This window comes from Elaeis guineensis, chromosome 1 (genome assembly GCF_000442705.2).
Source record: "Elaeis guineensis isolate ETL-2024a chromosome 1, EG11, whole genome shotgun sequence".
In the NCBI taxonomy this organism is placed as follows: Eukaryota; Viridiplantae; Streptophyta; class Magnoliopsida; order Arecales; family Arecaceae; genus Elaeis; species Elaeis guineensis.
This window is the reverse complement of record NC_025993.2, coordinates 27,072,220-27,216,398: the sequence shown is the minus strand read 5'-3', so window position 1 is coordinate 27,216,398 and position 144,179 is coordinate 27,072,220. Positions and strand designations below refer to the sequence as shown.

Here is a 144,179-nt window from a genome sequence, read left to right as displayed (position 1 = left end):
TTGAGGGTTGGGGTTCGGCTTTTCAAAAATAATTTTCATATTCGTAAAATATTTTTACAATATGGTTCTACCAATCAAGTTGCATGTTAGATTCATAATCAAAATGCAAGTAAAATAAGCATGAAACTACTTTAGATCTAATCTAAACAGATTCATGTAATTAAAATAATTTCAACTTTAAACTGCATAAATTTTTCAGACAAATATATGATGGTTCTTTGCGTGAAAATTATTAACAAAGAGATTTTATTTTAGATTTAAATATCTTTTAAATCTAATAAATCATAAATTTAATCTAGATTACATTTAACAAGTTTATGATTAAAGATAGATCTACACGAATTAGGACAACCTTTGCACTCTAAGGGATAAACCTTACAATAGGATAACCTATAGTTCATGATTGATCTAAAAATTTTAATTTTAGATTTAATAATTAGATTATAAATTAGATCTAATCTAAGAAATAATCTAAGTATGTATAAATAATCAAATAATAAACAATCTAGGCTCTCGTACCAATTAAAGGAACCATATCTAGGGTTTCAATGTTAGATCTTGAAATTTTTTCAAGATCAGGCAGTGGAAGACTAAAATAAATCAAAAATTTATCTTATAAAATTAGAGAATCTCTAGATCTAAGATCCTATTACATGATTATTATATAGTATTAAATCAGAAGTTAAAATATAAAATGCAAGAACTACATGTTGATCATATCAACATGTTTCTATACTACATCTAATGTATGTAAAATATAATAGATCAGATCTATTACCTTGCAAGTCAAATGTTCTAACTTTACTAATCTGGGCTTAAAGATGATGTTTTGAGTCGTACATGCATTCGACCTCTAGGAGTCATCCACACGAGCCCACGAATCACGATCAGAAGTCCTGATCTAAGAAATCAGTACAGTATGCTAATGGTCGATCATATGCCTCCTTCTTCTTGATTTGGATTCTTTCAAAGATGAAAAGTAAGAGAAGAAGTTTTAGATGAGACACTCTCAAAAAACTTACAGATGGAGGAAGGAAAGAGATGAACCCAGTAACTCTAGAAGAAGACCCTCTTCTTCTTCACTTTACTCTAACCCAGACACCTAGTTTGGTGTCTATTTGTTGCCCAGCTATGCAACCCAAGAGGGGGGGGGGGTGAATTGGGTTTCTAAAAATTTTAGACTTAATTAATTACTTATGATGAATAAGAGAAAGATTTTAATTCAATATTAATTACCTAAAGCAGTATTGCAAGGATATAATAAAGAAATAAGATAAAGCGATAAAGCACACCACAAACACAAGGATTTATAGTGGTTCGGTGCCAACCTTGCACCTACATCCACTCTCCAAGCTCCTACTTGAGAATTTCAATCCACTATACTTGTATTCAACCTGAATATAAAACGTCGGAAACTCCGACACTAGCTATCCCAAGCTAGATCACTTGTTTTCCGGGTACAAGTAAACCCAAGACACTCTGATTTCAGGTTCGGATCAACCTTTCCTTGTTTTGAAAATCCTCCAAAAACAAGAACAATTACTTACAAAAGTAAGAGAATTTAAAGCACAAATTAATACAATAACAGCTCCTTTAAAATGAGTGAATATAACAATAAAAACTTTACTCAAATGAAGAAACCCTTTTTGAATTTTCTCAAGATGGATGAACGCTTGAATGAATGCTTGAGAAGAGGTTGATTGTTGATTGAAGATCTCTTGAAAGCTTTGGAAGATCTTTAGATCAAGGTTGAACAATAGGCTTGAAAGATCCTCTCTTTGAAAGCTCTTGAATCTCTTTCACAATCTCTCATGTGGATTTTGGATCCTCTTTTCTTTTTCTCTCAAATTATCTCGTGGATCCTCTCAATGAATTTTATCTCTCTTTTGATCTGCCGATTGATCTTCTATTTTCTCTCCAATTTGACCTGCTATTTAATCTGTAATTTCTTTCACCATTTCAAGCATTTTATAGCATTAGAAGCAAGAGAAAATAATTTAGGCAGATAAAGAGCCGTTAGAGCAATTTTAGGAAGCATAAAAGGCAATTAAAATGGGCAAAAAAATAGCCGTTGCTGATATTTTCCGTCGCAGGGGTCGACTCATGAGTCGACTCATGCATCAGGAGTCGACTCATGAGTCGACTTCTGTTGCATTTACCAGAGAATGCGTTTCTGGAAATTCTTGGCTCAAATCAGCAGGGGTCGACTCATGAGTCGACTCATGCCTTATGGGTCGACTCATGAGTCGACTCATAGGTCGTGCCAAGCCAGAAAACTAGCGTGCCAAGGAGAATTTTTTGCGTGCCAATCAGCTCACAGTGCCATGAGTTGACTCATGAGTCGACTCATGCACTTCAAACCTTCATAACTTTAAAATTATAAGTCCAAAAATAATGAAATTTTCACCAATAGTTTACAAATCATTTGTTCTATCAAATGATACTATCAAATCATAATTTTAGTGAAATTATGATTTTACCCTTGAAGAGCATAAGGACTTTTTCATTTTAAAATTATTCGTATCCCTTCAATCTGTTTTGTAATCATCAAAATCAATCTAGGAGCAACACTATTAGATCTCCACACCCCAAGATTCCTTCTCTTTAATTTTTGTATGCCCCAAAGGTCTCTCAATGCTCTATGTTTCACAAAAATTTTATAAAAAAATTTATTTTAAATAGAGAGATATAAAGAGTCTTTATCTAGGTCAAATACCTAGTCAAGGATTATCCAAACAAGGCAAGATAAGGGGCACCCAACTCTTGGACGTCCCCTCCTTTCTCTACCGTGGACCACCAGCAAAGAGCGCATATTATATGCCATAAAAATCACAAAAATCTCAAAAAAAAAATGGATAAAATCAGAACCATAAGAAAAGAATTTTAATTTCCTAAAACTCTATCTCATAGAATTTGAAATCCAAACTAATTCCTACTTTGACTTGATCCACAACCACATTCCATGTAGGAGAAAAAGAGAAGAAAGTTTTGGGCATACGTGAAGATCTAGGAGAGAGATTTTTGTCACACAAAATAAGAGAGAGTAGGCGTGGGATAAGAGAGAGTGAGCGTGGGGGGCTAAGGTGGCACAAGGTGGAATCCTAGTCTTACTAGGATTCAATCTATGACTTGTTCAAATTTAGTTTCTCAAACCAAATCAAACCAAAATCAAATCAACCTAATTAAAATAGGTCTTAACCCAATTAAGAGTCTAATTTAATCAAATTAAATTAGATTTAAATTTAATTTAATTTTTTAATCAAATTAGAAATTAGGTTGACCCAAATCCTATTTGAACTAGAACTAGTTTTTTCTTGCACTTGGCTTATCCAATAAACCAATTGAACTTGATCCAATCAAGTCCAAACCAAATCTAATTAAATTATATTTAATTATACTTAATTTTAATTCTTTGAATTAATCAAATTAAGTTAATTAGTAATTGAATTACTAATCGATCCTCCTGCAACACTTGCACTAGGTTAAATGTCAATCGTATTGATCGTTTAACCCTAGAACGGTTCTTAATCGTTGATCAACTATCCGATCGGATCATAAACTCTAATGTGTATGACCTCATAGGTCCAAACCTAAGCTGGTAGTATAGGAATAAATTTTTATATCAATCGAAGTGACCATCTAGCAATGGTACCCGACGGTCGGATAGGTCGAATGTGTAGAACAACATCCTTAAAATCCATGCGGATATAGTTTCTATATAATTCATCCCCTTGACCAAAATACTCATAGAACACCTCAGAGTTCAACTGTCAACTCTGATCAGGTTGTCCACATTGTATTTCAAAATATCAAATCCATCTGATGGATTATCCTGGCCAAGATTTTGCTAAATTGAAATACAGTGACTCATTCTTCTCCAACTCTTGGAGTGGTTAATCCCATCTCGATCACACTCTGACTTTGTAAGTACTTGACTATGCCCAGAAGCCTTCCGTCACTAAATTAAAAATTCAGTTAGTCCAATACCAAAGCACAGTGAGTTGCTTGCAAGTCACTGAGGCGATCTCAGGTCTAAGGGATACTTATACCTATATCCCATCAGAGACATTCTCGACAGCAAAATGCTCTGGAATTGATCACGTTCAATGATGATGTCTCCTTATATTTTATCTATATGTCATACCAGTGTCTCCACACTCCTTGATTAAGAAGACAACCAATCCATATGGCCTACAGCGACCTATGCTCAATAGAAGTTGTCGTCCTTATTAACAGCCTATCATTTGGTCGTGAACAGTTTTAAAGACTAATCAATAAATTTTCTCTTTATAGAACCTAAATAGTCCTAAAAATTTCATCATAACAACGGAGTTCATTAGAAGATGAAAACTTATGATGAAAATATCAAAAATATATTTTATTTATTAACAAATCAATTACAATACTTGGTTGCTCAACCGTCAACAGGCTGACAATTGGCATTTGGGACATATTTTTCAACATCTCTCACAGCACATAATCAACCTTGGATGGGTATAAGCACTTCAGTAGAGGCAGAAAGAATGATCACTTATACAAGTTGTTGTATAAGACATAACGAGCGGCCTGCTTTCTTATCTTCCGAGCTTCTTTGCAATCAGGTGGCAACTCATCTGACCTTAAATGCTTCAGTAGGGGATCAATCCAATAGAGTTCTTTGTCAACCTGCTAGACAATGAGAGGCTCCTTGAGGCTCGAGGTCTTTAATACCATGAAATAGATCCCTTTTTTCAAGTCAGTGGGCAACAAAGTTGTTAACTTTGATAATGCATCTATCCTGGCATTTTTCACTCTGGGGACTTGTTGAATGTCAAAACTTAAAAAGGATAAGGTCAGATTCTTTACTTTCTGAAGATATTTCTTCATATTTTTCTCTCGAACCTTGTATCCGCCCTTGATATGCCCAACAACCAGTTGGTAGTCGCTGAAGATCTTCAGATATTGAGCTCCTACTTCTCTCGCAACCCTGAGACCAACAATCAGAGCTTCATATTTTACCTTATTGTTGGTAGTCGAAAATTCGAAGCATAGAGCATATCCTACCACATCTCCTTCAGGACCGATTAAGATGAATCCGACCCTTACTCCTGATGTGTTTAATGAGCCATCGACATGCAGTGTCCACAGCTCCTCAGAGTCAGATCCTGCATCTGCCTCCTAACTTCTCAAGCTTTCTCCAATTTTTGAGCCTTCTCCATCCTGTGAGCTCTATCCATTCGGAATGGTGCATTTCAGGATAAAGTCCGCCAATACTTGGGCTTTGATGGAAGGCCTCGTATGATACTGCACATCCAACTCAGCAAGTTCAAGGACCCACTTTGCAATCCATCTCGAGGTATCCAGATGGTGGAGAACGGCTTTAATCAGCTGATCAGTTAGTAATACTATGGTGTGAGCTTGGAAATAGGACCTGAGCTTCCTTGTCATGATGATCGGTATGAAAATCAATTTTTTTAGCTTGAATATTTGGTCTCGACATCATGAAGGACTTTGCTGATATAATATATGGGCTTTTGAATCCATCCTTCTTGATGAACAAGAACTGAGCTAATCGCCATCAGAGAAATGACAAGATATAGTAGTAGCTCTTCACCAGGTTGAGGCTTCATGAGCAATGGTGAAGAGCTGAGGTACTACTTCAACTTCTTAAATATCTTTTAGCATTCAATAGTCCACTAAAAGTCTTTTAGCTGCTTGAGGGTCTAGAAAAAGGAGAGACACCTCTTGATCGATCTAGAGATAAAGCGACTGAGCGAAGCAATCCTGCCGATGAGATGCTGCACCTCTTCGACAGTTCTTGATAGAGTCATCTCAAGGATTGCTCGGATCTTCTCAAGATTTATCTCGATGCATTTTCGTGAGATTATGAATCAAAAAAATTTATCGACGGTAACTCCAAAGACACTTCACTGGATTCAACCTCATCTGAAATCGATGGAGGGTAATGAAAGTCTCTTGAAAATCAACAATGTGGTTTGGAATAGCTCGGCTCTTCACCAACATATCATCTACATATGCCTTTATATTACGGTCGAGCTGATTTTTAAAGATCTTATCCATCAGTCGCTGATAGGTAGCCCCGGCATTTTTCAAACCAAAGGGCATCACCCTATAACAAAAAAGCCCATGGTTAGTTACAAAGATTATTTTCTCCTCATCTTCAAGCATCATCTGGATCTAATTGTAACCAGAAAAGGCAAACTAAAGAGTTCATGCCCGAAAGTTGCATCCACCAGCTGGTTCATCCAAGGCAATGGATAGCTGTTCTTGGGACAGACTTTATTTAGATCAATGAAGTCGATGCAGATACTGAAGCAAAATTTAGTGCAGGGGTAAAATAGTAATTTTAATTTTTTTTCAAAATTATAATTTTACAGTAAAAAATATTAATTAATCTAATTAATTAATATATATATATCCTATACTAGGATCAGCCATCAAAATTATAATTTTACAGTGAAAAATATTAGGACTCTTCATCAGCCATCAGATCAGATAGGAACCTCTAATGTGTGTGACCCCGTAGGTTCGAACCTAAGTCGGTAGCATAGGAATCAATTTCTGTACTAATCGAAGTGACCATCTAGCAATGGTACCCGATGTTTGGATAGATTGAATAGTCGTAATTGCAACACTCAGAATCTACGTGAATATGGTTACTGCATAATTTATTCCTTTTGACCCCTGTGTTTAGGATGACTCAGGGTTAAACTGTCAACCCTGATTAGATCATCCGAATCGTGCTCAACTCAAACAGTCCTGTGACTCCTCACTAGGACTACCCTGGTCAAGATTTTGCTAAATTGAAACACGACTCTACACAGCTCCTGAACTGGAGTGGTCAATCCCATCTTGACACATGCACTGACAAGTCAAGTACTTGACTACACCCAGCAGCCTTCCGTTACTGAATTAGAAATTCAGGTAGTCCAGTGCCTAAGTGCAGTGAGTTGCTTGCAAGTCACCGTGGCGGTCTCAGGTCAGAGGGACATTTATATCCATATCCCATCAGAGTAAATCTTGACAGCAGAGATAGCTCCAGAGTCGGTCACATTCAGTGCAGATGTACCCTTACATCTCACCTGTATGCCATACCAGTGTCTCCACACTCTTTAGTTAAGAGGACAACCAACCTATATGGCACACAATGACCTATGCTCGATAAACATTATTGTCCTTGGTAACAACGTATCATTTGGTCGCGAACAGGTTTAAGGACTAAACGACAAATCTTTCTTTGTCGAGTCTAAATAGTCCTAAGGACTTCACCACAACACAGGAGTTCATTAGAAGATGACAATTTATGATAAAAAATATCAAAATAATTTTTATTTATTTATAATTTATGTACTAATACAACAAAGAGCACAACTGTCAACAGGCTGACAATTGGCTTTGGGATACTATTCCCAACAATCTCCTACATGGCCTAAAGCCAATCGGTGCAATATCTAATATCCATCTTCGACTTGAAGTCATCGAACTCCTTCACCGCAATGGCTTTAGTGAATGGGTCAATCAGGTTCTCCTTCCCGTCGATCTTCTGAAGGTCGACGTCTCCTCGATCCACGATTTCTCAGATGAGATGGTAGCGGTGCAGAATATGCTTCGTCCGCTGGTGTGCCTTCGATTCCTTCGCCTGAGCAATGGCTCCAGAGCTGTCACAGTAGAGCAAAACTGGACCAACAAGAAAGGGTGCTACTCCAAGCTCGATGATGAATTTTCTCAATCACACCGCTTCTTTGACAGCATCTGATGCAGCGACATACTCCGCCTCTCAAACTGAATCAGCCACTGTGTGCTGTTTGAAACTCTTCCAGCAGACAGCCCCACCATTAAGGGTAAAAATAAATCCCGACACACTCTTGCTGTCATCATGATCAGACTGAAAAATAGAGTCTATAAACCCTATAAGTCTCAAGTCCGATTCACCATAAACAAGCCACTGGTCCTTAGTATTTCTGAAATACTTCAGGATGATTTTAACAACCTTTCAGTGATTCTCCCCTGAATCAAATTGATATCTACTCACTACCTACTGTGAGTATGCCACATCTGATCGTGTACATGTCATGGCGTACATGACAGATCTCACTGCTGAAGCATATGAAATTCTACCCATACGCTCTCTCTCTTGAGGGTTGTCAAACAATTTCTCTTCGAGACAGAAATTCCATAGCCTATCGGTAGATAGTCTTTCTTGAAATTCTCCATGCTGAACCTTTTCAGCATAGTATCAATGTACGTGGACTGAGATAAGCCAAGTAATCTTTTAGATCTATCCCTATAGATCCTCATCCCTAGGATGTAGGAAGCTTCTCCCAGATCCTTCATGGAGAATTATGACGACAGCCAGATCTTTATTCCCTGTAATGCAGGGATATCATTTTCGATTAAGAGAATGTTATCCACATATAATACAAGAAATACTACTACTGGACCATTAGCCCACTTATAAATGCAGGGCTCTTCTCCATTCTTAACGAAGTCATACGTCTTGATCGTCCTATCAAAATGTATGTTCCAACTCTGGGATGCCTGCTTAAGTCCATAAATGGACCTCTGTAGCCTGCACACCTTAGACTCATCTGTGGATGTGAATCCTTCAGGTTGTATCATATACACCTCTTCGTCCAGCTCTCCATTTAGGAAAGCTGTCTTCACATCCATCTGCCAGATTTCATAGTCTAGATGGGCAGCTAACGCAAGCATAATCTGAATGGATTTGAGCATTGCCACAGGAGAAAACGTCTCGTCATAGTCTATACCATAACGTTGACAATATCCCTTGGCAATCAGATGGGCTTTATAGGTTTCCACCTTTCCGTCTGCGCCCCTCTTCCTCTTGAAGACCCACTTACACCCTATGGGTTTTACTCCTTCAGGTGGGTCAATCAATGTCCACACATCGTTGACCTTCATGAACTCCATTTCGGATTTCATGGCCTCTAGCCATTTCTCAGAGTCAGGTCTCTGCATTGTATCCATGTAGGTGATCAGATCCTCATCGTTTTCATCAAGCTCAATAGGATCTTCGTCCTGGACCAAGAAATCATAGTATCTGTTCGGTTGACGTGGTCCTCTACCAGATCGCCTTAAGGGTGTAGGAACAATGGGCTCTGGATCTGATCTAATCAAATCCGGTTCAGGTTCAGCTACTTGTGTCGATTTTTTCACCTACCGAACTTCCTCAAGTTCGACCTTAGAGGCAACAGTCCCTTCACCAAGGAACTCCTTTTCTAAAAAGATTGCCTTAAGGCTGACAAACACCTTTTGCTCATCAGCTAGGTAGAAATAATACCCTTTGGTCTCTTTTGGGTATCCTATAAAATTACACTTGTCAGACCTAGGTCCAAGCTTGTCCGTAATTAAACGTTTAACATAAGCCGGACACCCTCAAACCCTAAGGTGCGAGAGTACTGGCTTACGTCCTATCTATATCTCATATGGTGTTTTAGATACAGACTTACTCGAAATTCTATTTAGAAGGTAACAAGCCGATTCGAGTGCATATCCCCAGAGGGAGATCGGCAGACCAGCATACCCCATCATGGATCGAACCATGTTTAACAAGGTCTGATTTCTTCTTTCAGACACACCATTATGCTGTGGTGTTTCAGGAGGAGTCCATTGAGAGAGAATCCCATTCTCTCCTAAATATGTCAAAAACTCATTAAAAAGGTATTTTTTTCCTTGATCAGATCGAAAAGTTTTAATACACTTTTCGATTTATTTTTCTACCTCATTTCAGAATAGTTTGAATATTTCAAACGACTCCGACTTATGCTTCATTAAATAGACATACCCATACCTCAATAGGTCATCTGTGAAGGTTATGAAGTTGAAATATCCACCTCTTGCACTTGAGCTCATGGGTCCACATACATCAGAATGTACCAGACCTAAGAGTTCACTGGCTCTTTCACCTTTTCTAGTAAAAGGTGACTTGGTCATCTTACAAAGAAGACAAGACTCGCAGATTGGAAGTGATTCACAATCACCAACTTCAAGAATTTCTTCTTGAGCCAACCTGTTTATCCTGTTCTTATTGATATAACCTAGCCTACAGTGTCAAAGGTAGACATCTGATACATTATCTATTCTAGGACGTTTACCGGAGGTTTGAACCACATTAACAGGCTGTGACAGTAAGTAAATTCTATTATTTATTTGTCCAACAAATATTGTAATACCATTCAAAATGATATTGTAAATATTTTTTTTTATTAAAAATTGATAACCGTATATGGCCAAAAGACCTATAGAAATAATATTTAATAAAAAGCTTGGACAATAGTGACATTCACTCAAAATTATATTACGAGAATTGATTACAAGGTTCATGATTCCTAAAGCTAGAACTGGAATTTTGCTTCCATCTCCAACGTTCAGGAACCTCTCACCATCATCAAATCTCCTACTGACCTGTAGACCCTGCATCGAATTGCAAATATGATAAAGACTTCTGGTATCCAATACCCAGGCAGTAGTATCACAAATGAAAAAGTTGCAAGGTATTATCATATAATTATCTTGCTTCTTCTTCGACCTGTTTGGATCCAGGGAGGCAATGTATAGAGGACAGTTTCTCTTTCAGTGCCCCTGCTTCTTGCAAAAGAAGTACTCCGCCTGGCTCTGATCGAACTTGCACTTCTTAGTCTGACCCTGTACAGACGTCCCAGCATGCGGCTGCACCTTCTTGTTCTTCTTCTTCTTGTTGTTCTTCCCTTTCTTAAAGGGTTGACGATCAGAAGAAGACCCTCCCATAATATTTATCGACTCCTTATGGAGCTAGTGGTCCTTCTCAAAGTTCTGCGGCAACCCCAACAAGCCGTGGTAGTTCACTGCAAGCTTTGTCATTCGAAAATGAGTAAGGAAGGGGAAGAAGGACTTGGGCAATGAATTAAGGATCGCATCCTTACCGAGCTGCTCGTGCAGGGAAAAGCTTAGTTTACTTAGGCGCTCAATAATTTCGATCATGTACAGTACATGATCGGTGACTGAAGCCCCATCCCTCATCCGAGCATTGAAAATGACACAACTAGTTTTGTGCCTTTCAACGTCGTCAGGTGTGCCAAAGGAGTCGTTCAATATTTGAAGCATCTCCTGTGGCTGGACGTTCTCAAACCTGCGGCTAAACTCATCATTCATTGCCGCCAGCATTATGCACCGAACGGTGGTGCGGTCGTTGAGCCACTTCTGGTAAGTATTTCAGACCGTGCCTCTAGCGTTCGGGGCTGGCTCCTCTGGTGCCGGATCCGTTACTACATAAAGGATCCGCTTATGCTCAAGGACGATTTTTAATTTTCGATACCAGCTATCAAAATTCAGTCTCATGAGCTTGTCATTATCTAATAATGACCGGAGCGACAGGGTAGTGGCCATAGCTGCATAAAGAAAAATCAGACCTTAATTAGTACATAAATTATTAATACTAAAGACTTGAATTTTAGTCTAAAGTTTCTCCCAATATTTTTACGAACTGATAGCCTCAACCTCCAATTCGAGGAATTACTTTAATTCTTTAGTGGATACTAGAATCTACACAGACTACACACGAGCCCAACTTTGGTTGGTCAACCCATGTGCATCTATGGGTAGGTTCAAAACTAGTTGTTTCCCTAAACAACTTCTAGTAATTTATTTTGCCCCAGAACCTAATCAGTAGGCTTTGGCCTCCACTGAAAAGATCTGGTTAGGTCCAACCATTAACATGACTTGATTTGGTGAATCAGACCAATAAATGATCAGACCCGACTTTGGCCGGCCAACCTGACCACCATCAGAAAGACTTTAACCAAATTATCATACTATGAATGATAATTTCATTAGTCAATAAGCACCAGGCCTTTGGGCTTCCAATGATTATTAAACTAATAGACTTATTATCACTCACTTAATGGGAGGCTATGACTTAGTTATCACTATAACTTAATCATTTTAGGGACCTAATAATTTTGAGAATTTTATTAAGTGAAGGAAGAGAAGAAATTAATCAGCCAATTTCAATCCTCCCACTGATTTCACCAAGTCAGATTAAAAAAAATTTAATTAAAGCCGGCATTAGGAGCACCTAAATCAGTCACACTGATTTACCTAATGACATGGGTGAGCTCTAATCACCAAGTGATCTAATCAAAACCTAACTCACCAGGTTGGCCAGGTAAGTGAGATCAGTGGTGAGGATATGCCATTAACTCATCAGAGATCGAATCAATGCGAGTAGCTCCCACTTAAGAACCACTGGTCAAACTGCCAAACTTACCTTAGACACCAACCGGTTCATTAGTTTTAATTTGATCAACTTAGTAAATAGGGTTCCACCGCGTAGCCATGAATTAAGTCTATCTTGGTCTAGTTAAAGGCATGGACCCATTCAACTATAACTATTGGAGTTGAGTCTAGAGTGTCCTTGACCTAATCTAATTCAACTTTTGATTAGATTTGACTAATTACTCAATTTTAGTCCATTTCTTTAAGCTAACCTTAGGTCTAACCCAATTATGGATCTAATCTATCTAACCCATTGATCCACAAGTTTATGCAATTATCTTAGGTCTTAATTCACAATTCTAGACCAACTTGACAACACTTAATTCTTTTAATTAAGTATTTGGACTGATAGGTCAGGGTTTGGCTTTTCGAAAATAATTTTCAAATTTGAAAGGTTTTATTTTCTATTCACCAAATATGTTGACTCATTCACAAATAGATTAGCACATTTCATAAATAGCAATCATATTGCTAATTACATAACAGAAAATAACTCAATCAAAATAAATCATGAATATTCCTTTAGATCTAATCTAACACATTCATGATAAATTTTACAATGAAACCTTTACAATTAAATCCTTTCGCTGCTTCATCTGCATGGGATATAATTGCAGCGGCACCCCTACCACCATAGGAGATCCTATCGAATGAGAGGAGAGGGCCCTTAAACCCTACTTTTCTCCTATGACCGGACGGCCATGGCAACCAACCCAATTCGATTACTTGCTACTTGGATCATGTATATCTAAATATATCAATTTTAAAATTTAAATTTTAAATTTTAAATTTCAAATTTCAAACAAATTTCAAATTTTAAATTTTAAATTTTTAAATTTTAAATTTTGAATTTTAAAATTTGAATTTTAAATTTAAAATTTCAACCAAATTTCAAATTTTAAATTTTGAATTTTAAATTTTTGAATTTTGAATTTCGAATTTCAAATTTCAAAATTCAAATTTTGAATTTTGAATTTCAAATTTTTGAATTTTGAATTTCAAATTTTTGAATTTTGAACAACTATCAAAATTCAAATTTTAAAATTTAAATTTTAAATTTTAAATTTAAACTTTTTGATTATAACTTAATCTACGTATGCAAATTCATATATCATATCTTAGAACCTGCTCTGATACCATTTGAAGCAAAATTCAGTACAGGGATAAAATGATAAATTTAAAACTTTTTCAAAATTATAATTTTACAGTAAAAAATATTAATTAATCTAATTAATTAACATATATTTATCCTACACTAAGATCTAAATATGATATATAGCATGTATGTATTTAAATTTAAAATTCGAATTTGAACAGTAAATACTTTACTGTAATGTGTTCAGAATACAATACCTTTGTGCGGATAGTAGATCACCATAATCTGATCACCGTCGGGAGAGTCTGATCATCATGATGCAGTCACACAGTACGTCTGACCTCTATGGATCATCCACACGAGGCTCCCGGTCTGATCGGCTCCTTACGGGTGCTAGCTCGTTGTAGAGCCCTTTCGACGGCCGATGCTGATCGAACTCCTTCGATCGATGTCTGTCGATTCTTTGGATACTCTGGATCATCAGCAGATATGCTTGAGAGGATGTTGAAGATCTTTCTAAAATTTGGTGAGCTCACGACACTCGTAGCTCACCTTTCTCAATTCCCGAACCCCAGGCTAAAACCCTAGGGTACACTAAGAAAAACTCTGCGCCCTTTTTTCTTTCTTTTCTTTCTTTTTCTCTCAAAAGGTTTTGGACCTTCACCTTATGCAGAAAGGTTCCTCATGCCCCAAACTTTTTCTACAAAAAATTCTACGCATGCCCCACCTTTCTCCTCTTTTTAAAACAACGTCGAATGTGTCTTATCCGCGTGAGAGGATAAAGATAAGTGGTTGCACATTTGAATTCAAATCGAGTTTGAATTCAAATGCAAACCAACTCATCCCTATCCACTTATGGCGTGAGAAGAGAAGGGCGTGGACTCTTTGTGCGTAGAAAGGTTTCACGAGAAACCTTTTCTCATGTAAGTTATGTGGCGCATAAGATGGATAAGCAAGAAGGCACAAGAGATAAGTTATCCATTCAAATTCAAATATGCTTTGAATTTGAATGGTTAACTAATCAGCTTTATCCATCCATATGGTGCACAAAAGTGGGCGTGGGGAGGGCTTTGCATGAGAAAAAATGCATGAGAAATTCTTTCTCGTGAATTTAAATGGGCGCAGTGGATGTGAGGTGGCGCAGGGAGTTTGGATCAAGGTGGTTTCATTATTTAAACCAACCTAATTGAACCAAATAAGTTAGGCCCAATTAGATTAATTTAAACCCAACTTAATTAGGCTTAATTAGGCTCATTAAAATCTTAATCAAATCAAAAATTGATTAAGCCCAACCCCTGATCAAATCAGAGACCAAACCATCTCGACGATTAGGTCAACTCTTAACCTAATCGGGTCAAACCCAACTGAATCCAATTCAATTGGACTTGATCTAAAAATAATTACTCAATCAAATTAAGTTAATTAGCGATCAAATCATTAATTAAATCTCTCATAAAAATTGAGTCCAAATCCGATGGGCAATCGGGCATCAAAGTCCATCAATATGAAACCTTGATCGAAGAGTCCCAAACCAGTGGGACTCTTGACTTCGGTATCCAAAATGTGTGGGACTCATGATCAGAGAATCTTGATTCTCAATCACAGAGTTTCAGACACGTAGGACTCATAGTCCACGAACATTAGGACTCTTCATCAGCCATCAGATCAGATAGGAACCTCTAATGTGTGTGACCCCGTAGGTTCGAACCTAAGCCGGTAGCACAGGAACCAATTTTTGTACTAATCGAAGTGACCATCTAGCAATGGTACCCGATGTTCGGATAGGTCGAATAGTCACAATCATAATACTTAGAATCTACGTGAATATGGTTACTGTATAATTCATTCCTTTTGACCCCTGTGTTTAGGATGACTCAGGGTTAAACTGTCAATCCTGATTAGATCATCCGAATCGTGCTCAACTCAAACAGTCCTGTGACTCCTCACTAGGACTATCCTGGTCAAGATTTTGCTAAATTGAAATACGACTGTACACAGCTCCTGGAGTGGTCAATCACATCTTGACACACGCACTGACATGTCAAGTACTTGACTACACCCAGCAGCCTTCCATCACTGAATTAGAAATTCAGATAGTCTAGTGCCTAAATACAGTGAGTTGCTTGCAAGTCACCATAGCGGTCTCAGGTCAGAGGGACATTTATACCCATATCCCATCGAAGCAAATCTTGACAGCAGAGATAGCTCCGGAGTCGGTCACGTTCAGTGCAGATGTACCCTTACATCTCACCTGTATGCCATACCAGTATCTTCACACTCTTTGGTTAAGAGAACAACCAACCTATATGGCACACAACGATCTATACTCGATAAATATTGTTGTCCTTGATAACAACGTATCATTTGGTCGTGAACAAGTTTAAGGACTAAACGATAAATCCTCCTTTGTCAAGTCTAAATAGTCTTAAGGACTTCACCACAACACAGGAGTTCATTAGAAGATGATAATTTGTAATAAAAAATATCAAAATAATTTTTATTTATTTATGATTTATGTACTAATACAACAAAGAGCACAACCGTCAATAGACTGACGATTGGCTTTGGGACACTATTCCCAATAGATACGTCACTTTTCGTTCGTCTTCTTGATTACGATAATGTTCATCACCAGTCGGGGTATATTACTTCTCTGATAAAGCCAGCCTTGACCAGCTTGTCCACCTCCTCGGCTATAGCCTTCTAGCTCTCTAGGATAAAGCTTCACTTTTCTGCTTCATCGGGCAGCAAATTGGATCCATTTTCAGGTGATGGGAAATCACCTCCAGATCTATGCCAAGCATGTCCGTGGCCGACCAGACAAAAAGGTCCATGTTCTCTTGCAAAAGAGTAGTTAGTCAACGTTTGGTTACCTCATCTAGGTATGAGCCGATCTTTACTGTCTGCTTGGGATTTTCTTTCCTTACGGGATCTCGAGGAGGTCTTCAGATGCCTGGGTGCGCTCCTCGACCAAGTCCTCTTAGGCATCTAACCCTATTGGGAGTTCGGATTGAGCCTTTGCTTGGGGTGGCTGGCCTTCCACTTTGAATGTAGCAGTAAAACACTATCAAGTGATGGCCTAGTTGCCTTTGATTTGCCCTACTCCCTTCTCAGTTGGAAACTTCACCATCAAATGGTAGCTCGACACTGCGACCTTTAAAGTCCACAAGCTTGGATGGTCAAAAATTGCATTGTAAGCTGAAGGAAGTTTAACTATTAGAAAATTGACTTGAATCGTCATTCATTGCGGTGGAGTATCCACTGTGATGAGTAGCCTAATCACTCCCTCCGGAATCACTAAGTCTTTGGAGAAACTCTGAATTGAGGTATCAAATCTACTTAACTGATCTGGGATAAATCTCATTTTGGAGAAAATAGAATAATATAAAATATCAACCAAGCTTTCATTATCAATAAATATGTGGTGTACATCAAAATCAGCAATATTTATTGTTACAACCACCACATCATTTTGCGGGGCTAGCACACCCTCTGTATCCCGCTCAGTATAGACAATAGCATCCTCGATCCTATCCTCGAGCCTCGGCCTCTTTGCCTTCAAAAGCTCTGTCAAACCAGACGACCTTCAGTTATCATGTGGATTTTTCCACGTATGGATCGATCTTCTATTGCCGCTTGTCCCCCCTACTTCTTGTCTCTCAGGCTACACTGGTGCTGGTTGCGGCTGGGGCAAGGAGAATGGTTACTAAGGCAAAGGAGGTGGCTGCTGAGCTCTCGGAGGTCAACGCTGAGATGCTCTCCTCTGGATAAAGTGATTCAACCTTCCCTACTTGATGAGTCTCTCAACCTCTCTCAAAGCTGGATGCAATCTTCAGTGTCATGACCTTGGTCACGATGATAGAAGCAGTATTTATTTGGGTCGCAGCGGTGCTCTGGCTTCGTCTGCATCCTCAGAGGCTGAGGCAACTCAACTCAAACCTCCATCAGTACCTTTTCCTTGGAAATATTTAAAGGCATGTAGTTAGTATAACACCATGGAGGTGAGGATTGTCGATCCCTTCTCTGAGGACTCTGAGATCGATGATTTTAGTCTCTTTTTTTCTACCTCTAGAATGGGGACTGGAAGCACTGGTGGGTTCTCCCCTCCTGCCTTAGAGAGCGCTCCTTATTCTGATCTGTTGCAACAAAACTGACAGGGGTGTCTTCTGTAAAAACCTTCTCTGTGTGGGTGTACTTCTCCACATGGACAAGCATATCTAAAAAATCCTAGGGATAAGTCTTTATGAATGACTTTTTAAGGTCGTTCTTCAGTAGGCCACCCATTATTGTGGCCATCATGGTCGACTAATCCAGGTCAAGGATTTTCAAGGTCGTTATGTTAAAATGGTTGATGAAGGTGCGGATCGACTCATGCTTCCTCTACTTGATGGTGTGGAGATAGTCGAATCACTTCTACTATCGTCAGCTACTGATAAAGTGGCCGATGAAGGCCCAGCATAGCTTTTTGAAAGAGTGAATGGAGATTGGCTTCAAGCTTGAATACTATTATCGAGCGGCCCTCTTGAGAGTAATGGGGAAAGCTCGACAAAGGATGGCATCTATTGCTCTTTAAAGGAGTATTGCAGCCTTGAAGGTCTCCAAATGATTGATGGAGTCAGTGGTCTTGTCGTAGATCTCAAATTGAGACACCTTGAAGTGCTGAGGGAGTGGCTCCTGCATTATCTCCAATGTGAAGGATGGCTCACTATTGAACCCTTCATAGGGCTACGTCGAGGAATTATTATTGAGAGCATTATTGATCTTTTTATCGAGTGCTTGAAACCTCCTTTCTGTGGCCAGATCCCAAATGGTGCAGGCCTCAGAGTGCTGAGGAGAACAGTGGCCAGAGGTTGAATCATGCCTCGATCACGGACTGAAAGATCGCCACCTTGCTAGTTCCTAAATCCTGAGGTAGCTTTGGTGGGTTTGCCTCCTCTCTAGGCTCTGAGGAAGCACCCGTAGTTGCTCTAGTTGTGGTGGCGGTTGGGAAGCTGGATTTAGTAGGGGCACCACCGCAGGAGGTGCAAGTGGCACTGCCAAGAGTATTGGTTGCACCACTGGAGAGGATGCAGGAGTAGCCTGAGTAGGCTGTGGTGCCATCGATAGAGGCGTAAGAACATTCTAGACTACTTGAACAGTGACCGTCAAATTTTGGACTTGCTAGAAGAGCAGGTTGAACTGGTTTGCCATGGCCAGTGCTGGCTGGGTTGGCGGATGAATCTTCGTTGCTGGTGGCTATGCCTGGCTATCAGCCTAGCTCCCCGTCTGACGAGAGGCAGCAGCGTTAGACAGACAAGATGAAATTCACTTTGGTGGAATAATGTAAAGATTACATCTTTCCTCTATCTGTTGCTACTCATTTTTGTTGAGATCGGAAGATGGACGGCTAGGCCTTGCGTGGTGGTGCTGGAGTGACCTGCAAAACAAGTCCAAACCAGAGGCTCTTGCTCCGACGAGGATCCTCCGATACTTAAGTCAGATTTCAGAGAACAAAAGGAGCAGCAACAAGTTCTCTGAGAGAGACTACTTACCTGGATCCTCAGAGCTTTAGTTATTTATAGAGGATGTGGTTAGATAACCATGAGAACATACAGTTCTAGGATTATTGGATTGTTGGACGTGCTGTTAATGGTCTAGATATTCTAGTCTTTATCTGTTCCTGCGGACTTATCTACTACCGCGAGATTAGGAGTTAGTTACATCCAAGCTTATCCACAGGGTGGACAACTGCTGCACGCGCTGGGGAATCAGCTAGCTGAGGCAACGGAAGGAACTCACGTGCTAGATAGGCCGCACAACTGACTAGATAAAAATAGGTCTGCTCCATATACCTCAGCTTGATGTTTGGATTGGCAGCTGCGAAAATAGCTCAATGATCTGAGGCATCAATGATAGTACAATAGATCCGAGATATCTATGATACCACCGTAACACTGACCGTAGAATGATTCATTATATCAAAATGCAAAATTTGGGCTCCATTATAATTAACAAATTACAAAGGGACATGTGACGAAATTTTATTTTCCATTCTTTATATAATGGCCATAATGGTTTTGTGGCTATTTGACGTAGGTCAGGACCAATAAGGGGAATCCAATTGCATAGGGTTAGGGCGAGCATGCGAAAGCAAAAGGATTACCCTAGTTGGGTTGTTCATATAATAGGCTAAGATCACCTGCTAGTAAGAGGCAACTTATGGGAGTCACACCACTAATACAAGCCCAGCATGAACAGTAAAGCCTTTTATTGTCCAGATAAGATTTAGACTTTCTTTAGTAATGAGAAAATGAAATAACATGCTCCTTTTTCCTTTTCTTTTCTTTTTTGATATTCTACGATGATCGTAGAAGCAAGAAATAAATAAATAACCACAAAAATACCTTTATATAAAATAACTAAAAGAAGCAAATCTAAGGATAACCAGCCAAATGTCTCAGAGACTAATCCCCTTGGTTTGCCACACACTATTCTTTCTTGGGCGTCTCATGTATCTACCAATGTAGCATTGTCTTTGCACAAAGCCTTCTAGAGCAACACCATAACAAAAGGGACCTTGGTGTTGCACTGAGGCTACTGTTGAGTTGTATCATAACAAGAGTGAGTCGTACCACCAAAGAAATAGTCATAAAGAGCTTCAAAATTCAACACTATTCCATTTATGATGAAAAGGGTGGGTTATAAAGGGTATTCATAGTTACTACCCAAAAAAAAAGGTATTCATGGTATTCTAAGGCCCCCTTGGAACAAGTAAAAGTCATAGTGTCTCAATTGAGACTCAAAGAACTTGTAAAAGAAGGCTTTTGGAAACAAATCCCACATCTTAAAGACAGTCAAGATGCAAAAACATGTCTAATTGTACTGTCAAATTGGTCTAACTGCCGTTGGATCTAACTTCAGTCGATTGATCAGACTTGAATTGGATCTAGAAACAAAGGTCTCCATCATCCAAATGGACCTGATGACATACTAGTTGCCATTAGATTATTACTTGACACCCTAGATTCTATCATCATATAACAAATTTAGACTACACTAGCACGGTTTCGGTATTTTAGCAGTAACTTTCTCATCAATTCTTTGATTGATGCAATTTAACTTGCTTGTAACCTCGCTTGATGATGAAAATGTTGAAATTATCTCACCCTGGATTTCTCTTTTGGTGCTTTTTAAAAGCCACTTCCTAAAACTTCCAACTATCGTAAAAGTTTGAGCTCTTCGAGTACGATACTTTGATATCGCCTCTTTGGCCTTAGCACGATTCTTGAACATATCACAAAGTTTTATTTTGCCATGTTTTATATAGTGACTTTATTTGGTATGGAGGTGTTAATTAATCAAGCTTGGTTCTGGTTTCCTCGTATCCATATCCAAACCTAGAATATGTTTATTAGATCTAAATTTAAACCCAAACCCAATTAAAACTCTCAATCTGTACCCAACCAAGAAAAATCAATAAATAGTAGAAATCAAATATTGAACAAGTCCTTTTGCCACACTTTTCAACATTTTTCAAACTATGTAATAAACAGATTTTTTTTTTTTAAGGTCTTTGAAATATGAAAATAGTAAAAAAATCATATCTAAAAGTGGGTATCTATTCAAATTACACTTTTATTATCTAAGCATGCATCCATATGGTCAAAAGATATGAATAATGAATAAATTCTAAAACAATCAAACATAATATAATTTTTAAATTGTAATAGAGCTAGATTAGTATCTGGTTGAGTATACTTTCACTAGAATCTACTCACATCATGATTAGATGATAGGGTCTGACATTGATGAGCTGAGTTGTTAGATGTAATACACTACCTATAAACTATTTAGACAACAAAATTCATAAGGTTTAGTGACCACTAGCTATTAAGTAGTTAAGAAATATGTATTGTTTTATATTATTCAAATTATCCCATTTTTAACCACTTGATGCATAACCTAAGGATCTCTAAATCACATCATTTTTTATCTATAAGTAGTTTAATAGGAGATCATACTCATTGGCTCGAATCATTGACATGAGACCCCCATCATCCATGATTCACCTAACCAGATCCTAGTTTATCTTTACTGAAAATATATTATAAAAAGACTACGATAAATGACATCTATAGGAATTTGGTGGAACAAGATAGATTACAATTTTACTTCTCTCTACTTGACTTTTGTTTTTATGATCAATAAGAAAAGATAAATTTACACATATACATGCGTGTATGCATTTATGTATGGATGCATATAATTAGGTTAAGTTTCATATTTTCAAATACGGATCTACCTAAACCTAAACCCCGATCCAATAAAACCCGATCTAATATTTTGAAATTCAAATCTACGTTTATAGGTTATTGGGTTTTTTTATATCCATACACTATATTTCAGGTCAGTTTTGAGATAAGTTAGAAGTTTTTTAACCTCCATTGATACCTCTCATTTTGTAGTCGACATATAGGAACAAGAAATTTAAGTTAACTATATAGGCTCCAAATACACACAATGAAGCATGGCCTAACTCCAAAATTTTTAATTAAAATTTAATTTGGCATGGATTGAATTAGATAACTTTAATTGGACTAGTTTAATAAGGTTTAATCTATATTACTGGATTATCGCATATGTTATTTACTAAATATTACTCATTTAGCCCATGGATGGAAGAAGTTAGGATGAGGCAAGATTTCATTTTGATCAAAAAAATTTTGGATCATATGATCCTGAATATCATAAAATACCACAAATCACCTTTTGCAGCTCATCATTCGTAATGTTGGGTACTGGGCTGAATCTATCATTGCATTGTCTTATTGATTTTTGGCATATAGAATATGCATTACATAGGAAACCTTCGGAAGCTCTCCTCGATAAGGTTGCCCTCTAGCCCTTGAAACACGTACGATCAAACGATCAAAAATTATTGTCAATAAGGATTTGCAAGTGCATCAATAATCCTCTATAACCAACAGTGATCAACAATCTCGAATTTTGATTAGGTCTTGACTGAAATATCCCTCCATAGCTTAATCTATTGCAACCTTGTTGACATAAGTTCCGTGATGCCTCCATCAATAGATTTCAAGGTCTCTATGATATCATCCTTGGATGTTATATCTTAATGAGCTAGAGTCTCCACTTTGGATTATTCAAAAACTTCAGCACCTCCATTCATTGGAAGATAGTTGTTCATTCATCTCAATGATTGGGTTGGATTTTTCTACCGTATCATGCATCAAAATGCACTGTGGCATGATAAATCAGCTCTCGATCATGAAAAAGGTTTATTCATCTATTCCAGTATCAAAGCTGATGTAGCCATGTATTGCTCCAAATTCCAATAGTAGTCTTAGCACAGCGGCCTTTTTCTCTAAAGCTATTTTTTTTATCTACTTTGGTAGTGGCATGATGGCAACTACACAGTTGTCCCGTTGGAAGTGTTATGATGATGACCATATAACATCCCACCAAGCATGCCAGAAAAGATTTATTGGTACTTTGTCCAACATGTCCGAATGAGTGCTAGAGAACTTGGGATTCTAGAGAACTTAGTTGACTAAGAAAGATATTGAGTCTTAGTGGCAATAAGATTGGTATGTATGGGTGTGTCTTTGGTTTTGGAGAAAGATAATAATAGGAATGAAGAGATGATAGAAAGTAACATGGGTTAGATAAATTAATCTTCAAGGACTTTTACCACCATCATATCATTGTTCGAAAGTGAATAACAGGTGCAGTATTGATAATGGTGTAGCACTAAACTATGATAGGGATATACCATTGGACTATTATAGAAATCTAGATTATGCCTACTCGTAGGATAAATGCTATTGGTAAAATTTATTGGAAACTATGTCCCAAAGTCAATCGTCAGCCTGTTGACGATTGAGCTAATAATTATAATTGTTGGGTATAAAATAACCCCAGCCGAAGTTCGTAAGAGGCCAACACTCCCAGGACTCTTCCGACTTCCGACCTTGTGCGGCGTCTTTCTGAACTCCCCCGACCGTCCGAGCTTCCACGGTACCATCCAGACTCCTCCAGCAATCGACCTTCCACAGTGTCCTCCAGATTCCTCCAACGGACGAACTCCTATCATACCCTCTGAGCTTCTCCAATAATGAACTCCTTCAGTCATCTATCGGATTGCTCCAAATGCTCTCTGGACTTCACTATCAGCCGATTTTCTACAGTGATCGACTACTCTCCGAATCTCTTCTAGACTTCCTCCTGTCACGATCGACTTTACTCCGAGCTTCTTTCGGGCTTCGTCAATATCCGGGCTTCTCTAGCAGTAGGACTTCTACAATAACCAGACTCTATCCAAGTTTCTACAATGGTCGACCGCCTTCCGAATTTTATCTGAGCTTCTACAATAAGTGAATTCCATCCGAACTTCTACTGCAAGCGGACTTCAGTCGAGCTTCTACAATAAGCGGTCTCCATCCGGGCTTCCATGGCAACCGATTTTTATTCGAGCTTCTACAATAAGCGATATCCATTCGGACTTCCACGGCAACCGGTCTCCATCCGAGTTTCTACAATAAACGGCCTCCTTCCGGACTCCTACAAGAACCAGACTCCGTCTTAACTTCTACAATGGACGGGCTCTAGCAGTCGGATTTCTACAGTGACCGACTGTCTCCGGTGTCTTCCGTACCTCTCCAGCCATCAACCTTCAACAGCGCCAACTGGACTTCAACAGTGCCAACCAGACCCCTCCAACGCACAAATTTCCTCCAGACCCCTCCAGCGATCGACCTTCCACAGTGTCCTCCAGACTCCTCCAGCGGACGAACTTCCACAATGCCTTCCGGACTCTCCTCTCGGTCAACCTTCTATAGCGCCTTCCGAATTTCGCTATCGGTTGACCTTCTACCGGATTCCTCATGCAACCAGACCTCTCTAGCGGACAGTCTTCAGACAAGCTTCTATATCAGACAAATTTCAGACAGACTTCTCTAGCAATCGGACTCCAGCCGAATTTTTTCAACAGAAAATTTCCATCCGGGCTTCTACAGCAGTTGACTTCCATCTGCAGCATCAACGCCTAAGGCACCCAACAACAGTTAACCCATCAGCAACCTCGAAAACATCCGAGCTTCTCTTAGATTGCTGAGACAGAGAGCTATTCCGCTCCACTAGATGTCCCAACCGAGCTTCAGCCATCCGGCCTGAACTCCCCGGCAAGTCGCGACAACGGACACCACTCCACTCTCTATAACAAACTCCACGTGGCCCCACCACTCTTCGGTAAGTCGCGACAACGGACACCACTCCACTCTCTGTAACAAACTCCATGTGGCCCCACCACTCTCCGACAAGTCGCGACAACGGACACCACTACTCTCCATAATAAACTCCACGTGGCCCCGAACGATCCACTACCAGGTAGTTACGGACGTCGCTGTCAATCGGTTACGCTCTCCTGTCTATAAAAGAGACCCCCCAGATACGTTCTCCTCTAAGCTTTAAGCACTATCTCTAAACTCTGCTAAAATCCCATTCGAGTGCTCCATTTCTGTTGAAGCAGAGTACTGACTTGAGCATCGGAGGGTCTTGCCGGAGCACCCCCAACTCCGATTTAGACTTTCCTTGTAGGTCCCGATGGCGGCCGTGATTCCCTCGACTCCAGCTTCTTCGACATCGGCAGAATTCTACACCAACAGAATTGGCGCTAGAGGAAGGGCTTGTGTCTTCATAGGACCTTTGTTCTTAAAAAAGTACTCAACAGAACTATCTCCGGTCATCTTCTTCGACATCTTCTTCTTCTTCTCCGGTCAGATCCCAACCTGATGCCTTCCCGAAAGGCATCCACCAGGCGATCTACGGCCTCCATGGCCAGATCTCAGCAAGATCCGCCAGCTCCGACCTCGTCTCCAGCTTTTCAGGCTCCTCCTCCTCCGGCAACGGTAGTCGGCATGGAGCAGTTCGACCTGCTGGTTCAGTAGGTCAGGGGCCTTATTGAAGCGGTGCAGGCCATGCAGCAGTAGCAGCAGCAGCCGCAGGTATCTGTGCGGCTGGAAAAAGCATCGTCGAAGTTTCAGAATCTGGCGATCGGACGGCCCACTTGGGCCAGTCGCCCTGTACCCCCGAAAAGAGGAAGCAGAAGATGGAGAGCTCTCTGTCTGATCATGATTCTACCTTCGGAGGGTCCCTACCTCCATTCTGATTGATCATGTGACTGATCGACAATTGAGAATCGTTTCAGGATATAACAGTTAATTCGATTGATGATTAACCCTGTGCAAGAGTTGCAATAAATTAATTCGCTAATAGTTGATGAATTATAAGAGGATTGATTAGTGATTAGATTGTTAATTAGCTTAATTTGATTAAGCATTAAGATTTAGATCAAATCTAATTGAATTAGATTTAATTTGGTTTGACCCATTAGGTTATGAGATGACCTAATCATTAAGGATGTTTGATTTTTTATTTGATCAAAATTTGAATTCGATTAATTTTTTATTTGATTAGAATTTAATCAAAGCTATTTGTTACCTAATTAAATTTGGTTCAGTGGTTTAATTGGGTCTAACCTAATTTAATTGGGTTAGAAATCTAGTTGGATAAAAATTCAAATTGAACCAATCCATGAGTCACCTCTTCTCTGCACCCACTTTTTCTTCATGCGAGAAAAGTTCTCATGTGAATTTTTTTCATGCCCAAATGTGATTGTCACCCCCTTCTCTGATTACTTTTGGAGGAGGATAAGATTAATTCTTCATTCGAATTCAAATCGTTTGAATTTTGACTTGAACAACTTAAACCTTATCCTTATCTTTCCTTGTCGCCTACACCGTTTGGAAGGTTGAGTTTTGTGCGATGTTTTGTGAAGGGAATGGTGTGAGAAATGTCCACGCCTCAGCTCTTCTGACGTCCCACTTGGATAAGAATGAAGTGATTTTTGGTTTGGATTCGAAATGATTTGAATTCGAACTAGTTTAAACCACTTATCCTTATCCTATCTCTTCTCCATGCCTACTCTTAAATTCTTCTTCCTTTTATGTGACAAAAGGATTGGTTTTTATCGTGAAATTTTTTTTTGAGAAGAGTGGGGGCGTGAAACAGAGAGTGGGTGGGCTTTTGTGTGTAAGAAACAGAGGAAGAATCCTTCCTCTTTGAGCGTGAGGTCTAAGGTGGATTCTAGGATTTCGGCTCTAAATTTTTATATGAGAAGAAATACAAGAATGTCCTGTTCCAATCTCCCACACCACCACCTCCTCATGTAGCTCTATCTTCTGATCCGGAAGAGTCTATATAATCCAAAGGAAGGAGCTTATTCCAGCCATCCAGTGGCTTCTACGTAAGCTAGTACTCTGGAGAAGGATGATCCGATCAGAGCTTTGAATGGACTACCTGTAGAAGTCGGATGAGCTATGTGGCTGCTCGATATCAGGAAGAATCTCGTACCATGTCTATCAACAGCGACGATCATCAACCTGTATAGAGATAATGAGTTTTGAACTCATCTGATTAGATCTAATGGTTTGATCTGATCTAGGGCATCAATGTGATCAATGCAGATTTTTCTATATATCAGATTTTATTATATATAAATTTTATGTTATAGATCCTTAATAGGTAGTTTAGATCTAATCTAAAATATGCGTAGGAGATTAAAATATTTAATCTACTATCTTTCGTTAATTTTTTTTTTTTTAAAATTTATGCTTTGAACTGCCAGTTTACTTTCAAAACTAAGATAAGATAAAAAGATACATTAGATTCATTGCTGAAGGATCTTCCATACCGAGCTGATATAGAGTACAGATTCATAATTTATACAAAATGCCAAATAACTATCATATAAATGCTTATCTCTATAATACTTAGGCCACCATAGTCCTTAACAGTTAATTTGCTCTCATGATCCCATATGTGATGTAACCACCAACTAGATCACAACCAATGTCCTTTAACTTGCGATCTCTACCAGCATACCATGGTTAATCATGGCCGAACTTCAATCCTTTAGCCTGTCGATCCATATCATGACCAAATCTTGCCTCTTTATGTTGCATTTCCATACTTGGCAGAACTCTACCGAATCCAGGGTCACATGACTTTCATTTGCTCTATTTCCATCAAATTTGATCCACATGGCGTTTGCTATAGACTATTAGTTGGGTTGTTAAGATAAGATGTAAATAGTAGCAAATCTAGTATATCTACTTTTTTCAAGATGGATTATTTGGAAGCTTCTTGAGTGTTTGGAATTCTTCTTTTCCATCACTAGCTACCATTAAATTTTTGGATATTTAGAGACATCCAATGAATAGACCGTATAGGCACCCAAACAAGTTCTTAGTTGATAGCTTAGTAAAGCAGCATGGTTGACATTATTTGGTTGGTGAATAGTCAATTCCCTATTAATCAAACATTCTTCTCCCTAGGATCTGTGCTTGAATCTTGGATGATATATTTCCAAGGATTTGGACCTAGCTAAGGTTCTCTCTCTCACACAAGCAAAGGACAAGACCTCCAGAGTTTCATTGAGTCGTAAATATTTTATTTATGACTACATGGGATGCAACTTTTTCTTTTTTTCTTTCAATTGTTCTTCAAATGCAATATATAATATATATAATATAATAGATAATAGAAGTATAATATAATATAGTAGATATAATAACCTAATTATGTTTTAAATTAAATTTTTGATATTAGTACTATGATATACTATCACTATATACAATGTTGTAATAATATATGCATATCTATCGATATAGTAAAAATAATATATTATTAAAAAATTAAAACTACAATCTAATCTGCATATAATAAAATATAGAAAAATATTGTATCTAGGAGATATTTAAATATAATATAGCGAGATCATTAATGATTATACTTTTATTTTTAAATAAAATTACTATTATTTTTTAGAAATTAATAAAATATTAATCTAATCTAACAATCCATGTAGAATATGAGCATGATACAATACTAATAAAGTATATTTTTTATTAATTAAAATATTAGTCTAATCTAACAATCCATGTAGAATATGAGCATGATACAATACTAATAAAGTGTATTTTTTATTAACATCAGTATCATTATGTGTTAGATTTTCAATAATGTTGGATAATGTTAGATTAACTCGGCTAAACTAGGAATCCGGTTAATATTTTTAGCACAAACCCAACCCTAAATCCAAACCCCAACCCAAATGGGTCCAGTTAAGAATCACATTCAGTGCCGAAAGTAAAGCACTTAGGATTCAGTACGGATTTAGTCAGACCCAACCCAAACTACCGACCTTCCCCGCTGGCAAAAAGTATAAAAGGCCTTCAATGCTCCTTGCTCTCCAAGTCAGTCAGCGTCGCACTAATCCAAAAAGGCCATCGATAAAGCCTCGTGCAATCCCCCGCTGTCTCCATTGTCGTCTCCTCAACCTTCGCCTTGAAGTAATCGCCCAAGAGCCCCTGGAATTCCAATCCGATGGACGCGAAGAAGAGCCCGGGTTCGCCGTCCGCCGCGGTGGCGAAGCTGAGGATCGCCGGGGCGTGGGCCGGGGTCCTGGAGGTCGAGCTGGAGGCGTGGACCCTCCCGATGCTCCGCGCCGAGGTGGCGCGGCGATCGGGCGGCTCTCCCGACTGCATCAACCTGATCTGCGGCGGAAAAGTGCTCCGGGACGGCGAGGAGGTTCGTCCTCTCTCCCAATTGGGACTCAAGAACAACTCCAAGGTGCTCGCGAGCGTTGTCGCGGCCGATCGGGGGAAGGCCCTCAATGAAGAGGCGGCCGCCGAGGCCGAGCGCAGCAAGAAACTCACCAGAATCCAGTTAGATTTCTCCTTTTCCTCTTTCTGTCCATCGTTTTGGGATTCTTGTAGGTTTTGGCTGCTTTATTGGTGGGGTTGGCAGTTCAATGCTTAAAAGTTTCCAATTTAGACAAGAAACTTATGATCATGCGCTGTTTGGGTTACAATTTGCAGTGTAGATGAGTAGTAACTTCAGAATGCTGATTGAATTTAGGGGTTTTTAAGTTGGAATAGGCTGATATAGTGAGAGGTATTTGAGTTCTCGGGCTATTTGGTATGTTGGATTACAGTTTTTTCTTTGGTTAGTGAGAAGAATCAAAGTCTGAACAAACCCTAAATTAGTAATTTGATGTTAACTCTTGCTAGACTTGCTCGTGAGCAATTTAGTTATGGTTGCGGGCTTGTTAGTGCAAGCAGCAGGCTATTCCAAGGGTTTTCAGATTATTACAAAGGTCTTCCTTGACCTGTTTATTGATGACTTCTAGGGGAATTGAGGAGTATGAATTAGTGGTTGATACTGTCATGGTAGGAAACTAATGTATTCCTCATCTTTACTGTTCCTTGAAAGTTTTCAGTTATCTTATAGGAGGGAATAGAATTTTGGTACCGGTGCCTGTCCTGGTCTAGTTCTTAGTTGGTATAGTATCACGAAGTGTCAAAATAGACCTATCTTGCTAAGTCCATGAAACAACCACTGAGAATAGGAATATAACAACCCAATCCTTAGACTGCAATATAGAGTTCCGCATTATAAGAAATAGACATTGGAATTTAACACTCAGGATTAAACTTGATGTTTTTATGGATGTTGAATACAAAGCTTCTGTTGCAAGTCTGTTTTCTTGAAAAGATCAGCTGAGTGCTTCTTTATGTTCTCCAATAGAATTAAAATAAGTACAACATGTGGTTACTGATATCATGAAATATTTTGGTTCATCGCAAGCTCATTGTCTTTAAAATAGCTGCCAATATATACCTTTATTGGTTCCTGATGTGGTATTAAATATTCTCCATCAGTATTTTAACCAAACAGATGATGTTGTTGCAACATGTTCTGTTTTTGAAATCATACAGACTCATTTTAGTTTATTACAATATTTACGTACCAAATAACTTAACGACGACCATGAAGTTGAACATGTTTGGTGCTTTTTATGGAAGCTAACCAAACCAATGCAGAATCTGCAGTCACATCCATGATACTACCAATGCCTTCCTATTCTATTTTTCTAACTTCTTGAATCATGTTATTCTCCTTTATAATTATTCTCTAACTTTGCTTTATTTTCTGTCATTTTGTCCACTTGATTAAGTTGTATAAGATAACAATTCTTTTTTCCTCAGTTAGAAAATTGTTTCTTTTCAAGTTCTAAAAAACAGGTTATCGTAAGGTCCACATCATTTAGCTATATTATGTAATCACAATCTTTATAATGTTATTTAACAATGCATATAAGCACAATCTTAATTTGATTCACAATATTAGTATTTTCCCAAAATATCTAATGTTTGTCCAGCATTCTTCACATGCTAGAATTCAATAGAATTTTCTATTGTTTTTCTCTACCTTTCTTCGGCATCTTGAAGAAGTGCCCAATCCAATTTTCCATCAGCGGTTGAAACTTGTTAAGTATCACAACTATGGCCTCATTCACTATTTCATATATCAAAAGGACACCTTTTACTTTTCCCATTGCTATCTAGAATGCTTAAATTCCCCTGATGTGCACATGTATTGTGGTGTTGTCTTTTGTTGGCCATCCTCTACAATTTTTTGATAAAAAATTATTCAAAGAACACATAAAATCACTATGTGTTCTTTGACTTAAAAATTGTTCATATGGTCTTGTTTCCTCTCCCTGTAGTATATTTCGTGCAAATCTTGCTTTCCTATTGCCTTGTGGTCTGTTTGAATCATGCTTTGGGTGATACATATATTACTGTCTAGTTTGATGCTTACCCTGGAAAATAAGTCTAAATGAAGTGTCATTAAGCTTTTCCTATTTCACCATTTTGCTTCACCATAACTAATCTAGGTTGCTGTGTTTCTTGAAATGTTATAATCTCTTTATGGCTCATAACTTTATTTCAGAAGAATGATCTATAAATATCAGTCATATTACAATAATGCTCCAACCTGGATGCATGCAATCTTACTCTTCATGGTGTTTATTGATCAGTTCATAACATATTTCTGGTAGAAAAACTGTTAGCTTACAGCATAATTTTTGACAGCAATGCCACTCAGGCATTGGCAGATAGGCATGCAGATGGTTCACTTCCGATGGAAGACTACAATATAGAACTTGAAGATCAGAATGGTCAGAAAGTGGTCTTTAATTCTGAGTCTGATAGACGGTATATTTTCTGAATCTCACATTAGTCTGCTATTATATGCTTATGTCTTCAGACTGGTCTTCTTAGCTGTGATTTACTTGTCTTCATGAGAGATTTGTACTGTGGTTGACAGGGCAATCATGATGGGTCTGATGCTCCATGCAAATGCTAAAAGTCTTATTAAAAAGCAAATGTTTAAGGATGCATTGGATGTGTTATATATGGCTGAGGTTAGTTGCAATGCTGCTGTCATTTCTGTTCACAATTCTTCTTTCTGCAAGAAAGTTAATAGCTAGACCATCATACTTGCTATGAAAATTTCAAGGGAATACACCATCATTTGTGAACTAGTTCAAATAATTTAATGAAAACCCTTATATATAATTTAACTATCTGTAATTTTGTATTTGCAGGAGGCTTTCTCTCTCTGTGATCCTAAATTTGTAGAGGTAATCTAAGGCAGTCATTTTTCCATAAGTATTTCAACAATGAACATTATGCTGATATCTGTGACTTGGCTCTTTTCGCTGTTTGTCTCCAGATGATTGACAATGTGCCTATACTTCAACTAGATATAGTATGGTGTTACTTCATGCTTCGGGACATCTCATGCCTATCAATGGCAGGAATACGCCTGGAAAAGGCTAGAAAAGGGTTTGAACGCTCACATGGTAAAGATTCCACTAGATTTAGACTCCTCCAGGCTGGTCGCCATGCAGAGATTGCCATGTGAGGTTCTTTCACAGTACTTGTCCATTTATTTTATACAGGGGTGATAGGATGGTTTCATTATATTTCTTTAGGGAAGCAGCAAACTTTCCTCCCATTGAAGCATATATCTATTTCATGACCTTGTAAAACAGATATGTGAGACTGGAACTCCTTGAAGGTGTGGTGGCTTATCACAGTGGCCATTTTGAAAAAGCCCGTAGAGCGCTGAGCTCTGCACAAGCTAAATATGTTCAGGTCTGTTGCTTTTCATAGGGCATCAACTGATTTTTTTTTTTCCCCTTCCATGTGTCTGTGAAGCCATGAATACTATTCTGTCAATCTTTTCTTTCTTTCTTTTTTTGAACAATAAAGATGTAACTACTATCTTTTCACAGATTGAGAATGATTATTTTGTGTCCTTTTCTGCCGCAATGATTACATTGTGCCCTTTTCTGCCTCAGTCTAATCTATTTGTTCAATTGTCTTTGTTTAACTTCAGCTTCAAGTGTCGGATGAAGCTTTATCATTGTTGATGGGCATGGGCTACAAAGAGCGGGAAGCAAAAAGGGCACTAAGAATGACGGGTCAAGATATTCAGGTAGCAGTTGATTTTTTGGTTGAGGAGCGGGCAAGGATAGCTCGCAGGAGAGAGGAGGATATTCAACGACAACAAGAGATCATGTAAAAGTCAACAACTGATCCGTAGAATGTTCTTTATGTGGTGTTTTTCATTTTGTTTATTTTTATAAACTATGATCATTGATAATAACTTGCAGCGAACAGAAGAGATATGGTAGAACTCCTCAGAACAAGGCTGTCAATCTGAACAAGTTGAATGAGCTGGTCTCTATTGGGTAAGCTGCTTCAGCAAGTATACCCTTTTTTTTTTCCTAAAGTCAGTATCCAGAATTCTATATGTTATATGAACCAACAACGACTTGGGAGATACTGTGGTGCTAATCATGACAAATAAGCCTCCAAAATGCTGCTCATTTGTGTTTGAAGTGATTCTTTTCTTTTCTTATTCTTCTTGTTTTTTTTTTTTTTTGGAAGTTCAATATGTTGTTTTAAATCATTTTCCTTCCATAAACATCAAGATATTGTAACTTATCTTTAAGGCGTTTCCATCATACTCCAAAAGAAATTTTGGAAATTTTACAGACTGACTAATTTACATCCCTTCTGCCCTTTTTTATAGTACTTTCTTTCCCTTTTCTCTATATGGGAAAGGTAAGATTCAACTTTCCCTTTTCTTTTTCCTCCTCACCCAAATCCTTAGGAGACAAACCTTTCTCTATTTCCCCTTTATGTATCTTCATCGAATCTCTCTTTAAAGTCATTACAAAGAAATTGCATGCATCTTCCATTTCCTGCAGTAGTGATAGATTTCTCTTTTGCAATTGCTTTTGCTATACTATTAAAGTCGCACCATCTCCGGCTTCAAAGAATATCCCTATCTCAGTAACATGTTCACACTGTCTCTATTTCTTGCTAATTTGTCCAAAGGAACCCATCCTCCCATGTACGTCTGCTTGTGACAGTTTATTATGAGAATATGACATGTTTAACTTGCAAACTGTGGGGGTAGGTTTTTTATGTTGTGTACCAATTACCGGTCAAAGTAGGTGTCCAATGGGAAGGAAACAAATATATTTCGTGGACCATATGGAATCCAGATGTGTGCCATGAAAGGAATCTAACTGAAATTTTGTGGATGTGTCACCATGACATGACAAGCATGTGGTAGTAACAGATGTCTTCGTAAGTCCCAACTAATTGATAGTACCATTTGATGCATATCTTTGAATTAGTGTGTTCTGTAGGTGTCAACTAGGACAAGCAGATGTTGCTAGAGAGATATTAACCCAGTCAGGGTTATCGTGCAACTAAATAGGGCCCCAGTTATCATATTTTTTGTACATCTGCCTATGCATCCAAACATGTATGGTCAAAACTTAAAAGGACTTCTCATGTCCAGTTGAACAACATGGAGTTTATGATTGCCTGTTCCTTCTACTGTCCCCTTCTGACAAATTTTGCATGAGTCCTTGGGCATTGAAAATTTTGATCTTGGATTCCCTCAAAGAGAATTTGATGTTGGATATGCTTGAAGCAATACACCTCTTATCTCCTTCCCCAGGATTTAGGGATCATTAGACACTGGATGAACTTATTGCAATGAACTAAAATGTAGGATGATGATCCACCTTTAGAAAATGTTATTGGTTAGTCACCAACCATGAGCAAGATATTTCTCAGAAAAAGTTGAGAAGAAATCCCTTCACTCTTCAGAACTATCAACATTTGGACAAGATGCAGCTTGATCCCTAGCTTGTTTGGGGAAGTTAAGGCTTAAGATATCCTCCTCTGAGCATTTTGATTGGATCAACATAATTGTTCACAGTTTTATTTATTTTTAAATCACTGGCCTGCAAGTGCTAGAAAATTTATGTTTTGAAGTTTTTAAGATTATTTTAGCAAGAGTTCTTTGGCTTTTCCAATCAAGCTAGATATGTAGTTTGTACCTAGAAAGTATGTTGCTTGCAGTCAGGAAACATGAGATTTTGATGCCAAAGCATATCTTCTTCTGGTATCCACATTTTTCTTTATCTGACTTGTGCTGGAACTCTATAGATAAGTGGAACTGATGTTCAGTTTGTTTCGTTGGTGCAGTCATTTCATATTATGGATTTGAGCAGGGCTAAGAATGGTCAAAGTTCAAATATGATCAGAACCTCATTTAGGTAGAAGTTATGCATGCATCACTACTAAAAGGATTAGCCTTATCGTCATTGCCAGATGTCAAATATCAAATAAGAGCTGGCAACACTTCATCTTAACCTTAGTCAAGTTCACAGGGCTGGTCTTTTGGCAAGCATACCCATTTTAACAGGTAATTCAGATTGAACTTAGATTCTAGAGAAAAAAAGGAAGAAAGCTAGATCTTACGGGAGAGCTTCAAGCTTATTTTCATGTCTGAAATTGTAAGCCAGAGAACTGAATTAAACAGTCCTGAGAAGTAGAATCTGTGATGCTTAGTCCCAAATGCTTGGGAGTTCAGTTTGTTTGTTTGGTTATTTGCTTAGGAGCGCAATGGGGGTCCAAACACTGAAGATCATCTCAAAGTTCTGAAAATCAGTGATATGGTATATGGAGGGTGCAAAGCTGCTAAAACTCCAATCCATTATTTACCTGCTATGCTGTACAGGAACTTTGGCTTTTCCTTAAAATTCTTGGTCAATTTTCTCTGTTGGTGGCTTTGCTTAAGTAAGATACTACTATATGCATGCACCATCCATGGGGGTAGGGTATCACGTGCTATTTAAGTGCTCGTGAAACTTGGTTACCTATAACATCTTTCAGGAGTCTGAGTAGTTGTGTTCTACAACCAGAATCTGAATTACTTGATACACCAAGTTGATTTCCTTTTTTAGGTTTGAGAGGCACCTTGCCGCAGAGGCTCTTCGGTTGAATGAGAACAACACTGAAGAAGCATTGGATCTCTTGACAGATCCTGAAAGAAATTGTGTCCTACAGGTACTTTGTTTTTTCTCTAAAATTGTAGTTTCAACAGCATTATGCAATGATCAATTAATTAGAGACTTTTTGACTTCCAGAATCAACTTGAGTCGAGGAAAAAGCTGAAGGTATCAAGACCAAGAGCTGCAGATATGCTAATGGGGTCCAGACAATCAGCAGGTTTTCTGTTCTACGCTTTTCGCTGGAAAAATCAATGCCAATGTTACCAACACTCTAACTAGTATTTCTGCCAGTACCAAAAGTCACTAAAAATATTTTTATTAGCACTAGTCTCTTGTTTATGCATGTCATGTACATTAGCTGGCATGTTGAGACTTCTATTTTGCAGTTTCAGGGAACAACCAGCAAGTTGATAGCAATCCGCCTACACATGATCAAGAAGGCCCCTCAGGAGCTGCTGCCGATAATCATATGGATGAGAGAGATGTAGACGGTCAAAAGGATGATGGGGAAGAAAATTACAAGTTTGAGAGAGATGAAGCTATGGAAGGTGAAATCGCAAAAGAATTAACTGGAGATCCTTTGGCAGACTATGACATTGAAGTAGCAAAGGAAGGAGAGGCCTTAGCAGAGTACTTTGCCCTGCTTGATTCGAATGCTAGTGCATGATAAATGCTCCTATAGACCGTTAACTTGGAGCTTTTTCTTTTCTAATCTGGTGCATAGATAATGCTACTGTAGTTAGGTTTTCTTTTTGTTGATGTAATATATATTCTGCTATAGCAGCACTTCGAACTTACGTTTATAGGTTGGAAATTACATGGAATCATCTGTGATTACCTTGGGCTACAATGTAGTTGGGGCTTTGATTACATGAAAGTGTAAAAAAATATTTAATGTTGCACCAGAAAAGGTGAGTTATCACAGTTACTATCAACATCTTACGATCCTCCATCTCTGCCTTGGTCTGCTTCTTGAATGGTAGCCGACAGCCCTTCCTAACTTCAGTATAAACCAATTTTAATGTCTCCTCATTAATGATTTGAATGATAGTCACTGATTTCAAAAAGCTGTAGGCAGCTAAGTTTGCTGCTATTATTCTGTTTCTACTTTCTGATATAGCTTCCTAGCATTGGGAGCACGGCTCAGAATATTGCCTTTGGATTTAGTCGTAGCACCATGCTCTCAAATCTGCATTGCAGAGTGCATTGGATGTATCATAGCATTCAGCATAAAATTATGTGACACAATGCCATCAATGCTATGGGTTTGCATAGGAGTGCTGGCGATCTTAGATTTTGATCAGGCACAAGCCTACACAAGTCCTTCCAAAACACTAACCCTGAAAATTAAACTCCAACTTCCAGACAAAATTGAGGGCTCCCAATGGATTATACTTGTAACCTCATGACCTACAGTGGCATCTCAACTGCTCTCCGTATCAAATCCTCAAACATTACACGCGGTAGACATCATGCACTCAACACTCTTTACAGTTAAAAATATAAATTCTGCTTTAGCAGATAGATATGAATAAGAGAAAATGATGAATATGAGCTCTACTGTGGGCAAATTATGGATATGAGCTCTGGGCTTCGGTAGGCCAAGACATGCAACGACAAACTGAGACCACCAGCCAGGACTTAAGCTTAAAAGAGAATAGTGTCAGATGGACAAAAGACCTGAGCGCTGAACCTTAAAATAGGAAATGATTATTAGGCAACACCAAGCAATGGAAGGTATGTCTTTGAAGCAGTGTGGGATATGAAAGCTCGAATCGCATCGTGCCAATGTATTTTATTGATCTCCCCTTGGCTAACAATTCAAACCTCATCATGCCACCTGCTTTCTAGTGGCAGAAGAAAAACGCCTGCTTGCCAACAGTACAATGAATCTCGGATGTCCATCGGGTACTTGACCAGGATGTAGCTGATATGGCGAGACATACTGAAATGTGCAAGCAACACTCCATAAATCCAAAATATAATTAAGAAATAAACTGAAAACCAAACTCTAGTGCCCATAGGTATGACTGGCGGCTTATTTGGCTGTTGTTTTATTACAAAATCAAAGAAAGCCCGCTAAGCAGCATTTCTTCAATATTGCTGCTAGCAACGCACTTCTTAGAAAATATGGGGGAAGACAGAGAAAAGGGACAAAGCCCTCAAGGTTTTGATCATAAAAGACATAAAAATCTCAGAGGAAGTTCCGTATGTCCAGTGATTTCACGTCTACCATCTGCTCATCCTTGAATTCCTCCCTGTCGATATCGATTATAAGAAAAAGAGCAAGGTAGATGCATAAAACACAAATGTAAAGCAAGTTATACTAGCTGAATTCATTGTCACAAATCCAGTTAAATATATAATTTTGCACTTAATTCATACATTTTAATAGTCAGAATGTATCAAAAGGATGTAGTCCATCAGTGCATGTCCTACCAGACATTTCTATCTGGTCTAGTCAAACATGCAGGCCTCCCAATTGACCTAAAGCATCTAGCTAGACCTAGATAATATAAAGCACAAGCAAGCTCGCATATTTGTCTGAATGAACTTTGAAGTACAAATATATTTACTTGCATTCAGATTTAAAATTAAGCTGATGCAGAGAGCAAACTAATAAATGCTCCAATAGCCAATGCAATGAAGTCTTTGATGGCTGTCTACGAGTTTGGGCTGAAAAGGTCTCAACAGCAAGAACCTCACATGCCGAATTTTTTGGTTTATACACCAAAATGCATCATATGCATAGGTCATCCTTTTCCCAAGATCCTTTAATGCAGAGAAACAATATTTCTATTAAGATCATAAATATACAAACCTCTTCAACTGGGTCTCCATTGCCTCCAGAGCATCCTTCTTTAGCTCCTGCAATTGCTCTTTGGCAATTTTCAGTTCCAGCTCTTCCGCATACTTGGGAAGATCTTCCTTTTTAATGCCAAGCCTAATTCGAAGTTTCATAAACAGAAATTAAGAACGTTAAAAGTCACAACAAAAAGCTTTCTGGGAACTGTAAACAGGGAAAACAAGAGCAGGTGAGAGTCAATAAAATAAGAATTGTGTGATGCCTCCTACATCAGCAGATGTCAACAGTTTATGACCCTAGAATATGAGTGCTAAAATTTGTAAAGCTATAATTCATTGGTGATGTAACCAGAGAGTGGTTATAATATAGATAACATGATGAAAGCAATTTCTAAGTATATTATGTTCAAATAAGACAGTTCTTTAATGTCCTTGGTCAGCATCCATGCAAGTGCAAACAAATAACTGATATACCTGATAAGAAAAGTGGCGTCTACAATACAGACAAAAGCAATTACAAGCATCAAACAAGGAAGAGCGCAAATTTCTCATGAAAGAGTGGAACAACATCATTGCTGTGCCAGAAGATATCATGCATTACATACTTTTTGTTGATCTTGTCAAACTCAGCTAAAAGAAGACCCATGTTCTTCTTGTCAGACCTCATAAGTGCCTTCTTGATCTCTTTCTCAACCTTCTCTAATGCTTCCATCATCATAGCCTCAGCACCTAGGTCATCAGTGAGGCCACTCCTGAAAAAAAAAAAAGGAACTATATAAGGTCCCAATAATAAGAAAAGATGGTAGATTTCTCACAGAAGCATTTAAATATAATTTCATCCCTATATATTTTTGAAGCTCACTAACAAAAAATTCATAGCATTGGGTCTGATGAAATAGAAAAGATCAAGAAATGCAGAGAAATATACAAAGAGGGGTACATAAATTTTGTTTGATCACTTTACAAACCTGTGTATTATGTTCTCCTCTAATATATCAAAAATAAATTAACTGAAATAAAATTTAAGCCATTGGATGAGTGGAATCTAGTTATTATATTAGTAACTATAAGTAGACAATTCAAAGATAAGATCATAGTTTTCTCAAGCACATTGCTCACACATTTCTACGACCTTCTCATGGCTAGACTACTTTGGATTTATCCCCTTATTACGAACCAACATTCAAGTATATCTGATTTTAAAAGTGATACAGACACAAAGTTACTGTGGAAAGAAGACAAGATTGGATATCATTGGGCTTTAGAAAAAATAAATCTCGCTTATTAAGGTTCATATGAAACATTATAAATGAGACTATTTGATCCTTTATTGCCGAGTTTTGTCACAATGAAAGCCTGAATGCCTTTTTGTTACCAAGGAAATCATATTCATTCATATAATACTATCTTCTTAAAAACCATTTTGAGCAAGGCTACACAATATCAAACCATTACCGTGACAACTAACTCGTGATTGCATGCAGATGCTACTTTTTGCAGGGATGATGCTTTCCCATGATACCAATTGCAATCTGCTAGCTAATGAATGTCCTAGCCTCTACATATTTTTTCTATCTTCAAATTTTCTACCTTGCTAAAAATTAAGTACTAGACAAATCAAATTACACTTCTTAATAATTTAAGAAGCCAATTCTTAACCAAGAAAAGAGAGAATTAAACATTACTTCCCTGATGAACAGCTTGTTTTAACTGGTTTATGTGGAAGAAGACATACATCACACAAGGATATTGAAAAAAGTGGTAACATTTAGTTAATGCATCCATCACTCATACCAATACATGGAAAAATAGTTAACCAACTTCAGAAAAAAGGGTATGATATGCATATGGAGAGTCCAGCAAATTAAGTAGAAATCAATCAAAATAAACAACGAGATTCAAGAAGCAAAAAGCACTACATACTTGATTCGTATCTCTTGTAGCGTCAACAAGTATGTCCGAGCATCAGGAATGCCCTGTGTTTGTTGTTCAATGGTGTATTTAATTCGTTGGGATTCTGAGAACAAATCTGCTCTGCATAAAGACCAGATTATAAAAAACTAATCTTTCAAACTTGAAATCAGATGACAATAAACCTATTCTGTGAAAACGGTACAAAAAAAAGAAAAAAAGAAATCAGATAGTAATGGCATGCAACAGTGCCAAAATCAACTAATGAACTACTACCCTCGAAAGGATAAAGCTGACACACCGGCTGGGAACCTAACAATCTCCTGAAATTTCATGCAATAAGGAACATCAATGAAAAGCGTCAGCCTTTTCTCAGTCTAGACAACAAAGTTGATATCTTACTTCAACAATCCAAATTCCAGTTTCTATCAAAGAAAGTTTATTCCTTCGCACCCGCAAATGGACTGAAACCAACAGACCAAATGGTTTCAACTAGTCTAGAACATGGTATGCCAAACCAACCCCAAACCGGACAGTTCAGCCCATACCGAACCGAACTGATGTTGATCCAGGATGGTCTGGTCATGCACATTGGTTGGGCCATTAAACCATCCCCCACAACTTCAAGATCCATGGATCGAATCGAATCAAATAAAAGGATTCAACAGTTGAATTGATTAGATTCGATCAATTGGGATGAAATAAAAGGATATGGACCCATTCCTTCTCACATTCTGCCTATGACCAATGCTTTCAAAATCCCATCAACATGAGGCTTCTTGTGCTCCGCCACATGAAGACCCTTCGAAACCCTAGCCGATGAGCCCCAATCAATAAGTTGAGCCCACCGCCCCTCTCTCTCTTTCCTTTTCTCCCTCTATCCTCTCTTTGACAGCTGCCAACCCCATTCGCCCACCCTTCTCTCTCTCTCCCTCCCCGCCCCCTCCCTCTCCCTCTTTTTCTCTCTCTCCTCCCTCCCCCCCTCCCTCTCCAACTCTCCCTGTTTCGATACGTCCCGAAACAGTACAGTACGAGCATCCTACAAATCGTACCATGCCGAACCAGTCAACGGCCAATACACCTTCTGGTATAGGTTCAGCAAATCTTGGTCTAGACTAACAAAAATCTCAAACCTGACAGCTCCGGATATAAGTATGAGCTGCTAAAAATGTGTCTAGGTGGTACTTTGTTCAAATCTACTCCAGACAAACTTCTTGGTGTTTTTGTAATGGACAGCAGAACTACAGCTGAAATCATTGATTTGTGAAAAGTATTAGGATGAGGATGAAGGAGCATCAAGGAGATATGATTAGATATAGAAAATGAAACCTCCATGAAGGAACTAATTCATTCAACACAGCCCATAAGTCACAAAAAGTTGATAACTCATATAATCATAATCATACATCCATAAACAACTTATAACAATGTTTTCTAATCACAAGAGGACTCTCGACTTACCTATAATGAAGATAAGACTTCAACCGACAAAATTTGTCTCAACTTAGGATTCCTAGAGAGCCTAAACCGTCTATATGCTAACAAACTACAATCCTTATATATATTTAACTAAAAACAACCAATCCTTAGCCTTCTAAAAAATAAACAAGAGAAAGATAAAAATCTATACATTTTCTGTATTATAACAGCAAGCTAGCCAGTAACAACAATAGACAGAGGTTGCCAAGAGAATTTTTGTTTCATAAGATCAAAAGTACCCTTCATAAAAGAATTTTTTGTTAAATGTAATGTAAGTACGAATTCCACAAAACAAAATTTACAAAAGGGAGCACTCTATTTTCTTTCTAGTGTAGGCAAAACATATCATAAATTGACTAACAATATTTGATAAGATCATAGAAGACAGATCTAATTGTCAGATGCAAGTTTTTTGATAACATTAACCTATTGTTATATTCTTTCTAAGTAAATTTTCAGTATTGAGATTTCTTATGAAGCAGTCAAGTGACAACAGCAACAACTCTGAAAGAAATTGTTTCACTGTTCAATCATTTTTTTTTCTGCATATGTTATTTTATAAAAGAGACGACCATTATTAGTTAATATTACAGTGATAGCTAATGTCATAGTTAAATGATGGCCATAACTATTTTAACCGGCATATGATCCTGGTCTTCTCTTACAATCAAAATTCCATGGTCAAATACCAAGCAACAGGTTCCAATATAGAAAACCAGAGAAAGTAATTCTAAATATTGCCTGATTAGATGAACCATATAGAGACCTTCTATCCACCTCTCTAAAAGTTGAAGCAAGAGCAATACTGAGGCACTTCAACAAGTAAAGGAAATACAAATAGAGCAAGGAGAGTCCACAAGATGCCAGAATATTGATAATTAAGCTTCATCAACTAATAACTCTTCGGAAGCAAAATAAACTCTTACTTTTCCCTAATAGTCTTCATAACCTTTGCATACTGAGCCACTGCTGCCGGATCATCAGGATCAATTGTGATCTTTTCCTTTCGCAGTATCCCAAGGGCTGTCTCAAACTTGTTCTTTACCTCATAGAAGATGTTCTTCAGCATCTCTACCAGTAGAAAAATATTAGCAATCGTCAGTAATTAAATACATAAAGATGACTAACTACTTAAATACAATTTATGAATATCTAGTTTTCAATACAGAGCTTGAAAGCACCAATCACAACTTAATAACAGCAATCAGTTGTACCATATATAACTTTGAGTGTGCATATATTTCATTACAATAATCAATCAGAAGAGGAGATACAGAAAGACTTGCACCAGATTTCTCTCTAGTAAGAGTTCCCTTGACATGATCAAGAATGAGTGCGAAATCAATGAGATGACTGCAAATTTGTTGATGAGACTCAAGTTTCTTTAAATTTGATTGGTTACTGAAATGAAAAGAAAATAACAACTAAAAACTTACAAGAACTCCATCATGTGCTAAATCAAAGAAAATTCTATAAAACAAAGGTGAGGAACAGAATTTTCATTTCTCACCTAGTTAATCATCCTTTTACTTATGGATTGAAAATAGCTTACATATTTGTGGCATAGTTAACCATCCTTTTACTCTAGTTAAATTTAAAATATTAATAACTCCTGTCACATTTCACTCGTCATAAAACAATTAAGAAGAAGAAAAGGAGAAAAAGAACTGATGGCATTGAAAAGGGAGAAACCATAATCAAAGACTTCTATATGACATATATAAAGAAAGTGAGGAAGAACAAGAGAAGGAAAGAACACAAGAAAAGGATATGAGGCACCATGTCTATCCATGTTCAAAGAAAAGGGGCAAGCCCTCTCCCAGCATTGGACAAGGATTTGATGCTTCTAGGGGGATGGTTCTCTCTAACAAAATTAATAACATTGTTGTAGTAATTAATTCAAATATGTTGACTTTCATTTTCTTAATTGAACGAAAGATGACATTTGAATATTCTTTATAATATTATAATAAATAATAAGAAATTTTTGAACAAAAATATGCAATAACTTATGCTGATGAAGGAATATGTTGATGATACTAACTGGTTTTCAATCATTTAACCCATGAAAAAAAGAAGATTGCACAAATTTACATGGGCCGTTGTAATAAACCAAGAGAACCCATTTATAAATATTTGCTTAGAAAATTAATAAAATTAAAGTGGCACTCAACTCCTCTGCAAAATTGAATAACCAGAAGGGAAGATAAAAGAGTTTGAGAAGGATCCAAGCTACATTGAGAATTGAGATAGTGAGAGAGGGGTGTGGAAGAGTTGACTTGATAAAAGAATATAAACAGCTTCTATATCTCCGAGTTCCCAAAAAAAATTAGAATAGAAAAAATAAAAATAAGAAACTTGGAATGGTTTTAATAGGGAGTTCGTGAAGAAAGAATCATAAATCATTGGTTCGGTCCTCTAGCCTCCATACAAATTAGAATATTATTTCCCATACAAATTCAGAAAGAATTTTAATCATTCATCTCCATCTCCTAGTTTCCATATGAATCAGACATACTCATATTGTCATCCTCATTCCTATAAGAGACATACATGGTGGTGCCGATAGTTACCATAAAACTAACCCATGTGAGGCCATGGCTTCAAAAAACCTCAAGATACCACGAAATGCAGCAAAAAATACCATATAGAAAGTGGGGCTTGTAGGATTTTCTTTCCAAACTTCATGGGGGCTAAGCAATGTAAGCAGAATTGCCGAGCATTTTTGAGACAAGTCTTTGGCTTACAAATTTTTCAGAATTTTCTTTTTTTTTTTGGATGGGGGGCATGGCCCCCCAACACAAATGTGGCTCAGCCCCTGCCATCTCACATCAATTAGGGTCAGTAGTCAACATTTGTTCTTAATATTTACGTTAAGTATATTACGCCTTAAGAACTTGTGCAGCATCCAATGCACTTAACATACAAATACTTGAGAATACACTGGGTTACTTGATCGTAGAAACTGATATTCCATTAGTTAATGCACAAATGGTTACTATTAGCGTTCACTATACCGCCCCATACTAGACGGTATGGGGCATACCGCATACTGTACTGAATAGGTACACCGAACAGCTCTGTACTAACATAAACATACCGTACTATACCACATATCCACACTATAGTGAGATTTTACCGATACGGGGTTTGGTACCGAAACAACGAACCTTGGTTCCTATACTAAATAGTGTATGTACCTATGTTGACATACTTAACCACATATGAAATAAACCATTTAGTAACTTGACATACAACTAAATGAACTTTATATAAACATATAAAACCATATAAGTAAACTATGTAATGGCATGATCAATAGAAAGAATTAGGTTTCTCACAAGCTGCAATGGGAACACCAGCATGAACAATATTTAATGGATGAAATAACAAAATTCATTTGGATGTTGATTGTAAGCAGCAAAAGTAAATGGGGCTACAGGAAGCAATAGGTGTTGTTGGGGAATTTTGCAACCCCATCATTTAGGAATTCTTGCTGAGGTTGTTTCCACCTAGGCCACAACTAAGGCCTGAAAGCCTATGCAACTGGAAGAATCACCATGGTGACAGTAGTATTGACAAGAACATTCAACACAATAGCAAGTAGGAGCCATTAATTAAATAAAATCCAGTCACCATGAACATCCTAGTAAAGACGCATCATTATGGCATGCAAAATAGCATCCAAAAATGGACAATAAACACCTGTAGTAAAAGGAGAATAAACATTGAGACACTTTGACCAGTTTTCTTTTAACAAGCAGGTTTGTCACAGCCATGATAGAATATTAGAAAGGCACTCCTACTCAAAAGCCATGGGGCACCATCTAAAAGAACCTATTGAACAATATTACAACCCTCTCTCATGACCTCCTCAAAATGCATATAAAGTACTAGATAATAGTTACCTCCTTAAAATGCTTGTCAAGAAAACAAAAGTCTTTAAACAAAGCCAGGATCTTCATTAGATTTTTAAATCATAATTGTCTGAACACCTAGTCATTGTAGAAATCTAATCAATCAATGTAAAGAAACAGAAAGCTTGAACGATTTTATAAATTTCTACAAAATGTAATTAAAAGATTTGAAACATAACAAAAGTCTATCTTTTAATCAGCCTTTCATATAAAATCAATAAAAGAATACCCATTTAATCTGCTTACCATCTCCTTTAAGGGGAGGTAGCTTGGACGGAGCAGCTTCTTTGGCATAGGAGCGTACTGATACAGCATGTTCATGAGGCAGAATAACTTGAGAAGCATACAACTGCAACATCACAAATGTCAGGAAGATATAACCATAGACAGTGAGGTGGGAACAAAATAATCCTAATTTATCCCTATTTTGTCCAAGGAAATCTTAGCAACTCATTCCAAATCAAACTAAACAGTCAGCAAGAAAATAAATACATAAAAACTAATGACTCAAACAAATTGTTGCATCCCTAGAAATCTCACAACAGGATTGTTAAAACAAAAGTACAGAAAAATGAAGTTTTAACAAAAACAGCCTACTCATAAACAGTACAGAGGTTGAAGGTAAACAACAAGAACCAAGTAGAAACTACTTCTAGCAGAATATCTGCAAATAAATCAAACAAACAGTAGACACATCAAAAGAAAATTCTCACAACAAGCGACAGGGTAGCATCAAAGTACTGACCGAACTCAAATGCAACAAGGTGTCAACCTAAGAAAATGCATTCCGAAATTGAGAGATTTCTCACTATTGTCAGCTTTAACCTGGTGCTTTTGGTTACCATTTTGAGAATAAAAATGTCAACCTAACAAATCGCTGTGACTCTTGAAAGTTGAGACTATTCCACTCAAGATTGAAACATGTGATATCGGTTCATCCAAAAGGACCAAGTAGTTGTCTTTCACCGACCAATAGAACTATTGCTACACACATGAAGATCAAATCACAACACACATAAATTAGGGGGGAAAAAAAAAGCAATTTTATGGCATCCAATTACAGTCAGAATTCATATAAAAACCAACATTTCAGGCGCAGCATGGGGAAAAAAAAAAAAAAAAACAGGAATCCTGGACCAAAAGGGAAAACCAAGAACCAGAAAACATTCATTAAAATTTCCATCATTTCCTATCCTAAAAGGAAACTCTCTTCCAGTAGAGCAATACGATTCAATGAAAAAAAAAACCCAAAAAAAAATGAAAAACAAGTGAGGGCTTTGATTTCCAGAATCATGGAAAGGAAATGCAGAACCCTAGACAAACTCTCCAGAAGAACAATCTTGGATAAATACTGATTTATTGTAAAATAATCGAGAAGAGATCAGAAACAACAACGCGAATCGAGAAACCTTGTGGAGACATCATCGCAGATCGCGAAAGATCCGTCCTCATCAGATCCCGCGATGTTTAGCTGGCGATTACCGTTTTGTTCGGAGATCGAGAGAGAGAGAGAGAGAGGGATGGGTACCTGTCGGGATCGAGAGAGGAAGCGAGAAGCCAACGCCATGGCCGCCGGAGCTCCGGGACTGTTCCTCGCTGTCGTCTTCTTCGATCGCTCGCTTTACGCCGTCTCGTTTTCACAAAGCTATGATGCCATGCGACCTTCGCTTTTTTATAGCCGTAGGATCCACTTGGCGTTTACCAAACCCGGGTCCAAATAGGTTGGAGATCTGGACGCCGTCTGGAGTCGAGTCAGGGCTCGCTTTCAGGTGGGAATAAAGCTCTGGCAAAATGACGGCCGTTACTGTGATTTCAGCCCTCAAGGCCGTTTTTTGAGGATAAAAATTTATCTAAAAATTTATATTTTTTTAAATAAATATTTTTTAAATAATATTTAGATAAAAAATAAGTTATTTATATTTTTTATATATTAAAAAATAATTTAAAAATTTATTATTCATGTTTGTTTACAGTTTTTTAAATAAGTTGCTAAGGTCTATCCATATTTTTTATAATATATTTTATTATATAAATATTATTATATATATTAATATAATATAATATATTATATTATATTATTTTATTTTATTTTACTATTATATATTATTACATTATTATTATCATATATTATTTTAATATCTCATAATATATATTATATAATAGTATTATATATATAACAATATAGTATAATATATTGTATTAGTATATACTATTATATATAAAATATATTTTATTAGTATAGTATGATAAAAATATTATTATGTATAATAATATAATATAATATTATATTATATTATATTATGATATTATAACATATTATAATATATTAATATCTAACAATATATTATATTATTATATATTATTATATTGTTATTATTATAATATATCATATTATATCGTATTATACCATATTATATTATATTATATTATTAGATTAAAGATATATTAGGAATGAATTAAAGAGGTTATTTTCTGATTGATGGAAAAATGATTTAGCTATCTTCAAGTGGATAAGATTTTCTCTCATTTCATGGATAAATACTATCTTTAAGAAAATAATTTATCCATCTTGAAAAGTATCAGAACATAAATAAATTAGTCAATAAAAAAGTTAATCAATTTTTTCATAATATTTATCTACAAAAGAATAGATCCTAAAAATATTTGTTTGTGAACAACATACCGACTATTATTAGTTTTCACCGTTATAATGTGGGACAACAAATAATTCTTTCTATGATTTTTAAAGTACTAGTTTATTTAATAGTAAAAATATTGACAACAGCCATCAAACATCTTATATAATGGTTATTTTTTTATTAAAATAATGGTCAAATAATTATCTTTATTCAAAATTTTATTATTAATTATAAATAACAAAATAAAAGGCCTCTAAAACCAGCATGATAATTCTACAATGCTTGTTATTTTTGATTTTGCTTCAAATCAAGCTAGTCTAGTTTGAACTTCCATGAGAATCAAAATATAGTGTTGTATTGTGAATGCATGCAACTAAATTTAAAAAATGGAGTCTTTGATTGAAGGATGATTCGCCGTTATATGATCTTTTTTCTGATGAATGATTTCATGGCAGCAAAAATTACATAAAAATTCTATGCTGATATTGCTTTCATTCAACAAGAAATGTCGATCGTGACTTTTTTCACCTTCATCGGATAACTTTAATCCCCCATTCAGTTCAATGGAATGGCACTGTTTAAGCATCATGTGGTGGTCCTTCCATAACTAATGAGTGTTAGCTTTTCCCTTCAAGATATTGGAATATTGATCATGCAATTAGTGATGGCAATTGAATCAGATTAGACCAGATACAGATCAGGTTAGATAAAAGATAGATCAAAATGCTGTCACTTCGAACCTAACTTATCTATTGAATGCAAAAATCCAGATCGGAATTTGACTATTTTGTTAAATAGATAATTTCACTCGATCTCCAGTAACTCGAATCAAGCTATACAGATTAAACAGTTAAACATTGCCACTTCTTAGCCAATCTCTTCTCCCAACCTCCTTCCACCTGTACAACGTCGCTAGCCCATTATCTTCTTAGCCAACTCCAATGTCCCCACCAGTCAAAACATTGGCTCTTTTCCTAACAGCTGCTTCATTCAAGTTGGGAAACGGTCAATACATTGCATTTTGGTTCGACAATTGGTATTCCAACTTAGCTTTTAAGGACAACTTCCCATCTCTCTTCTTTGAGACTGTGAGAACAGACATTTCGATTACTGACTTCTTAATGCACCGATCAAAGGTCTTTGTTCAAAAATAATATGGTGCCTCTCAGATAATCTTATTTGCAGAAGATGATAAAATTGAATAGTCTTGGAGTCTCAAGGGCATTTAAATGGATAGAGATGCATGCCTTTTCTTCACCCACGGTGGAGTTATTTCAAAATTCACTTGGCTTAATTGGAAGCTGCAGTCTTCAACTGGCTAATGTTCAATAATAGATTATTTACTGCTGACAATCTCAAGAAAAGAAAACTTCCCTTCTCTTGAGCATTGCCGGTTGTGTGGGGAAGATGAGGAGACTGCACAACACCTATTCCTAACCTGCTCTTTCTCAAGTGACTTTGGAGCTCTTTCAATGATAAATTGGAATTGCTACAGCTTCGTCCATCTTTTGATCTTCTCTGGGGACCTTAGCAACTCAAACTACCAAAGATGTGTTCCCCCCTTCATATGGAATAGCTTCATCTCCTCGACTTGGTGATGTCTCTAGAAGGAAAGAAATCAATGCATTTTCCATTTAAGGGCCAAGAACACCTCCTAGCTGAAGCAACGATGCATAGACCAATTGAAAAGCTGGATTCTAACTGATCCCACCAGTAGATTGTCCTAACTGCAAAGCCTGCTAGACATGCTAGACAGTTGAGTGACTAAGACAGTGATTAGACAGAGCAACCTCTCATCCAGTTAGCGCATCTGATGTGATTAATTTCATCAATAGTGGCCAAAGCTCTGTAAGGAGAAAGATTTTGTAGGTCTAGCATCCAATGAGGCCTTGTTTAAAATTGGTTTGTACGATCTCCTAGAGGATTAAAATGAGCAACACGGAGCAAGAAATTTATCCTTTGCTATCCGGTAAAGTCTGACTCCTGTGCATCTCTTCTTGGTCTGGTCGTGCTCCCCTGTTCCATCTTTTCTGCTCCCGGCCTTGTTATATTCTCAGACTTGCTGAGCTTCTCTCAGCTATATCCTCCTGCAATTAGCTTATGTAAATACTATTTCTCTATCAACAATGACAGGTGGCAGTCCCTGCCTCCTTTTCCATAAAAAAAAACCAGCCTTCACACCAAGATCTTCAACCCCTCCTCTTCCTTGGCCATTGCCAAGGCAACGCGTCTCCAACCTCGTCTCCGCCCTCTTCAAGTGCTACCTCTGCCTCTTCCACCCCACTTGTCTCATAGCGACAGAGGCCTGCCAACAAAGCCCACATCATCTTCAATTAATGACTACCTCCACTATGAGATTGCCCCACTTCTTGGACCCCTACGACACTGACACCTGTGCTGACGGTCGTGTCGCGTTGGCCATGGCAGCAAAGGGGCTCATTTGGGACCTCACCGCCACCATGCCATGGATTGTTCAGTTCCTTGCAATGACATGAGGATTGTGGGATGGTGCCTGCAGAGTACGTAGGTGCATACAATGGTTTTACTTTTACATGGTACTTGGAAACATTAGGGGGTGTTTGCCGGACACCAGTGAGAGATGCTGGATACCAAGTAAGACACTACAATTCCATCTTTATCGATGATCTCTAAGTTGCACATGTACTTATGGATGGTGGAACGATAACTATACATTGTGGATAGCGCTGGCAACGAGGATGAGATGACACTCATATTGAGGATAAGAACTGGAAGGGGAAGTGGCAGGTGGTATTCAAGATGGTGATGTTAGGGAGGGTACGGAAAGACGAGGAGGTTAGATGAAAGAAGTGGGGGAGAAGTAGTGAGATTTTTCTCTGCAGACTTATCCCATGATATCCGAACAGAAACAGGATCAGTATCCAAAAAATATCATAAAATACTATACATATATTAAAATATTTATTAAAAAAATAATTATATAATATTTATTTAAATTATTCAAATATTTTTGAGATTTATTTATTTCTTTTTTTTAGTATTTTAACAGGCACATTTATCCATCTTTTGATGGACATCTCCGAAACATGCACAGCATGTTGCCGTACTTTTTAAGTATCACAGAGAATCTGTTTTTGAATATGCCACTCCATTCAATCGGGCGGAGAGGTAAGGTGGCCTAAAATTTTGTATGGTGGATGTAATTCAAACATCGGTGTCCACAAAAAAAAAAATATATATAATTTAATATTTTTATTGGTAGGTCAGATTTATTAAAACAATCCAATATAAATACATCCATGAAAATCAAAAAAAAAAAATCCCGTAACTTAAAACAAATATCTATCACAACCATTCACAAAGTAATCCCAATAAGATTGGCTATATATATATCACTATCCAGTTTGCAGCATTTCTATAAACATACAATTTAGCCTTCAAAATAAGCTTGCATTGGAATGTTTTTCCCCCAATAACCACAAATTGATTCAAGAATTCATAAATATTCCGTTGTCAACATACCTCTTAGAAGATTGCACTTAAGACTTATAAGTCAAATACTGAAAATAACTATATGTCCAAATATAGACTTATATTTTTACCAAAAAAAATATAGACTAATTATTTTTTTTTTTCGTCATACTCCATCAAAAGATCATAGATAATTCGTATGGCACTTGTAACTCAAGGACCAATAAATAACTTATGTCCATTTTGGTACCAGTTAACAAATGTAATTTAATATTTCTCAACAACAATAACAATAAGTGCAAATCAAAACCCTACAAAAATTGACATGCCAAATTTTTAAGAGCCTGCTGTGCAACATAAATTGAGTTCTATGAACTCTGGATTTAGATGCACTTTGCAGTATCATTGAATTTTCATAGTTTCTATGATGCGGGACAATCCTAAAGAAGAGAGAAAAAAAAATCAATCCTAATGATCAAGCTCTCTTCTGTTCATCAACAACAAATCACGTCCAGCCAGGAGCTCATTATTCCCAGGACAGACAGTATAGTTGCCTATACTCTGCTCAGGAAGCGTGATTGATTGATGCGCGACTAAAGCGAGATCAATCTAAATGATACAGATAAATGCCATTCGAGAGATCAGTAAATAACTAGTAATAGAGAATTTCATAAACAGATAGTAGAAATTAAACATGCTCACAAGTAAATACAAAAAGAAATAAGAATGGAACGAGAGAAAATAAAACATTAAACCCGTGAGAAAATCCAAGAAGATGATAAGAATCTGGATCGTGGTAGTTAAGAAACTACTCTGATTAGGACTCTTAATCTTTTAACCAAATAGATCCATCGATAAAGAACTAGGTCTTTACCAACATCGGATTAAAAAAAAATCAAAGATCAACTGTTAAGGAACGAAGGTCCTTGACAGCATATGATCTGTAGAATAAGAAATCACTCCTTCTCTCAGCACAATAGATGAAAATTCTGGAGGAGACAGATCTTCTCTTGACGGAATAGGCTTGCATGGGTAGATGGTGGAGTCGATCAGAGTCGCAGCAATACTGGATCTTAAGTAGGAGTAAGATAGAAAGTGGGCCTCACACCCTCCCCTTGTGGGGTGATTTTGGGTCTCACACCCTCTCCCTCTCGGAGTGATTGACACAAGTATTTATGAAGTTTGTAAAATCATTCATTGTCTTCTTCATGGAAGATACAAGGATTATATAGGACTCTAAAGGTCCTGTTTGTTTAGGAATCTCTTATCTTTTACAAGGAAGAAATCAACCCTCCACAAAAAAATAAAGCATTATAATCTACCATGGGAAAGAAATCAGCCTTCAACAAAATAAGTAAGTAGCCAAGAACTCTTAAGAAATTCTAAGGAAGAAATGAAACTCTATGTGGGTGCTTGATGCTTGACACAATTTGGCATGAGCACGGCACATGCTGGCATGCATATTTTTTCTCTTGGCATGTGAAGAGTGGTGGCTCTAAAGGTGACGTGGACAGATCCAAGTATGGCCCTATGGACCCAAAGCTAAATGCATTAAAAATTTATTGACTGAAAATAAATAACTGAAGTAAAATCAATCTAATGAGGCTTCTTCAATCCAAATCGAACTTAAATCATATTGTCGATTTTTGATGGCTCTGGTGTCTGCACCAATTCTCCCGAGATGGGAAAAATTCGACCCTGTCGAGTGTGGATCGATTCCACTCTGATGACGCTCAAGTAGATCAGGATCAATGCATTGCAGCTCTTCTCGAGTGATCCAGGTATCTTCATACTCCGATCGACCTCGCCATCTGACCAGATATCGTTGATAGCTTCGACTCCGGGTAGAAAGGATCTGCTCATCCAAAATTCTCTCAATCTGATCGTGTTTTGCTGATATTTTGGCTGGTGGATACTCAGGGATAGGTTCGCTCTCAAAGGTTGGTTCAGGCTCAAATGACTCACTAGGTATCCGAGTTGGTTTTTTATAGGCGACAAGATCTGTAATGTTAAAAGTAGAGCTAATCCCAAAATCAGAAGGTAGGTCCACAACATACGCATTTGATCCAATTTTCTTTATGATCTTAAACGGACCTGCTCCTCGGACATGTAACTTCTTCACGGTTCCGGGGGAAAACTGTTCAGGCCTCAATCGAACCATCACATAGTCTTCCTCTGCAAACTCTTGAACACGTCGATGAGAATCTGTATTTTGTTTATAAACTTTATTGCTCATACTAATTTTTTTACTGATCTTTTTATGTAGACTCTTGACATGCTGTGCAAATGACTCTGCAGATTCGAAAATCCTAGCATGCATGGGTAGTGGGATGAGGTCTATTGGTTTTCTAGATTGATATCCATGAACTACTTCAAAAGGACTCATGCAATGGACCTATTAACAGAGCTATTATATGCAAATTCGGCTTGGGGCAGCAAAAGATCCCAGTTACCCATATGTTCCCCAATCAAGCAATGCAAAAGATTTTCAAGACTCCTATTAACTACTTCAGTCTGACCGTCTGTTTGCGGATGATAGGCAGAAGAAAACTTTAGTTTTGTGCCTAAAAGGTGCCATAGGATTTTTCAAAAGTAGCTCATAAATCTAACATCCCTTTCAGAAACAATGGTTTTAGGCAAACCATGTAGTCTAACAATCTCATCAAAGTATATCCTTGTAACTTTCGACGCATCAGACGTTTGGCAACAGGGCAAGAAATGTGCCATTTTTGAAAATCTATCTACAACCACTAGAATAGAATCATGCTTCCTAACTGTCCTAGGTAATCCCAAAACAAAATCCATACTAACATCTTGCCAAGGACAGTCTGGTATAGGTAAGGATGTATATAAGCCAGTATTTTATTTTCTCTGCTTGGCCACGACACATGTTCTACATTGGGTAACAATTCGGACGACATCTCTTTTCAAGCTTGGCCAAAAGAACTGGGCTTCTACCAACTCTATAGTTTTATTCCTACCAAAGTGTCCAGCTAATCCTCCAGCATGTAATTCCTAAACTAAAAAATCTCTTAAAGATGTACGGGGGATACACAGCCTAGTTTCTCTAAATAGGTAACCATCCTGAAGGGTATATTCACTATATTCTCTAGATGGCCCCTTACGTAAAGCGGTAAGTATGTCACCAAAATCTGGACACTCATAATTTTCTTTAACCTTATCAAAACCAACAACTTCTATACTAACGATGGACAGCAAAGTATGACGACGACTCAGAGCATCAGCAGCACGATTCTCTACACCTACACGGTGTTTCAAAACAAAAGTATAGGCTTGTAAAAACTCGACCCACCTACCGTGTCCATGATTCAATTTTTTTTGAGAATTCAAGAATCTAAGGGCCTCATGGTCAGAGTACAAAATAAATTATTGCGGTAGTAGGTAATGCCTCCAATATCTTAAAGCTTGAATTACCGCATAAAACTCCTTATCATAGGTAGAATACTTGAGTTTAGAATCGTTAAGTTTCTCGTTAAAGTATGCTACCGGATGACCTTCTTGACTAAGGACACCACCAATCCCAACTCCTGATGCATCGCACGCTACTTCAAAAATCTTAGAAAAATCAGGGAGACGTAAGATTTGGGCATGAGTCATCTTGTCTTTAATGTCTAGAAAGGTTATATTGGCTGCCCTAGTCCATTCAAATTTTTCCTTTCTAATGCAGTCAGTAATGGGAGCGACTATGGTGCTAAACCCTTTTATGAACCTACGATAAAAGGTTGCTAATCCATGAAAACTCTGTACGTCATGCACACTCTTGGCCACCGGCCACTCAACCATTGCTCTAATCTTTTCAGGATCAGCAGATACACCATTGGGGGTAACAACAAAACCTAAAAAGATGATATGGTCTGTCATAAAAGTACTTAGCATACAAGCTTTCTGTTTTAAGAACTTGACACACTCTTTGGAGGTGATCTAAATGGTCTTCCCTAGTTCGACTATAGATCAAAATGTCATCAAAATATACGACTACAAATACTCCTATAAATGGTCGTAGTACTGGGTCATCAACCTCATGAAAGTACTAGGAGAATTAGATAATCTAAATGGCATCACCATCCACTCATATAAATCATTTTTTATCTTGAAAGCAGTTTTTCACTCACCTCCCGGTCTAATCCTTACTTGATGGTAACCACTCTTAAGATCGATCTTAGAAAAGATAGTGGATCTGGCCATCATATCTAACATGTCATCTAACCTAGGGATGGAAAAGCGGTACTTAATGATGATCTTGTTAATGGCACGGCTATCTATGCACATCCTCCATGTACCATCCTTCTTTGGAGTCAGTAGTGCAGGAACTGCGCAAGGACTCAAACTCTCACTCACAAATCTTTTTTTTATCAGCTCTCCAACTTATCTTTGTAGCTCGGCATGCTCATTAGGATTCAACCTATAGTGGGGCAAGTTGGGTAGGGTAGATCTAGGAACTAAATCAATGGCATGTTGAATGTTCCTCATAGGCGGTAAGTAATCTGAAAGATCCTCAAGAAAGACGTCATGAAACTCACTAAGAAGGCTAGCTACTTCCTTAGGATAATCCACCTTAGAATCCTCACGAACTTCTCTAGCAACAAGCATCCAAACTGGTGATCCTTCACTCATGGTCGTCTCTAATTCTTTAGCACCTATCAGATTGAGGTTTTTCTTCTTGAGATTTTCTTTTGGTCCATCGCCTATCTTTCTATTAGTAGCCTTAGGTGGGAAAGAATTAATCGTGATCTTCTTATCCTGATGATTAAAGCTATAGGAGTTGGTACGGCCATAAATCATAACATCATTGTCGAATAGCCAAGGCCGACCTAATATGATACTTCCAACTTCCATGGGTAAAATATCGCACCACACATGATCCTGATAGGAATGAAGCTGGATGGGCACACGGCATCTAAATTTGATGGGAATAGAGGAGGAATCAATCCAAGACACATGGTATGGACTGGGATGATCTACAGGAGTTAATCCTAATCGCTTAACCGTGTCGGTGGAGATGGCGTTGATACAGCTACCGCTATCAATGATCACCTTACAAATTTTATCATCAAATTTTATGAAGGTATGAAAAATAGAGGTCCTACGTCAGTCTTCACTTTCCTTAGTTTGTGCTTGGACATACCTAATGACTCCAAGCCTAAGGTCTGACTCAGGTGTGGCATAACCTAGGATGTCCTCAGTACTCTCAAATTGCTCAGCTAAATCTGGATCAGCTTCATAAACTTTCTCTTCAATATTTTCTAGAGTTTCTCCTTCTAATTCTTCTACGAATAATGATCGGTTGGGGCATTGTGCAGCAAAGTGACCGTAACCATAGCACTTGAAGCAATGAGATCGAAAACTACTTCCTTTTGATAACTCTCCTATAGCTCCTTTTCCTTTATCTTCTTTTCTCCCAATAGGATTTGTAAGTGGAGGTCCGTTACTAGGAGTTTGATTAATATTAGGTCTCGATCAAGAAGGGGTTACTCGGCTGGGTTCAGGACGACGGAGAGTCGAATATCTAGAAAATCTCTCAAAGTCTAAGACAAGTTGATAAGCTTATTCCAACGTTGTTACCTCTCACAGAAAGAGCTCACACTGAATATCCTCTCGTAATCTAGCTCTAAATCTAGATAAGGTAACAACCCTATGTTCGGCTACTCCACATCTCATGAGATATTCATCAAATCTCGTGATATACTCGGTGACTGATCTATTCCCTTGAGTAAGCCTCTACCATTGATCTAAAAGTCTTTGTTGGTAAGAGGTGGGGAGGTACTTCTCTCTGAGTTTTTCTTTCATCTCATCTCAGGTTTCTATCGGATCTTGTCTTCTCTGATTGAGAAGACGCTCAACACTTTTCTAATAAAGTCAAGCTTGCTTCACCAATTTCATCCTAGCAAACCTAACTCTCCTTGCTTCAGACATTTCGTACCATCCAAAATAGTGGTCCATACCTAATTCCCAATCTAGGTACTCTCTCGGATCTAGACAACCATCAAAACTTGGGGCTTCGACTTTCACATTCCTAAGAATATGCTCATCTTGATCGAACTGGTTATGGTGCGGGCGTGCCCCTATAGGTCGATCAAGTTCTAGATTCTTACCTCTTTGTCCTATAGGTAGTCGGAGAGACTCAAGTTCAGGTTGTTTCTGCCTAGCTTCTTCTAATACCACTATTCTCTCATCCATGGCTTTTATAAAATTTTTCATGTCATCAAACTTTTCAGTCAGAGCATTAATGATGGTTGCTATATTGGGATCCATATTGGTGTTGGGTGGGGAAGTAGAATGTTGGTACCCGATACCTGATCTAGTGGTCATGCAACTCTAAGATGCAGAAATAAGGTGCAATAAAAATTAAAATGCTTGAAAGTAAAGTACGAAATTTAGAGTGTAAAAATTTAACTTGCGGAAATTTAAATTGCTGAATTTAAACTAAAGCCCTAATCAACCAGCTCTGATACCAAATTGATGCGGGACAACCCTAAAGAAGAGAGAAAAAAAAATCAATCCTAATGATCAAGCTCTCTTTTGTTCATCAACAACAAATCACGTCCAGCCAGGGGCTCATTATTCCTATGACAGATAGTATAGTTGCCTATACTCTGCTCAGGAGACGTGATTGATTGATACGAGACTAAAGCGAGATCAATCTAAATGATACAGATGAATGTCATTCGAGAGATCAGTAAACAACTAGTAATAGAGAATTTCATAAACAGAGAGCAGAAATTAAACATGCTCACGAGTAAATGCAAAAAGAAATAAGAATGGAACGAGAGAAAATAAAACATTAAACCCGTGAGAAAATCCAAGAAGATGATAAGAATCCAGATCGTGGTAGTTAAGAAACTACTCTGATTAGGGCTCTTAATCTTTTAACCAAACAGATCCATTGATAAAGACTAGGTCTTTACCAACATCAGATTAAAAAAAATCAAAGATCAACTGTTAAGGAACGAAGGTCCTTGACAGCATATGATCTGTAGAATAAGAAATCACTCCTCTCAGCACGACAGATGAAAATTCTGGAGGAGACAAATCTTCTCTTGACGGAATAGGCTTGCGTGGATAGATGGTGGAGTCGATCAGAGTCGCAAGGATACTGGATCTTAAGTAGAAGGAGTAGGATAGAAAGTGGGCCTCACACCCTCCCCTTGTGGGGCGATTTTGGGTCTCACACCCTCTCCCTCTCGGAGCGATTGACACAAGTATTTGTGGAGTTTGTAAAATCATTCATTATCTTCTTCATGGAAGATACAAGGATTTATATAGGACTCTAAGGGTCCTGTTTGTTTAGGAATCTCTTATCTTTTACAAGGAAGAAATCAACCCTCCACAAAAAAGTAAAGCATTATAATCTACCATGGGAAAGAAATCAGTCTTCAATAAAATAAGTAGCCAAGAACTCTTAAGGAATTCTAAGAAAGAAATAGAACTCCATGTGGGTGCTTGATGCTTGACACAACTTGGCATGAGCACGGCACATGCTGCCATGCATATTTTTTCTCTTGGCATGTGGAGAGTGGTGGTTCTAAAGGTGACGTGGACAGATCCAAGTATGGCCCTATGGACCCAAAGCTAAATGCATTAAAAATTTATTGACTGAAAATAAATAACTGAAGTAGAATCAATCTAATGAAATTTCTTCGATCCAAATCGAACTTAAATCATGTTGCCAATTTTTGATGGCTCTAGTGTTTGCACCATTCTATATGCTTGAGGATGCTAGATGGTGCCCTTGTGATCCATACGAGGCTCCATGGAAAATTTTGGATGCACAACCATGCTTGCGACAGATGAAATACAAAATGCAAATTGGCCAACCCAACATCATCTCTTTAACCTAAATATATTTTAGCCATTATAGGTCTGTTTGGATGGCACAAGATTTTGTTGGAAAGATGAGATCTTGGCTGGAATTTTGTTTCAGCGACACGTAAATAGGTGTTTCTGAGAAATAGGGAGAACAAACCAATTGATGTTTTTTTTTTTTCCTTGTATAATTGTTTTACCTGGTTCTTTCATCTCCTTTGAATGCAAAATGTCCCTCAAAAACCCTAATCATGTAAAATAGCAGGTGACAACGTCCAAAAATCTCTAGCATATGCTGTGCACATGAGAGGCACTTGGTTGTGAAGTGGACGTTACTCAGAGAAGAGGAAAATCAGTAATGAATATCACATTTGATCACGTCATTGACTCGAGGGATGATTACAGAATAGATACTTATATCTTCATGAATTTTTATAAATATCTAATGGGTGGCTTTGATCACCCTAACATATGCAATGTGAAAAATGTGGATCTACGATTCCAAAATTTGAAACTCGTACGACATCTATCAAATGGTTAGAGAGAGAGAGAGAAAAGAAAACTACCATCTTACTATATGAAATTTTCCCTTTTATTGAACATTCTTGCAGATATTACTAGACGAATGAATTTTTTTCACACACAATTCTGCAACTCATTTATCCCTTTCACAAGTGAAAAACACATAACCACTAGTACGAAATTACAGTTATGCCCCTTAATATTTTCAAAATAGTATATACAATCAAGGATGGTCCATTAACTTTAGACAGAATTTAAGTAATATTTGCGCAAATGAATTTAATTTGGCTCAAAGCCATTAGGAAACCAGATTCTGGCGCCCAAAAAAAGTGAAGCGTCATGGCGAAAACTTTTGCTTTGTTGAGATGTTAGCAGAATTTAAACTAAATAACATGTTAAGTAGATGAAGGGCACTATTTAATGGTAAATACTATTTTATGGTGGGAAACTTCAATCCAACGACAAGCCTTTTTTTTCCGCCTACCATACCTTCCAACTGAACGATGTTGAATTATTTTCCTACACTGTTCTTTAGGCGGTCATAGATCAACTTGACCTCGAAGAGAGCCATCCATTTCATTCTATAGATAATATTTTCTATCACAATCTTAAAGGACTGCACACGAAATATGTTGGTAGAAATGCCACTAAAAGAACTGACATATTGGCAAGGGGCTAAGGCAAAGATAAATAGGCTGACCTTTTAAAGAGTAGGACCACTCTTGCGGTGTGGCTACCTGCATTAGACTACAGCTCAGGATTTTAGGTTGGCCAAACACACAAACGAAAACAACTCCGGAAAGGAGCAATTGTTCAAACTCCAATGCAGGACTCGCTACTTTCAACTCTTTGCAGATATCTGATATACTCCAGCAACATAGCCATCCAACTTCAACCTATTCTTTGACTACATACAGACATTTCATACCTCCTAGTTCTGCTAAAGAGACACCAGAAAATATAGAAGTACTCAAAAATATCTACTTGAAAAATTTACATGACATGGCCGTGACACTTGGGATTTTAATGTCAGATAACTGTCCCTCATGTTTCTTTCTTTCTTTTTTCTTTCTTGTTAACATGTAAAATGATGTCAAAGAAGGGGATGCTAATGCGCAACCTATAATTTGCCAGGAGAGATAAGGAGTGCTGCGCCAATGTGAAGAAATGGATATGGATGAGGCAAACACTTTTATCATGCAGAAGTATACCCATGTCCAGGTTACCACCTCAAAGGCAGGCAATCAAAGAAATCTTTTTCAGGAAACAGATGTGTTACTTAGTCATAGGTTGACTTTGATGTGGAACTTAGTTACAGCACAAAGATGTGATATTAAAAAAAAAAAATCTTTTCATCCTAGCTCTAACATTTAAATAAATATCAAGATAATTTGCAAGAAAATATCCAGAAATCGAGAATTAGTAGGACTACATAAACATCAGACTGATGTATACAGTGGGAGAGAAGCTTATGATACAATTTTGTGAACCCTTCAGATGTACATCCCTTTCAGTCAACTTATTCTGATATGTCAAGATGGAGAAAAATATAAAGTTATTCAAAAATAATCAATATTTATGCATCCTTCAATTAGAGCCACGTTTGTGTCTAATTTATCTATTCTTGCTATACACAAACAGACCGTGCCTCACCTAAGCGTCCGCTAGTATGAGGAAACAACTCAAGTGAGAGAAAGAGTATATATAAATTAAAGTGCACTTAAAACATCACTCCAAAACTTTAAAAATTAGCAAATGAGTCAAAAGCATTGATCCAAATGGCTTGAGGAGGTAAGATAGGAGACTACCATCCACTTGGCCTTTATCGGATCCTTTTGCAAAACTTGAGCCCGAAGACAGGAATACCTAACTACACGTATCATGACTGCAGCATCCTTCAAGTTCATCCTTCCATGATTGACTTGAGCAAGAAAGATCAATTTTTGCCAAAGACACCAAGAATTCACAAGCAACAAACTTATCAACCACAAATAATAGTCGGAGATCCGCAACTTCCATGACTCTCAAGAAAATCCATGTCGAAAACTTTTGATGGCTGAGACAATCATCCTGCATTTCATCAAACGGTCTCTCTCCAGTAAGCATCCCCTAGAGAAAGTATCCATAGTCATATACATCCATAGAAGTGGATACACGACCACCAGCCTCGTACTCTGTAACCCATACATCCAATTGCTTGAACAAATTCAACAAAAAAAGAAGAACAAGAAGAAAGAAAGAAAGAAATAGGGGGAAAGGGTGCAGAATGTACCTGAGGCTATTTACCCAAGAGATCCCCTTGTCTGAATCAAGCTGCTTAGATCTTTCCAGGAGCTGCCTGTTGCATTAAGAATGTACCTTGCAAGCATGAGATCCCCCCAAAAGGCATTCATTTCATTGCCAAGCAATACTTTATTAAGATTTAGATCACAATGAATGATTGATGGCTACTATTGTGAAGATAATTCAATGCAGCATCAATATCAGAACTACATTTAACCTTTAGACGAGGCTTAAACTATTTGAATGATGATGCCTATGTAGTTCTGACGCAACCATGTTGTCGAACTTCCACAAGTAATGAATTCAAAAATTAAAGCCCAGAAATTATTGCTTCTAAAATCAACCATCGAGCAGGAAGTTAGGATCTTGACATGACTGTGATGCCACATGTTTCTTAGGGCCACAGATTTTTGAAGTTTCTTGCCAAGGTGGGTGGAAACCTTGACAACATATCTCACAGGGACCAAGAGTACTACACAGAATCATATCTTTCCTTCAATTAGATTGGCGGAAGTGAAACCATCAGTTGCTTCAGCCAGTTCATCTTGATATCAGTTTTCAAAAACAGTTTTCATTGAAATATTCTTTGACTTTTGTTTCCAATGAACAATGGCATAAGAGGACAGGCATCAAACAGAAGACTGTGTGCTCCTAGGATCACTATTTTCAGCAATCTAGACCAGCTTCTCTTTTCAGATGATATTAGCTGGTATAGAGGCAAGTGTAAGTCTGGAATTTCCCCTTTCTGTCTATAGTTGCCTCTGACTGAGACTCGACTTGCATTTCCAAAGACCCCTTTACTGGCACTTCACCTTCCAGCTGACTGAAAAACAGATTAAAGTGCTCTACCCTGACAAGTCATACTTTGAGAGATCAAGCTCTCGAAGGCCCTCTATGTTGCTAATGACTGAGGAATTGTTGCTTGGAATTAGTTGTGAAACATATAGAAATATTCCAAAGTCCCACAATGGCCACTAGAAACCTCCTTTGGTATGTTGCTGCTCAGATGATTGTATATGAAAAGTCAAAGACCCTTAGCAGTTGGAGGTTTCCAATGCTTTGAGGCCTTGCAAGCTTCTACCAGGCAGACAGTTCGTTCAATTGTTTGAGATTTGCCAAGGGAGAAAGCAGTCTCCCTAGAAAACTTATTGCTGTCTAAATTAAAGAGTCCCAACATCGTAAGCTTTCCTATGTCTTCTGGAATGGTACCAGTACCAGTCATAAAGTCATTACCCATCTGAAGTTCCTACAGGCTGGCTAATTTTCCATTTCCATGCTGAAATATCTTCAGGCATGCTAGTTTCCAATTCCATGAGGGATACTCCCTCAGAACTGGTTGTAAATCAGTACTAGCACTTCTAGATGTGCAAAGAGTTTTGCAATGGAGTTGGGTAGCATCCCTTCTAGCTTATTGCAACTGGGTCTTGGTTTTCTCTATCAGTTGCAATTGCCAAGGGGTCAAGAAATTTCCAATCATTGGCATTGCTTGCTTCAAGGTGGTTTGCTGCTAGATTAATTTGATTAAGACTATAGTATCCCAGAATAGAGTACACCTGTCAACCAACCTTGCTCCTGGTAATTGGGGATTTAAGTATCAACAACAATGGAAAGTGTAGTGGATGGTACCATACAGTCTAGTACCATACCAACAAACTTTATGCTGGACTGTTAACCGTGTACCAGTAAACCAAAATTGATTTTTTTTACATTTTATTTTTTCATTTTATTGGTTTCTTCTGTTGTTTTATAAATTTTTCGAGCTATTTTTTTTTTTTGCTTTTTTTTTTCTATTGGATGATTCTTTGGGGTTCTAGGTGCCAGAGGATCTTAAAAACATTAGAACATAGGGTTACTTGAGGTTCAACGTAGTATGAATTAGAACAATTTTAAAAAATAACAATGATTTTAAATAAAACACTTTATCAATCACAACATCAATAAGAGAGTCATAAACACCTCAAAGAAAGCAATTAGAGTATATGCAACTCGCTTCCTCTTCAAATGCAACTCTAGTTTCCAGGAGTGTCTATCAGCCTCATGGACATTTGGGTCATTTTCATAGTCAGGGCCTTGAGTCTGATACCAGCCTATAAATTATCCAACTCCTACTGCTGATACTAGAACTAGCTGTGTAAATATGCCAAGCTCGACCAAGCCAAGCTTCATTTGAAATTAATTTCAAGCTTGAAAATTGAGATCAAGCTTGATTTATTCACCAGTTTTTCAAGCTCGCTTCAAGCTTAATTTCTATCTGAACCGAACACCAGCCTAGTAGATCAGCTTGAAAATTCTAAATCAAGCTAGAAATCAATTCAAGCTTGAACCAAGCTAGGTTCAAGCTTGGTTCAAAACTTCCAATATAAATTAACATTTAATGATCAAAAATTAAATAAGACTTTCAAGCTTGAAATGTACCAAGCTTGACCATGAGGTATTTGCTGATTGAATCACATGTTCTCTATATAGCTTCTTATCTGAACCCTGGGTTCCTGTAACAAATACAATCTAGACTTGGATGATGACCTCTGGTCATTCAAAAATATGGTGTATAGGCTCGAGCTTGATGGGACCATCTATAAAAGGTCATATCAAGCTACTCCTTCACCATCCTAGGGTCTTCCCTTATAAAGACCTGGTACTAGGGAGGTAGCTGACGGAAGCAAGCACAAACTCCAAGAGTCATGCTTCATCATCCGCATCACTCCAAAATCCATGAAGACTTATAGATTTCATGAATCATAAGATTGTAGGGCATAAGTTCATATTCTACCCTTTATGCATTATAGAATGACATAAAAGCAGATAATTTCTTCCATAACACCTAATACAAAAAAGAAGATAGCATTCACTTTCTATATCACTCTAGTACACTGTTAAACATTAAGCCTGCTTTTACGAGAGCTATTCAAGAAGCTAAGAAAGTGAAAGAAAAAAAGATTTATGTCAAATCTATGCAAAAAGGCATAATTATCTCATATTTAAGCATTAACAAGCCTCCTCTTCATTTCCCTTACATTCCCGCCAACCTAACGTACTTCCTTTTCATTTCTAGAACAATTCTCAAAAATATGCATAAACACATACATGCTTACGGAACACATAGCTGCACCTTTTTTTCTTGGAAAAAGTATTTAATCATGCTTTTAACAAAGGATTAATTTATTTCTCTTTGTTTGTAGATTTATCATTTCATAATGAGAATAAATATGATTTACTCATATTTAAAACCATGTGTATAGCTTCACAAACATTCAACAAACAGTTATGCATATGAGAGTACCAGAGACTTTGACAATGTCACATCTAGCTTCTCTGCAATTAACGTAATCCATGCCTACAGGAAGAAGAAACTAATTAAAAATATTTTCTCCTCGTCCATTTTTGCAAAAGGAAAATCAATGTTACAAAAAAACTGAATCTATAAAAAAAAAAAAAGATTCATATAACAAATAAATTAGCAAATGCTTATGTTTAAACAACTTATCAAGCAAAAATGAAAAAGTTGAGAGCAAACATGATGAACCAATGAATCACCTTTCATGTTCAAAGAAACGAAAACATATAGTAAAACACTTTAGTGCTAGTCCCATATCAAAGATCAAAAGACTAAGATTGAACCCAGACCAAGTTTTTATTACATGCTGAACCAAGGGTCATATCAATAAAGTTTATTGATGGGATCACATGTGTGCGCCCCAAGTATGGCCTTTTTTGGTATTAAGGGCATACCCGTAGTTACAACTAATTGATGTGCAGTAAAGAAGTTTAGAAGTAGCATTAATCATTTGACAATATAAAAAAGAAACATATATCTATCATGCCATTCAAGAAAAAAAATCATATACTTAATACAGTCTCTCACATCATCACCAATATTAGATGATCCCATTAATCACCCACTCCACATTCTTTATTTGCATTAGGTAAGCTCAGCACTGTGCCAGTGTCATATACTAATAACAAGGATCATATATTCTTAATATAGAGATGTATTATACCAGCCAATCAGCCAGCATGATCACTATGAGTGGTACCATTGCTTCCAACAAGTTATGCAGATGCATCTACAGCTGTGCTGCCATGGCAAGACTTGCAGCTATGCTCACCATATTCCCGGGACTTTGACAAAGGTGCCCATTCTGATCCATAGTGTACATGCATGTATTATGTATATGCTGTCATACCATGCACTCTAAGCATCAGGCATAGACCGAAAGTCTGAGGTATTGTGGAATATATGCTAGCAAGATAGAAGAAAAGTGGATGTAGAGTGAGTACTGGTCTTGCCCACCTGACCACCTAATCGAAACAACTCCATGATGGCATCCACATAGGGCTGCTGACCCCAAAATTGCTATCCCCAAGGATATTGTCCATGCATAGCTCTCACTCCTCTTGAGACTTCCTGGAGCCTCCTCAGCTAACCCCCACCACTAGTAGATTAGCTATTTTTCACACCATGATCCTGATCATAAGTCTACCCAGCGTCACATATAAAAGGGCTAAATCTAGGAAGTCACAAATTAAGATGCATGCTTGCACCACCAGTAGCCCATCACCAGACCTGCTATCAATATCATAATCATAGGTTTCCATAGATTATCTATGCAGCTCTGAATCTAAAGTCTCACTATCTTCATCACAAACCTGCTCATCATTTGTAGCCCACAAGGGATCAACTAAGGTCTTTGATTTGGCACTACTACTTTTCATTGTAGCCTTGTTCCCCTAGCTAGACTTAGTTATGGTCCCCTAACTTATGAGCTCGGTATCACGACAATCAACAGGCCGCAAAAAGATACGATGCTCTCTCCTCATCAGGATCCTTAGTGTAGATACCCCAATGTCCCTCCCCCTGATACTAGTCACCTGCAATGTGTTTAGGTGCTTCAAAGCCCACTATGTGACACAGCATACCCTAACATGCTTTACAACTTCCCTATCAAGCAAGGTTGGCCGTCTCAATATCGGACCCTGTACCAATAGCATCCTATTATAATGTTGGTATATTGTTCGGTACAGTATGGGATAGTATACCAAGTGTCAGTAGTCGGTACTGTATGAGACACCATTCCAGGCATACGAAGGTCACCAAGGTCATCCAACAATGGATCCTCCAAGGCCTCTAGCCAAGCAATCATAGGATCTTTGATGTCATGTGTAAAATTAGCATCCAATGGGTCACCTAAAGGCTGTAGACTCTTAATTGATCTCTGCTTCTATTGCCCAATATAACAAAAACTCAATCACATGCTATAATGCACGTAAATAAATTACATTAAGTCTGTCGCACATGAGGCGATTCCAAGTCTTCAAGTGCATAAGTGCAAATTTGCTCCAATTCCCTTTGCACCTACTAGATGAAAAGTCTATGAGAAAATATGAATGACAAAGTTTGTTATTGTACAAACTAGGAACAAACTCACCACACTAGATCCATCACTTAGCTACAAAAGATATACGCATAAGATTCTCTAAGCGACGTGTCAAAATTACGTTCTTGGGTTCCACTAATATCTAGGAATGTGTAAGAGGCATGTGCATTAGTTGCATCATCCTCGAAGCTACCACCAAAGTCCCTAAATATGTTCCCTGATCTAATTGAAACATGTTAGAACCATGCTTGGTGATGTTAAGTGACCATATAAATGTATTCTCGAATGTGTATTACCCAAGGTTTTAAGAACTGGTACCAAGGCCCGTACCAGTTCTTGGTCGAATGATATGGTACGGTACAGTACCGTACCGGTCCGTACTGACAATAAAAAATTCAAAAAAAATTTCAATTCAACGGCCAAAAAAAATCAAGCCGAACTAGACCGAACCGATACCGTACCGGACCAAACAGCATGGTATCGAGCAGTTCAAGCCGATACTGTACCATACCATACGGTTCGGTCCGATTCAGACCATTTTTCAAAAAATCGGCCTGAATCGAATCAATTCCCTATCGATATAGTATGGAGTGTACCGGTCAGTATGGAATACTATGACTATTACCTCAATAAATCTTGATGCTTTTTAAGGGTCATAGAAAAGACTTTGTACTTCTGTAGTTTGCACTACTCTCCTAGTTCCTGACAAGAAGGGTTCCTTGGTGGCCAACTCATCTACGTAGTGGAATTGCAGGTTCAAGTAATATACTGCAAAAAATTGACCATGATAATATTAAGCATCATCACAAATTAAAAGCTAGAAAAAAGTAAACAAGAGCAAGTTGCTTATTTGTTATACCTACCAAATGTAACTTCTAAACCCTCTACATGTCCCATCTCAAGCCAATAATGTTAAGTATTGTACTCTCTAGGTCATTTCTCTATGATAGTATTTTTCATGTCATGGATCATCCAATATAGGTTATCTATGTGTGAGAAGATTGCCCAATTCTCTCATGATGACATAGAGGAGATGCACAATGTTAACCACCTCCAAAGCAATCTCCCAGAATAACTAGCTAGGGACAATCCTCTTGATGTCACTTCCATCCATAGTAAAAACAAATCTAGAAATATCCGCTCATTAAAAATGAATTGCACCAGCCCATTCTTTTTGTCACATAGGCTCTTCAGGGCTCTGTAATTGGCGGCAAAGTAGGTCATCACTGACCTTAGTATCTCCCCACCACATTACTTCCTCATAAGTGTCGAGACCTACGTATGATTATAGATGAGTTTCGAAATGGTCTGGTCTTGCTCCATCGATGCCTTTACATGTCTAAGTCCAACATCCCTAATGTCCTTGACTATCAATTCAATGCTTCGCATGCAGTCCAATACAAATGCAGCTTATGTCTAGCCAATTCTTATTGTGCCTTTTTGAGGCTGAGTTGTTATGCATGACAATTTGTCCCACAAATTTCCTTCTTGCATTATTACCACCTTCACTATCAAGTTGAAGATGTATCAATCACCTTGGTGTGCTCAAGCAACCATTATGGAAACAGACCCTGCTCTCATAGAACAAAGTTGACTAGGCTCATCCTTGTGAGGCCAATCCATCCATCACACATAGTAGACTCCATATGTTCTGTAAGTGCCTATGTAAATGAATCCAATTGCTCATATTTTTCACACTTATCAATTACGTATGGGAGATCTTGTAGCGTACAGGAGGTGGCATGTCGATCCCTTTTGAATCATGCTTGCCATTTTGAGAGTAGTAAATCCAAATCGAAGTCCGCTGCACCAGTGGATCCAATGGAGGTAACTGATGATGTTCTAGTATGAGGATAACAAATCTTGAACTATCAGAATCTGACCTATAAAAATCATCTAAGGATACTAATAATGTTGATAATAATAGTGCCATTGATGGTGTGCCTCATGGTTATGATGGAGGAATTGATAAGTCAGAGGGGCTCTATCCATTCACTGATAAGGCAAAGTTACACCATGCCACACAAGATCGAGACCAAGCTTGACATAGATTTTGAGTCAGATTTGGAGTTACATAAAGGGGAGGGGTGTAGAGTTGTTATATGATGGCGCATCTCAATAGAAGAGATCTTGCACTAATCTAGTCAAAGGGTATTCAGGAGATCTTGAGCATGTGATGCATCCAATATATGAATGGGTCTTCGAAGTCTCGAGATATAACTAAGATACTGAAGATTCTATGTTAGATCTATTAGCATGTTGGACAGCCAAAGTGGAAAGTGTGGCCCTACATTCAAATTGAAGTCCGCTGCACTAGTGGATCCAATGGAGGTAACTGATGATGTACTAGTACGAGGATAACAAGACTCGAACCATCAGAACCTGACCTATCAAAATCATCTAAGGACACTAATAATGTTGATAATAATAGCTCGATTGATGTTGTGCCTCATGGTTATGATGGAGGAATTGAGGAGTCAGAGGGGCTCTATTCATTCACTAATAAGGCAAAGTCCAACCATGCCACACAAGATCAAGACCAAGCTTGACATAGATTTTGAGTCAGATTTGGAGTTTCATAAAGGGGAGGGGTGTAGAGTTGTTATAGGATGGCGCATCTCTATGGAAAAGATCTTGCACTAATCTGGTCAAAGGGTATTTAGGAGATCTTGAGCATGTGATGCATCCAATATATGAATGGGTCTGCAACATCTCGAGATATAACTAAGATACTGAAGGTACTATGTTAGATCTATTAGCATGTTGGACAGCCAAAGTGGAAAGTGTGGCCCTACATTGACATACGACCTACATGTATACACTAGTTTTCATATTCTGAGGGGTGCATGCCTATATAATCCTATCCTCCTTATGTGGTTATATTCCTGAGGCACAAACATACTACTACGAACTATTACCCCAAGTTGGGATGGCCATGCACCAATGCTATCAAGGGGGCTCTCCAAGACTGTAGCAAACAGAAGTATGAGTAACAGGGATAAGAACAATTCCCATGTCAGTATTAGACCTAAGGCCCCACTTATGAATAAGATCTTAATGTATGTGAGGCCCACAAACACTACACTTAGAACCAAAAGTGGGTGGATTGTTATTGCATTTAAATTCATGACATTTTTGTGCACGATATGGTTGGTAGGTGGCATTTCATTTAAATTTATTGTTAGTTTTTCACATATATTCTAAGCATAAAGCATAGGTATCGGCATTGGTGGCATTAGCCTAATAATGGGCTCAAAAAAACTACCTTAGTCCCAAATTATGACGACCATTTAAAGACCTTCTAGATATTCACTAAAACCAATAACAGGAGAAATGATATCCCAGTGAATCACAAGGACACCGAACCATTCCATGTATTGAGATGGTATCTAACTCCCATCTCATACTGGGTCTAGGATTGGGGTCTAAAACCTTGCTTCTTCCTTCCAAAGATCTTGATTTCCAGTTTAGAGAATCGCTTTTGAGAAAACCCTAGCATCTCAAGATTTGTCATATCTAGGGAAAACTTGCTCACACTTATCCTACTGTTTCTCCTAACTTTAGCAAAAACCCTAAAGGATACATAAGGGCCATTTCACATGAGCAGGGAAACTCGCACAAGCTAACTTGTGGTACAACATCAGTCAATATGTGTGCCTCCTTATGAAATTGGACCCATAATATAACTAGCCTAACAATTTTTTCAATAGAAAAGTTAGAAAGCTAAACCATATCTTATGCCCATTATGAAGGCAATATTACTTTTTTCTAAAGAAGTCTTTAATATTTTAAAATTATTATTCAATAAAAATTATTTTTTAAAATATTTTTGCATGAAAGTTATTTTTTAAAATTATTTTTATAAAATTTAATGATGTTGCATTTGTTCTAGTTATTTCCAAATTTAATGTGCTTTTGCGAATGATTTACGTGCAAACTAAATCTCCTGTCTCTTCAATTTGATCCTAGATTCATGCTCTAGAAACATGAATCTCATACTCTTACAATTTGAAATCTAACAAGCTCTTACTTGTGAATTTAAAAACAAAACATGATTTAGCCATGACATTGCTAAAAATATAAAAAATATTAAGGAAGAGGCCATTACTTTTCCTCGCTTACACTGATCAAATGGCCTCATCTCCAACAATTTCTCACCATTTGTGGCTTGCATTCCTTGGTGATTTGAGTTCCCCATGAGTAAAAATTTCCCTCCTGATATTCAAATGAGCAAACAAAAACTAAGGTGTAAAAGCACCAATGAGCTTGATATTAAAAAAATACAAATAGTTGTCTATTTCAAGCAGTTAGAACCAATTCCCCTCGAGAATTGATGCTGAGGGATGTTGAGCGTTGGTTCCTAGTTGCTACGAAAGGTATAGGTCAGTATGAGTTGCTCACGATTCACTGGCTTAGCAACTTATAAGCTTTATAAGGTTTTATCTAATGTTCACTAAACAAGTACCGGATACAATACAGAAAGGCCACCAATATGATATGGTACCGGCATGGTATGGTACTAGTTCAGTACCATACCAACACATGGTACAAGTCGACAAACCGGTTATATGGTATGGGTTGGCATATGTTCAAACGACATGGGCTGGCATACCGATCACTAGCCAGTACACCATTTTCTTTTTTTTTTGGTATTCTCAATTTATTTGTTTCCTCAAATTTTTTCCCACTTTATGATTTTGATGATTATGGTTTTAATTTGTAATTTTGACATTATTTTAATGTCTTTTTGGTCATAAATTGGCATTCAAGTACAACTAAAGTATTTATACATTAATATATATACAATACAACAAATGGAGTCAATTTAATGTATTTAAAGTACAAAATACATGCCAATATCTAAAATTTTGTGGAGTATCAATATCCTTCATAGATGATGAGATCATAATTATAGTCCAAGCTTAGGATACCACTCCAAGATTCCAGGAGGAATGCCACATATTCCTACATGCCCAATATTCCTCCGACTGATGCTAGGTTGGTCATCCAAAGATTGCAGCAGCGAAATCCGACCTACAAGTTGCCTAAGAATTTTTACCAAAATAATGCTAATTTTAAAATTAATTATCAAAATAATTTTGTTTTCCAACTATTTACCAAAGTACTACCCATAAGCAAAGTCACCCTATCATAGGGTGACTTTCTATATTGACTCAGCCATCCAACGCCAGGTGTGAGACACGTCAACCATAAAGTCACCCTATTATAGAGCGATTATATGGGTCGTCCTATCATAAGGCGACTCTATGAGTCACTTTACTGTAGGGCGACTTATATAGTCGCCCTACCATAAAGCAATTTACTCAAGCATCCTTCAAAATCCGAGAGCCCGTTCGGCAATTCACTCAATGCCTCATCTCCCTTCAAAACGAGACCATCTCCCTCTCCCTTTCGTACGTTGCTCTCCCTCTCCCTCTCTCCCTTCAAAACGAGACACCCTCCCTCTCCCTCTCCCTCTCGTGCGTCTGTCTCCCTCTCCTCTCGTGCGTCCCTCGCGGGCGAGCTGCTCTCCCTCTCCCTCTTGTTCGTGCGGCCGACCAAATCTCCCTCTTCCTTTCCCTCTCCATCTCTCTCTCTCTCCCTCTCCCTCTCCCTCTCATACGTGCGGGCAATCGGCTCTCCCTCTCCCTCAGCTCATCTACATTGGTTGATTAGAAGGTAAGGTGTTTATTGTTGCTTGTTATTCTTTTTATTTCATCTTTTTTGACTAGATATGTGGGGAAGAAGAGCACCTCAGGGAGATTGGAGGGTGTTTATTAGGTTCCAATTGGGGTTTTTAGGTTTAGGGATTTTTGATAGATAGGATTCTTCTTTGTGGACAAAAATTTTCAATTTATAGATTCTGTTCTCATGGTAATATGATGATACCAAATCCATGGTCTGCATTTCAATCTTAGGACTTGTCCTATAGTTTTGGGGTTGGATCCCTTCATTGCTGAAGTTCTGCCTTTCAAAATTAGAGACTCAAGTTTGAGCCACATCTGCGATGCATTTCAAACTTAGGAGTTCATTTAAAAAAATGTGAGATGATGTTATTGTATAAAGAATCTACAAATAGTGCCTTATAATTTCATCTATTTATGCAATTAGTTCTCACAATATTTTTTGAAAAATGGATCCAAGACTTGTCACTATTATCTTCCATTGGGATAGAAGGATCAGTCGTGATGCTAACGGTATATATTATGATAGTGGAAGGATCCGGATGGCTATGGTAAACCATAACACAATATACCAAGAACTTGTGTGGGTCTGCTATGCTGTCACTAGATGGGATCCCAATCAATATGAAATTTTCTTATTATATAGATTTTCGATTCATACGGCTGGACAATATTTGGTTATACCTATTGAAGACGATCAGACAACGTATACCGTCTTAGGCACCCCATCACGGGGAATTTTTCTGTAGTTGAAATTTTTGTCAAGCCAGCAATGGTAGGAGTTTTCGGTGGTCGTGAATAGTATGTGAGTGTGTCTCAGTCTGTATCTGCTCCCCTTACGCAGTCAGGCATAGGGAGATCTCTACTTGATGCATCTCTAATGGCCGATGAAGCTGGGTATGAGTATGGACGCACCCTTGCATGTACGGTTGGTGGACCAACAGCATCCGTAACTGATAGTTAGTGCATGATAGGAGAAAAGGCTACATAACATTGGAGTAATACCACATTTGATGATGCAAGGGCCAGTCCTAGTTATGTAGCAGCTACCATAGAGCCTGTGAAGCATGAAGTTAACGATCCTGTATCACTTAATGAGCCACATGCATGCCATGCTCGAGTTGGAAGATTGGGAACAATAGCGGCTGATACAACTTTATTCAAAAATGAAGTCACTGTCAGTTATGATCCTAATTCTACTGATGACGAAGATGAGGATGATGATGCAGAGTTTGATGGCAGTGATAATGAGAGTCCAGTGCCAAAGAGAATGTTCCACCACACTAGGTGCCCCTTGTTCCAGAATTTGGGTTGATTGATGCGTCCGACGACGATGAGACCGCATCCCATAGAGCATTGCGAGAACATCCATTCTTTAGTGAAAATGAAGAGTTAAGAAAGGGAATGGTACGCGGGTTGAAAGAACAGATCCAATGCATCGTGAAACAGTATGCCATTCGCACCCACCATCCTTTCAAAGTCATCAAGTCAAATAGAGTTAAATGGAGCATCGTGTGTAAATAGTTTAATACTTGCAGTTGACATCTCCGTGCATTCCTTCGGACCAAGATGCAGTGATGGGAGATTAGGTGTATAAAGGGCCACATACATGCTTAAATACAGATGTGATGCGAGATCATCCATAGCTTGATGCACGCATGATTGCCAATATCATTAGCAGATCAGTTAGGACAAAGATATCCATATCCATATCAACCTGCCAGGCTTATGTACGTGATATATGGCAGTGCGAGGTATCTTATAGAAAAATACGAATAGCTAAACAACTTGTTATGAGCGAATTTTTGAAGATTGGACGGAGTCTTATAACATATGGGTCCTTGGTTAGCTCAGTTTGTCGTGCCAACGAAGAGATCGTGGTAGATTTTGCAAAAATTCCTACGACAGAGCCTAACACAGAGGTGTTCTACCAAGTTTTTTGGGCATTCGATCCATATATTCAGGGCTTCCAGTTCTATCGCCCACAGATTAGTATCGACACAACGCATCTATACGGCCGATATAACAATACTCTCATGATAGCTATGGGGAGGGATGAAAATGAAAGTATCTATCCTTTGACATTTGCCATTTGTGAAGATGAGAGCCGTAGTAGTTGGTCATGATTTTTATGACGTTTGCGCCATTACGTGGCACGTAACCGTATAGGGATTAGCATAATTTCAGACCGATACAAAAAAAATATTAGCTGCTGTTTCAAATAAATTGATTGGGTGGACAGTGCCATATGGAATATCACAGATTATGCCTTAGACATATTGAAGCTAACCTAAACACTTGATTCTATGATGTGATATTTTTGGCTTATTTCCATCAAACTGCAAAGCAAAATCAACCATGGAAGTTGGATCGAAGCACACAACACATTGAGAGAACATGTCCTAATTGCTTTCAATACCTCAAATCATATCCACTTGACGATCTAAATGATCGCTGATGCATGACATGGATGGATGTAGGTATGGAATAATGAATACAAATCTATCTGAAAGTTTCAATAAGATATTGAAAGGGGCTCGCTCATTGCCGATTACCGTTCTTGTTCGTCTTTCTTTCGAACATTTGTCAAAGTGGTTTAGCATCAAATGTGCAATAGTAGCATGGAGAAGAAAGGCCGACAGGATGTTCACAGATAAGATTAGACAAAAGCTCAATGGATGCCAGCTGAAATCTAGGGAGCATGGTGTGGTTAAGTATAATAACCAACCGATTTTGTATGAGATTCGGTTGAGACGAAGATATTATAGCTCCGATGAAGCTGATTATACATAGACAATCTATTTAGGGGTGTGCACATGCACATGTCGGAAGTGGCAGTAACTGCACTACCCTTGCTCCCATTTGTTCGCTGTATGTGTCAATGAGATCTTGGACTAGAAGCAATTTGTTGACCACTATTATACTATTGCATATTATGAACAGTCATATGCACTTACCTTCCATCCCCTAGAGAGTCCTCGTTATTGACCTGAGTGGACTATATCTAGACTCACACCGCACCCTTCATAAGACGACATAGAAAAGGACACCTATAATCGAAAAAGATCTGAAATGATATGGACGCAATGGAGCATCAAAATGTTGTGCGATATGGATGTGCAAAGAGATAGGGCACAACCGACGCAATTATCCCCAACGGCACTGATTTATGTATTTGTTCATATTATGTAGACTGTCTTTATGTATCATTTGTGTTTCTTTTAAAATATTTTGATTATGTAATCATGTCATGTGAATGTTTGAAAAAAATTATGAAACAATCCTATGTATCATTTTTATTGCTTATCATCTTTGATATTTCATGGTAGTAAGATCGTCTTTTCATTTTGTGCCTTAGACATGGTAGGTTCAGATTCGGACGTTCACTTGGGGCCTCCAGATCCTATCGTGTTGTATCTCCAGATCCGACATCGCAGTGATCGTATATATTCTAAAGAGAACTTTAGGGCCCCTACACTGTAGACACGGAGGCTCGACTGCCATGCATGGCTGACGGCCACATGAGAGGATCCGGGAGTATCTTCATACCATAGGTTTTTATGGAGTATTTAGAATTTTCGATATACAGCTTGATTGGGGCCTCATCACAGCCATGGTAGAGCGATGGCGTCAGGAGACACTTTCCACCTGCGCATCGGGGAGGCGACGATCACTTTGTAGGATGTTGCCGTTCTTCTCGAATTATGGGTGCACGGACCTGCCATCATCGGTACTGCACAGATCATCTGGTCGGATCTATGTGAAGAGTTATTTAGAATTAGACCACTAAAATCGATGTTGTCGGGATCTTCACAAAGATTTCACTCACTTCACGACATGTTCCATCAGTTATCAGATGATGCGGATGATGAGACCGCGCAGAGGCATGCATAAGCATTTATTTTTTGCTTTATCGGTGGCCATCTGTTCACCGATAAATCCGATTCCCACATGCAATTGTTGTACTTACCCCTGGTACGTGATCTTGATGCATGTGGGTAGTTGAGTTGGGGCAGGTTACCTTAGCCTTTTTGTATCGCAAGCTCTACAAGGCCACCAAACCAAATGCACATCAGATAGTAGGGCTGCTGGTATTGCTGTAGCTTTGGGTATGGGTGCATTTACACATTGGATGGCCAGATAGGGTGCTCCCCAAGGTGACGTAGTAGGACATGGCATGTTAGATGAGGATGATGCTGATTTTAAGGGCCCATTTAGCGACATATAGCACAACAAGACTAATTCACTAGGATGCAGGTATGTAACCAGTAGCACTGATTTTATATGATAAATGATTATACGTTTTCACACAATAACATAATGACTTTATTTTGGACAGATAGAGGACTCGACTGATTGGCATGCATCAGGACGTCCCCCCACCATGCGATACTTATGATACTCCATAGTTTGGATCAATGAGGGCAGCATCGCCACGATTGGGTTCGGAAACATTGGGAGCATATTGATGCATGGGAGAGGTGGAAGGATTTGATTGTAGCTGGTCCACCCATGCTCCTCGTAATGGATTATTATGATCCATATCTACAGTGGTACAAAAGCATCACCAGGTAATTCATCTCACCATTGATGAGTGAGCGGTCCGAGATGAGGTTCCATCATTCGAACAGCGTGATGGACATTATGGTAAGTACATTTTGCTTTTGTCTCATTTTGTTAGGTTGTTATTATTATACTTATGAATAATATTTGTTTTTCTTTTCATACTGATAGTTACAGAGGATCACATCGCTATACCACCGGAAAAGGAGCAGCTTCGGTCACTATTGGGTGCAAGAATCGAGCACTTGCTGATGTTATGGACGGTCTTATCGACACTATGCAAGTCGTCTCAAAGAATAGATGACTTTAGATTACGCCATCGGTGGATGATCATATGCCCAGCACACCTCATACCCTGGCTTCTCGAACTTTGAGCTCTCCGTAGATGATGCATCTATATCATAGAGGATAAGCGAGCCAGAAAACACGTCGTACCAACTTGATGAGCAGTACGTCGATCAGTATGGGAGGGCTAGAGGTAGGGATCGACTGAGAGTTTTTCGAAGTAGACATCAGGCACACGTCAATAGACCGAGCACGCCAGCACCTCCCCATCGATCGATATCATGCTTGAGCCATCACGATAGTGGCCAGAGGTGACACGTGCAAAGTTTGAAATCTCATAAGATGGGACTGTCCCACTTTTCCTATGGAACGGGATGCATCGCCGTCCCGCCCCATCCTAACACTTGAGACAAAGGACATCCCAAGACATCTCGATTGGGATGCTAGTGTTAAAGAATAGGCTGATTCGCATGTATAAATTGATACGGTTATGCTAACTAGAGCGAAAATAGATTTTAAAATTTTTAATCTAATCTAAGTATGTTGATTCTAAATCATAATCAAATCTAGAATCGTCTAAGATGCATAAATAAATTTATGAATATAGATTTGAAATCATAAACAACAAGAAAAAGGTATACCTAATTGCTTTTCCCTCTTTCGTCGAATCAGATCCTGTGGATGTGTGGGGTTGTTATCATAGCCGTGCAAGCATCTGACTTCTGCTGGTATCCACACAGAGATGTCCCGATCAGAACTCCAAAACCTCCGAGGTGCTAGCTCCCTTGCAGGCTTTATTCTTCAGCTTGGATCAGGGCCCTTTACTTGAATCTACTTGATATAGTCCTATATAGGATCTTGGGGATTGATCCTAACCACCAAGAAAAATCAAAAAACCTTTTCTTGATTTTCTTTCTCTCTCTCATGTCTCTATCTGATGTGGAATAGGGGTATGGAAGAGAAGGGATGAGAGGTGGTTAGCATAGAGAAGGAAAGGGGGCATGAACTAGTTAACACACAAAACAACTGATGATTTTCCTCATGCCAAAAGCCCACTCCTTAAATAATTTTGTCGCACAAAATTTGCTGGTTTCCTATGCCAAAATCTGATAAGAATTATTTTAAATTAGTTAGGCTTTATCCCTATCCAAATAGGTGTCCTAATTAATCAAGAAACATCAAGAAACCACCTCTCCATACCCCTTCATGCACGCACAACAAAAGTAGCAAGATTTTTCATCGCCCACTCTTCTTTTTGGTCGTCCAAATGGAAAGAGAAGCCCAAAGAACCTGGACTCTAATGATTAGGTTCAATCTGGTTCAAGTTGGATCCAAATCGAATCCAAATTGAGTCCGAATCGAATCAAATTCGAAAGACTGTCAAACTGGATCTAATCAAACTTGAAATCCAAATTTGATTTGGATAATTGAACCCAATTAGCATTAAATTAAATCAAGCCCATTTAAATTAAATCTGATTTAAATTAATTATAACTTGATCCATATTTAATCAGCCCCAATTAAATCATAATATTTGTAATTAAATCCTTATACTAACAATTAGCAGTTACTGAATCTGTAACACTTACAAATTAGCAATTTTCAAATTCAAACCATCAATCAAATTGATAATTCAAATTTGATCCAAGCCGTTGATCGAGTCAAACTCCTTTTGTGTGTGATCCCTCAAGTTCATTCTGTCTGGTAGTGAGACATACTGTGATATCCATCACAGTATCATCGAAACTCCTTTTGATAGACCAGAACAATTCTAACTCATCCCAACAAGGATCGTTGATCCAAAAATAATTCTAGTGAGTTCTCACAATCCATCAGTAACACCTAAAAGTATGTAGTGGCAACCCAACAGAATAAAAAAATATGAACCTCTAGGTGCAGTTACCGTGTAATTCAGTCCTTCTATCGTGAGTCCCGACTTGATGGAGATCATGAAAAACTCGTCAAACTCCATCATCAGTCATATACCAGATTGGCTTGACTCGAGTTTACTTGTGAATCCTGTGGAAACTCTTTTTCAGTATTCACACTTGCTTTGACCAAAGACTTCCTGAACTGAGTCTTGCTAATCATATAGGACTTTTTCTTTTCTACCAAGATCGATAAATTCCATCTTAGTGCATCCTACTCTAACAGCGAACCTGAACCTACTATAGCCAAAATATACAGCAAGGACCGAAATAGCTAGAAACCAAGCGAATGTGCAGTCAAACTCAGTAATCTCGCTACGAATAGCCAATAACACCACAGATCAAAGGACTACTCACACCACTGCAGCATCGAGAAGACCACTGACGAGTGAGTAGACATCCAAGTGATTTTTTGTGTTAGTCACGCTCAGTGCAAGTTGTTTTCTAACAACACCTGCACTCTCATTCCAGTATCCCTACACCGTAGACTCGAGACTCTATCCAGAAGAGGGTGATCCGTGCACCGATCTTAAGTGGATTGATCACTATCCTCCATGACGATCCTACGATCGGAAGCATGTAGAAACTAACCATTGATAATGTATGTCTCAAATTCTTAACACCTTGAGAATATACAATACATCTTTATTAATTTTTAGGATAAATCATGGATGCATAAATATGATTGGAAGTGAAAATACCCTTTTATTAATAATAAAGTTTTACAAGTACAAGAATAGGCTCTGGAAATACATAATGTGTTTGCCAACAATTGATTTCTAGAGCACATATCTAACAAACTCCCACTTGACCTAAAATCAATTGACCATATACCTAAGACCCATCTTCTCAAGGTGAGCTTCGATCTTCTACTGGCTGAGAGGCTTGATCAGCAGATCCGCCATGTTCTACGCGGAGTCAACTCTCTGGTCCCTTGAGGAACTTCTCGAGGTAGTCGCATATGATGTAGAACCGCCGCTTTCTATGCTTAGACTTCTAGTGAGATTAGGGCTCCTTAGCGAGAGCTATGGTGCCGTTGTTGTCGCAGTGTAGTGCAATGGCATCCGATGGTATCACACCTAGCTCCGCAACGAACTTCTTGTACCAGTATGCTTCTTTTGCAGCTTCAGAGGCGGTGATGTATTTGACTTTCATGATCGAATTTACAATGACTGACTGTTTGGAACTCTTCCAACTAATCGATCCACCATTACATAGAAAAATATATCCCGATGTAGACTTTCTATTATCGATATCAGACATGAAGTCTAAATCGATATACCTTTCTACTTTCAACTTCAAACCTCCATCAAATATCAAGAACAAATTCTTAGTCCTTCTCAAGTACTTAAGGATGTTTTTTACTGCAATTCAATGTTCCTCATCTGGATTCGACTGATATCTGCTCGTGATACTCGCGACAAGTACTATATCAAGTCGAGTATGACACACATAAAGCTCCCTATTGTCGAAGCATAAAGAATCTTGCTTATGCAATAGATCTCCTCAGATATGTCAGGACACATCTTCTTGGAGAGGTAGACACCATGTCTAAGGGGCAAAAGATCCCTCTTGGAAATTTTCATGCTGAACCTCTTCAGTACCTTCTCTATGTATATTTTCTGAGAAAGTCCTATTATTCTCTTAAATCTATCCCTATAGACCTTTATACCAAGAATGTAAGAAACTTCTCATAAATCTTTGATGGAGAATTCCTTTGACAACCATACTTTGATCGATGTCAGTATGGGAGTATCATTCTCAATCAGAAGGATGTCATCCACATACAATATGAGGAACGTGACAGCGCTCCCACTGATCTTTTTGTACACATATGATTCCTCCTCGTTTCTGATGAAATCAAATGATTTGATCACATCATTAAAGTGAGTGTTCCAACTCCGAGATGCTTAAGTCCATAAATAGATCTTTGCAGCTTGCAGATCTTATAATCACTATCATCAGATGTGAAATCCATAGGCTACTCCATATAGATATCTTCCTCAAGATATCTATTTAGGAAGACAGTTTTCACATTATCTGTCAGATTTGGTAATCATAGTATGCTGCAACAGCAAACAGAGTCCGTATGGATTTCAGCATGGCCACTGACGAAAAAATTTCCTGATAATCAATGCCTTCGTGTTGACTATAATCTTTCGCTACTAATCTTGTCTTATAGATCTCTACTTAACCTTCCGACCTAATTTTTTTTTTATAGATCTATTTACACCCAATGGATACAATACCCTCAGGTAGATCTACTAAAGTCCAAACTTGGTTGGAATGTATGGAGTCAATTTTTGACTTCATCGCTTCCATCTATTTCTCGGAGTCTACATCTAACATCACTTCATCATAGATTTTGGAACCATTCCTAATGTCTCTATCTCCCACAGGGAACATTTTCTCTAAATTCTCTGTAAGAATACCTAAGTACTTTTCAGGAGAATGAGAGACCCTACTAGTCTACGAGGTAGAGGATGTACCACGTCAATTGAATCACTAATAGGTTTAGGCTCTTGGACTCGATGCTCTTCAGAATTTTTTTCTTCGAGCTCAACCTTCCTCCCATTATCTTTATCTTGAATAAACTCTTTTTTCAAGATGGCATGATGGCTCACAATCATATTATGATCCTCTCGAAGATAAAAATAGTACCCCATGAATTTTTTAGGATACCTTATAAAATGAGCCCTAAGTGACCTAGCCTCCAATTTGTCCGTCTGCTGTCACTTGATATGAGCCGGATATTCCCAAATCTTAAAATAATCAAGATTTGGCTTCTTACCATGCCATAACTCATATGGTGTGGTAAGAACAGATTTAGAGGGAACTCTACTTAAAATATGAATAGCAGACAGTAACGCATGTCCCTAGAGAAAAATTGGAAGATCTGTTCAGCTCATCATGGACCAGATTATATCCAATAGAGTCCGATTCCTCCTTTTGGATATCCCGTTGAGTTGAGGCATCTCTGGAGATATCCAATGTGAGACTATACCATTGTCCTTAAGATAGATCTGAAATTTTCCACTAAAATATTTTCTTCCTCGATCTGATCGAAGAACCTTTATGGGTTTTTCGATTTGTTTCTCCACTTCATGTCTGAACCTTTTGAACTTTTCAAAAGCTTCAGACTTATGATGCCTCAAATACACAAACCCATACCGTGAGTAATCATCGATAAAAGTTATAAAGTAAAGATAGCCACCCCTGACTTGTATATCGAATGGACCGCACACCTCAGTGTGCATCAGAGCTAATATCTCAATGGCCCTTTTCTCTTATCCTACAAAAGACAGCTTAGTCATCTTTTCTTGAAAACAGGACTCACAAACTGGATAAGACTCGAAAGTCAATAGCCCAAGAAGACCAGCTTTCTCCAATTCGTTAAGTCTGTCCTCTCTAATATGGCCTAGCCTAAGGTGCCATAGATATTTCTGGCTAATCCTATCTCTAGATCTCTTAGACCCTACGACATTCACTATTTGCTTATTCACATTAACACTTGCATCCACATGCAAATGATAAAGACCATCTATCATATAAACGTGTGCAACACTTTTATTTCCAAAATAAATTGTGCACAAGTCTTTATTAAAATGAAAGTTGTAATTATCCTACGCTAGCATAGATATAGAAATCAAATTTCTACTGGCCACAGGTACATAATAACAATCTTTTAATATTAAACTAAATCCTGATGGTAATTGCAAAGAGTAGGTTCCAACGGTTATAGCAGCAACTCTTGCCCCATTACCGACTCGAAGAGTAATCTCACATTCTCTCAACCCTCTAACTTCCTCTAGACCCTGCACAGAAGTGTACAAGTATGCACTCGAATCAAAATCTAAAACCTAACTGGAAGAAGAAACCATTAGATTAGTTTCAATTACGAGCAAATCAAACGTGCCTTCAGAAGGCGCATTCTGATTGAGGACATAAGTCAATTTCTTAGAACTGAGATCTAATCCCAAGTTTCTGAGCCAGTCATTGTGATTGGTCTCGGTCAACCTATTGGTGTCAAAGATTTGAGCCAATGGGTTAGACTCGACAAAGAAATCTGTAGAGAGAATAGTTTAAAATTAGATGTTTGTACTTTGTTAATGTTTGTTCTAGAGACTTTAAAAACAAACAAAGCTCTTATTTCTACGAATCTCCCACTCCTAGGGTGGAGAATCGAAAACCTATATGCGGTCAATTTCTAGCGAATACCGCGCTCTCACTGATCCATGTGCACCTCACCTAACAGTTATTGGTGACACATGAACCAATGAGTGGACAACACCTTGTCCATTGCTTCACCAAGCAAGATGCAGCAAGTTCGGTTTCTAAATCTTGTGGCCTCACCTAACAGTTATTGGCACATTTCTTAGTTAAGTCAGACCCATCGTACACCAGCGGGTGCAAAGCCGTAATTGGATCCCTCACCTAACAGTTATTGGGCCCAACCCCATCTTTACCCCAGGACATCCAATGCCATAGAGTGATTATACCTTCTCGATGCAACCAAACCACTGTGACCAGCCGAGAACGATCAACATCAGGAAGGCACCCACATCTCTACAACGATGGAAGACTGCTAGACTTAATATTTGATTGAAGAGATTTAGGTTCAGATCTCTTCTTTAATTAGTCATAACGGTTATGATTAACCTAGTGACATGGACTAGCTCGAATCAACAAATAACCTAATATGAAACATAATCTTCCAAAATGGCCAGATAAGTTAAGATGTGTGAGTCATCTCATTGCTTTCCTTAGATACCAACGAATTGACCAGATCAGACAACAGAACCAATTAAATAACCATCATTTATGTACTTACTTTAGACACTAAATTGGTTGATTAGAATTGATCAGGTTAGCCAATTGACCCGGACTCGATCCACTGAGTCAAATTAGGTCTTAAGTTGATCGATAACATGTGGCTATTAATCCATCCGACCCAACTACAACTAATTAGATTGGTCATGAGCACACTTTGACCTAATCCTAATCAACATTTGATTTGGTTTGATCAACCGCTTAAACTAGACCTAATTGAGCTACCCATACCCTTAATCCCATATTTTATGTAATTAAAATTTAGATCTTAAATTCATAATTTTAGATCTTTTAATTTCAAGTCTTAATTCCTAATTAAGTGCATTATGACATGAGTTTAGTTTAAATGTCAAATAATTTCTTATCTAAACTAATTTGGATTGCATCACATGCAATTTTGCTATCAACATACTCGAGTCAACTCGTCCTGAAACTTGGGTTGACTCATTTGTGACGAACAAAAACTATAAGTTCATGCCTGCAAGATTGACTCGACTCATACACAAATGAGCCAACTCACCAGGATCTTGAATTGACTCTAATAAGGATGAGTCAACTCGCCAAAAACTCGAGTCGACTCAAACTAAATCCGAGTTGATTTGGCAGGCAAGCCAGCCACAATTTCAGAATTTCATGCAAAATAGATCCTAGGGTTTCAGATTTAGAGTTTTGCAAAAATTATATTTCAGATCATGTGTGAACAAATTATATATCACATAAATAATTTTACAATCTAAAATTAATTAAAAATACATAAATCTAACATGCATGTAAACTAAAACTAGATCTAAAACCTATATCACATACATCTAGGATCTTCAAGCAACTAGAAATTTAATCTAACATATCAAAATATGTAATCTATTAAATTTCAAATTAGATTATCTTTCATATATCAGATATATGAATAATAAATCAGATCATATATTTATGAAAATCAGGTTCTAACCGCAGAAATTTTTAGATCTATTAAAATAAGATGTTCTACATCGTTCTAGGACAAATTTTGAGCATAACAAAGTTATGTCAGGGCAACTTTATTTCAAAACGATGTCAAACTCATAAAAATAATTTAGATCTGATTTCTGCAATCAGATTTCAGATCTAAAATTTATTTAAAACATGCTAGAACGACGTGGCTCTGATAACACTGTTAGAGAACAAGCTGATGCACATGCATAGATCGGTACGGTTATGCTAACCAGAACGGAAGCAGATTTTAAAATTTTTAATCTAATCTAATCTAAGCATGTTGATTCTAAATCATAATCAAGCCTAAGATCATCTAACATGCATCAATAAATTTATGAACATAGATCTGAAATCATAAACAACAAGAAGAAGGTATACCTGATCGCTTTTTCCTCCTTCAGCGGATTGGATCCTGCAGATAGCTGGGGTTGTTGTCATAGCTGCACAAGCGCCCGACCTCCGTTGGTATCCACACAGAGATGTCTCAATCAGAACTCTGAAACCCCTGAGGTGCTACCTTATAGGCTTCATTCTTCAGCTTAGATCAGGGCCTTTTACTTGAATCTACTTGATACTGCCTTATATAGGATCTTAGAGATTGATCCTAACCACCAAGAAAAATCAAGAAACTTTTTTTGGATTTTCTTTCTCTCTCTCAAAGACTCTCTCTTAGATCTCTATCTGATGTGGAATAGGGGCATGGAAGAGAAGGGATGAGAGGTGGTTGGTGTGGAGAAGGAAAGGGGGCATGAGCTAGTTAGCGCACAAAACAATCGGTGATTTTCCTCACGCCAAAAGCCCATTCCTTAAATAATTTTGTCGCACAAAATTTGTTGGTTTCCCATGCCAAAATCTGATAAGAATCAGTTTAAATTAGTTAGCCTTTATCCTTATCTAAATAAATGTCCTAACTAATCAAGAAACATCAAGAAACCACCTCTCCATACCCCTTCACGCGCACAACAAAAATAGCGAGATTTTTCACCGCCCTCTCTTCTTTCTAGTCGCCCAAATGGAGAGAGAAGCCCAGAGAACATGGGCTCTAAGGGTTAGGTTCAATCTGGTTCAAGTTGGACTCAAATCGAGTCCAAATTGAGCTCGAATCGAATCAAATTCGAAAGACTGTCAAACCTGATCCAATCAGACTGGAAATCCAAATTTGATTTGGATAATTGAACTTAATTAGCATTAAATTAAATCAAGTCTAATTAAATTTAATCTGATTTAAATTAATTAAGACTTGATCCATAATTTAATCAACCCCAATTAAATCACAACATTTGCAATTAAGTCCCTATGCTAACAATTAACAGTTACTGAATCTATAACACTTACAAATTAACAGTTTTCAAATTCAAACCATCAATCAAATTGATAATTTGAATTTGATCTAAGCCATTGATCGGGTCAAACTTTTTTTGTGTGTGACTTTTTAGGTTCTATTCTGTCTGATAGTGAGACATACTGTGATCTCCATCATAGTATCATCGAAACTCTTTTTGATGGACCAGAATAATTCTAGCTCACCTCAACAAGGATCATTAATCCGAAAATAATCCTAGTGAGTTCTCACAATCTACCTGTGACGTCTAGTAGAATGTAGTGACAACCCAGTAAAACAGAAAAATATGAATCCCTAAGTGCAGTTACCATATAATTCAATCCTTCTATCGTGAGTTTCGATTTAACGGAGGTCATGAAGAACTCGTCAAACCCCATCATCAGTCATATGCTAAATTGGCTCGACTCAAGTTTACCTGTGAATCCCGTGAAAATTTTTTTCAGTATTCACACTTGCTTCGATCGAAGACTTTCTGAACTCAGTCTTGCTAATCGCATAGGGCTTCTCTTTTTCTATCAAGATCGATAGATTCCATCTTGATGCATCATACTCTAACAGCGAATCTGAATCTACTGTAGCCAACATACATAGTAAGGATCCGAATGGCTAAAGATCAAGAAAACGTGCAATCAAACTTAGTAACCTCACTGTGAATAGCTAATGACACTGTAGGTCAAAGGACCACTCACACCACTGCAGCATCAAGAAGACCACCAACGAGTAAACATCCAGGTGATTTCTCGTATTGGTCACGCTTAGTGCAAATTCTCTAACGACCACCTGTACTCTTCTCCGTGTCCCAGTATCGCAGACTCGAGACTCATCTGTGAAGAAAGAAGGTAATCTATGCACCGATCTTAAGTGGAACATGATTAGAAGTAAAAATATCCTTTTATTAATAACAAAATTTTACAAGTACAAGAATAGACCCTAGAAATATATGTGTCTGCCAACAATTGACTTCTAGGACACAATCTAACAGCTAGAATGCTAGTAGGACGGCATGTCCTAACACATGGAATGGTACCCCATCCCGGTGTCCCACGGGACATCCCGCTGGGATCTGAATCCCTAGACAAGTGTTTACGAGAGGCAGACGCAGAGGCCCCAGTATCTTAATATATACGCCTTTCGATAATTATGATACTTGTACATTTTTTTTTTGGCTAAAAAAGTTTATAATCATCAACTATTGGCTTACATTATTTTGAAATTAATGTTACAATTTTTTTTAATCTAAATGCACATGTTATAATTTCTGTTGATTGTGCAACAAATTAATTATTGAGCTTGATATAGGTTATATGGTTAGAGTTTGGGATTGTCCATCATTTCTAAGATATTCTACCATGTTAATTATAAACAAGATTGGAGAAATTTGAATTTGTATCTCAGGAAAGTCAAGAATTTTTGAATAGATAAAGATGTTTGGAGAATGGCAAAATTAGCATTTTATCAAGTTGGAGATGCAAACAATATTTTTTGAAAGTTTTGAAAATTAAATTAAGAGAAAATCAGTTTTGGATATGAAGGGGCGACCACTAGGTCATTCCTTTTTGAATGGCACATTGACACCGACGTTTTAGGGAGGGCATACAAAAAGGGATGACCCTTGTGCCCGGGCGCGACCCATGGGTTGACCTTTACTGTATCTATGAAAATAAGCTTTCTGTTTTGATTTGTAGCACAACAGGGGTTGACCCATGGGTCGACCTGTGCCAAGTTGCCACTGTGCTAGTGGCTAGAGCAGAAAGATGTTTCAAAGTTGCCTTATAATAGGGCGACTTATAGAGTCACCCTCTCCTATGAGTCATCCTCTCCTAAGGCGACCCATATAGGCACCCTACGATAGGGTGACTCATACTGTCATCCACCTGTTCTCCAGCTGGCGGTAAGACTGGTGAGTTAGCATGAAAAGTCGTCCTATAATAGGATGATTTTATTTTGGACAGTATTTTGGTAAATAGTTTTGAAAGGACCTTATTTTGATAAATTTTTTAAAATTAACATTATTTCGGTAAAAAATCTAGTTGCCCGAGACCGACATCTCAGACAAACCATATCCATACAAGTCATACCCTAGCTATATGGAATAGGATTCGATGCGACTCAAATCCAGATACGTCCAAACATACTACTTTATATGCAACGTCATCAACAGCAGTAGCATGTCCCAAATGACCTCGAGGGACCTACCTCTCGCATGCAATTGTATCCTCGTGGGCTCTACAAGTCGTGCATTGTGATATATGGCTTGAGTAAACCGGGATTCCTTGGTGAATCAAATATCCTAGGGCTATGACTCATATATTGTCATGCCACATCTATCGCTACCTCCTTGGCTACCAGATACATTGTCATTCGAATTGTCAATCTGTCATCATTGCTGGTATCATAAGACAATTTGAGCAATCAATTATCCAAGAGCTCACTGGCCTCCAAATCTTAATGAACAAACTCCTTGACTCTCTCCAATGCAACTACAAGTCTCCTTTTTTTTTTTTTTCCTTTCTTGCTAATCTAAAGAGCTGCCTTCTTTGGTGGATCAACTACACCCACCTCCTTAAGTAGATCGAGTACCATGGTGGCCTCTTCTCAGTATCTCTCTATTAGATATTTGGGAGGATGTCTCAGACATAAAGTCCTATGATGATCGGCCCCTCCTGGATCTCTATGGCTAAGCAATTGGATGCAAGCATGGCATATGTCGTTTCGTCCATCATTCTACATCCACCCTAGCCTCCCTTGCTATAAAGCTGGTCAATCGAGGAGGCAATCCTAGCTCTTCTAGTTCTAGCTGCTATTGCTGGCCCTCATCATCATATACAAAATCATTATAAAGTGAATCATCATACTTCAGCACCACTTCCTCTTCAATGCACTTCAATTTGAGATGCAGATTGTAATGAACTTATACAAGATGATCAAACACTTCTTTGTGAGACAAGTCCTCTTATTTGCTGTGGATAAGGGTAAAGGTAAACCAGTTGCTCTCGTAGGCACCGGAGGAGACCATCTTCAAGAAGATCCAAATCGCCAGTCTCCTAAGTTTCTTGGATTACTACCCAAAATGGAAGCACTATTTGACTGCAAATGCATTCAAGAAAATTGCCTATTAGACAATAATAATTATAAAACATTAAAGGAGCAATTATAGTTTGTGTCTAATGACACCCAGATTCATGCTTTCTTTGCTTACCATAACTAGCTTGTCGTTGAAGCTATGGGAGCCCTCCCTAAATATTTGTCAGTAGAATAGATAAATAGAATGTGATGTCAATTTGACATTGTTAATGATTTAAACTTGTTTAGAAAGTAATGATCTCGTATGCTGCTCAAGTTAACTTTCCTCTTCTAGACACTAGGCAACAACTTCTAGATCAGGCTTCATCTTATACATAACATTTGGCAAGAGGATCAGAATTTCTTCACCCATACCTATTCATAGGATGATATACTGGAAAGTTGGGTTAGGTAGTAGGCTGTCAATACATTTTGCATTTGACTTAGTATAACATTACACAAGTATATGATGAACAAGTATATGAATGAACATTACCTGTTAGATGTAACTCTCTATCCATCTGACAGTCCCACCTTTGCTCAATGATGTCAATATATTCCTAGGAATGCTTTGGGTCTGCCTACCCGATCTGACCTTGGCAATCATCATCAAGTGATAGAGAGTCCATTTAAGGGTATCTCTTATTGTCCGTAGCTCTCAGCACTCAATATAATGGTGTGATAGCCTTCATAATTCTCCAACCCCTCCACCAAAACTGTAAGCTCATAACCAAGCCCTCAATGTGACTCTCTTTAATGCCAGCCCGAGCATACCTGCTCGCTTAACACTTGGCACTAATGAACATCTAATGCAAGCCTGCTTTCTTCTTGATGAGGTAGTGAAATGTTATTGGGGGCAAAGTAGGTGACTATTGGTCTCAATATCTTAATCCCTGCAAAGACAACAGTCATGTGGTTGTAACTAAATCCGGTAATGGGCCGGGCTATCTCAACATCAAATCTATGCAGTGTGGAATATATAGGATCCAGAAAATGGGGTCATCTATCTATCAGAATCTTCCCGATGGCTTTGTACTGTGACCCATTATTCGTGACCACCTGCACAACATCTGCTTCCCTACCTGGTCTATAACAACCTCCATCAACCTAAGGATGTAATAGGCATCATGGACCTAATTTGAAGCATCAATTGACTTATGGAAAATATCTTCATATCACAGTATGTAAGAAAATTGATGATACACTATTTGCTGTGACCCGTCCAACCATGACATGTTAGAGTCAAACCATAGGTGTCCCACTGCTCAAGTAGAAGGCTATCCACTTCTCTAGCTCCTTATTATTGATTGGTAGTTCACCATATATATCCTTCAACCTAGGAGGATCTACATCTGACTAGCTCTTTGAATAGAGGCGATAGTATATTGGTAGTATGCGTTGTCTACCACATTTGCCAAGATGTAGCTAAAGTGGAACTAGAATGCAATAGCTCTCCTCATGTCCTTTCCCTATCCTTGACCAACATGATGTCAACCCTTTATTGCTTGGAATCTCTGATGGGAAGGGTATGAGGATGTCCATCATGAATAATAGCCCTTGCTTGTCTCTAGATTTTTCCCTTTCTTATTGCTAAAAGCTCCAAACTTAGAGGCAATGTAGGCACTGCCTTTGCTAACAACCTCCCTAATGGACAAGGTCATCCTGTAGCTTAAATCTATGCTGGAGGACCCAAAACCTGAGCCTGACTTGTGCTGTGAGGGCCCAAATTGAGCCTTATGCATGGCAAACTCCTCCATTTTCCATTGGCCATTCAAGCTCTCCTGAATGGTAGCCTGAATCTATGCCTTCTCATCATCCAGAACGATCGCATCATAATCCTCTAAATCTCTTGAGTTGTATGATGGTGTGGCTTTACTACCCAACATTTGATCTCCACCCTCTTCTCGGAATTTCTTTGTTAGCTAATAGACCTCCTGTGGGCATTTCCAATAGGTAGACACATCCGAGTAGCCACCTACAAGATGCTGCTTCAACTTGGTCATCCCTCCCTTAAACTTCATATTGCACCACTTGCACCTCTAATAGTGCTGGCCCAAAAACATGACCTTATGATCCTAACCAATATCACGCTCTAGCTCCTTCCCAGATCCACTCCTACAAGTTTACCAAACATATATTAAACAATTTACATTAATTCACAATTAAATAATTATTTATAAATTAATGAAATTACATTATAATAAAAAAATCAAGAAATTAGTCTAGAAAATATTTCTACATTATATATTATATAATACAAAATCTTAATAATTTATTGACTTCATTAAATATTTGTAATTAATTTTTATATAATAACATGAAATCATGCCAAAATCCAAAATTTTGCAATGATCTAGTCTCATTTTCTTCATTTTGTTGCTGATTTTTGGCATGAAAAAGAAAAAAAAAATGAGAGGAGAGAAGGCCATTTACCTGTTTTTGGCTTAAATCTAGGCTGATATATGTGGAATCTGCCCCCTTTCATTGATTTTTTTTCATTGAAAAAATATATATATACACATATACATATACATACATACATATATATATATAATTGGAGGTGGAGAAGGCATGAGAAGCCTTCTTTGCCTCCCTCTCAATTTAATGGGGGAGAGAGGACCAAACCACCATGCAGAACCAAGCACAATTGAATGGTTCAACTCAATTTGGGGTTATAGTGCTTAGTTCGGGCCATGTTAAAAATTGAAGAGGCATACCATCCAGGTTCATGGGCGACATGGTTCAGTAAACACTGAAACGGGCAGTTCGAGATAGTACGTTGTTCCTTGGTTTTATCTACAATCATAATTTTGCATGTATTCTGGTGTTCTTTTCATCAATTCACACCATGGTGCATCTTCCTAAAGATTAGCAAGAAGTTCAATTATGATATGTTTAAAAGAGATTTGAATGCTAACTTATGCTTTATGCATGAGGTCAAAATAAAGTGCTTTCTACTTAGCAATCATGGTTGAACGAGTTTTTGGGTAGTTATACTAGTTTAAAAAGTCTACTTCTTATCACTAATTGTTTTCCATGTGAGAGGGTTAAGTGACTTAAGTGTGATCATTTTATCTACCAATGTACAAAAGAATGAAAAGATAGTCAAAGACAAATCTAATAAATCTAGGGAAGGCCAAATGCAACCCGTAAGTGCTTTTGGCTGATGTCTAAATATCTAGTAACTTCATGTTAATATCTCATTAGTGTTGCATGCATATGGATACGCGAATCAGATTCAGACATATGTCCAAATGTTAGATTCAACAAGAGAGAAAAAGGCAGATAGAGAGATATGTCCGACAAATTACAAATTTAATGGAAATATATATATTTATATCTTTAATTTTCTTTGTTTAAAAATTAAAAATAAACATTAAGATATTGTTCGTCAAGGTCTTTCCATATACATGTTCATCATTCAAAACTTTCCAATGAACTTAAGAATATAAGAGATAACATTAAATAAGACCTCCCAAAATTACTTCAATGCCTACATCCACTACCAATCGCTAAAATGAAAGAATACTCACTTCTAACATGAAAATGGAGGATCAAACTCATTGTTGGAACTTGGAAGAGTTTAACTCTCCACCAATCCTTAAAAGTGGCAATCATAGAACTTCATAAGCATCCAAGTGTGCATATGAGACTCAGATATATATCCGAGATGGATTTTTGGAGCCGGGCATAAGTGTCTAGGTAATACATATCACATTTTGTCTATGTTTTCTTGGATCTTTGCATTCCACCACTATGTAATTTCCCAATAAGCTCTTAATGTATCTTTGTTTGCCACGTTTATGTTTGTGAAACACATCTGCTCCAACATCTCAACTGGCATTACTTTCATATTCTGCTTTCCCTCAACTAAATAGATAAAATATTTCCATTTTGACTCCACTACCTTATGCTTGCAGTATTTAAACATGACGGACCCAATTCAAAGGCATAATAGGACACAAGTGAATTCCATCTCAGGGATTCTGAAATTTATATATATCCAGAAGCAACCAACATCTATATTCAGGAAAAAGATAAGAAAAATAATCACAAATATATAAACAGAGATGAAAACTAACTAAAATCTGGAGCATGTAAAACAGAAAACGTAATTAGGAAATTCTTAATCTCCCAATGAACAAAGTCATACCTGATCAAGGTTGGTGAAGCCCCTGATAGTGTCACCACCAATGATGGCAATTCCACTATTCCCTAGTGGCTGCAAGATAACGGCCTGGAAAAGCTATATGCTCATAAGCTGATCAATTAAGAGAGAATAAGTTTGAATATTGTCATGTAAAACTTCCCAGAAGCATTTAAGATGCCTTGTGAATGATAACATCAGTGTTTTCCCTTCTCGTTTTCTCTTTTTGAATAGATGTGCTCATGACCTAAGGTTGCTACTTGCTGGTATGTTGTCAACTGGACTGCTATTAGCTCTAGTCTGCAGAAACCGTCATGTTTACTGCCTAGTTTCCTATTTATTCCAACAGACTTGACTTAGATTTAGTTCACAGTTCAACTGAAGGAATAGGATAGAGAACTTCTCTAGAATAAGTCTATTCAAATAGTAGAGATATTTTCTAGTTGTGTTCAATTTATTCTCGTTTAAATTAGACAATCTAATACAAAGCAATCATGCTTTCTACATGGTAGAGGAGCAGGATACATAGGTCAGATGACTATGCAGATCGAGGTATAATATTCCATCGCAAGGGTTTTTGGTTTAAGAATGCCTGATTTAATGTGAGAAATTAAAAATTGTCTGATTTGGCTATTGATTTCTAGATCAAAAATGAAAGACCATCTCTGGTTTGCTTGGCTAATGAATATACTACACCAAGTAGAACTAAATTGCATGCGAGTCGCATCTCAATGTTTCAGTTTCCACTCTCCTCTAAACCAAGGAGCAACTGGTTGAATTGTGTCCAAAAAATGCAATGGAACTTAAATGAAATATAGCATCAGTTAAGGTTTGTTTCTTATCTTCTCTCCCAAACTGCCCCTATGTTGAGCTTTTCTTTGTGCATTTTCTTTTTGATCCCCTAATATATGCTAGTTTCATATGCAAGATACCACATATTTATAACTAGTTTTTTTGCCAATCAGCTTGTGATGTAAAGTTTGTCTAAATAGGTCAGAAATGATGTTTGGACATTCAAAACATCTCCACTGCCAACTAGACAACAATTAAAAGTGTAACATAAATGCAAAAACAATAGAATTTCTAATCACAAGACCATATTGAAAGGAAATGCTCAAAAGAAATTTACTTCATTAATGAGATCCCATCTCTTTAAATAGATGAGAAACAAGTACATAAGGAAAGAAGTACATACCATATTTAGAGATATACTAAGTTTAGAGGCATACTACATGTGTCCTTCCTATATAAAAACTTATTAAATAAGCATAATTCTAACACTCCCCCTCAAGTTGAAGTATATATATCAAACATGCCCAGCTTGTTACACATAGAGTTGAAAATACCAAAAGATAAAGACTTAGTCAAAATATTAGCTAACTGCTTGGATGATAGAGTGAACGCTGTTATGATGGTCTTGTTCATCACAACATCTCTTACACAACAGTCACTAGCCAGCCAATCATCATAAGTAGGATATTTGGAATTTGGAGGATCTTCAGTCAGGTGTCGCACCTCTCGTTAGACATCAATAAATAGTTTAAACGATTGGACCCAAAAGATAGTACTATTGAGCTTTACTGTATTCGCTATTAGATTCCTTATTGTAGTGTCAAAACCAGGAGTCAGAAGTATCAAAAATTGTTTGTTGTCGTTGTTTAAGGATGCCATAGCAACCAGAGAAGAGGACAGAAACAACCAGATAGTCAAAAGACTTTTGACAACCAGACAATGAAAGAGGGAGGGGCAACTAGAGAAATCACGGGTAGTGTACCACTTCCGTGATCGATAGATAACCAGAAAGACAGTTAAAAAACTTTCGCAAGGTATAGGAAAGGAGCCTATGTTGATTTGTCCAAGAGCAGATTGCTCCTCAGGATGCACAAAAGCTCCCTCAGCCAATATTGCAGAATCACAGCAGATTTCAGGAAGCAGCAAGCAGAAGCATTAATCAGACCTCCAAGATGGCAAAAGATGGACTACTATAGCGTGAACAAATTAATTTTAGGACTGCAGTAGTAAGGATCCAGCAAGGACAAGAATCCAAAGTCCTGGGTGGCGGCTAGGGTTGTAGCAAGAACCAGAGCAACCGTCGCCAAAGATCTCTAACGATGGAAGAAGAGGGCAATGAAGAAGGTTGATGAGAAGATGGAATGTGGCAGTGGCAATGGATTAAAAGGCTTTGAGAAGGAGGCAAGTAGGATTTTTGAGAAAAGAGTTGGAATCTTGATGCGGCTAGCGCTTTGAAGGTTGCTGGCAAAGAAGAGGGGTTGCGACGTGGGCTGCTGCAGCTCGGAAGGGCTGCAGCGGCCTATTGTAGGAGGGCCGGTGGAGGGCTAGGGTTGTGAAGAGGGTGCGGTACCTACTCTAATACAATGTTGAAAGGACAATTTAAAAAGAATTTAATTCATTAATGAGATCCCATCTCTTTAAATAGCTGAGAAATAAGTACATAAAGAAAAAAGTACATACTTGTAAAGCAAGTACATACCATGTTTGGAGATATACTAAGTTTAGAGACATACTAAATATGTCCTTCCTATATAAGGACTTATTAAATAAGCATAATTCTAACAGACCACTTATCAGTATCATATATTTCAGCAGTACCAATGATGACAAGTGTCAGTGCAGTATCGTAATGCATGCATACAACGGGCATTTTTAACCCTATACAAATAATTCATTCTGGTAGTAAACACTTATTTACATCCCATAGTCTTGCTCCCCAAGTCCATGGTTGTCTATTAGTTCCTTATTTTCATGCCCAATAACATCAGTCATGTGACCTTACTCGAAGATATAACATGAATTTGTCTTTCCTCGAGAATTCACCCATATTACTTTCTCATTTTCTCACAATACCTTTGTATGATTTCCCAAGTTTAAACACAGGAACCATTTCTATTCTTGTTACACTGACACTACTATCAAACTGTACAAGTTTCCATCATCAATACATATAGCTTAACGTGGGGCTCATAAGTTCAGAAATGGCATAATTTTTTACCTCATCAGAAAGATGGAATGATAGCAATTATGAACAAAAAGATTTCAAGCATTGAAAATATTCCTTTTATGTCTAGTAAATTATGTATTTATGTCCAGTAAAAGTAGAAATGTGTTTTACATTTATGTGAAATAGTAATAAATAGTACCTGTGTATTAATAGGTAAGAAGGGAAGCTCAGACCTTGCAGGATAAAGAGAGAGGTTTGCCAAATAGCTCTCTGTTTTTTTTTTTTTTCAAGAAAAAGGAAATTAGAAATAAGTATTGTGCGTCCAAATTGAAAACAAAGTAACTACAACAGAATATTGGTATGATACCTACGTTTTCTCGATTCGATGACACTTCTATAAACTGGACTTTGAATCAATTTATGCACATCAACAGCCACTGGTTCACCAACTTCCGTTAGAGATTCAGCTGCAATTCCAATTTGAAGAAGGCAGTAGCCTCCATGCACAACAACTAATGATCTACAACATGTCGTAGCTGAAAGAGATTCCCACACCCTGAATTGTAAAAGTAAAAGTTGCCAAGTAAGATAAACCAGATTCTTCTTATCTGCTGGAGATTTGATGATAAATAAAAGCAGAAGGTAAATTCCAAAAACAAATCAAAATGAAGTACCATCAAACAGCAATAGAGGAAATACTTTGTAAATAATATAACAGAAGATATAAGATAATTCTTGTATAACAGAAGAACAAGACGTTTTCAGAAGTAGAGTACAACACACTCTTCAAAAACCCTTGACAAGCACACCACAATCATGCTTCCACACTCCATACTCTTACCTCAACTGACACCTCTTTAAGAGAACTTGCCTCTATTTTACAGGCAAGGGTGGATTTCAGATGGATTTTGTGATAACCCGAATCGTAAAGTGGCCCAAAGAAAAAAATAAAATAAAAAGAAAAAGAAAAAAAAAAAGAGGTTGAAGACTCCCACTAGGAGTCTTCTTCCGCGTGACTTCAGCGGAGAGAAAGCCGATTCCGAAGAGGAATCGACCTCTCCTCCACTACTATAAATTCCCTCCTCCCCCTCCAAGTTATCCACGACGATCACTAGCGTTCCTCCCTCTTCCTTCTCCCTCTGTTTTTCCTTTGAAGCCGTAGTCCCTTTTGCTTGTGCCCATGGGAAATCGACGCCAAAGATGCCATCGAAGCCGAGGTAAAGCCCCTCTCCTTCTTCCTCTCCCTCTTTCCTTTCTCCCCATGGCCTTAGATCTTACCGCTGGCCCCCGATTTCGTCGGAAAATGACTGAAGACGAAGTCTGCCCACTTCCCCTATTTTCTAAAATATTTTCTTGATTTTTCCCGCCGTTCAGCTCTTGCCGCCGGCCATCCACTGCTGGCCACCGTCAGCCGCATGCCACCACCCATTGTCGGACCTCCGGCCGTACCCCCGCACCCCTTCAGCGCACGAGTCACCAGCCCCGACGTCCCCCCTGTTCGGCCAAAGAAAGAAAAGAAGAAGAAGAAAAGAAAAGAAAAGAAAGAAAAATAAAAAAAAGAAATTCTCTCTATTAAGTTTCTCTAGGATTTTTCCTCTCTACTCTCTCCTTCTCTATCTTCCGACCTTCTCTCTCTAAAAGATAATGGAACCCTAGATACCATTTTCTTTCTCTAGTTTCTCTCTCTAAGGACCTATAGATCATGTATCGAGACATCTTTTCCTCTTCCAGAGATCCATGTTGACCCCGACAAGATCCCGAATCGATTTAGTGCCCAAGTGGTCTATTGGGCTGATCACCCAGTCAATCATTTTTTTTATTATTATTTAATTTTATTGAATATATGAAATAAAAATTAATCATGATTTAATATTTTAAATAGGATTATCTGATTCGTTTAAAGAAGACTAAAGATCTAAGATGATTAAGATAAGTGGATCTTACGCTCCTTATTTATTTTTAAATTTTCATGTTTTCTATGCATATGCCCTTTTGTTGATGAAATTATATTTTTCATAAAATATGGATCAATATATGTGATATGAAAAAGCATGTATTATTATGACCATTGATTTTATAAATATGTTTTAATGAAAATAACATGTTTATGAAACATAAATCTTATTGTTTTTTACCTATGTATATGTATATTTTAAGAAAAAGATATAAAGATTTCAAAGACTCTCAAGTAGCTATGAATAAATTTCTATGGAAAGATCGACGTCCGGAGCTAGCATCCATAAGAACACAGGCCCTATCAGCGGATATAAGATTGGTATATAAAATATGAACTTATCGATTATGAACACTGGCCTTGTCACGGGTATAAAGTGACCATTACATTAATATCTATGAGCAAGATTTAGAAACATGACATGGACACATGACAAGAATGATTTACGAAATATGTTTACGAAATATTCATGATTTATGCATGCATGATTGATTTATAACTTGTTTTATTATATGTTCTATGAAATACTTCATTTTGTATTATCTGTTATTTTCTAAGTATTACATTATTATGAAAAATTTATGCTGGATCCGGTAAGAAAGCATAGATTCTACTTATTGGGCTAGTGAAACTCATATTTTTTTTTTATTTTTTTTCTTATGCAGAGGAATAAGTTTAGGACCAATGAAGGATCCAGGCTTAGAGATTTGCATAGCAAGCTTGAAAATTTTGTAGCTGAAATTTAATTTATTTGATGATTATGAACTTTTTGTTATCTATTTACAAATTTTGAGATATGGGTTGGTATTTGATTTTGGATTTAGATGCTCTGAACCAATTTTGGTTTAATTATTTGATAAATAATGAAATTGGATCTTTTATTATATTTTATTTATATTGGATTTTAGCTGACCATGATTGATAGACTTCGTATTATCGAGGGCTGCATCTCCTGATAGCATGGCCATGTTATGTCCCGAATTTGGGACGTGACATTTTATAGTATCAGAACAATAGATTTGATCATGGATAGACTTAAAGTCCAGCAATGGGTAGATAGGTCTCGTTTAGCTAGATCATATTTAATTGAATAAGAATAGATAAGTTTTTCTTAAAGTTCCTATTGCTCATTTGAAGAAGTTAATTAATGCTAGTATTTTTAGGTGACATGAGCAACAGAGAGAATGAATCTTAACAAATCTTGCCATTAGAAAGGAGCAAGAAGAACTACGAGGGGAGATGCCAACTAGTCAGCTGAGCATGCTCCTAATATGCCAGCTACTCCGGCAGATATTGCTGGAGTATGCCAAGTGGTGGGGCTCAGCTTATTCAGCAACAACAGCAGACATAAGCCGCTCCTTAACCTGCACCATCTTTAGAGTCATATTACGAGAGATTTAGAAGGCTTAATCCACTACTATTTGAGGATGAACCTGATCCTCTAATTGCAGAGATCTGAATTTGGGAGATAGAGAAGATGTTTGATGTCCAACAGCATCTCGAGAACGTGAAGTTCAGATTAGCCATACCTATGCTGAAAGGAATGTCGAGTTTTGATGGATTGCAATAAAGACTGTCTATGAGAATATCGATGACCAGTTGACTTGGGAGGAGTTTAAAAGGATATTTTATGATCAATACTTTCTCGGGACAATGAGATTAGTAAAAGAGAATGAGTTCTTGGCTTTGAGGCAAAAAGATGAAATGAATGTTAGAGTATGCAAACAAATTTAATAAGTTAGGCCGTTTCTGCCCCTAACTTATGGAGTCCGAAAGGAGCAAAGCTAATAGATTTGAACAAGATTTAAGATATGGGATTCGATCTCGATTGTTTTCTCACATTTTTAATGATTATAAAGATGTGCTAGAACGAGCTTTGAAAGCAGAATCCAAGATAAAAAGATCAGAATAGGAGAGGAGTAACAAAAAAAAATCGAGACCAATAGAAAATTTTGAATGATCAACAGAAAAATTCTACTAATATTGCAGAGAATAATAAAGAAACTATGATCTGTGAATATTGTAGTAAAAATCATTATGGACCTTGTCTTAAAAAGCTGGGAGCATGCTTTTCATGCGGCAGAATAGGACATATGGCACGAAATTGTCCTATTAAGAAAAAAGATAGTTCAAAGACTTCCAAGCTAGCAGATCAAAAACAACAAATGCATGGGTGTTCGCTTTGACCCAACAGGGTGTTAATGCAAACAATCAAATAGTTATAGGTACCATTCTAGTCACGCCATAGATACTCATATCAAGATCCACTGTACCGGTACCGGACCCCATACCGGTGGCGGGCCAGTACGATATGGTATCGGTACCCGATACCATACCGTACCAACATACGGTATGCTTCGGCGTATCGATTCGGTACCGGTACAATTTTTTTATCGTTTCATTTTTTTTGTGTTAAAGTTATTAATTCATAAATACAACCCCAAAATTACATTATATTGCATATTATTGACATATTTGGATTCAATTTTTGAGTTCGATAGTGGTACAGAGACTTTTGATCCAAAATTTTAAAATTCAAATTTATTTATATTATATTACAACTATATCATCCTAAAATTAAAATGAAAATATATAAATGTGCATTAAAATGTATCTAAATTTTTAAAGTACAAAGCACAAAAATGATATACTAACCTTAAGATCTGCTCTGCATTGAATATTTCGTCGAGTGTCTGTGACACTCATAGATATCTGGATCATTGACATAATCTGGAGGGACATCAGTTCAACCCTCTAACCAAGATGCATTGTACTCCTGAATATTCATCCCATAAGGCATCCTCTCTAGATTGTAAGACATCTCAGATCTCTCACTCAAACTCTGTCTCTGAGAAGTATCCTCGGGATGATGGTATGACTGTGGAGTCCATCCGAATATGTCGGAAGCAAAATCTGATCCATAAGATGCTCCAGACTGCATAGGATAGTAACTATTAGAAAATGATGCCTCGGATGCACCATATCCATATAGATCATAAGATAGCTGTGGATAATAAGATCCATAATACGAAGATGATCCAGATACATCCATGGACCCTACTCCACGTGCAAGATCGTCTGCAGCTGCATCATATACTAGACGACCTCTAGGATTCCATCATTTATATGAAATCGGCTCCCCACAGTCTCTACCGACTAGTCCACCATGATCCCTATCTTGTGTAGCATGTGTTAACTAAGACTCACCGGTGAATCGAATATCATCCTGCGGCTATCTCATAAGCAGTAGTCTCCTATCATCCAGTTCCTCCCTGATCATCAGATCTATGACTACTACTACCAGTATCATCATCACTCTCTCTGATCTCCGAATCTGAGCCAGATAACTCCTGTGCTCTCGAGAGTGGTGCACGTGCAACTGTCTTTTCTTTCTCCCCTTATGCCCCTCTGTGACTGAATTTTCTGTGATTGGGAGGATGGATGTCTTCTTACTGACTACCGACCTCGTCTAAATATCTGTCGCTCAAACTTCTGCGAGGATGCATCGGACATCGAGTCATATGATGAATGAATCTCCTGTCCCCTCAAGCTATGGCTGATCAGTTGAAATCTTATGTGAAATATTTTTTTCTACCCATTGCCTTGGATCCACCCTAATCTCCCTAGCTACCACACTGGCTGTCGTGGAGGGGACCCCAGCTCATCAAGCTCTGGCTCCTGCTGCTGACCTGCAAGCCATCCGATGATCGAATCGTCATCCTCGTCAGCATAATCATCTAGTGTCGGATCAGTATACTTCAATTGTACTTCCTTTTGAATGTATTGTAGCCTCAACCTCAGATTATAGTGAACATATACAAGATCATTAAGGTATTTTTGTGTCAGACGATTTCTCTATTTGCTGTGGATAAGGACGAAAGTCGATCAATTACGCTCACAGTCACTAGCAGAGACTGTCTGGAAAAGAATACGAACAGCCACACCTCTCAAATATTCTGCGAACATTCCAAAATGAATCCACCATTCAGTTGCAAAAGCAAAATTACATATCAAATTTTATGATATTATTAAACAAAATTACATATCAATCTATGCTGCTTATTATTGATATGTAATTTATCTAGATTCATCTACTTTTTGCTTACGACAGCTGATGGGACTCCAAAGCTGTCTGATCCCTCTCTAAACTATTTCATCTGTAAAAAAATATATTTATTAAATTTATAAATATATCATTGAGTACAGATCGAATTCAGTTGAATAATCACATCTGTTTTAAACTAGTATATCTCTTGCAGACACAACGATGCGATTTCTGGATTGGGCATCATCTTATATATCACATTACGAAGAGTAGCAAGAAGCTCGTTATTCATATCTATTTCAAAAATAGTATATTGAAATCTCGAATTTAAATAATAAACTGCAGATAAATTTCATAATTGATTAAATATATTTTTACAAGTATAAAAAAAAAAATTGAAAATATTCTTAAATCTGTGCTTACTAGCTAGATGCAAATCTCTATCCATCTGATAGTCCCAACGACGTTCGATGATGTTAATGAATTCTTGAGCATGCTTCGGATCATTCTCACGGATCTATTTCTTTGCTCTCTCAATATAATATAAGCCCATCTGGGGATATCTTTCACTATCCACGATGCAAAGCATCTCATATAATGGCTTAATAGCCGTCACTACCTTCTCAACCCACTGTCGGAATGACTGACTCATCATCAAGTTCTCCACATGACTTCTATCAATGCCGGCCCTCGCATATCTGCTCTCCTGCCACTCGACATTGACAAATATCTGACGTAAGGCTGCTTTCTTCTAAAGAAGACTATTAAGTGCTATATAGTTGGTAGCAAATCGTGTGATATCCAATCTTAAGATCTCCCTTCCAGTATACGTCCGCATCAATGAAAGAACCCATGTGTGATTGTAGATGAATCTAGTAATAGTCTGGACAATCTCCACTACTTGCTACACCCTATGAATCTTCTCAATATCCATCAATATAAGATCAATGCAATGGGCAGTACACGAGGTCCAGTATATCTACGGTCGTTGCTCCATCAGCAACTCTCCGACAGTCTTATATTGTGGTTCATTATCTATGATGATCTGCACGACATACTGCTCATCCACTGAATCAATCACCTCCTCTATCAGACCAAGGATATATGTGACATCATGCATCTTATCTGAAGCATCAATTGATTTGTGAAAAAATATTTTTCCATCACAATATGTCAAAAAATTAATGATGTTCCGTCTAATAGGATCGATCCAACCATCACACATCACTGTCAGTCCGTATGTAGGTCATTTATTCTTATAAGAAGCAATCCATCTTTGCAGATCCTTCTTGTTATTGTCAAGAAACTGACCATAGATGTCCTTAGATCCTAGCAGATCTACACTTTGACCGACAACCTCTATGGCTGAAATGACAGATCGATAGTAAGGATTGTCTGCTGCATTTGCTGGTATATGGCTGAAATAAAATCATGATCCAATAGCACGCCATATATCCTTCTTATTTTTTTCAGCATAGTGTCAATCCTTTGCAGCTTTGAATCCTTATTGGGCAAAGCATGTGGATCCAAATCATGGACGGTGGCTCCTGCTAGAATATCTCTGGAGGACATCCTCTTACTACCAAAAGCTCCCAACAAAGATGACATGCTGTCTGCTCCCTCTACCATCGGGCTCTCTGACTGAGGTAGTCCTCCTGAACTTAAATTCTCTCCCACCAGTCGCTGATCCAGACCCCGATTCGTAGCTTGATGGTCCAAATCACTCTCTATACCGGGCCATCTCCTCTTATCGGTACTGATCAGCCATGCTCGCTTGAATGGCAGCCTCAATCTGTGCCTCATCATCTGAAACGGAAGCCTCTTCTAACTCTCTAGAGTGATAAGGTGGCTCTGCAGCTCGACGATCCACTTCTATCTTTTTCTACTGTCTTTTCCTTCACTGCTTTCGAATCAGCAAAATACTTTTTCATCAACTGTCGGACCTCTTGCAGACATTTCTAATACATGGACACATCAGGATAACCACCAGTCAGATACTGCTTCAACCTAGTCACCCCTCCTCTCTTGAACTCTGTGTTACATCATTTATATTTCCAATGATGTCGAATCAAGAGCATCTCACCATGATCCCAACCAATGTCACGTTCTGAATCTTTCTATTTATTTCTATAAGTATAACAAAACACGATAGTTTAATAATTATTAAAAAAATATTATATATAAATTAAAAACTCATAAATTCAAAAAATATGTTATATGCTTCAAATAATATTTTTGAATTAACTGTAATATAATACTAATTTTACATATTTTTTATTTGATAATATTTTTTATTATTTAAATAATTTCAAAAATATTTTTAATTTCAAAAATTTCAAAAAAAATCGAGGTTAGATTCAAGTAGCTTGATTGCTTGAATCATTCTAAACATGATTCTGAAACTTTGATTTTTTTATTTTATTAATTTATTTTTTTAATAATTTTTTTATGAATAAATATATATTAAAAAAATATATAATTAATTAAAGTCAATGAATATCATGCTCTGAATTTTTTTCTTACAAATATCTGCAGGTATAACAAAACGCGATAGTTTAATAATTATTAAAAAATATTATATATAAATTCAAAAAAAATTCAATAATAATTTTAAAACTTATAAATTCAAAAAAATATGTTATATGCTTCAAATAATATTTTTGAATTAACTAAAATATAACACTATTTTTACATATTTTTTATTTAATAATATTTTTTATTATTTAAATAATTATAAAAATATTTTTTAATTTCAAAAATTTTTAAAAAAAATTCAAGGTTAGATTTAAGTAGCTTGAATCATTCTAAATATGATTCTAAAACTCTAATTTTTTATTTTTTTGAATTTATTTTTTTAATAATTTTTATGAATAAATATATATAATATTTAAAAAAATATAATTAATAAAAATCAATGATTTTAGTGTCATCATATAGATCTTTCAAAGATCTATCACATATGATCAAATCATACCAAAATCATAAAATTTTGACATGATTTTCTCTTATTTTCATAATTCTTCGTTCTTATCTTTTTTTTAACAACAAAAACATAAAAAATAAAATATTTACTGAAAGAATAATATATTATCTTACTTTCGGCCAAAAATCAGCATCTTCTCGAACTAGTACTACAATTTGAAGAGGTTTTTTCTTTTTTTTCTTATTTTTTCGACATCCCGTTGAGTCTGAGATGCCTCGGGAGTTCTCTAAGAGCTTTTGACTCTCTCTGAGAAAATCCACCTAGGCTGTTACTAAAAGACAGCCCAAGCCCCACACCACTCCCCCCCACTCCCCTAGTCTTTTTTCACGTGTATGTCGGTACGGTTCGGTGTTGAACCGAATCGAACCGTACCGATCCATACCGTCCGATTTTGGATGGTATGGAGCCGAATCGTTCTGAACCGTCCGATTCGATGCGGTTTGAAGCTTTTTTCGAAAAAAAAAAGCTGAACCGGATCAGCTGGCCACCGATCCGGTTCGGTACGTCCCGTACTGGGCGGTTCTGCCCGGTACGACGAACCTTGGCTCATATGCTATTTGATTATGAATTTTCTCATTCTTTTATATCTTTCAAGTAATAACCATATAGAATTGAATAAGCTACTATATGTTATATCTTCTCTTAGGAAAGTTATTCTCACTAATGTCTTTTTTAAAGATTGCCTCATTTCAGATCAGGAAGTTAGGATTGATGGAAACTGATTAAAGAGTATAGTAAAGATGGTATGAAGATTAAGATCTCTATTGGTAAAAGAGTGAAGATATACCAAATTTCGAGGATGAAATTTTTTCTAATGGGGATAGAATGTGATAACCCGAATCTTAAAGCGGCCAAAGAAAAAAACAAATAAAAAGAAAAAAAAAAGTTGAAGACTCCCGTTGGGAGTCTTAGCGGGAGTCTTCTTCCACAAGACTTCGACAGAGAGAAAGCCGATTCCGAAGAGGAATCGACCTCTCCTCCACTCCTATAAATTCCCTCCCCTCTATAAGTTATCCATGATGATCATCAACATTCCTCCCTCTTCCATCTCCCTCTGTTTTTCCTTTGAAGCCGCAGCCCCTTTTGCTTGTGCCCGCCAGAAATTGACGCCAACGATGCCATCGAAGCCAAGGTAAAGCCCCTCTCCTTCTTCCTCTCCCTCTTCCCTTTCTCCTAATGGCCTTAGACCTTGCCATCAGCCCCCAATTTCGCCAGAAAATGACCGAACACGAAGTCCGCCCACTTCCCCTATTTTTTAAAATATTTTTTTGATTTTTTCCGTCATTCGACTCTTGCCGCCGGTCATCCACTATTATGTAGCCACCACCCATTATCGGACCTCCGACAGTGCCGCCGCACCCCTTTGGTGCACGAGTCACCAGCCCCAACGTCCCCCCTGGTCGGCCAAAGAAAGAAAAGAAAAAAAAGAAAAGAAAAATAGAGAAAAGGGATTTTCTCTCTTAAGTTTCTCTAAGATTTTTCCTCTCTTCTCTTTTCCGACCTTCTCTCTCTAGAAAATGGACCCTAGATACCATTTTCTCTCTCTAGTTTCTCTCTCTAAGGACCCATAGATCATGTATCGAGACATTTTTTCTTCTTCTAAGGATCCATGTTGACCCCGACAAAATCTCCGAATCGATTTAGTGCCCAGATGGTCTATCGGGCTGATCACCCAATCAACCATTTTTTTATTATTAGTTAATTTTATTGAATATATGAAATAAAAATTGATCATGATTTAATATTTTAAATAAGATTACCTGATTCATTTAAGAAAGACTAAAGATTTAGGACGATCAAGGTAAGTGGATCTTAGGTTATTTATTTATTTTTAAATTTTTATGCTTTCCCTGCATATGCCCTTTTGTTGATGAAATTATATTTCATAAAATATGAATCAGCATATGTGATACGAAAAAGTATGTTTTATTATAACCATTAATTTCATAAATATATTTTAATGAAAATAGCATGTTTATGAAGCATAAATCTTATTGTTTTCCACTTATGTATATGTATGTTTTAAGAAAAAGATATAAAGATTTCAAAAGCTCTCAGATAGCTATATGAACGAATTCCTATGGGAAGATCGACATCCAGAGCTAGCATTCATAAGAACACAGGCCCTGCCAGCGGATACAAAGTTGGCATAGAAACATGAACTTGTCAATTAAAAATACTGATCCTGTCATGGGTATAAAGTAACCATAGCATGAATATCTGTGAACAAAATTTAGAAAGATGACATGGATACATGACAAGAATGATTTACCAAACATGTTTACGAAATATTCATAATTTTTGCATGCATGATTGGTTTATAACTTATTTGATTATATGTTCTATGAAATGCTTTATTTTGTATTATCTATTATTTTCTAAGTATTGCATTATCATGGAAAACTTATGCTAGATCCGGTAAGGAAACATAGGTTCTACTTACTGGGCTAATGTAGCTCATATTTTTTTATTTTTTTTTTTGTGCAGAGAAATAAGATTAGGACCAACGAAGGATCCAGACTCAGGGATTTGCATAGCAAGTTTGGAAGTTTCATAGCTGAAATTTAGTTTATGTGATGATTATGAACTTGTTATCTATTTACAAATTTTGAGACATAGGTTGGTATTTGATTTTGGATTTAGATGCTTCGAACCAATTTTGGTTTAATTACTTGATGAATAATAAAATTGAATCTTTTATTATATTTTATTTATATTGAATTTTAGCTGATCATGATTGATAGGCTTCGCATTATCGAAGGCTACATCCCTTGATAGCGTGGCCGTATTATATCCCAGATTTGGGGCATGACAGATTTAGTTCCAGATTGCATCTCTAGCTTTGTGTCAGATCGTTGAATTTCTGCTTTCAAACACCATCAAAGCATCTTTTCCATTTCAAGTCATGCCATCATTTTAATCACTTCATAGAGACAAATGTATCTCCTTTAATTGTCTTTGCTAAAAGGGACAAAGTAGTTGATCTAGCCGAAGGCAAAGTATTTGATCATAAGAGTGAATGATGACAATTACCTAAAAGATTTTTGATCAATCACCTTTATATAGAAAAAATCTAAGAGGGTCATGGTAATTTGATAATCTGGATCGCTGTTTCATGCACCTCCAATTGAAGAATTCCAAGAATTCGAGTTTTTTAGGTGAATAAAGTTAAGATTTTTTACTTTTGCTAGATGGAAAGAGGGATATATTAAATTAATCCCACTATGAAAATTTTACTTGCAAGGAAATCAAGGAATTGCCCTTTAAGCAAATTAAATCCCATCTTGATATAAATTGTATTATGTCTAGATCATTCTTTTAAATATTTTTAGGATTTCAAAGATTTTACAATTAATAACTTCTACTTAAGGATTTTTGTATAGTAGTCTCAGAACTCTTCTATATTTTAATACTAATTCTTGTCTTTTCTATATTTATATTTTAATCTTGAAATCTTGTAATTTATTACTCATACATCCCTCAGGTCAAGTTAACTAGATAATAACGGAATACTTATGTTCTCCAAATGGTGTTAACTTCATGTCTTTTGCACATTTTTGCCTAGTCCTCACAATTAATTGACTCTTAAACTTGTGCCCCTTCACCATTGGTCCCCTGTTGGACAAGTCTTGAGCAAGAAGTGGGCTGAGTGAGAAGAGGCCGTCTTGAGCCTAATTTGCTATTAAACGAAGGGCATTTTTGTCCTTCAAGAACCCTAGTTAACCTCAACTAAGATTTAATCAATGAAAACTAACGGAATGAACCGATTTGTATAAAAGGTGTACTTTACAAGAATTTGTGAAAAGTAGGGATTACTATACAATTGTGGCAGATTTCAAGTTCTACTTTGCAAAATCCAAGATTTTATTAGTGTCCAAGTACCTTCGATAATCCCAATGGTTATAAACATTGAATCCTATAATTTCAAAGAATTGATAATTACATTCTCAATTTATTTACTCTACAAATCAAAATAGTCAAATCTAAATAACATGGGAATTGATCAACCATTGATTCTATAATAGATAAATAGGAATTGCTAGCTATACCTCATTAATAGAAGGCTTTTTCATGGAATTAGCCACTCGTTTTCTTTTAGAGAGAGATTCTTTTTAAACAAGCAAATATAGAATAGTTTACCAAAGCTCGGGAACCTTTTATCATCCATTTTTTTGTCCCTTCTTTATTTCATTGGTGATAAACACCAATGAGAGAGATCTTCTAGCAGCTGGGAAAGGCTTAAACATGCCATTTTGCAGTGGAAATAGACAAAATTTGCACTTTAAGTATCTAAATATGATTTGCTGATTTGATTCATGCTGGAATCCGACTTCAATCATAAGGATATCAAGGGTTGTAGGTCTAATCCCAATTTCCAAAACCTACATTTGAAAATCTTTTTAGCTGAAATTAACTCGAGCAAATGGTGCTTGTTTGGGTTGCTTTTTCGATATGATGTAGGAAATGGCTTATTCTAAAAGTGTACATTTAAATTTTTCAAATCTTCAAAATAATAAATAGGTAAAATTTAGGAAAAATTGTAGCATGTCTGCACTTGTGATGTGCACATCCTAATTTTTTTTTTCACCAAATAGTGGGGTTAAGTTGGATATTCTTGAGTTTGACCTGAGCCCAGACCCAAAATTTAAACACAATATTGTAATCAACAATGCAAAAATACACCTATTCAGGTTGATTTTTTAGATTTGTACATAAAGGGCCAATTGTATCAAAATTAATTTTCATAGTAATTTAGAATTTTAAAAATGATTTTGGATTAATTTATTTATAAAAAATACTAGAAATTTTATATTTTAAAAAATATATTTGAAGTGTTAGATCAGTGTACACCAATTTTTGAAATCAGTGGTGTATTTTCTATAAACAAATTTAATTTTCATTAATATTTGTATTAATTAATAAAATATATGTTTAAAATTAACAACTAAATCACCAAAAAGGAAAGATAATACATATGTGCACATAACTTGGGTGCACAAGAGAAGTGTGTGAAATGAACTAGCATTTCTGCCCGATCGGTAACAAATCTCAAAAATTCAGGACATCAATAAAAAAATATGGATACATAAGGAACTCCCACCCATCATTGCATGTTATTGATCACAATTGTTGATCATTTGAATTATATATGCTTTCATGTTTTTTGGTGGCCAACGAGGGCAGGCAATAACTTGTCCATTTTTTATGACATTCTGAATTTCTGGTGAGCTTTTCCAAAAATAGCAGAAATGCAAGGTCAAATCATGCACTTTGCCTATGTAGCAAAGCGATATGTGCAAAGGTGCATCAATTTGTCTTTCCTTTGTCCATTATTTAGTTTTAATATTTAAACATATATAATTAACATAAAATTAATAAAAATTTGGTTTCAAAAAATACATCACCTGTCTCAGCAATAAATTCACAACAGTCAAATACTTCCTATATAACTTTTCAAAAATACAAAAATCTCAATATTTTCAAACTGCTTTTTCAAATTCAAAACAAATAAAAATGTTCATTGCATATAAAATGCACTATCGAACTCAAAAAATAATGTACAATTAGCTAGCACATCATGTATAACTTTTTCAAAAACACAAAACTTTTGGTGTTTATAAATAATTAATTATATTGATTTTCAAAATTATAAATCATCTTGAAAATTATTTTATTTGTGGGATTTCATAGACTAGTCCTATATGTACATCATATAAAAAATCAACCCAAATGGATGTATTCTCACCTGCCTTAATTTAAATTAATTTAATTTTTGGGCCTTAGCTCACATGAAACCAAAGCATGCCCAAAGTAACCCACTAGGTAGCATGTGAACATACAAGTGCAAACATGCTCCCCGATAGTTCCCAAAATTTTACCTATTTATTATCCTAAAACTGTTATTCAAGAAAATTAATCTTAAAAGAAATAATAGTTCAAAGAAATAATCCAATAGCATTATAGAATAAGTCATTGCAGAAGTCGACCCAAACAAACACCATTTGCTCGAATTAGCTTCAAATTAAAAGGATTTCTGGGTGTAGGTTTTATTTTTAAAACCCAAAATGCCCAAAATCCTGGTGTTATCACTACAAATCATACATAGAACAAATTTTGACGGATTTTCCCCTATACTTATCAATCAAATCATGATTCTCGAAGAGTTTAGAGAGAGAGAGAGCGAGAGAGAGAGGAGGAGGAGGAGGAGGAGCCACACTGGATGAAGTGATTTTTGAAGCCATTGTGGTTGTTTTCAGCTGCAAATGACAAATTCCAAGCCTTTCCAAACTAGAGAGAGCCCCTGCTAGTGTTTGCCACCAAAGAAGTGAAGGGAGATAAAAAAGATGATAAAATGTTCCTGAATTGATTGGGTTGGGGTGAACCAAGGGCGGTACATGCCTCAAACAAATTTTTTGGTATAGCACACCCAATTCCAACTTTGAAACTGCAGTCTATCATACTGTGAGTCCTCAGTTCAGCAAGAATTAAGCCCAGCAATTCTTGCATTCTTGGTGAAAGAATTTTCATGGGGAAGGGAAAAGGAAAGACCAATCGGCCATCAGTGACTGTTAGAAATGGATCCACAGGCTACCTAGTTTAATGAGATGGATCAAAAAGAAGGAGATTGGTCATGCCATATCTAGGTGCTTCCATATAAGTCACATCCGAAACTTGCAGTGAGAAACACCTATCATCCAACCATGGTCAACATGATTTAGATGAAAAGGATTGGTAAAGATTGGTCATGCCACATCCAGGTAGTTCCATTTTAGTCACATCCCCCAACTTCCAGCAAGAACATAGTGAATGATATAAGCAATTAGATCAATTCAAGCCAGCACTTCTAAGATACATGGGATCATAGATATGTCTAACATGGACTAGCCCAACAATGATGAGATCAATCAACTTCCACATTTATTGTCAACACATGGTCTTATTCCATAAGTTGGCGGATGCAAGGCATGCCCAGGACCCTTGATACATTTTCATGCTGATAGAGAAGGTGATGACTTATGTAGATGAGAAATATGTAGTGCAGGTTATCATAAAGAGGAGTTACCCATATCATAAAGAGGAGTTACCCACAAAAGGGCAGAGGAAGAACTAACGTGATAGAGGCCATATCTGTAAATTCCATGTATAGCACAACACCTTGATCTAATACCAAAAACATCAAGAGTTTGAGGCATGCAAAAGCAGTGGTGGAGGAGGGAAAAGCCAGCTCAAGGTTTAATCATGATTTCATGATCATAATCATAACTAGGTGTTGGCACTTATGAGAAGATACTATTTTTGGGAGATACTAAAGCCAACAGTCACCCAGTTTTGCCAGTAATTACATCACCTTGAAGATCCTACTTGATGAGCAGGTTAATCTGCATGTAGGGGTGGCAAAAATCGACCCGACCCGCATTTGATCCGCCTTAATAGGTTTGGATTTGGATTAAACGGATTCGGATCGTAAACGGATCGATCCGTTTAACCAATTTAATAATCGGATCAAGTTTAGATTTCAGATAGCTGACCCGTCTAATCTGTTTAATCCGTTCAATAAATGGGTTGGGACGGATCGGGTCGGGTTGTAACCCATAAACCTGCAAGGCGCTAAACTTAAAATAGAGGGCTGTGATTTCATTTCTCTTCCGTGAAACCCATTCGCCTTCTATCTCTTTCGCCTTTCGGTCTTTCATCTTCTCTCCCCAGATCTAGGGTTTCCTTATTCCCTCCTTGGTGCTTCCTCCCAATGGCAGCTAGGGCTCCTCCTTCAACTGGTGCTTCCTCCCAACGGCAGCTAGGGCTCCTCCTTCGGCCGGTGCTTCCTCCTAACGATGGCTGGGGATCTAGGATTTCCTCGTTCGCTCCTTCACAGACTCCTTCAACTGGTACTTCCTCCCAACAGCAGCTAGGGCACCTCCTTCAGCTGATACTTCCTCCCAACGGCGGTTGAGGATCTAGGGTTTCCTCATTCGCTCCTTCACAGCTCCACTCCTTCGACCGGTGCTTCCTCCCAACGGTGGCTAGGGCTCCTCCTTCGATCGGTGCTTCCTCCCAAGGCGATTGAAAATCTAGGGTTTCCTTATTCACTCCTTCACAGCTCCACTCCTTCGGCCGGTGCTTCCTCCCAATGGCGGTTAGGGCTCCTCCTTCAGCCGATGCTTTCTCCCAACGACGACTGGGGCTCCTCCACTCCTTCCATGCTTCCTTAATCTTCTCCAAGATTGATTTTTCTTAATCCTTAATCTAGGATTTTTGAGTTATTTTTCTTGGTGCAGATAGTGCTTTCTGTAGGGAGATTCAACGATCAATGTGCTTTGCTACCGATCTCTCATTTAACATGTTTTGCTGCCGATTTCTCTGTCACTATGTGCACTATGGAGGTTTGCTTTAAGATTTGTATATGGAGACTATGATGATTTTGGGATATCTTTTTGCTGATTCAACTATTTCTAGTAGCAATAATCTTGGACGGCCTTCTTCTATAGACAATCGATTGTTGTTGTTTTGATTTAGTTGCAGATTAAATACTAAATCTGAGTCTCCTTTTCCTCTTCCCTTCTTTGATGTTCTAAATCTAAATCCTTGTCTAAGACTGTTGTCAGTCTTAAAGAGAAGATTGCTGGAGAAATTCGCTTCTTGCTCTAATGTAATTCATGACTTTTAGTGCAAATGTGAAATATGGATGTTATCATGATCTGATGTATTATGGTGGAATGTTATATATTGCCCAAAGTGCAAGCTGATCATGACTTGATCATTTTCAGTTTATGTTTATTTATTTTTGATGTTTGATACTTTTATTTGATGTTTATGTTTAAGTTTGTTGTTAAGTTAAAACTAAACAGGTTAAAATTCAAATAGTATTGGACCAAAAATAATCAATTTTCTTCAACAAGTTAAACAGGTTGGATCAGATTGGGTTTAGTAAATAGGTTATTTATTTAGTAAACAGGTAAAATGGGTTAGATCGAGTTGGTTAAACATGTTATCTGTTTAATAAACAGGTTAAATGGATTGGATCGGGTGACTTGTTTATTAGATGGGTCAAGTTCAGATTTGAAAATCTGACCTGTTTAATAAATAGATCGGGTTCAGGTTTGATGTTTTTTGACCCGACCTGCATTTGACCTGACTCGTTTATGACCCGATTCGACCCAATTGCCACCCTTATCTACATGTTCACTGTTGATGAGTAGGAGTCTTCCAAGTTTGCTTCAAGTCAAAATGGAAGCACAGAAGAGACAATTGTCCATAGCCGGACATTCCTTAAAGGGGCTCAAGAGGTGATACATGTTCATCCCCTATATGTCATCTTGAGAGAAGTGGAGAAAGAGAAGATCCTAAGCATGGGAAATCTATTTTAGTTGCAGATAAGATGAATAACATAATCATAAAGTGATTTTCCAAGATTACAGGACTTTTGTTTTCAGTGAACAAGATTACAAGACTGATCTGAACATTATAGAATCAAGACAGGACCAGCAGAAGGCCCAGACTTACATCTGGCAGAAACAAGCAAATCAGTATTTTTCTTGTTTTCCTTGGTAGCTTTTATTTTTAGAACACTAATTAAATATTATCATAGTCAATTTTATGCAATATATTTCTTGAACCTGCACTACCACAAAATAGATGAACTGGCGGTCAAGAAGCCTTACTAGTTGAACATAAGGAGAGTATTAAAGAGGCCTACACGGATCCTAAAAGAACATCAATAGGTAGTTGGACATGTCCCACACACTATCATTGCACAAGAGACAACAACTTAGTTAAGCAAAGATAGCTCTTGCCAAAGATGGCATCATTGGTGAGCGGTGACTACATCTTTAAAGGGCATCTTATTGTATATCAAGTAGGTTAGGAGGGCATCACACCTATCATATCTGTAGATGAGGGTACTGCCTATGGGGAGGGAGGTGAAGATGCCAAAGCAAAGGATAGAAGAGTGGATCTCCACATTAACAAGAAGATTGGGGATGGTGACAATAAAGTTCAAGAGGAAGGGGAGGTGAAGCAATTGGTAGGAAGAGCACCATGAAAGCATGAAACACGAGGAGGTAAGGGTAGAAAATAATGGACTTGGAGAGGATGTGAAGGACTGTGATTATTCGATAAGGGAGATAGTACAGCTTATTTATTTATGGGCAAGTTACACAATAATTCACTAAATTTGCCCATTGTGTGATCAATCACTTCCAAATTTTTCTTTCATAATTAGTTTCCATACATCATTTTTGGACTTCTTGGTGCTTGCACCATATCTCATTTCTTTTCTGCACGCAGCTTGATGATACACCCTGCACATGACACTGTATCGAGGGGTAACAGCGTCTATGCAGGACCACCTCAACTTGATGTGGGCCATATGCATGCCATACAAAAGCTGGTGCTTCTGTTGTCGACCAATACCCAAAAATTGACGCCAAATTTATCATTATCCCAATTTTGAAATAGCAAAATTGTTCTTCTCATCTATTTGGATAGTAGCGTAAGTTAAGATCCAATCCACTCTCTCGCTTGTTAAATTTATTACCATCCTAATATCAGAACATCAAAACTGTCCTTCTATCTTGATGGATACTGGATGCTTAGTGTTAGGATCCAACTTGTTCGCATCCCTCTATCTACTTCCCACCAAACCAAACCTTGAGTTTCAAGAAAGTAAAGATAGGAGTGATCTTAACAATCAATGACTCCCATTAAAACTCCGAGAAGATGATAGTTCTAAACCCCCTCTAAAATCCAAGATCATGCCCGTGATTCTTCCACCCCCACCAACCCTATTAAAAGCCATGAAATCTCTAGAATTCAAGAAGAGAATCTTTGAACAGTAGTAGAAAAAAAAAAGCAAGAAAATAAGAAAAGAAGGGCTTCATTCCAAGCGATCAATAGGCAAAGAGAGGAGGCAAAGCTGTTCCAAGCTCGGAGCTTGACAATAAGAAATCCACGGAGCTCCCAGAGGAGCTCCACCTCCCCAGGAGGTTGCAATCACTGAGCAAGTGGGGGTACAATCGAGCAATAAGGTTCATGCGGACAAAGTAGAAGAAGAATAGCTGGCACCTGTTCAAGAAGATCAAGAAGACGATATCAAACATGTTAGAGGTATGACATCCATGCAGGATTGATGGAAGAAGTGGATAAAGATATAAGGGAAGAGCTGGGCTAATGGTACAAAGTACTGCAGGCACAAACCTAGTCCCATGGGCCCACACCAAGCTGCATGGCCAGGTGCCAAAACAAACATGGGCATGTCAAATCATATCATAAACTGTGCAGGAACATGGTGGGATTTCATAAAAGGGTAAAAAAGTCTCAAGAAGGTGTATTAGAGACCCATGGTGAAAGGAAGCTTTAAACATGATCAATAATGCAATATGCAAAACCGGCAAAGTTCGAGATTTTTTATGCACCTTATCTTTTATTTATTTATTTATCCATTCATTTATATATTTTTAACTTCTTCTGCTAAGTTAGAGAGTATCCAACTTTAAAAAGTCCCCAAGATACATGTCGCAGGGCGAAATTTACGTTTTTCCTCCATCAAAGGTGATATCAGTCAAATAGGCAAACAGATTTCTTTTCTAAATAGAGGCATACATTTGAACTTTTTCTTAGTTTGGAGGGAAGAATTTAAAAAATAATAATAATAATAAAAGTGGCCAAATGTGAAAAGTGGACTTTTGGAGTAACAGTTTACCATCACATAAGTATCATTAAATTAACTCTTTCTTCCTCAAACCTTAATCCCAAAGCAGCCCTCTTTAACATGTCCATCAATTTGCATCCAGATTAATAGTATTCAAACATGTAAGCTAAGAGACATGAAGTCCTTGAATTAAGGCAAAAAAAAACTCAGAAACAAATAGCAAATGCTTTAGTCTCTAGAAGTACAATTGTAAAGAAGTATGAAGTCTTTCAAGATATCATGAAAATAAAAAATTGTATTTGATATAATACACTCACTTTCACTTATTCTATCAATAGCATTGGTGGCAATGGCAATATCCTTAGCCCATGATACTTACATAACTCTAAAGTTTTGACTAATATATAAGAGCAACAAAATGGACGGTTATAAGTACAAAACCTTTCAAGATATCATGAAAATAAATTGTGTCTGATATAGCAAACTCATTTTCACTTATTTTATCGATAGTACTAGTGGCAATGGTGATATCATAGACCAGTTAGGATTATATGTCTCTAGACTCTAGAGTTTTGGCTAATATATAAGAGCAACAAAATGGGAGGTTATGTTGTAAGAAATCATGTACCACAGCAACTCAAGAACTGCATAATTTGCAACTTTAGAATTTATCCTCTTGCACTCTACACCTTGGGGAACAACCTGAAACAAGCCAGGTAAATCGGGGAGAAATTATGGATAAACATTTGATATATTCATACTACAGCAGAAAGCATGGAATTGAACTTCAAGAAAAAGATGTATCTACAGAGTATGGAACCCTTACAGGAGAAATATATTTTGGCCGAATTGACAACCATACAAGGCCAGAAAGAAGGTTTGTTACTGCCAAAGCAAGGGTTAATATGTCTGCCCTTGACTGTGAGCTGTTTAGAGAACAAAGGAGTAAGCATAGCACAGTACATGTTCAGAATTCAATCAAACAAAGAAAATGAATTGTACACTATTTGAACAAATGGATAAATGATGAACAATTGTATGCATTATCTTTCTTCTAACAACTAATAGATTTGTCCTCTATATGTCAAGAATGTAACCAATAACTCATCCCCTCCCTGCCCCCACCCCCACCCTAAAAAAATGGTTATGAGTTTGGGAAAGAACCAACATGATCAAACATCTATTTCTAAGGTTTTTCATCTGTAGATATACAAGCAATATATCCTCTTGTTTTGTTTTACTTATTAGTTATTCCTATCAAATATCACCCATCATATAACATGTCACTAATTCAAGCCATAAGAAGCTTAGGAACCGATGAACATATTAAAACATATCTTTCAAACCTTGTCTTGGCTCTCCACTAATCATTTAGTTACCAAAAGCATAAACAAGTAAAGAACAATAATACTTGAGTGACCCTCAGTTGTTTCCTTGGCCTCGTGGAAGAAATGGAATCCCCATTTGTTCCTCCAGGAAACCCAAAGCATGGATTATGTTAGATGTGAAGCATTTTTTTTGTCTTTTAGTGCATGGGTTTTACTGGTGAAAAAAAGCACAGTGATGCCCATACAATTGTTAAAGAAGCCTCACCAGATCATCTCTGAGTTTATGAGTGGTTTGCCTGCAGAACTCTGAAAACTAAGAGGTATGTCCTCCTCCTGAAGATGAATCTTGTTTTTCTTACACATCATTGTTGCTTTTATAACACTGTTCCAACTCCAAGCCCTCATTATCTCAATGAATACAAAGGTGTGCCATGCCCTCCTATTCTCAAAAAAAGGTACCTGAATGATCAAGGATGATGATAAGCACTGCATACGCCAAAACAAGTTATTGCTTCCTAGAACTAAACTAATAGAACCAGTGTTGGGCACGAGTGAATTCGCAAGTGTAGGGAAGTGGAACTCGAAAAAAAGGAGAAAAACAGAGAGAAAAGAAAGAAGACGCACTTAAAAGGTAGGTACAAGGGTAAATTTCTAAAGAGATTTTGCAGTAACCATCACACCCTAGTACAAGGTTTTGGTCACTTAGGAACAACTTGCAAGTAAACTTGTTTCCACCACTCAGATTTATTCTTGCCAATATAACCATAGAAAATCTAATAAAGCATATATTTCCAAGAAACAAATATACACCACAATTGTAATTGGTCTAGTTTTGTCATTATTAAGTAGCTCGAGACTTCAGTTAGTGCAAAAGAAACCAACAAAATGTGATATTATATGTGTATATATGTATATATGTATATACACGCACACACTACAGCCGATATCAAGGTTCGCTATCTTGGTACCAGATATCGTATCACTACCTTACCAGTTCGGTACGGTATAGCATGCATCCCATAATGAAATAGCTCCCAAACCATTTTTCTTAATTTTTATCTCGATACACTTCAATTTAGGTTAGTACAGGTCAGTGCGCACCTCGGTACGGATCGATATGCCTCGATACGGGTGGTATGGGGTTTATACCAACTTGAAGTGAGGTTTCATACCAGTTTCCTCCCAATACGGTACAATACGCCCCGTACAAGGCAGTACAACAAACCATGGCTGATATCCTCCTATCAAGTCAACTTCAAACCCTTGGATCTCTTTGCACCATCCAGCAGGAGATGGAACCCAGTGTTGATGCTTGATTCCATTGCTGTTAGTGTGCCTCTCATCTCCCTTTTTGAATAAAATAAAAGTCTCATTTGCATAAGCTTCTTCTCCATCTCTTTCTTCAAATTAAAAACCTAACTAAAGCACTCATATTTCTCTACCCCAGCTTTCTCTCCATCTTCCTCCTATGCTCCTTTCCAACTAGATTCAGCCTAAGAGAGGCTGGCAAAACCCCCGCAGACCTACTAGCACCTCTCTCCCTCCACTCCTCCATGCACTTGGCCGCGCACCCCATTGACCATCTACACCCTATAGGATCCTGTTGAGGACCTTCTTTGACAACTTTAAGGGCCTCCATTGCCATCTTCTATAAGAGAGCTTGCTCTACCTCTCCTCTTCTAGCTCCAAGAACCCCAGAGTTTGTGATTTTGAAATGTGGTGTTTAGGTAAGTGTTTTAAGTTTCCTTGGCTGAGGTGTTTCCCACATGCATTCTAAGAATAAGTTCTGAAAAGAAATTAGAATAAATTCTGAATAAGAATAGCTTTCACCTCGATCAAAATCTCTATTTTTGGGATGTAGTTTACTGATTAATGCACGAATCAAAATCTTTGTTGGAATGGCCCTTTAGATGTATCCTTCACTTTGCAACTTTGCTTCTTAAATAGTAGTGAGAGATGATATGCTTTGTCATTCAACTTTTTTTCTTCTTTCGAACTCAAGATCAGCAAGCTATTATTTGGGAGTTCAATTAGTGTAAAAATACTTTTTTTTCTTTATGCCTTTTTTTCATTATTATGATTGTTTCAGGTATATGCTAAAATTTGGTGCTATGTTTGTGATAAATCTACCAAATTATGAACTGATATTAGTATCAGCTACGTGATTTTAGATATTGGTTATTGTAGAATGCTACTCATTCTTCTGATTTTATTAAAACATACTGAATGAATCAAGATGGTGCCTGAAATACCTCTCATCTAGTTCCATAATCTTTTGTAATCTGTACATATGCAATAATAATTTTCTCACCCATGGCCAGTTGTCTATCTTCTTGTTTTGGATGTGTTTGGGATGGCCATTAATCAACATTCAAGTTCATAAATGCCATGTATACAAGCTCAATCCAAAGGGCTTACCGTATCTAGTTTGAGAATTGAAACTTGATTATCTTCTAACAACCTGGTTGGGATTACTGGTTTAGTGGGTCTCATTTGTAGGCAATAATAATTTTCTCCCCATGGTCAGTTGTCTATCTTCTTGTTTTGGATGTGTTTGGGACAGCCATTAATCAACATTTAAGTTCATAAATGCCATGTATACAAGCTCAACCCAAAGGGCTTACTGTATCTAGTTTGAAAATTGAAACTTGATTACCTTCTAACAACCTGGTTGGGATTAGTGGTTTAGTGGGTCTCATTTGTAGGCCAATCTTTTAATTAGGACAGAATTGTTAAATTGCTAATCTTGAGTTATCATGGAGGTTAGCAACTATTAACTTGACCTGATCCATATTCAACCCAAAATCTCATTTCAAAATTTCAAAAATAAGTTCTAGTTAAAAGTTCAAATTCGGAGAAAGGAAGTCCTTTTTTTTATGTTCAAGGTGGTCATTTAATATACCTTGCTCAATAGGTTTGAGTTTAATTCTGTAATTTGAACTTTTCATTGCTTATTGGTAGGTTGTTGCAGTTTGGCATTTCTAAACTGATATCTAGGTACTATCTTTTTCATTTATGCTACCCAAGATACACCATCTCGATGCCAAGCCCCCTATTGGTGCCATCCTGCCATAGTGTCGGTATGCCTAGTATAGGGGCCGGTTCAGCATATCGAGTGTCAATATGCCCCCTAGAACATGTACCAGTATCGAACCGATATGATACGGTACATCCCATACCATCCGATTCGGTATGGTATCGCACCTTATGATGCTATCATTTTCCATAATCATGATCAGCTTTAGATGTAATATATTTTCAAAAGATACAAGCATTGCACTAACAAATAATGATGAATTACATTGGGAGGTTCTTTTTAAGCATCATGTCTATCAGTTTTTTTAGGTTAGAAATCCCTCATCTATTCTAGTACGTTGTACATATCATTCCATCCCTAGAGCTGTGCAAAATGAATGTTACTCTTTCGGATTTCAAAGATGCACATCCAAGTATTTTACTGAATTTTATGAGTTAAATAGATCACCATCATAGATCAGCATCTTTAGTTGGATTTGCTGACAACTAATACAAGTTATAGATTAATTTACATCTATTTGACTTAGGGATGATTTAATAGTATTCACATCTTTATTTTACATTGCAACATTCAATTGGCATCATGATTAAAGCAATGCATATCAGGTTAGCTTAGCACATGCAAACCAAGTAATGAAAGATTTAGTTTTCTGGTCAATGCTACCTATTTCTGTTGTAAGGAGCACAATGAGTATTTTCCTATCAGTAGATAAGAACGAAAATACAATTTTAAAAAACTTGGTCTTTGCTTGTATTGTTAATTACAAGATGCAAAGTGAAAGCTTATTTGTTCTTCAGTGATGGTAGAGCATTGTAACAGGATGGTATCAAAATTGCAGTTAGATTACATTGACTTTTTCAAAAAATGCATTTATAGGCATTTCTTAATTCTATATGTTCATCAAAAGACCTGCTTTGACTCCATAAGCACATTGTTATTAGATGTTGGTCTAAGTTGTAGCTGTATGTGTGTTTTATTCCTTCGATACTATTTTACCTTGTATAGCAATGACTCCTCTTTGCTCATCCTTCTAAATTATATGGTCAAAGCAGACTATAGACTATGGCAATTCAATAATATAGCAACTATTCATGCTTAAGGAGGGGTATATCTTATACTTGATCGCGCTAGAAGTATTGTCTTGAAGATATATTGTGTGGTTACTTGATACCAATAAGAGTCCATGTATCTTCTATTTTTTTAATATTATTTGCCAACATATTGATTGATCTTGATAGATAACCATATTGATCGTCTTGATTTCTCTACTAAGACTATGGAGGTTTATAAGTATGAGAAGTTCCTTGAGAAGGTTAGAAGAACCTATTTTCACAGACAACTTGTCCCCACATATCACTCTTGATGATCTAAAATTTGTCATAAGTCAGTACTGCATTTAATAAAGATTGAAGCCATGGTTTACCGTATTCAGAGGAAACTGGTACGAAACCATACTTCAAGTCGTTACAAGCAAGGTTTTATGTCCCGATGAGACGGGGGGCATCCTGGCCATCCCGTTCCTTTCCTATGAGAAAATGGGATCGAGACGAGATCAGGACTCCAAAACCCATCCATACAAAGAAAGAAGAAGAAAGAGGAAAGAAAGAAAGGAAAATGAAAAAAAAGAAAAGTGAAAGGAAAGAAGAAGAAAAATGAAAGAAAAAAGAGAAGGGAGAAAAAAAGGAAAGAAAGGAAAGAAGGAAGAAGGAAAGAGAGAGAAGAAAAAAGAAAAAAAGGGATGACAAAAAGAAAAAAAAAAAAGGAAAGAAAGAAAGGCAGAAGAAAAGGAAAAAAAAAAGAAGGAAAGAAAAAAAAAGCAAAGAAAAAAAAAACAAAAGGGAGAAAAATGGAGGATATCTAGCGGAATACATGATCTGGACGGCTATCGAGATAGGATGAGACAGTGAGGCATTCCATTCTATGAAGATACCAGGACATCTTCATTCCACAGGATTTAAACCTCAAATATAGGTCCCGTACCATTCATATTGAGACATACTATCCTGTACCGAAGCATACCGACCAATACCAAGGTATATCAAGATAAAAATTAAGAAAACTGGTTTGAAAGCTATTTCGATATAGGATGCATACTGTATCATACCGACTGTACCATACCAAACTGGTAAAATATCGATACAGTATTCGATACCAAAATAGCGGACCTTGATTGAAGCAATTCCCAGTTATATCAAATTTAATGTTATAGCATGTGTACTGGCAGACGGCGAGCTAACAATAAGCTTGAATCTTGATTGTTTATTGGCATGACAAAAAAAAGTTTCATTTGATGATTGCATGAGCACGCACCCTAGTAAAGCTCACGAAGCTCTAGTAGGAAATTTTGCTTATTGGGCTGCCCCTCCTAGTAGGACATGAGTTCTTATAAAAGTAATCTTGGATTTAAGGTTAGGTAAAGGTTGAAAAAGCTGCACACAAAGCAAAAAAATGGAAGTTGATCTATTAATACAAGTAAGAAATTCTGATAAATATTAGAATTATATCTTTTTGACCATATTGACCTCCTTACTGTTATGGAATTTCTTTGTGAGTTATTAATGCTCGTTAGAAGTGAAGGAATTGCATAAGAAACAACGAGAGAGGCTCTATCTTGTGTATAAGAGCCTTCACGAGATATATTTTGGTTTCAAGGATGGATCCTTCCAACAATGGAGATGCACTACAAATCAGACTAGGAGATTTTTGGATTAGCTTTTGTTTTAGGCCATATTATATGATATTCTATGCAGCTAGTGTTGGATTTGGCTCCTAATATGATCTAATTATCACTTAATTAGGTTTAACTTTTTGGGTCAACCGCATATCCTGAATCAATTACAGTGAGCCCAATTAATTAAAGAGTCCTATAGCTAATAAGACTTAGATGGAAAGTTCAATTCTAATCAGGATTAAGTCTTTTGATGGGACAAGACAAGTGCAGGTATAAATAGAGGTGGCCTGACCTCTTTTCTCCAACTCTTAGGACGGTGTGATGATTCCCGTCGATCGTCCGTGTTAAAGAGGATGAGGAGAGAGAAGACCAGCCGCCCGCGGAGGAAGACCAGACACTTGCGGGCTCCATGATCATAGTATTGGCGAGACGATGGCGCAAGATATGATTTATTTATGATTTTGATTTTTGCATGAATATTGGAGCACAATCCAGGCATAAAAATATAAAATTACCTAACATATGGTATCAAAGCTCCGATTTCATTCTTCGTATTCATGTAAAAATATATGAATTATTTTTGGAATATTAAAATCATATTTTGAATTTTTCAAATTAAATTAAGGCAAAGAAAATTAAATTGGATTTTTTTCTTAATTTTTTGAAAAATAAATAAAATAAAATAATTTGTTTAGGGGTGACCACATAGGCCGACCCACGCCATCTGGTGCATGGGGCAGCTGCTGCCGATGACAACGGTGGGTTGCGGGCGGAGGGAAAGCTCCTGCTCTCCGACGGCAACGACAGCAGTCCTTCGCCGCCCACACGTCTCTTTGCAGCCGCAGGAAAGCACGGCATGTGCCACGACGAAAGGAGAGACTTGGGAACGGTGCGCGGTCCACCGCCCTCCCTCTTTCTTCGATGGTCGCCGGCAATGGAGGCTTCCGATTTGGGTTTGATCGGAAGAAAGGGAAGAAGGAAGGGGGTTTGGGTATTGGGTTTGGGATCTTAATGGATCCTGATCCGAACCCAATAAGAGCCAAACCCATCCAATTTAGATCTAACCCATTAAGGCAAATGGATTTTGGGTTTGATCCATTAAGGTTTCGGATCAGACCCGAACCCGTTAGTTTGAGCTTTATTTAAAATTGTTTTGCAGATAACCCCCTGAAGAATAGTTTATTATAGAAAGGTCCCTACAGTTTTACAGCAAAGTTCCTTTTCTTTTTGTTATTTACGGTTGAGCCCTTTTATTGTTAAGATTTTGGGTAAAATCGCTGTATCTTATGCATTTTACATCTAATTTGAGCGATTTTTGAACCGTTGGACTCGTGATGGCTTGAAAAACATTTTGATTCAATTTCTTATAATATAAAATATTTAAATAATTTATATATTATTTATTTTGCAATTCCGCTCACCATTACAATGTTCAAGTGTGTTTTCGCTTAGCCCCAAAGGGCCCAGAGCACTCTATGGATCTTGGATAGCTGAGTCATCGAGGACTAATGATTTTCTCTCTCATTATAGTTTTGAAATTGCATAAAGGTGTATCTGTTACAGTTGACCCAATGGTGATTGTAATTTGATACAAAATTAACAGTAAAAGGTTGACTAACTTGAATTGCATAAAGATGTGGTGTTCTACACCCAAAGGTGGGAATAATCTCGGATTTTTATAATCGTGTTAGTTAATCACTAAAAGTGCAACTAATATGATGGGTCACAGTTTAAACATGAATTATGTATACATGCCACAATTATTGTTTTTGCTTACATATTTCATATATTATTGGTTATGATCTATGTAATGCATGTTTTTGCATTGTTTATTATGTTTAAATTTGTGATTAAATTAGTTACGACACTTCTTGTATGTTATGATTCTTGTTCAAAGATGTTTCATAGTTGTATAATAAGTGTTATTAATAGAATTGTGTTACAGAATCTGCATCATGATCGTAATTGTGAGCATGTTCTTTTACTTACAACTATGACCCCTACTTCACTCTCGTTGCATCTATCTAATATTCCCACACTGAATGGATCGAATTTTCCTGATTGGCACAAGCAGCTTCTCATTATTTTAGTATGCCTAGACTTAGATTTGATCCTTCATAAGCCTCAGCCTAATCCACTTACCCCCACTAGTTCTCCTGATCATAAAAAAATATGTAAAAAGTGAGAGCATTCTAATAGATTCTCTCATGATTATTAAGAGTTCGATAGCAAGAGATATTAAGGGATCTATTTCAGATAACAAATTGGCCTCTGAGTACCTTTCTTCTGTAAAACAATAGTTTATCAGATCAAGTAAAACCTTAACTGGTATCCTAATGAACAAGTTAATCTTTATGAAATATGATGGATTTTCAGGAGTACGAAAAGACATTATGGAAATGCGTGATATAGCTGAAAAATTGAATGATTTGGGTATGACGGTATCTAAAAACTTTCTTGTCCAGTTTATTCTCAATTATTTTCTATCCCAGTTTACCCAATTCAAGATTTACTACAACACACACAAGGAATCATGGTCAATAAATGAACTCATCTCCCAGTATGTGCAAGAGAAAGAGAAATTGAAACAGGAATGGGTCCCAGTTGTTCATATGGTTTCACAAGAGCGTCCTAAAAAAAGAAGATGAAGAAAGAAAATAAAGGATCCAGCAATCCACCAAAAAAAATTCTCACAAATTGAAATATTCCTTCTATAACAAGGAGAGACATATCAAGAAGGATTATGAGAAAAGAAAAAAATGATTCGAAAAGAAGAGAATTCCCTTATCACTTGTTTGTTTCGAAATCAATTTTATTGATGTTCCTTCTAGTACCTGGTGGATTGATTCAAGTGCTGCAATTCATGTTTCTAATTCATTGCAGGGATTTCTTTCAAGATGAAAGCCAAATGATAGAGAGCGAAGAATTTTTATGGAAAAACAGATGAAGTCCAAAGTCATTTCAGTTGGGACCTATAGACTTATTACAGACACCGGATTCCAATTAAATCTACATGATGTCTTTTATGTTCTTTCAGTATCTAGAAATTTAATTTCTTTATCAAAACTTGATTTAGAATATTTTTTATTTACTTTTGTAAATTCAAATTTTAAATTAATGAAAAATTCTATTTTGGTTGGTATTGAAACATTATGCAATAGATTATATAAATTGAATTTGGATTTTTTTTTTGCACAATTTTTACTTGTTTTGAATGTCAATATCGGAATAAAATGTGGCATTGTAAATAAGAGTTCTTCAATATTGTGGCATAGGCGATTAGGTCTCATATCAAAAAAAATGATGACTAAATTGGTTAAGGTGTTTTACCAAATCTAGATTTTAGTAATTTTGGTATATGCAAAGATTGCATTAAAGAAAAATAAATTAAAAATTATAAAAAGCATGTCATTAGAATTTGTGGCTATTTTACACCTTATTTTGGAGGGCAAAAGTATTTTATCACCGTTATTGATAATTTCTCACGTTATAGTTATATTTTTTAGTTGATTGAAAAGTTTGAAGTTTTGGAAGCCTTTAAGATGTATAAAGCTGAAGTAAAAAATCAAATTGGATAGCAAAATTAAGATTGTAAGATCTGATAAGGGTGGTAAATACTATGGTAGATATGATAAATATGACCGTAATTCTAGATCTTTTACCAAATTCTTTGAACAGCATGGTATTGTAGTACAGTACACTATGCCAGAAAATCCCCAACAAAATGGTGTGGTTAAAAGATGTAATCGTACCTTGATGGACATGGTGCAGAGTATGATTGATAATTCCTTATTACCCTTGAATTTATAGAGAGAAGCCTTGAAAACCGCTATGTATATCCTAAACTGGGTACCTAATAAGGCCGTTTCTAAAACTTCTTTTGAGTTATGGACGGATAGAAAACTAAGTTTAGGGCATTTACATGTTTGGAGTTGTTCTGCAGAGGCTTGTCTATATAACCCATAAGAAAAAAAATTAGATCTCAGAACTGTTAGTTGTTATTTTATTAGGTATCCAGAAAGATCAAAGGATTTTAAATTTTATTGTCCATCACACACCACTAGAATTATTGAAACTGGAAGTGCTAAATTCATTGAGGATGGTGAAAACAATGAGTGGTAAACCGTATAATGTGGTGTTACAAGAAATAAGAGAATCTCTTCCTATTACAATAACATCTAAAGATATTCCACATGAACCTATTCAACATGAAATTATGGAATATCAACAAGTGATTCATACAGTACTTCTTGAACAGACTATCAATGAACCTAATCCGATTGAAAATAATCACAATAATGATATTGAATCTGGAATATTATGAAGATCTACTAAAATTAGACAATTGGCTATTTCAGATGATTATGTTGTTTACTTACAAGAATGTGATTATGATGTTGGGATGAAGGATGATCCAGTCTCATTTAAGGATATCATGAATAGCGATGATTCTGAACTTTGATTAGATGCTATAAAAGATGAGATGGAATCCATGATTAAAAATCAAGTCTGAGAACTTGTCGAATTGCCTGAAGGATTTAAATCTGTAGATTGTAAATGAATTTTTAAGACGAAACAGGATTCCAACGGTAATATCGAATGATATAAGGCTAGACTTCTAGCAAAGAAATTCGCTCAGAAGAAAGACATTGATTATCATGAAAACTTTTTCTCCTATTTCTAAAAAGAATTCATTCGGAATCATTATGACATTAATAGCTTATTTTGATTTAGAGCTACATCAAACGAATATCAAGATTGCATTCTTGAATGGAGATTTAAAGGAAGAGGTATATATAAAATAGCCTGAAGGGTTTTTAGTACAAGAAATAAAAGACTGGTATGTAAATTAAAGAAATCCATATATGATCTTAAACAAACTTTCAGGCAACGATGCTTCAAGTTTAATCATATCATTGCTTTTTTCAGATTTAAGAAAAACATTGCTGATCAATGTATATATCTGAAGGTGAGTGAGAGTAAGTTTATATTTTTTTTATTTTATATGTGGATGATATCTTACTAGCCAGCAGTGATTTGAGTCTCTTGCATGAAACTAAAAGTATTTTGACATAAAAGATATGAAAGATGCTTATTATATTCTTGGTATAGAAATCCATCATGATAGAAATAAGAGGTTACTTGATTTATCTCAGAAAAATTATATTACTAAGATCCTAGAAAGGTTTGGAATGTCAAGCTGCTTATCAAGTGAAGTGCCAATTGTTAAAGATGATAAATTCAATAAATTTCAGTGTCCCAAGAACGAGATTGAGAAAAATTAGATAAAGGATATATCCTATGCATCTGCAGTGGATAGTCTGATGTATGCTAAGTATATACTCATCGTGATATTAGTTTTGCTTTGAAAATGCTTGGTAGATATCAGAGTGATCCAGATATGGACCACTGAAAGGCTGCCAAGTAGATGATGCACTATCTTCAAGGGACTAAAGATTACATGCTCATTTATAGAATGACTGATCAGTTGGAGGTGATCGGTTATTCAGATGCAGATTATACTGATTGCCTCGAAAGTAGGAAGTCCGCATCATGTTACATCTTTCTGTTGGCTGGTGGAGCAATCTCATGGAGCACAAAGCAGTGCATTATTGCCTGCTTTACTATGAAAGCTGAATATATAAGCTGCTACGAGGCTTCCTCACATGCTCTATAGTTGATAAAATTCATCTCAAGGCTCGAAGTTATGGATTCTATTTTCAAACTACTGAGAATTTATTGTAACAATTCTACTGTACTTTCTTTCTCTAATAGTAGCAAGATGACCAATACAAACAAGTACATTGTTATTAAGTATCTTATTGTGAATGAGAGAATTAGTAGCTATCAGATATCTATTAATTTTATTGGTATTGTTTGTATGATAGCTAGCACTTTGATAAAAGATTTAGCACCCAAAGTTTTCAAAGAGCATGTAAAAGTTATGGACATTTGTCATTGAAATATTTAATTTGTAATAGACACTTATTTTGAGATATTTTAATGGTTTGATGACTGCTATTACTTTTGTTTAATTATTGTTTGTATACATTATAGTTGATTTTTATCAAAATTAAAGTCAATAGAAGTATCATTGAATGACATAACAGTGGGACCATTATCATCAGCATTATGATTTTTGATAGCCTATATATTCCAGTATATAAGATTGGATTAAGTGAGAATTATTAATGTCATGATACATGGAAGGGAGTATGTCAATTGAGATGTATAATTGCCATGATCTGCAAATGATTTTTACTTAATCAAAGTATAAAGGATCTTTCAAGAAATAGATAATTGAGCAAATTTTAAAAATGAGTGCGCTCTCATCGAATCAATTTCAAAATTTTGATTCAGGATTGTTGTTTTGAAAATTAAAATATTTTATTTTTTAAAACAAAATATTTTTTGAAAAACTAAAGAGTTATTTTTAAGTGATAATATAGGCCAAATGGAAGAATGTTGGATTTGACTCCTAATATGATCTAATTATCACTTAGTCAGATTTAACTTTTTGGGTCCGCCACATGTTCTGAATCAATTACAGTAAGCCCAATTAATTAAAGAGTCCTATTTCTGATAAGACTTAGACTAAAAGTTCAACTCTAATTAAGATTAAGTCTTTTGATGGGGCAAGACAAGTGCAAATATAAATAAAGGTGGCCTGATCCCTTTTCTCCAACTCTCGGGAGGGTGTGACAATTCCCATCAATCATCCATGTTAAGGAAAGTAAGGAAAGAGAAGATCAACTATCCACAAAGGAAGATCAGATGCTCTGCGGGCTATGTGATCATCATATAGGTGAGACGATGGTGCAAGGTATGATTTATTTAAGATTTTGATTTTTGCATGAATCTTGGAGCACGATCCAGGCATAAAGGTATAGAATTATCTAACAGCTAGCACTCTTGTTTGCTTTATATTCTTCTAAGGTGCCATAGAAAATTTTAACTCTCAAAATTTCTGACACATCATGTTCATGTTGTATTAGTACATCCTGTCAACAAAACATTATCCCTGTCTAACTATTAATTTATGTAATCTTGCACTTAACAAGGTGAACATAGCATCATTTATCTTGTCATATCAGACTAAAGACCGTGATGCATATCATTACAATTGACACTAGAGTTTCTACACAATGATTATAGCACAAACTTATCTACGACACATTGGTTGGTATCGGGAACATGTCATTTGTATTGGGACCCAAATATATATTGGTTTGTTTTTCAACATCATTGTCTTTGCTTGATACCCTAATGTACACAAACTAAAGTCCATTATACATCATAATAAGTGGCAAGATAAGACAAACATTATTGTACTTGCGTTGTTAAATGGAAGGCTACATAAATTAATAGCCATACAATCATGGTTCACAGTACCAAGTTCAGTAACCATATCAGTAAGATGCTGGTATAGTCTCGGTACAAGTTGGCTCATGGTACCAATACTCCAATATGCTCCCATACCTAGCATTGGTTCCCTAACTATATAATACGATATGTTTGGCACCAAGCATTATTGTCTAACATGGTGAACCATGCATACAAGGATAATGTTTCATTAACAACATGAATTAATAAAACATGAGGATGAGGTCACAAAAAGTTCGAACAACATGAAACATTAGTTTGTCATACTAAGAGTTATAATGTTTTTATAATGCCCTAAAAGAACCTGAGCAAAAACAAGAACAACATACGATACAATATCACCTTTAAAAAAAAAAAACACTTAAAAATATCCTAGTCTGATTTATAGTACCTCTTCAACCATTGGAAGATCTCATCCTTGAAAACCAAATTTATCTTACAAGTTACAAAAGGCTCTCATACGCGAGATCAAGCCTGTCCTTTTTTTTTGCTTATGCAATTCTTTTTCTTCTAACAGGCACTGATACTAGAAAGAAGTTCTGAGACAATAAAGAGGACAACATGCCTGAAAGGATTTAGTTCTAGAATTTATCAAAAACGTGTACTTATATCAGTAGATCAACTTCCATTTGTTGCTTTACATGCAACCCTTGCAACCTCTACCAACCTCAAATTTAGGATCATTCTTATCAAGAACTCCCATAATAATTTTCCAATCAGGAGGGGCAACCCTATCAACAAAATTCCATACTATAGCTTCATGGGCTCTAATAAGGCAGGCTATGCCTCCAACAATGAAGGAAAACTTTTTGTCACGTTAGTAAATAATCGAGCTTACTGATCACTAGGAATCTCCACCAATGCACATGCTTAAATATTAAATATGGTGTAATTTGGAATTGCTTTAACTTTATTATCATGCAAACTGACTTAAAGCAATTTTTAGATCACTGATAGGACAGGTAGGGATCAGTTGTCTATGAAAATGGTTCTCCTAACCTTCTTTAGAGATTCCTTCTATGTCTTAGCCTTCTTAACCTCAGTCTCAATAAAGTAACTAGGATGATCAATATAGGGTATCCATCAAGATCAATTGAAATGTACACAAACAATATTAAAAAAATATAGAAGATGTAAGATTTTTTATTAGTTCACCTTGCAATTTATCTTCAAGACAAACTTCTACCAGCATCACACATACACAACAACCCTTCTTAAGTGTGAATAGTTGCTTAATAGCTAAACTATCACAGACCATACCTTCGCTTCAAAATATTAAAATACTTGAGCACAAAATAAAAGGATGGGCTAAGAAGAGTCTATGCCATGCAATATACTACAGTAGGATGGACTAAGAAGAGTCTACGCTATGCAACAGAATGAAAGTTCTCTTACTAATTCCTTAAGTATTCTCACCCATTTTACATTCAATCCATCTAATTCACTAGGCATAAACTTGACTTTTCACTTAGTTGTTCGCGCTCCTTCACCAGCCACAAACTTGCAAGATTTGAATACAATAAATTTTCTACATTAGCTCAAGGAAGAGGGCTGAAAGAGGGTCAATGCCAGCATTCTAACCATAAAACTTCAATCACTGTCAGAACTAAGATTTTTACATGAAATTTTCCTATATGTCTATATATATATATATATAGACACGCACGCGCACGCGCGCACACACATTTCTTGCTAAGTATATGTACTGCCATACTGAGAATACCTAAAACAGCCACCGAACTGCATTATTTGAATAGAAAGAGAACATTTCAGCTGTAATTCAGCTATTTGGCATGGAATCAATAAACAAATAAAGATTTAATTGATAGCATACATTCCTAAATCTTTTTTTATGCACAAACTTACACAGAAGACAAACCACACACAACCCCCCGCATTCAAATCAACCAAGATGCCATTGCACCTTATTTCTTGAATCAAAGCAAAATCCTGGTAAAACCTAGCTTTAATCGATCAACAGCAGGACAAAATTCAAGCAACGAGGGATAAACAAAAGGGAACAGAGATACCTGGAAGCATCGGCGACGGGAGATATGCCGGAGAAGGTGCGGTTAAGGAGGACAGCGAGCAAGGCGAGGCCGCCCACGAAGATGGGCAAGCTCCGGACGAACCCATCGTTGTTGGAGACCCAGTCGCTCACCAAATCCCGCTGGGGTTTTGGGCCTCTGTAAGCCCCCTTCGCACCAAAGAAACCAAAGTTATAGAGAGAGAAAAGAGAAGAAAGATGAGAAAGGAGAAGAGAGGTACCTGAGAATAAGCCGAGGGAGGAGAAGGAAGAGGAAGAGGGGAAGAGGATGCTCTGAGAAGAGGCGAGAACGGGACTGGCGAGGAATGGCGACGGAGAGGAAGGCGAATGGGAGGAGAGTAGAGGGTTCGAAAGAGAAGAAGGCCGCCCACCTCCATTCGCCAAATCTTTGGGAGGTCGTCTCGTGGTGCTTAAGAACCAGAGTAAAGCGAGAGAAGGAAGCAAATATCCATCATCCATTACCGTTAAAAAAATATCATTGTGCGAATAAAAATAGCCGTCGAAAAACTATCCTGAAACAAATGTCCATCCCCCATAACCGGTTTGCTCGCAGGATTTCGGCACGTGGATTTTTTATATTAATTTTAAAATAATTATCAAAATAATATCGAACTCAAATTATTTATAAAAATATTATTTAAAAAAATTATATTTTTAAAAAATAATTTTTTTTATTAACTCACCAACCTAACCAGCTAACGACTTATTTTAAAAGATAATTTTCTTTGTCAACTCACCAATCTAACCATCAACTAGTGGTCAGATGGACCAGAGAATGAGTCATCCTTTGATAGGATGACTCTATAATTAATAGGACAACTCTATAATTTATAACTCCCCCATTCTCCCCTCTATCTTATTTACATTTCTCCCCCATTTATATCTTATTTATATTTCTTTATTTTAAGTTAATATCCTCATTTATTTTATTCTCTATTAATTTTAAAATATAAATATAAATAAGCAAATCCCTTCCATTTAAAATCAATAAAAATATCAAAAAAATTAAAATCTTTAAGAATAAGAAGTCAAAACTTGGGTTTTAGTTCAAATTTTTTCAAACCCGAAACTTTTAAAACTTTTCTGCTTAAGAACGAATAGATTAAAAGATCTCAAAATTCATTAAAAATTATTTTATGACTCATTAACATCCAAGGATCAATTACCACTAATTTTGATTTCAAAAAAATACATATTTGATATAGCCCTCCATATAGATGATAGTTTTCTAATTTAAAAAATTTTTAAAATATATAACAGTAGATAGTCACAAATTGTACCCAACTGGCTAGGTAAGTTTAATTCAAAGTAGTTTATAATTTAATTTTTTAAATTATAAACTACTTTAAATTAAATTTACTTTACCAAAATTTGTTGAAGCTAGTTGGGCATAATTTATGACTACCTGCTGTTACGGATCCTGAAAATTTTCTAAGTCAAAAAACTAACACCTATATAGAGAGCTATATAAAATATGTATTTTTAAAAACCAATTTTGACCGTAATTAATCCTTAGATGTTAGTGCGTCACAAAATAATTTTTAATGATTGAGAATCATTTTTAATTGATCCTTCGAACCTATGGGGTCATACTCAAAAGAAGTTTCTGACTGATCATGTGGTTGATCAACGATTGAGAATCATTCAAGAGCTTAATCGTTAATTCGATTGATGATTAATCTTATGCAAAAGTTATAATAAATTAATTCATCAAATATTAGTAGATTAATAGAAGATTAATTAATAATTAAATTGCTGATTAGCTCAATTTGATTGAGCAAAGAAGATTAAATAAAATTTAATTAAATTAGATTCAATTAGGTTTGATCTGATTATGTTATAAAATGATCTAATCACTAACGGAAAATTATCTCTGATTTGATCAGGACTTTAGTTCAATCAATTTTTAATTTGATTAAAATTTAATTAAAAATTTATGAACCTAATTAGATTAGATTTCATATATTTTATTTAGGCTAAACTAAATGTGATTTGGTTTGGATTCAAATAAGAAAATTAAGAGTCCTTATTGGAATAGGACTCTTCTCTCTTGCGCCAATCCAGTTTGCATGGCATATATCTCTACGCACAAAACTATTTTATATGAGATTTTTTTACACCAAAGAATCTTTTTCCTTCTCTATCTCATGTCTAAATCTAATTTGATTTTGATAAAAGAAAGATTTTAAAATTAGATTTCAAATATTCCTTATCAAGAGAATCTGTTCTCATCCAGATCAACCTCTCCACGTCAACTTATTTTTTTCTCCTTATATGTGTGACATTTTGAAAAAAAAATTTATCGAAGATCAGTTGGACAACTGATTTACTGTGAAAAAATATGGGAAGGGACATCTCATATTTTTTTAGGTGTGGTTTGGTGTGAAATCATGAGAGGAGGCGATATCTTATGGTAGAGTCCATGATCTTTAGGACTCTTCATCTAACTTATTACATGCCTATAAAAGGAGATTTATTTCTCTCTTTTGTGCTTGTAAGAGGCCAGAGAAAAGGGCTTTCACATTGAGAAGTCCTTGGCATGGGTTCATGGTGTGAAAAGAGAAGGAGAGTCCTTTCTCTTGGGGTGTGCGCATTCAGATTTTTGGTCCTTTGTGTTTGGAAAGAGAGAAAAAATAAGAGAAAAATTATTTTCTTCTCAATCTTTTTTTTATCTCTTCATCTCCTCCAGAAGTCCATCTTCAATCTCTGAAAAAATTTAGTTAAGAAGAAGGTCTTCATGTGAGCTAGCACTCCCGAGAAGACCGATCAGATCAGGGTTTCGAGTGGATTTTCTGTAAAGGTCGGACACATATACGGCTGCGAGCAACCAACAAGGATCCTCTCTACTATATCTCTCAATAATGATAATCATTAATCCGCACTCAGGTATCGAGTTCTGAACTCAGATTAGAAGTAGATATGATTTACTGCTCACATGTATGCATGCTGATTTTATCTTCAGTATTGTTTCAGATTTTATATGCAACATATCATGTCATAGATCTTAAAGTAGGTTGATTTGATGATTAGATCATATATATGTTAGATTAATTTGATTAATCTAATTATCTTTTACTGTAATTTATTTGAAAAAATTTGGAAATACATACATGAAATCGCCTACATTCACCAACAGTGGTATCAGAGCCTAGGTTCGTTATGACATAATTTATGTACATATCAAATTAAAAATTTAATTTTTTTAAAATCTGATATATATGATATTTAGATCTAAATTTAATTAATGATTGATCGCACAAACTGATATAAGATTGTCCTGCTGTTAGATTTACCCCTTACTGTGAAAAGATTGTCTTAGTTTGTGCTGATCATTGATAAAATCTGATTTTATGTCATGCATGTGATATTTATGATTTGATTTAGATGTGATCTAAGATTGTAATCAGATCTGATGTAATTTAGATTAGATCTAAATTCAAGTATATATGATATGTAATTAGATTAGATGATTCGATTAGCAAGTACTTGGATTGGGTTGATCACCAGGTCATCTGATCATAGGAGCAAAAAAAGTTTAAAGATTCTCTCTTTTCATTCGATGGGATATTCTTATGATGTGTAGGAGTGCCATATGATTAGATCTCATAAAGAAGAATGTAAAAAGAAGAATTTAGTTTTCTGCAAAACTCTAGATCTTGAAATCCTAGGTTTGTTATATGTAATACAAAGTTGTATGAAAAATAAGACATCTAATCTATATGATTAAAATTATTTTAATCATGATAAAATAAAATCTCAAATTATAAAAATTTTAGATATAATCTAAAAATATTACGATTGATTTTATTTTAGTGTTATATAAGAATTTTCAGATCTGAAACTCTTTGAATCATACTCACACAATTACTGAGCTGATCCAGTTTTGAACTGAGTTGACTCAGTCTCCTTATGTAGCCGGCTCAATGTTGATTGAGTCAACTCAGTTTCAGAATAAAAAATTTTTACATAAAATTTATTGTAAATTATTTATAAAATAAAAGGTTAAAATTATTTCAAACTATAACCTAAACCCATGTTGATGCTGAACTTAATTGAGAATTAAGTGTAGAATCAATTAGATCTAGAATTGTGAATTAAAGATTTAATGTCATTCGCATAAAATATGGAGGTATGGGTTAGCTCAAATCAGGTCCTTTTAATTGGGTTAGACCTAAGGTTAGAATCAAAGAATTAATTGATCATGTAGAAAAATTGATTAAGTTTAATCAAATATGGAATTAGATTAATCAGAGTTTTTCTAATACAATAGTTGTAGATGATCAAGTCCATATCTTTGATTAGACCAAATAGACTTTGATTGTGGCTCAGTGGTTGAATCCGAATCATTAGGTTGGTCAAATTGAAACTAATTAACCAATTGGTGTTTAAGTAAAGTTTAGCATTTCGATCGATGATTTTTAATTAGAGCGGCTTATCTGGCCATTTCGATGGTGTCTAAGACAAGCTTAACAGACCCTCCCATCAATCTCACTTACCTGATCAATTTGGTGGATTATATCTTGATTAGACTGCTAAGTGATTCGAGTTGACCCATGTCATTAAGATTGATTAGACTGATCTAGGTGCCAGTTCTACCAGCATGATCTTAATTCAATTCAATAACTTGGTGAAGTCAGTGGAAGGATTGTGGTTTATTGGTTGATCTCTTCTCTTTTCTTAATTCATAAAATTAAATCTTCTAAATTATTAGATTCTTAAAATGAGCTAACTATGGAGATAACTAGATCATAACCTTTCATTAAATTGGTTGATAATAGGTCCATTAGTATGATGATCATTGGAGGCCTAAAGGCCTGGTGTTCATCTGCTATTGAAATTATTATTCAATAATATGATGACTTAGTCGAGTCTCTCTGTCAAGTGGTCAGGTTAGCCAGTCAAAGTCGGACCTGATTATTTAATAGTTGGATTCGTAAGTATGATCATGTTAATGGTTGGACCTAACCAGGACTTGCAGAAAAGACCAAAATCAACTGAAAAGTTATCTGGGGCTAAATCAATTAGTAAAAATTGTTTGATGAAATAATTGGTTAAGAACCTACCCATAGATGTACATGGGTGAGTCGATCAAAGTCGGACTCGTGTGCAGTCTGTGTGGATTCTAGTACCCACTAAGAAATTAGAATAATTCCTCAGATTGAAGGTAAAGGCTATCAATTCGATTAAAATAGTGAAAGAACCTTTCAACTAAAGTTCAAGTCTTTAGGCTTAATCAATTCATAAATATAGAGGTCTTGAATTTTTTCTTTCAGTTATGGCTAGATGTCTGTTGCTCCATTCACTGTTTGACAGTGACTTACAGGATCCAACTTCGATAATTGATATCGAAAGTTGTAAATAGTTCTAGAACATGAATGGATCCTAAATATGATTATGGATCCAGCACCTGATGTTTCAATATCCAACATATGTGATGCGATCAAAGACACTTATCAGAAGTGACCAAATGATTATATCACCATGTGATATTTTTAAGAGCAGCAAAGGACACGAATTTAGTTGTAAATTTGATGATCCTCAGTGGGAGGAAATCTTTTAATATTGAAGGAGTTTTTTTTGCACCTCTGAAGATGTGTATTCAGTGAGGTAATAGTTTTTTGAGAAAAAAATAGAAAAGAATGTGCAAAACAATTGTGTTTGGACAAATGAGTCCGAACTGACAAAAGAGTCTAAGATTAATTTAGTCTGACAAAGTTCCTTGATCCGAACAGGTAAAAGAAGAGAAATCAGCAAAAGATTGCTGGACAAGATATTTATATGATAATACCTTATGATTTTTCTATTTGTGACACTACTATCTCGGTATTGGATATCGAAAGTCTATACAAATTAGTGCAACGACTTCAAATTAGTAGAAAGATTGAAAACAGCAAGAGATTCTTAAATGTTGGAGATGGAAGTCATGTTTCAATCTTGATTTTAGAAATTATCGAGCTTATTTTTAATTCTACCAATATCATTTTAGTAATTGTCACTATTGTCTAATGATTTTTATGATATCATTATGAATGATGTCAAAATCATGTGGACAACTGAGAAATAGCATTTACGAATAATCACAGCCTGTTAGTATATAGTACACAATAATCAAACTCCTAAAGTAGATAATATCATGGATTCCTATCTTTGATAATTTAAACTCGATCATATAAGCAAGAATAGGATCAACAGGATAATTCTCAAAGTCCATAATTATGAATCATTATCAACATGTCAATCCTATCTCCTTAATAAGATGATCAAGTTATCTTTTGTTGGAAAAGATGAATGAGCCAATGAAGATTCTGAGTCTGATACATTGGACTACGAACATATTTGCCATAAATTTAAATTATTTAAAATATTTAAATAATTCTATAATAAGGTAGAAAAATAAACTAAGAAGAGCATTGAAATCCTTTGATCAGACCAAGGAAGAGAATATTTTTCTGATGAGTTTTTGACATATCTAGAAGAGAATAAGATTCTCTCTTATTGAAATCAACTTTGTTAGACATAGTTCGTCCATAATAGGGTTTACAAGTTTGCCAGTCTCCTCTTAGGTTTATACTCTTAAGACTATTTATCATGTTCTGAACTAGATTTCGAACTAATCAATCGCAAAAACTCTATATGAGATATGGACTAGGCATAAGCCAATACTTTCTTATCTTAGGGTTTGGAAGTGCTTAGTTTATGTCGAGCATTTGTAGACCGATTAGCTTGGATCCTGGTTCCATATATATTATTCTATAGGGTACCCCAAAGAATCTAGGGGATATAACTTCTACTATGCTAAAGAATAAGAGTTGTTCAGTATTCTTTTTAAAAAAAGAATGCCTTGGTGAAGGTACTAATGCATTTAATATAAAACTTATAAAGTTCGACAGGTAAAAGAACCGACACAATCTGCTGAATCTATAGAATCAAATTTGATTAGATCAAATCTGGAACCTATTATAAAAGCACCATGAAGGAGATCTGGTAGAGTAGCATATTCATCGAATAGATACTTCAGTTTCTAGTTCTCGGATGTGATCATGTTGAACTTGATAAGAACAATAAGGATCTGATCACCTACATAGATGCTATGCAGAGGTTTGACTCTGATTAATGACTTGGAGCCATAGAGTCCGAAATAAAGTCTATAATGGTCAACGGTGTATGGACACTCATTGATCCACTCGAAGGGGTAATGCCCATATAGTGTAAATGGATCTTCAATAAGATCAGAGAGCACAGACGAGAAGGTGGAGACTTACAAAGCTCGTCTAATTGCCTAAGAATTTTGTCAATATTATGATGTTGACCATAACGAGACATTTTCTCCTGTGACAATACTAAAAATTTCAGAGTTGGAATGTGTATTTTGATAAGTGATCAAAATGCATAGCTTCGTTAAGAAGAAAGAAGAACCCTGCAAATACAAATGGGTTAATAGTTCTGTGAGTATATTTTTTATTTTCATGTAAATAAAATTCTCTTAATCGGGAATGACATTCCTTACATTATAGGTAATAAAGGTTTCACTATTATTATTATTCTCCATAAAGAACTTTGTGAAAAATATTCCTCATCCTAGAGATGAAGATCTATAGAGATAGATCTAAGAGGCTGCTTGAGTTTTCTCAATCCAATATACATAGAGTATTTATGAGTAGAATTTGTTCTATCATGTACACCATATAAGAGATCGGATATGGTATACTTATTAGGATAGTGAGTGAATACTTGCAAGATCCAGATAAGAATCACTGGAAGGTCATCCTTAAGTATTTGAGAAATACTAAAGACCGATGACTCGATTATGAAAAATCTGACTTAAAATTTATAGAGTATGACTCTAATTTTTAGTTGGATATAATAATAGAAAGAATGTATCAGAATACATCCTTATGTTAAATAATGAAGTAATCTGCTGGAAAGATTCCAAGCAGAGCAATATAGTCAAATTCAAATTGCGAGGCAGAATATATTGCAGCATTCGATGCTTACAAGAAAGATATGTGATTGTACAGGTTCATTAGCAAGCTAGGAGTGGCATCCTTCGATAATGGTCTTGCTGTATTGTACAGCATCGAAATGATAGCTCATGTCAAGAAGCCGAAGTCTTATTAGCTTACCAAGCATTTTGCATCACTACCACTTTATTTAGAAAATCTGTTAAGGTGATGTCCATCTTTAGAAGATTGATGAAAAGAAAAACTTGACCAACCCATTTACTAAAGTGTCGGTATCTAGGAGTTTTGAGATGATAAATCAAAGATGGGTATATGATATTATACTGATTGGCTTTAGTCCAAGTGGAAGTTGTTGAGAATTGTGTCCTAAAGCCAATCGTTTGACGATTATGCTAATTATAAATGTATATAAATTAATAAATAATAAAAATTATTTGGTAATTTTTATCATAAGATTATATCTTCTAATGAACTCCTATATTGTGATGAAATCCTTAGGACTACTTTGATCAATAAAGGAGGATTTATCGTGTAGTCCTTAAATTGGTTCGCGACCAAATGATACGCTATTACTAGGACGATAGTGATATCAAGTGTAGATCGTTGTGTGTCATATGCATTGGTTGTTCTCATAATCAAATGAAGTAAAAATACTAATATGACATATAGATAAGATATAGGAGTACATCATCACTGAACGTGACCAACTGCGGAGCACTCTGCTGTCAAGGGTAGCTCACGAAGGGTATGGGTATAAGTGTCCCTCCGACTTGAGATCACCATGGTGACTTGCAAGTAACTCACTGTACTTTGATGTTGGACTAATCGAGTTTCTAATTTAGTGATGGAAGATTTCTAGATGCAGTCAAGTACTTATTAAGTCGGTGCGTGAGTCAAGATGTGATTGATCCCTTCGAATTAGTAGGAGATATGCATCAATGTATTTCAATTTAGTAGAATCTGAGCCCAGATAATTCATGTGATGGATTTAAAAAAGATTAAAATATAATATGGATAACTTATCCAAGATTGATAGTTAAATTCTAGATCGTTCTCGAGTATTATGGTCAAAAAGATGAATTATACGATAATCATACGCTAATAGTTTCTTGAATGTTGCTTCGCCTTCATTCGACCTATCCAGATATCGGGTCATCATTGCTAGATGGTTACATCGATTGGTTCAGAAAGTTATTTCTGTACTATCAGCTTAGATTCGAACCTATGGGATCACACTCAAAAAAAATTTTGACTGATCATATAGCTGATTAATGATTGAGAATCATTCAAGGGCTTAATCGTCAATTCGATTGATAATTAACTTTATGCAAAAATTATAATAAATTAATTTATCAAATATTAATAAATTAATAGAAAATTAATTAATAATTAGATTACTGATTAGCTCAATTTGATTGAGCAAAGAAGATTAAATAAAATCTAATTGAATTAGATTCAATTAGGTTTGACCCAATTAGATGA

The 144,179-nt window shown here is 36.8% G+C and overlaps 3 protein-coding genes and 2 pseudogenes across 20 annotated transcripts; 1 reads left to right on the top strand and 4 right to left on the bottom strand.

Moving 5' to 3' along the window:
* The first annotated feature begins 28,687 nt into the window (after positions 1–28,687).
* On the top strand, positions 28,688–36,600 carry LOC105034246 (uncharacterized). The gene is made up of 11 exons (XM_010909318.4): positions 28,688–29,154; positions 31,369–31,491; positions 31,604–31,700; positions 31,884–31,919; positions 32,012–32,199; positions 32,334–32,436; positions 32,681–32,862; positions 32,958–33,035; positions 35,616–35,718; positions 35,799–35,880; positions 36,050–36,600. Exons 1-11 carry the CDS (start codon positions 28,814–28,816, stop codon positions 36,328–36,330), a joined length of 1,614 nt encoding a protein of 537 aa, XP_010907620.1. The 5' UTR covers positions 28,688–28,813; the 3' UTR covers positions 36,331–36,600.
* Positions 36,601–37,616: 1,016 nt separating this feature from the next.
* Positions 37,617–47,462, bottom strand: LOC105034245 (probable ATP synthase 24 kDa subunit, mitochondrial). Its single transcript, XM_073251530.1, has 7 exons — positions 47,304–47,462; positions 46,022–46,124; positions 42,785–42,929; positions 40,392–40,502; positions 39,074–39,220; positions 38,485–38,607; positions 37,617–37,921 (listed from the first exon to the last, which is right to left on the bottom strand). Exons 1-7 carry the CDS (start codon positions 47,340–47,342, stop codon positions 37,858–37,860), a joined length of 732 nt encoding a protein of 243 aa, XP_073107631.1. The 5' UTR covers positions 47,343–47,462; the 3' UTR covers positions 37,617–37,857.
* A 3,141-nt stretch (positions 47,463–50,603) lies between these two features.
* On the bottom strand, positions 50,604–62,229 carry LOC140855816 (uncharacterized; annotated as a pseudogene).
* On the bottom strand, positions 61,761–135,191 carry LOC105034244 (protein COFACTOR ASSEMBLY OF COMPLEX C SUBUNIT B CCB4, chloroplastic). 18 transcript variants are annotated; one of them, XR_012138466.1, is made up of 12 exons: positions 134,958–135,190; positions 134,720–134,886; positions 119,097–119,196; positions 118,899–118,972; positions 98,013–98,197; positions 97,841–97,911; positions 94,690–94,772; positions 86,509–86,600; positions 71,991–72,083; positions 65,774–65,827; positions 62,483–62,548; positions 61,761–62,384 (listed from the first exon to the last, which is right to left on the bottom strand). XR_012138466.1 is itself a non-coding variant. In XM_010909310.4 (10 exons), exons 1-9 carry the CDS (start codon positions 135,111–135,113, stop codon positions 62,528–62,530), a joined length of 912 nt encoding a protein of 303 aa, XP_010907612.1. In that variant the 5' UTR covers positions 135,114–135,190; the 3' UTR covers positions 61,761–62,384; positions 62,483–62,527. The 18 variants fall into 18 exon arrangements, 6 of the variants coding, with proteins under 6 accessions (XP_010907612.1, XP_073107600.1, XP_010907617.1 ...); XR_002163587.3 differs by lacking the exon at positions 86,509–86,600 and having other exon boundaries at positions 71,977–72,083; positions 94,689–94,772; positions 134,958–135,191; XR_003799033.2 differs by lacking the exon at positions 86,509–86,600 and having other exon boundaries at positions 94,689–94,772; positions 134,958–135,191.
* On the bottom strand, positions 103,146–103,932 carry LOC140854732 (uncharacterized; annotated as a pseudogene).
* Positions 135,192–144,179: the final 8,988 nt, after the last annotated feature.

Excerpts from the sequence above, each read along its gene's own strand:
- LOC105034246 (XM_010909318.4), top strand. The coding sequence starts at position 28,814 with ATGGACGCGAAGAAGAGCCCGGGTTCGCCGTCCGCCGCGGTGGCGAAG. Across the intron at positions 29,155-31,368 it reads AAGAAACTCACCAGAATCCA|CAATGCCACTCAGGCATTGG; the intron begins GTTAGATTTCTC and ends AATTTTTGACAG. Across the intron at positions 33,036-35,615 it reads AATGAGCTGGTCTCTATTGG|GTTTGAGAGGCACCTTGCCG; the intron begins GTAAGCTGCTTC and ends TTCCTTTTTTAG.
- LOC105034245 (XM_073251530.1), bottom strand. The coding sequence starts at position 47,342 with ATGGCGTTGGCTTCTCGCTTCCTCTCTCGATCCCGACAG. Across the intron at positions 40,503-42,784 it reads ATGAAGACTATTAGGGAAAA|AGCAGATTTGTTCTCAGAAT; the intron begins GTAAGAGTTTAT and ends GTCTTTATGCAG. Across the intron at positions 39,221-40,391 it reads CTACAAGAGATACGAATCAA|GAGTGGCCTCACTGATGACC; the intron begins GTATGTAGTGCT and ends TTTTTTTTTCAG.
- LOC105034244 (XM_010909310.4), bottom strand. The coding sequence starts at position 135,113 with ATGGAGGTGGGCGGCCTTCTTCTCTTTCGAACCCTCTACTCTCCTCCC. Across the intron at positions 119,197-134,719 it reads CCCGTCGCCGATGCTTCCAG|CTCACAGTCAAGGGCAGACA; the intron begins GTATCTCTGTTC and ends TTCTCTAAACAG. Across the intron at positions 94,773-97,840 it reads TCTTACCTATTAATACACAG|GCCGTTATCTTGCAGCCACT; the intron begins GTACTATTTATT and ends TAGCTTTTCCAG.